At 47.1% G+C, this 138,076-nt stretch overlaps 15 protein-coding genes across 21 annotated transcripts; 8 read left to right on the top strand and 7 right to left on the bottom strand.

Moving 5' to 3' along the window:
• The first annotated feature begins 6,835 nt into the window (after positions 1-6,835).
• On the top strand, positions 6,836-8,714 carry LOC120691848 (AB hydrolase superfamily protein YfhM-like). The gene is made up of 5 exons (XM_039975045.1): positions 6,836-7,000; positions 7,106-7,323; positions 7,623-7,784; positions 7,860-8,095; positions 8,220-8,714. The coding sequence occupies exons 1-5, from the start codon at positions 6,922-6,924 to the stop codon at positions 8,473-8,475; spliced, it is 951 nt and encodes a 316-aa protein (XP_039830979.1). The 5' UTR covers positions 6,836-6,921; the 3' UTR covers positions 8,476-8,714.
• Positions 8,715-9,495: 781 nt separating this feature from the next.
• On the bottom strand, positions 9,496-13,776 carry LOC120691847 (protein STABILIZED1-like). 2 transcript variants are annotated; one of them, XM_039975044.1, is made up of 2 exons: positions 10,806-13,776; positions 9,496-9,979 (listed from the first exon to the last, which is right to left on the bottom strand). In XM_039975044.1, the coding sequence occupies exon 1, from the start codon at positions 13,701-13,703 to the stop codon at positions 10,836-10,838; it is 2,868 nt and encodes a 955-aa protein (XP_039830978.1). In that variant the 5' UTR covers positions 13,704-13,776; the 3' UTR covers positions 9,496-9,979; positions 10,806-10,835. The 2 variants fall into 2 exon arrangements, with proteins under 2 accessions (XP_039830978.1, XP_039830977.1); XM_039975043.1 differs by having other exon boundaries at positions 10,811-13,776.
• On the top strand, positions 13,702-15,366 carry LOC120688839 (D-3-phosphoglycerate dehydrogenase 2, chloroplastic-like). Its single transcript, XM_039971203.1, has 2 exons — positions 13,702-13,722; positions 14,992-15,366. Exons 1-2 carry the CDS (start codon positions 13,702-13,704, stop codon positions 15,364-15,366), a joined length of 396 nt encoding a protein of 131 aa, XP_039827137.1.
• An 11,155-nt stretch (positions 15,367-26,521) lies between these two features.
• Positions 26,522-41,570, top strand: LOC120692144 (mediator of RNA polymerase II transcription subunit 16-like). Of its 2 annotated transcripts, none has more exons than XM_039975387.1 (16): positions 26,522-26,949; positions 27,878-27,946; positions 28,405-28,493; positions 28,786-28,898; positions 29,060-29,161; positions 29,661-29,745; positions 29,857-30,447; positions 30,891-31,509; positions 31,675-31,754; positions 36,864-36,946; positions 38,091-38,327; positions 38,657-38,831; positions 38,982-39,502; positions 40,090-40,266; positions 40,618-41,001; positions 41,103-41,570. In XM_039975387.1, exons 1-16 carry the CDS (start codon positions 26,537-26,539, stop codon positions 41,241-41,243), a joined length of 3,879 nt encoding a protein of 1,292 aa, XP_039831321.1. In that variant the 5' UTR covers positions 26,522-26,536; the 3' UTR covers positions 41,244-41,570. The 2 variants fall into 2 exon arrangements, with proteins under 2 accessions (XP_039831321.1, XP_039831320.1); XM_039975386.1 differs by having other exon boundaries at positions 29,854-30,447.
• Positions 41,571-42,462: 892 nt separating this feature from the next.
• On the top strand, positions 42,463-48,342 carry LOC120690924 (trafficking protein particle complex subunit 13-like). Of its 2 annotated transcripts, none has more exons than XR_005682049.1 (12): positions 42,463-42,846; positions 42,943-43,027; positions 43,806-43,936; positions 44,031-44,133; positions 44,268-44,282; positions 44,694-44,839; positions 45,046-45,241; positions 45,414-45,488; positions 46,458-46,597; positions 47,352-47,396; positions 47,825-47,923; positions 48,063-48,342. XR_005682049.1 is itself a non-coding variant. In XM_039973841.1 (12 exons), exons 1-12 carry the CDS (start codon positions 42,491-42,493, stop codon positions 48,081-48,083), a joined length of 1,389 nt encoding a protein of 462 aa, XP_039829775.1. In that variant the 5' UTR covers positions 42,464-42,490; the 3' UTR covers positions 48,084-48,342. The 2 variants fall into 2 exon arrangements, 1 of the variants encoding a protein (XP_039829775.1); XM_039973841.1 differs by having other exon boundaries at positions 42,464-42,846; positions 46,481-46,597.
• Positions 48,343-48,738: 396 nt separating this feature from the next.
• On the bottom strand, positions 48,739-51,156 carry LOC120692747 (microtubule-associated protein RP/EB family member 1C-like). Its single transcript, XM_039976131.1, has 6 exons — positions 50,892-51,156; positions 50,555-50,710; positions 49,935-50,041; positions 49,548-49,770; positions 49,344-49,457; positions 48,739-49,223 (listed from the first exon to the last, which is right to left on the bottom strand). The coding sequence occupies exons 1-6, from the start codon at positions 51,141-51,143 to the stop codon at positions 48,960-48,962; spliced, it is 1,116 nt and encodes a 371-aa protein (XP_039832065.1). The 5' UTR covers positions 51,144-51,156; the 3' UTR covers positions 48,739-48,959.
• A 17,345-nt stretch (positions 51,157-68,501) lies between these two features.
• LOC120688216 (CBS domain-containing protein CBSX5-like) lies at positions 68,502-70,716 on the top strand. The gene is made up of 2 exons (XM_039970411.1): positions 68,502-68,988; positions 69,634-70,716. Exons 1-2 carry the CDS (start codon positions 68,666-68,668, stop codon positions 70,433-70,435), a joined length of 1,125 nt encoding a protein of 374 aa, XP_039826345.1. The 5' UTR covers positions 68,502-68,665; the 3' UTR covers positions 70,436-70,716.
• Positions 70,717-72,560: 1,844 nt separating this feature from the next.
• On the top strand, positions 72,561-79,112 carry LOC120688215 (protein DETOXIFICATION 42-like). Of its 2 annotated transcripts, XM_039970410.1 has the most exons (13): positions 72,561-72,776; positions 72,912-73,033; positions 74,008-74,214; positions 74,284-74,471; positions 74,920-75,055; positions 75,734-75,830; positions 75,969-76,069; positions 76,368-76,531; positions 76,800-76,871; positions 76,944-77,060; positions 77,432-77,527; positions 77,622-77,743; positions 78,737-79,112. In XM_039970410.1, the coding sequence occupies exons 1-13, from the start codon at positions 72,652-72,654 to the stop codon at positions 78,777-78,779; spliced, it is 1,590 nt and encodes a 529-aa protein (XP_039826344.1). In that variant the 5' UTR covers positions 72,561-72,651; the 3' UTR covers positions 78,780-79,112. The 2 variants fall into 2 exon arrangements, 1 of the variants encoding a protein (XP_039826344.1); XR_005681001.1 differs by lacking the exon at positions 78,737-79,112 and having other exon boundaries at positions 77,002-77,060; positions 77,622-77,737.
• A 6,861-nt stretch (positions 79,113-85,973) lies between these two features.
• Positions 85,974-86,632, bottom strand: LOC120688838 (uncharacterized protein DDB_G0284671-like). The gene is made up of 2 exons (XM_039971202.1): positions 86,333-86,632; positions 85,974-86,213 (listed from the first exon to the last, which is right to left on the bottom strand). The coding sequence occupies exons 1-2, from the start codon at positions 86,630-86,632 to the stop codon at positions 85,974-85,976; spliced, it is 540 nt and encodes a 179-aa protein (XP_039827136.1).
• Positions 86,633-90,745: 4,113 nt separating this feature from the next.
• Positions 90,746-91,314, bottom strand: LOC120687838. Its single transcript, XM_039969910.1, has one exon. It carries the CDS (start codon positions 91,211-91,213, stop codon positions 90,887-90,889), a length of 327 nt encoding a protein of 108 aa, XP_039825844.1. The 5' UTR covers positions 91,214-91,314; the 3' UTR covers positions 90,746-90,886.
• A 579-nt stretch (positions 91,315-91,893) lies between these two features.
• LOC120691765 (protein kish-like) lies at positions 91,894-96,025 on the bottom strand. The gene is made up of 4 exons (XM_039974953.1): positions 95,798-96,025; positions 95,577-95,683; positions 94,542-94,576; positions 91,894-92,159 (listed from the first exon to the last, which is right to left on the bottom strand). Exons 1-4 carry the CDS (start codon positions 95,798-95,800, stop codon positions 92,092-92,094), a joined length of 213 nt encoding a protein of 70 aa, XP_039830887.1. The 5' UTR covers positions 95,801-96,025; the 3' UTR covers positions 91,894-92,091.
• Positions 96,026-105,259: 9,234 nt separating this feature from the next.
• Positions 105,260-109,393, top strand: LOC120689786 (protein NEOXANTHIN-DEFICIENT 1-like). Of its 2 annotated transcripts, XM_039972185.1 has the most exons (10): positions 105,261-105,475; positions 105,596-105,743; positions 105,826-105,872; positions 106,535-106,589; positions 106,682-106,720; positions 106,863-107,034; positions 107,436-107,496; positions 107,712-107,768; positions 107,883-108,114; positions 108,396-109,393. In XM_039972185.1, exons 1-10 carry the CDS (start codon positions 105,399-105,401, stop codon positions 108,396-108,398), a joined length of 891 nt encoding a protein of 296 aa, XP_039828119.1. In that variant the 5' UTR covers positions 105,261-105,398; the 3' UTR covers positions 108,399-109,393. The 2 variants fall into 2 exon arrangements, with proteins under 2 accessions (XP_039828118.1, XP_039828119.1); XM_039972184.1 differs by lacking the exon at positions 108,396-109,393 and having other exon boundaries at positions 105,260-105,475; positions 107,883-108,378.
• Positions 108,663-110,303, bottom strand: LOC120688837 (MYB-like transcription factor EOBII). The gene is made up of 3 exons (XM_039971201.1): positions 110,198-110,303; positions 109,568-109,697; positions 108,663-109,182 (listed from the first exon to the last, which is right to left on the bottom strand). Exons 1-3 carry the CDS (start codon positions 110,301-110,303, stop codon positions 108,663-108,665), a joined length of 756 nt encoding a protein of 251 aa, XP_039827135.1.
• A 7,243-nt stretch (positions 110,304-117,546) lies between these two features.
• Positions 117,547-120,649, top strand: LOC120690718 (E3 ubiquitin-protein ligase AIRP2-like). Its single transcript, XM_039973500.1, has 5 exons — positions 117,547-117,983; positions 118,521-118,671; positions 118,752-118,818; positions 118,908-119,142; positions 120,132-120,649. The coding sequence occupies exons 1-5, from the start codon at positions 117,919-117,921 to the stop codon at positions 120,340-120,342; spliced, it is 729 nt and encodes a 242-aa protein (XP_039829434.1). The 5' UTR covers positions 117,547-117,918; the 3' UTR covers positions 120,343-120,649.
• A 257-nt stretch (positions 120,650-120,906) lies between these two features.
• Positions 120,907-121,870, bottom strand: LOC120690719 (uncharacterized N-acetyltransferase YvbK-like). 2 transcript variants are annotated; one of them, XR_005681887.1, is made up of 3 exons: positions 121,517-121,870; positions 121,012-121,433; positions 120,944-120,979 (listed from the first exon to the last, which is right to left on the bottom strand). XR_005681887.1 is itself a non-coding variant. In XM_039973501.1 (2 exons), exons 1-2 carry the CDS (start codon positions 121,782-121,784, stop codon positions 121,210-121,212), a joined length of 492 nt encoding a protein of 163 aa, XP_039829435.1. In that variant the 5' UTR covers positions 121,785-121,870; the 3' UTR covers positions 120,907-121,209. The 2 variants fall into 2 exon arrangements, 1 of the variants encoding a protein (XP_039829435.1); XM_039973501.1 differs by having other exon boundaries at positions 120,907-121,433.
• Positions 121,871-138,076: the final 16,206 nt, after the last annotated feature.

Here is a 138,076-nt window from a genome sequence, read left to right as displayed (position 1 = left end):
AGTGACCTGCCATACTCTGGGAAGTGGACCAGACACAATAGTTTTCATGATGGTTGTGAAATCCTTAGAAGGAGTTCCAGTTGTGAATGAATACCCTGATGTTTTCCCCGACGAACTCCCTGGAATGCCACCAGACCGGGACATAGAGTTCCCCATTGACCTTGTCCTAAGGACCTCTCCCATAGCCAAGAGACCCTATAGGATGGCAGCCTCAGAACTAGCAAAGCTGAAGAAACAACTAGAAGAGTTACAACAAAGTGGTTTTATCAGACCTAGTTCATCCCCATGGGGAGACCCAGTCCTATTTGTCAAGAAGAAGGACAGGAATATGAGGATGTGTGTAGATTATCATGCACTGAATGAGATTACCATAAAAAATAAGTACCCTCTCCCCAGAATTGATGATCTCTTCGATCAGTTAAAAGGAGCCGAGTACTTTTCCAAGATTGATCTGAGATCAGGATATCACCAACTCAAGATTAAGGAAAGTGACATCCCAAAGACAGCTTTTGTCACCTGTTATGGGCAGTTTGAGTTTGCTGTGATATCTTTTGGACTCACTAATGCACCTGCTTATTTCATGAACCTCATGAACAAGGTGTTTATGGATGAGTTAGATAAGTTTGTCGTAGTCTTTATCGACGACATACTTATTTACTCCAAGAGTGTCTAGGAACACGAGCAACATCTGCGGGTAGTTTTGGAAAAGTTGAGAGCGCAGAAATTCTATGCTAAATTCAGCAAATGTTAATTTTGACTGGAGCAAGTGGCTTTCCTTGGTCATATTCTGACCGCAGAAGGAGTAGCAGTCGACCCTGAGAAAGTCGAAGTGGTTTCCAAATGGCAGCAACCAACTAATGTTAGTGAAATCAGAAGTTTTTTTGGATTAGCTGGGTATTATCGGAGATTTATTGAAGGATTCTCCAAGATAGACCGGCCCATGACGGAGCTGCTTAAGAAGGAAAAGAAGTTTGTTTGGACAGAATCCTGCGAAAAGAGTTTTCAGAAATTGAAGAGAAGATTGACAACCGCCCCAGTGCTAACCCTACCAGATATTCACCGGGATTTTGTCGTCTATTGTGACGCATCCCGCCAAGGGTTAGGATGTGTCCTCATGCAAGGCGGGAAGGTAGTAGCTTATGCCTCCCGACAGCTCAAGCCTCATGAGCAAAATTACCCAACACATGATTTGGAGTTTGAAGCCGTAGTGCATGCCCTCAAGATTTGAAGGCACTACCTGATTGGAAACAAGTGTGAGATATACACGGATCATAAGAGCCTGAAGTATATCTTCACCCAACCAGATCTAAACCTCAGGCAGAGAAGATGGTTAGAACTGGTCAAGGATTATAATGTGAAAATTTATTACCACCCTAGTAAAGCAAACGTGATAGCAGATAGATTAAGCCGGAAACCTTATGGACCCAAGGATGCTCATTTGCAAGAGGAAATGGCACGATTGAATGTGCACATTGTCCCTCGAGGCTCCAGCCACATGCTGAGTGTTCAACCTACCCTGGAGGATAGCATCAGAAAAGCCCAAGGTTCGGACAATGATTTAATGAAAATCCGCAAACATACTGGAGAGAACAAAGCACCGGATTTTCGAGTGGACGATAAGGAAACCTTGTGGTATAAAGATAGGATTTGTGTGCCCAAAGAAGAGGACTTTCGGCAAATGATCATGGACGAGGCTCATAACTCGGTATATTCCATACACCCAGGGTCCACCAAAATGTATTTGGATTTAAAACAAAAGTATTGGTGGAATGGAATAAAGTCAGACATTGCCCAGGATCAAGGCTGAGCATCAGAAGCCAGCAGGATTACTACAACCCCTACCTATCCCAGTTTGGAAATGGGATGAGATAGGAATGGATTTTGTGGTGGGATTGCCTAAGACCCAAAAAGTTTATATTCCATTTGGGTAATAGTGGACCGGCTCAACAAAGTCGCTCACTTCCTACCCGTACGGACCAACTATTGAGGAGAAAAGCTAGCCCAGCTCTATGTGGATAATATAGTAAAACTCCATGGTGTGCCTAGTAGAATCGCTTCAGATCGAGGGACCCAGTTCACCTCCAAGTTTTGAAAAAGTCTGCATAAGGCCATGGGGACCAAATTGGATTTTAGTTCGGCCTATCACCCGCAGACTGATGGATAGACTGAGAGGGTGAATAAAATTATGGAGGATATGTTAAGGGCATGTGTCCTTACCTATGGTAAAGATTGGGAACAGAGTTTGCCCTATGCAGAGTTCGAATACAACAACAGTTATCAGGCATGCTTAGGCATGTCGCCATTTGAGGCTCTCTATGGGAGAAAGTGCAGAACCCCTCTAAGGGGGTCAGAAGTAGGAGAGTGTTCATTAGTTGGACCAGCCCTCATAAAGTAAGCAAAAGAAAGAGTAGCAGAAATCCGCAAAAAATTAAAAGCAGCCCAGTCCAGACAGAAGAGCTATGCGGACAAAAAAAGACGAGAAATAAGTTTCAATCCAGGAGACTTCGTCTATCTCAAGGTTTCACCTATTCGAGGGACCCGAAGGTTTTAAGTACACGGAAAGTTAGCCCCTCGGTACATTGGACCGTACCAAGTACTAAAGAAAGTTGGAAAAGTAGCCTACCGACTCCAACTACCAGAAGGAATGTCAGATATACACCCGGTGTTCTATGTCTCACAATTAAGAAGGTGTTTGAGGGTACCCGAGACAGAACACGTCCCAGTGGAGGCAATAGATTTGCAGCCAGACCTGCGATACCAGAAAGTATCGGTCAAAATTCTGGACACTGTCACAAAAAGAATAAGGAACTCAGAAGTACGGATTTGCAGAGTGCAACGGAGCAGACACGGAGTAGAAGAAGCTACGTGGAAACGCGAAGATGCTCTGAAGAAGGAGTTTCTCCATCTCTTTAGGAACCAGCCGAATCTCGAGGACGAGATTCATTTTAAGTGGGGTAGGTTTGTAACATCCGTAAAAATTCATTCAATTAAACCACTCGCTAAAAATTATTTCAAAATCTTTTCGACGCTGAGCTCAAATCATTCCAAATCCTTTTATGTCCGAGATCCTGATTCCCCGAAATCTTTCCCGGCAATCCGCCGTCCCGACACCGAAATCAATCGCCATCCCCTCCTTGTTTCACCTTTCTTCGTTCCGCGTGGGCGTCGCTTCCCGCCGAAGCCGCTCGCGACCGTCGCTGACCGACCGAACGTCGCAGCTCACGCGCGTGGCCGACTGCCGCCGCGAATCGCGCCGACGCCTCCCTCTCTTCTCTTTTTCTTTTCCCTCTCCCCTTTTTCTTTTTCTCCTTTTCTTTTTCTCCTCCTTTCTTCCTTCTCTCCCCCTCTCTCCTTTTCCCCACGCGCTGCACGCGCCGAGCAGAGCAAGCTCGGCAGCGCCGAGTGCCACAACAGGCCACCTCCCCTCCACTTGCGGCCGCCCCTGCCTGCACCGCCGTACCCGCTTGCCTGCCTCGACCCTCGCGCTCACCGTGATCGCCGCAGAAAGAGCTCGCACGGCCGCCGCTCGTCGACCCGCCATTGGCCGCCGCCCGTCCCCTGCACAGCGCCCCTCCTTCCCTGGCTGCGCCTCCCCCGCTAGGCGCCACCGCCCACCAACGCGCGTCCACGCTGCCGCCGCCTCCGCACCACCGAACTGCCCCCACCTCCATTAAAGCTCAGTAGAGCTTGCCGGCCACCGGCCACCGGCGCCCCCTGCCCCGCGCCCCTCCCTGCATATAAAAGGGCCCTCGACGTCGCCCACCACCACCACAACCGCGTCCGCCACCGCGCCCCCGCCCCTTGCCCACAGCGCCGCTGCCACGCACGCCGGAGCCGCCCACCGTGTGCCACAGTCGCGCCGCCTCCTCGCTGCCACTCCGCCCGAGGTGAGAGCGGGGATAGATTCCTCTCGCCGCCCTCTCCGTTTCCCGCCAACCCCCGACCGCCGCCGTGCGCCCCTCCCTCCTCTGTTCTCTGCGACGGGAGGAAGAAGAAGGGGCGAAATTGTCCAAAACCCCCCTGGCCTTTTTCCTTTTCTTCAAAGAACCCCCTTTCTATTGTAGCCTTTTTTTCCAAAAGAGCCCCTTCCTTCCTCTCTTTTCAAGAATTATTCCCTCCACCATATAAAATACTTACAGATAAATCCCTGCCTAATTCTTAGAGTAGCCCCCATAATTTTCAGAAATTATGATCAAGTCCTTCCACCCTCAAAACTATTTACAAAGAGGCCCCTAAACCCCGGTTTAGCCCCTAAAGGCCTCTTCGACCTGTCATTTCATGCGCCAAAAATCCTCTGTTTGCCCCAAAACTCGGCCACGCCATTTCTAACATGATTTCGGCAATGCCATTAGAAAAACACCTAAAAATATTACTCCTATCTCCATATCTTAATTTTTCCTGATTCGAACTCAACGATAAAACTTTTATTTCTTTTTTTATTGTGTGCTTGTTTGTGTGCGCCGTAGATACCGGTGTGATCGAGGGAGAGCCCGTCGAGGAGTTTCCTGGCCAGTACCGCGAGCCCGGAGAAGAACTTGGAGGCCAGTACCACGAACAGGAGCCCAAAGACCCGTACCGCGAGCCAGAGCTCCCGGAAGGTTTCGAAGACGGCAAGTTCAATCTCATCCTTTGATGCATATTTTGTCCTAGTTTTATAAACACAACCTATTTTCCTGTTTTACAAAACTGCATATGCTTTTACTGCTAAAACCCGGTTGGATAGCCACCCCTTGATTTTTATAATCATTCCTTGATAATCTAGGTTTGTCTCTAAATATGATTTGCTCTATTTGGATGATAAACCCTACTAGAATGTTTAGGACCCGGTTACTCATTACACTTCAAATATTATTACAAAGTGTTTTCAAAACAAAGAAAAGCGTGAGTGTCAAAATGGGGAAAATGGGATTTTTGGGAAATAAAAGAAAGACATGTTTAGATGAGATGGATGGTGATTCCTGTGTGGAACGCCAAATGGTGTGCTCGTACCTGTGTGGTTGAGCAAGGTTGGAAAATATCCATTTTGTCACAGTTAAGGACCGAGTTGTTGTGACGTCTTGCCTAACTCAATCCATCGTAAAACCACTCGACCGAAATATGTGGCAACGGCTTAGCATAAATCCCACTAGCCGGTCTGTTAGTCATTAGGAGAGCTGAGAGCAACGGGTGGCCAAGGAAACGGGATAGGATCTGGGTGACTTATGCCCCGGTTAGCCCTCGTTGGTAGGGTAACCCCTTGGTGGAGTCCGTGTTGGCTAGCCAGGCTCAGCTAAGGTGGGTAATTGCTTTGTTGGGATTCGCACCGGCACCAAGGTGATCGTGCCGCGGTACCCCACTCGTGGGTAAAGTGTACAACCTCTGCAGAGTATAAAACCTATTCGAATAGCCGTGCTCGCGGTATTGAGCAGGTTATGGTTTGGTCACATAACTAGCGTTTCTTCTGGGGATGGTTGGGATGGCGTGAGTTGTTTTTGAAAAGTGTCCGGCAGTAGTGCCGTGTGCTACGGCGGATGAGGAATCCGGTAGCAACTTTTAAAATCTTGGATTCTGTGAGAATCAACCACATTTTGTTATTCGGTTACGATAAAAATTACTTTATGAAAACTCTTCTTTCAAAATAAACCCTTGCATAAAATTAGCTTTACCGCAAATTAACCGATAGCCTTATCCTTGATTAATCCTATGCATGAAATCTGTGTTATCCCCCTCCGTGGGTGGGGTTGGACTTGCTGAGTACATTTGTATTCACTCTTGCTTATTTTTTACAGAGGAAGATCCAGAATTTATTCCCGAGGACGTTGAGTAGGGGTTCCGTTCTGCACCCAACCTTGCCTGTGGTTAGGGTCACCCGCAGAAAGCTTCGTATGGCGCAAGACTCTGATGATCTTTACATGGTTCACGTTCTTGTTTGGGTTTTAGTTCTTGTCCTCGCGATGGTGGCGCTTCATTGCCCATTACCGCATAGAGTTGTACGGTAATGTACCATCTGATGTAATAAATATGTTATCAGTCTTTTGAGACTGATATTTGTATTACATTTGAATCAACTCTTACGAGGGGACACTTCAGTTTCCCAATAATTGGAAATTGGATTTGGTGGTGCAGTAGCAGCACCATCCGCTTCTGCTTATGCAGCACCAGCAAGCTCCCTACATCCCTCCATAGCAATACGGCAAGTGATGTGTCAAGAGCAGGCCAGGCGATGGTGTCCAAGGGCGGGGCGACGACAGGGAGGCTGCGGCGGGGGGGCCTCGGCGGCCGTGAGGCGTTCCAGCCTGCCTTCCGAGGGGTCGACCACGCGCTGAAAAGTGTACAGGATTTTTCTGGTGCGCAGTGCGCACTGCTAGACGGCCCTGTTTAGATTTTTATCCGTATATCTCGTAAACATAAAAAAACATCACATCGAATATTTTGATATATATATGAAATATTAAATGAAGTCTATTTATAAAATTTTTTGCACGAATGAGCTGTAAATCGCGAGACAAATCTAATGAGACTGCTTAATCCATGATTCGCAACAGTGATACTACAGTAATCATCCGCTAATTATGGATTAATTAGTATCATTAGATTCGTCTCGCGATTTACAACTCATCTGTGCAAAAAGTTTTATAAATAGACTTCATTTAGTACTTCAAATTAGTAAGATTCTATCGCAAATTTTTTTCGTTGGAACTAAACACGGCCGAAGAAAGTAGACGACTTTTCGCTGCTCTTGCGCTGGTTTTCTTCCACTGGTCAAACTCAAACCGTGCGCATCCAGTTCTGTTACAATCTTGAACGTCGAACAGTATCCGCTACCGTGTCATAGCAAGGCCTCTATTTCAGTGGAGAAAGACAGGCAGGAAGGTTAGAAGATTTTTTTTCTTTCTGCAGAGAGAGAGAAAGAGAGAGAGGCTTGGTGGTAAGGGCGAAGCCATGGACATGGAGCAGCAGATCGAGCACAGGCACATCCCCATCCGAGGCCTCAACCTCCACGTCGCCCAGGCCGGCAAAGGTGCGCAGCGCTTGGTTGTCTTCTTGCTCTCGCTCGTTCTAGCTCAGCGTGGCACGGTCTAAAGCTAGAACCGGCCTCCCGGACTCCCGGTGTGTTTCGGCGCAGGCGACAAGGGGACGGTGGTGTTCTTGCACGGGTTCCCGGAGATTTGGTACTCGTGGCGCCACCAGATGGTAGCCGTGGCCGCCGCCGGGTACCGCGCCGTCGCGCCGGACTGGCGCGGCTATGGGCTCTCCGACCAGCCGCCGGTGGAGGAGGAGGTGTCGTACGACGACCTGCTGGATGACCTCCTCGGCATCCTCGACGCCCTCTCTGTCCCCAAGGTATCAGGATCACCGCTTCCACAATGGGTGCTAGTCCATACTACTAGCTTAAGAAGTACTCGTATACTAGCAGTAAACTGTACTCATTTGATCCATCAATATGGTACCATAATGACAGAAAATGAGACATCTAATTCAGCAGTGTCATCAGATAGACTAGTGTTTTTGCACTTCGATGGAGGGTCAGAGATTGTTTTCCTATCATCATTGTAACGAGTATATTCTACAGCACTTCACCCAAATGAAACCAGAGATCATGCCATAGGTGTTTCTGCAACCTCCATTTCGCTCCAATGCAGGCATTCCTTGTGGGGAAGGATTTCGGAGCCGTGCCCGCCTACGATTTCGCTCTCCGGCACCCTGATCGAGTCTGCGGTGTGATGTGCTTAGGCATCCCTTTCACTCCTTTCACTTCCTCCTTCGCCACCATGCCGGAAGGATTCTACATGTTGCGTTGGCTGGTTGTTTTCTGACCACAGCATTCCCATTCGGTATTGAGCACAGAGTTTGCACGTCATCTGACCCTGTGCTTGTAGGAACCTGGAAGAGCGGAGGCGGACTTCGACAGGTACGATGTCAAGAGAGTTGTGCGAACCATCTACATTCTGTTCTCAGGCAGTGAGATCCCCATAGCGAAAGCAGATCAAGAGATCACTGACCTAGCAGACTTGTCGACGCCCCTTCCAGAGTGGTTCAGTGAGGAGGATCTCGCTGTCTACGCATCCCTCTATGAGAAGTCCGGTTTCCGGTATCCACTGAAGATGCCATACAGGTAAAGTGGTAAACATGGCTTGAGAGTTGAGACCATCGCTGCCATTTTCTTCCGTGCTTCAGTTAGGCTGGCTTATCCAGTTAGGTGTGTCTAACTGTTTCTGCTGCATTTGATCTTTTGATAGATCACTCCATAAGAGGCACACGATTGTGGATCCAAAGTTCCAAGTCCCGGTGTTTGTCGTCATGGGGGTGAAAGACTACGTCTACAAGCTCTTCGAGTCCGTTTTGAAAGAAGGCACCATGGGGATGTTTGCGCCGGACCTGAAGATCGCCTACGTCCCTGAAGGAAGCCACTTCGTGCAGGAGCAGTTCCCTGACAAGGTGAATGAGCTGCTCATTGGCTTCTTGAAGGACCATCCGGTTCCAGTGGCTGCGTAGATGCTAAAGTTGACCGCGCTAGCTGCACCTCAGGCCTGCTCGATTCCATGAGCCCTGTTTTATATGGATCTCCAATAAAGGAATCTGTCAGCTGTGACCTCTGGCATTGTTGTGAGTATGCGATTTATGCTTGAAGCAAGGGTATAGTGTATTCTGTTTGTAAATGTATAATCTTGGTACTTATCAACAATATACATACTTCTTTCTCTTTCAAAGAACAATATACATATTCTTGTCCACTTGGAACACTAGCTCATCCATCTTATGATTCTTCAGTGTCATTTTGTGCAGAGTGAAATCATTTTCCGTGCCCATGCCCCAGAACCAAATTCATGCACATGTAATATCTAGATACGCACAGCGACGCAACCGAGGGATGGAGGCGCTGTATTTTGGACCTGGTTGCCCCAAGCCACTTCATATACAGACTGTTTTAGCTTGATCAGGTTCGGTTCCAACCAGCCCAAATATACAGACTGTTTCCTTGTGCAATGTGGAAAAAACAGAGCTTGTTTATGTCTTGGCTGAAAACTCAAACGAGCATTTCTTCTGTCTTGGGGCAGTGCTGCAAACTCATCTTGGCAGCGAGCAGAAATCAATCCAGTTCCGGAGCTGATTCCTGAGTCCTGACAGAAATCAGTCAGGTTCCGGTGCTGATTCCTGACAGAAAATATTTACTTGCAAAACTGTTACTTTCTTCAGCCATTCCAATGTTAGTATGCAGAAGATTTAAACCTGTGGGCATAAAGAGAATTAAACAGAAGTTCCTTAGCCGAGGAAATCCCCCAGGAAAACCGAAATTAGATATCAAGCAGAAGCTAAACAAAAAAGCATAACAACAACAAAAGCATAGATTGTATCATTGCAGAAAGCATTAGTCCGAACAAAACAATTCACAATGAAGCCTAAACATCCTAGGCATTTCATCAAATTTTCATTGTTCTCCGAACGAACTTGAAGGACATTTCTGTTCAGATTTTCCGTATCAAAACAGAATATCGGTAATGACAGAATCCACACTGTGCAAATAAAGTAGCACATATACACTAGGTTCAAATGATTTCTAGTATATTTTTAGATAAAGGAAAATCCCAGCCTTAAACATTCACATCTGAATTCAAATGTGAATGCCTACGGCCAAACGTTACAAGAGTTCTTAGACTCTAAACCTCAAATGAGGATCTAAAAACAAAAGAAATAAAACTCTAAACTACAGAAAGAAATCAAGAAAACCAAGCTTAGTGTATCTCTGCCAATGCATAGCCTTTCAATACATGCGCACAGTCACATGCCCCAGTTGGAAAGTGCAACTGAGGTTGACATAACATCTCCTAACAGGCAAATTGGTCATATGCTTCGCTACCTAAGCTTCCACTCTCAAACGTGGTGCACAAATAGTTCGGTAGCTGACACTACCAACAAAAGCTGATCACTGGAGTCCAACCCAGCCCTCTGCCCAGCTCTTTCTTCTGTCATTCCAGTAGAAGGTATCTAGGGTACAGATCTGTAAGAAGACACGAAATCAGGAACAGAAAATAGCATGCAGGGCAAACTTGAGCAGAGGAAAAGAAAGCTAACAAAATATCATGAGAGCACTACCAACTATATTTCAATAAAGAAAAGAAATTGTAAGGAAAACTTTGTTTCAATGTACAAAACGTAAGTTCACAGGTACTGGTTTGGGTCCCAGCCACTCAAGCCGCGAAAATGTGCATTCACAGAAGTTAGATGGAGGCACCTCTCTGATTGATCATTTAACCCATCAGAATGTTTGTAAACCAGATTGCTAGCTGTCATGTGCTTTTAACCTATAACTACCATGCCAATCTCCACCCAATTCTGTTAATATTGACTGCTTGTCAGCCTAAGAAATAAAGAAGAAACCACCTCGCTTAAACGAAATATATGGCAAATAGATAAGGTGACTAAATATATCCTTCCGCCTTGCAGAACCTTAGTGTCACAGGGAACAAGGTAAAGACAAGTTCAAAACAAATGGAAGACCAAAATTAGTTAACCCATAAAAGTAAAATTCCGCATCAAGCTGCAAACAATAAAGCATCAACAGAATCTGTCTACAGAACTTGAAAACACTTTAGACTTACCATAGATCGAGATATATCTGAAGCATGAGAGAGGTACTTAATTATGCAGCCAAAATAATAACTATGCTCATCTTAAACCACCTACTCGCAACTTTCGATGATTACATATTAACTCAACAATATAAATAAAAGATCAAAAAAGACAAAATAGCTCATAAAGAAGCAAACAGAAATTTCTGACTGCGGAAATTTATCAGAACTGCATGGAACACATTCACCAAATATCTTACAAAAATATATATATGATCTCGGAGTCTAGGCGCCTGCAGCATTGAGAATTTCATCTGCATCAAAAGCTAGGACAGCTTTCTTCAAAAGAGCCTCAACTGGCTGATGTGAGTTCTCAACAGCCTTGCTTATTGCTTGCCATTTTTCACCATGTTTTGGTTCTGCTGCAACACATCTTTTCAGGACATCCTTTTGAGTGTCTGCATTTCCATGCTGAAGTTCAAATTTATAGTACAATGCCCAAAAATCCCCAATATCAGGAGCAAGAGTAACAGCCCTGTTCAACCAAGTCCTAGCTTTATCAACCTTCCTCTCAAGCCAGAAGAGTTTGGACACAGTTGCAATGACATGTGGATCATGATCACAACGCTTGATAGCATCTGAACTCTTCCCTTTACGTTGGTGGCGTGATGCCATCTCAATAGAGGCAGCCCACAGAATACCACTTGTTGGACACTCTTGTAGTGCCTTAGCCAGCAGAGCATCAGCTTCCTTTTTGTTCGCATGCCTCAGTTCAGCTCGAATTGCTGCAAGCCAGAGTTCAGGTGTAGCTGGGTTCTTCTTTCTTGCCATTGTGAGAACAGCACGGGATTTGCTCAAGCCACTAATCTTCTCCTCTAAGCTGGCCAGAGAAAGCCAAAGAGGGATGCAACTAGGGCAGTGCTTCAGGCCATTCTCATAAACCTCCTTGGCCTTTGCTCCACGATTAATGCGGTCTTCCATCTGTCCAAGCATTAACCACAATTTGAAGAATGAGGGGAATAGCTTCAGACCTTCCTCTAACAACCTCCTTTCCTCAGTCACATTCCCCAGCTCCCTTTCAACAATGGCAGATTTCATCCAAACCCTCTCAGTGCCTCCTCTTTCCCTGGCCTTAGCCAAAAGCATTCTTGCTCTCTCTGGTTCGTTGTTCTCAAACTCAAGCTTGAATGCAGCCAACCAGATCTCTTCTGAATTAGGGATAGCAGCATAAGCTTCTTGAAGAATGGCTCGAGCAGCAGGCACATCCCCAGCCAACCATTTCTCCTTTGCAGCCATAAGCCATAACACTTCAGCTCGTGGATTGTAGTTAACAGCCTTCTTGAGGAGCGCATCAAGTGACTCCCTAGTCCCATGGCTCTTCTCAAGCTGAGCTGCTTTCAACCAAATACTCTTCTTAGTAAGGAACACAGTAAGTGCATGAGCATAGATGGCACGCGCTGTTTCAATTGAACCACGCTTCTTGCATTCCTCGGCATCAGCAACCCAAGTACGCTTCCGATCCTCATCATCAACACCAATGCCAATTGTGTTCTTCACAATAGCCTGGCAAGTCAAAACAGATCCAGCGCGCTCTGCAGCTTCTGCTTCTTTAAGCCATGCCTCCCTATCAATATCCATTCCTTCTCTTTGTAGAGATCTGATACCTCTCTCAATCACCTTGCTAACTGATTGTGTGTTCCCATTAGCCTCTTCCAGCTTCGCAGCAGTAATCCAAATGGCAGGCTCCTTGGGCAGCTTCTCCCTTGCCTTGTTAAGTACCTTCCTTGCCTGGTCATAGGTCTCCAGCCTCGCAAGGGCAAGCCACAGCTCAACATGCAGTGGGCAACACTCCACAGCCCTGTGAAGCAACAACCTTGCATCCTCCTCATTTGCAAGCTCAACTACAGCCTTCCACAACCGCACAGAATCAGGAATGTGCTCCAATCCTTTCCTCAACACCCTGCTCTTATTCAGATCACTGGTCTCTAATTTTGCAGCCTGCAACCACAGCTTCACAGAATTTGGAATTGACATAACACCCCTGGCAATGACAGCCTTTGCCTCATCTGGACTAGCCAAACGACATGCCTCAAGCCAAACATCTTCGTTTTTTGGACACTCCTCACAGCCACGCTCGATGAGTTGCCGAGCAGCCTGAAGTTTGCCTGCAATCTCTTCAAGCCTAGCAGCAGCAATCCAACCAGGTGGGTGCTTAGGGTTCGTCTGAGTCACTGACTTCAGCAGGAGTCGTGCCTTCTTGATGTCAGAAATCTCCGCATCACTAGTAATCTTCATGCTTTTCAGGTCTGTCAAGTACCCCTTGGGATCAACAACAGTGAGCCCAGAAACTGAATCTGACAGCCTATCCAACTTCAGCGAAAGCACAGTGCCACGACCCTCGCCCACAGCTGTAAGATCGGTAACAGGAGTCTGCGCCCATGGCGTCTCTGTGCCACCAGCTGCACGGCTTTTGGGATCAAGCGCCGTGACATGCTCCTGCTCCTGCCGGGCCTTCTCAAGAAGGGTGTCCGGCACTGGTACAAAACTCTCGAACCGCTTCTTCTTGTTGCGTAGCGAATAGTCCCCAATCTCAGGTATGCTCTCCCACTCCTGTGCAGACAGATCGGCCAGCTTCCTCTTCAGATCAGCAAACTGCTCGGTAATCTTGGGGTTCGACGCGCGGTACTTCTCAATCTCCTGCTTCAGCCGCGCCTCGCGGCGGTCCTTGCGGCGCGAGTCCATCCTCTGGTCGATGCTCTCCCACACCGCATCCGCCTCGCGGTCGTCGTCGTCGTAGTCGGCGTTGGAGAAGAGCCCGGCGTCGTTGCCCTCGAACTCGTCGAACTTCTGGTTCTCGTCATACCCCTTCTCCTCGTCGCCGCCGTCATCGTCGCCATCGTCCTCGCCTGGCGGCTTCCCGCGGCCGCGGCCAACGGCTGGGGCAGCGGCAGCGGAGGCGGAGCGATCGGGGAGGTCGGGCGCCGCGCGGGCCGGCCCGATATCCGAGCGAGTAGTGAACCCGGTGGCGCCACGGCCGAGACCCGCGACGTAGTTGGGCGGCGGCTTGGAGTTGAGGAAGTCGTACCGCGCGGGCCGAGCAGCCGGCGGCGGCGGGAGAGGGGTCGGGGTCGGAGTCGGGGTGGGGCCGGACATGACGCCGATGAGAGAGCAGGTGGGGAGGGGGGGAGGAGAGAGGAGGGGCACGGGGACGACGGCTGCGTAGGGCCGGCGGGAGGCGGCGGGGGCTGGGGGTGTAGACGAGGGGTGGGAGGCGGCGGGGGCTGGCGGTGTAGACGAGGGGTGGGAGGCCGCGGCGGCGAGGGGGGAGGGACGTTGCTAATTAGCGCGCGCGCCCCAGGAAGACAAGTAGCGCTCGATTTCAGACAGAGAGTGCATTTTCTTTTTAGGAAACTTTTCTCATCTCTAATTTTCTACTTTTGGAAATTTATAATTTATGCACGTAAATTTTACGTATAAATTTTCTTTCTAAATAACTTTCTAGCGAATATTTTTCCAGCACAATTTTTATGATGCACGGAAATTTTACACATAACTTCTTTCAATGAAATTTTTACACAATATTTTTTAGCATAACATTTCATAGCATACAACTTATGCATAACTTTTTTTTTCAGAAAATGTATCGAAAAATTTTATTAGTGTAACTCTCATGATAAGTTCTCGCAACTTTTACGCATAAGTTCACTGTCCAACTTTTCGGGAAAATATTATTGTAAAACTTCTTGAACAACATCTACGCATAAGTTCATTACCCAACTTTCCGAGAAATATTTTTTAACATAAATTTGATGAAAACAATTATCAAACAAAACTTCCTAGGAGACACATAATAGAAGGCAAAAATACTGAAAAGGGAAAATATAACACTTGATTTAATACAAGTCAAACTTAGAAAGGGAAAGAAAAAAAGAATATCAACTAATACATGTGTCTATCACTGTGCAGCACGTACTCTATGTATTGTACTCAAAACTAGCCTGTGCCTGACGTTAGCAGAGCATATCTAGTGCATCACGAGAAAAAAAAACGTGCACGGAAAAGGGAAGGACGCGCTTCCGCGCCGGATCTCGCGGCTATCGGATCGGTCGTTGAAAATTCAAGTGGCGCGCGATTGCCAGAATGGAATCGCGAGGGGGGAGTGGGGAACAATCCCCAATCCGATAGCTGGAGTCGTGGGCCAGCCGTAGGGTGCCGGCTTGTTTTGTCGAAGGCTTGAGGCGGTGGCGGGAGACGGAAAGAGGCGGTTCACGGTTAAGTGATGATTTAGAAAGGAGGCAATTCCCTACAAGCCATTAAAAAATTTCTAATTCCATTCGTACCACTAAAAAAAGTTCTCACTCCCAACCAGCCATCAACCTAATTTTGTTTGGACTCACGTGCCACTGCCGTTAGATTTTGATGGAACGGCAGCTAACTGAAGCTTAAAATATCTCTTTTGCCCCTCATATCGGTCTTCTTCCTCGCCCCGTCCCCGTCCCCGCGCGGCGCCCTCGCGCCCGCCTTCCTCCACCTGCCCCACCGCGCGCAGGCCCACGCCCTGCATGCGCGCCTCCCCGCGCCCCTCGCGGCGGCGGCGCCCGCGGCATCCACCGCGTCCCCCGAGGCGCCGGCCTCCGGGGCCGTCCCGGGGAAGCCCATGGTGCTCGTCGCTGAGAAGCTCGGCGCCGGGGGGCTCGCGCTGCTGCGCGAGTTCGCCAACGTCGACTGCTCCTACGGCCTCTCCCCCGAGGAGCTCCGCGCCAAGATCTCGCTCTGCGACGCGCTCATCGTCAGGTCCGGGGGCCAACGTCTTTGAGGCCTCCGAGGGCAGGCTCCGCGTCGTGGGCCGCGCGGGGGTCGGGATCGACAATGTCGACCTCCGCGCCACAGTCCGCCACCAGGACGAGGTCGCCGGCCTCGGCGCATCCCGCCGCCTGCGGCTCCTGCTCCGTCATCGACCCCATAGCTGCGGCGGCAGGGGAATCCCCTTCCGGGGCATGGCGCGCTTGCCGGCGGCCGTGGCTGGGGGAGCCATGCGGAGGCGACCCGCGGCGGAGCTTACCTGGGTGACGCGCTCGGCGAGCGGCGGCCGCCTCCCTCCGGCCAGCAGGTGCCCGGCCGTCTCTCTCTCCCCTGCGCCGGCGGCGAGGCGACGCGGGGCCCGCACGCTGCCGCGCCACGCACGCACGGGGCGGGTCCGCGGTCGCGACACGCCGCACACCGCCGCGCCACTCTGCCCCGCCGCTCGCCGCGCGACCCACTCCGCTCCGCCGCCGTCGCCAGGAACGGGTCCGCCGCGACGTTGCCCTCGCCGTCGCCCGCCCCTGCCGGCGCCCCGCACTGCGCCATGAAGCTCCGCTATCTGCAACTCCGATCGGCGAGCGGGTGGGGGAGCTACAGCTCCAGCGGCGAGGCGGGCAGGGTGAGCTCCAGCTCCGGCCGGCGAGGCGGGCGGGGGCGCGCAACTTCGGCCGGCAAATTGGGCGTGGGCGACCTACTGCTCCGGCCGACGAGGCAGGCGGGGGCGAGTAGCTCCTCCGGCTGGCGAGTTGCAGTCCTGGCGCGAGAGGGAGGAGCAGGGGCGCCGCCGCGAGAGGGAGAAGCAGGGGCGCGGCCGCGACACGCACGCACGCCGTCGTCGCTGTTTCTGTGAGGAGGGGTAAAACGGGCACTTTCTCTTCCTCTGATAGTTCAAAACGAGTCTGACCGACAGTCAACGTGACGGAGTTGGACGGCAATGGCATGGAAGTCTAGAGAAAATTGGGCTAGTGGTTGGGTAGGAGCTCGAATTTTTTTAGTGGTATAGATGGAATTGAGAACTTTTATAATGGCTTCAGGGGAATAGCCTCTTTAGAAAATTCCAGACACGAAATCGCTATTTTGTCTCTAGTTCTATAGTAGTCGTGATAGGAACGCATCATTTTATTTAGTTTAGTAATCATTAATAAATGCAAATGCAATGGAACTGGAAATGTAGCATCTAATTACATATTTGATTGGCTCCATGCTCTTCTTCTTATAATTTTTTCTTGGTATCTAATATTACATTAGTTAAATATATTTCGGGCACACTGTCGAGGCGCCTCTCGCTCGTGTCGCCCCACGCGGCGACTCGGGCGAACGAAACTCCAGCGCCGCTGCCCCTCTCCCCGCCGCCTCCTGCCATCGCGCCGCTGCCCGAGGGAGCCTCCGAAAGGTCGTGAGGCCCCCAATGAAGGCGGCGGTGCGACCCTCTTCCCTTCCTCCGGGATTCCGCAGCGGGCGCGTCCGCCTCGGTCCCGGCGGATCTCGCCGGCGCCGGTGGTCCCTGCGGCGGCGGCGGAGGCTAGGGACCTCGGATCTGGCCCGCCCTCGACCGGATCTGGAGGCCGCGCGGAGGAAGCGCCCATGTGTTGGCGGTGGATGGAGGTGGGCGTCCGGCACCGGGCGGCTGCAGATGCGGAGGTGCGTTGGAGCGGCGGCGGCGGTCCGTGCGATGGCGCGCGGGACGGCCACGGTGGAGGCCCGGGTGGTGGCGCGCGGGACGGCGACAGCAGCGGCGACTCGTGCGGGGGCGTGCGGAACGGCTTCGCCGCCGGCGGCGGCGACCTGTGCTGCTTATGTGGGCTACCGTGGCGGCCGTGGAGCTGTGGGCGGCCCTGGTGGGGCCCCTCTTTGGCGCTTGCTGCCCTAGGGGCGTCGCCGGCGACGTGCTGCGTGCGGGCAATGGGAGCGCAGGTGTGCTGGGTGGCATTCTCCTTCTCTCTTCCTCGACGGCGCTGCAGGAATGGCACCACCATGGTGGTGGGGCTGGGTGGCTTGTGCTGGGCGCGCCTAGTACTGGGTACACTCATGGTGTCATGGTGGCGTTTCGGGTTGTGACGGACCTCCTCTTCAGCAGGGGCGTGGCGGAGGCGGCAGGGAGCAAGCTACTATCACATGGTCGTGAGCATGCTGCAGGCCTGGGGTTCAGCCGGGCGAAAGCCTTCACCGATACCTTAGTCGGTGGCAATGGTGGCGGCGTCATTGGGGCGTTGTTTTCCTCATTGGGGGGCCATTGTGGAGTACCGTGGCCGGCAGCACGGGGTTCTCGGGGTGAAAACCCTGTCCAGCTATGGACGAGCAACGACGGCGTCATTAGCGTCGTGCCCTTCTTGGAGGCGTCGTTTCCTGAGACCCGTCTCGGCTTGTGGTAGTGTTGGTGCTGATTTGTTTGGTGGTGTTGCCCGTGCGCAGCGGTGGAGGAGGTGCGCTGGCTCTGTGTTGGAAGTAAGGTGTAGAGGGCCCATGGGTGCTGGAGGCCTTGGGCGGGCACACATGGTGCGGTGGTGATCTTGGGGATGGCTTCGCGAAGGTGAGACTCTCAATGTGGTTTCGGTGGCAAGGATCTTTGGCTGAGCAGTGTCCAGTGTGGCGGGTGGCAAGGTCCCCGTACACTTTACGGTGGTTGCTTCTGAGGAGTATGAGGCGGTGGATGAGGAGAGACCCCCATGCATTGAGTGTTAAAGGTGGCTGCACTGGTGATGCGGCGAGAGTGTTCTACTGAAGCAACGTTGGAATTGGGGGGATCGACGATCGTGTGTGTGCGGCATGAGGATGACAACCCCGTGGTGGAGGAGTTCTGGTTTGCCGCTTAGGCTTGCAGTGGGTCGTGGCTTTTGGCGTGGCACGGCGTTGACGACAATGGCGCAGTTCTTGGTGGCTTACTTTCGGCTCCTCTCCCAGGTTGTGGTGGTGTAGCGTTATGTTGTGTGTGTTGTCTGCGTGCGTTGTTTGTGTGGTGGTGTTCGCTTCGGCGCGTGATGTACAATTGCTTTTTCTTCTTAAATGACAAAGCAGTGCTCCTGCTTTATTTTCAAAAAAAATGTGTTTCATTACAATTTAAAGGAACACTCTTTGTGGGACAAAACTTGAATGCTAAACAGACACTTTTGAGGCAAAAGGAATAGTTATCTATCTATCTACTTCTAAGTGGGCGCATGCTGACACCACAAATAAGCAAAGAACAGCAAGCTAACCAGAGGGTCAGCCTTCTTCCTTCCCTCTCCCAAATCAGACTTCTCCAAAATTGAGTTCAATTTCTTCTACGGCCGCCTCCACCTCGAGCAGCGCAAACAGAGGAGACCCCCGGGGAAGAGAGCAGAAAGAGGGGTGATCTCACCTGCGGTGGCGGCTGCTCTTTTGGTAATAGTACTTGCTGAGGCGGAGCCGGACTCGTTGGGGGTAGAAGCTTGTAGACACAACAAAGAAAACTTGGTGCTCTAGTAGAGGAGGAATAATACTAATATAAAGATCGAAACAATTAAAAATATTTCTCACCTGGATTGGGCCTAGCGTACTCCTAACGCTGGACCCACTCGTCGACATCGAGGAAGTTGGGAGAAGAGATTGGGAGTTAGAGGATATTTTTGCCAAAAATATTTTTTTTCACACCAATAGATACCCTTGCCCGCCCGCCCTGTCTGGGACTTTTCCCATCCGCGCTTAGAGCTCCGACTCTCCTTGTTTCTCGCCCCGTCCACGCGCATGTAGGGATAGCAACGGGTCAGGTAAGGTTCGAGTAGAGCAAATGTCTATCCGTGACAATACCCAAAACTATAAGATATATCCATACCCGCGAAGTCTAGCGGGTAAAATTTTATACCCGTACCCACTTAGTACGAGTCGGGTTTCGGATACCCATCGGGTATATTAATTATAGCATAAATAATCTATCATTTGGTTGTATAGACTAGCATACTTTGAATTTTTTTGCCCATATGTTGTGTATTTTAACGACAGCGAAATAAATCCGCAAGCGCACGGATACCGTCATAGCTTTCACCCGTGAGTATTCAAGGGCATCGTATCCACAGGGAACGGGTGTGCACTAACTCCTAACTTAGTCGGTCCAAGGACACACCAGGATATGTGGCGAGGATGGAGAGGATTCCTGCGGTAGCACTAAAGATGAGTTAAAGGTCGATCACTCGGGCAGAATACTCGCTTCGGACACCGGCTTACCCCTGAAATGGTCAGGAGACTCCGGCCAACAACTCTACGCTATATCCGAACGTGGAGGGCTACGAAGGACTGATAGGGCTGTCACCACCTGCGTCCTACCTCACAGACCGTGGGATATAAGACAAACGAAGGTAACCCTTAACCCAGACACCACGTCTACGCTACTGATTACTACTGCAGTCTAACTACGTCTGTCGACCCGTAGCAAACTACAGCACTCTGTATAAATATGGAGCGACGAACCCGCGAGTAAGAGAACTGATCTCACTCAAGTAATAGTATTATGCAAGAACATGAATCACAAATACCAACTTACTTTACTCAGAAGAAAGCCAACATCCGTAGAGGTACAAGACTGGAGAAGACCGCCGACAGGCCCGGCGCTTCCCCGAACTACTCCTCACCCTCCTCCTACTCTAAACACTAGCCTAGCCAGGGCCTCGCCTTTGGAATGGAGCACTACATCTTCTCTTGAGTGGTGTATGTGAGAGGGGGTGAGGGAGGCCCTTTATATAGTGCTAATAGGTCGGTTCCCGCCCTCAATAAATATGGAAACATAGTGCACCGCCTTGGAGTGGATCAGGACGATCTTCCCGCCAAAGATTGGGTCAGTTGGCGCCAACAAGGGGTCGGGCGACTCCGGGGTTCGGCCGACCCCCGGGTGCCGCCTCTCGCGCTGGCTTTGGTCCTGTATACTGCCAGGTGGGCTCCCAACTTGTGTATGTCGGTGTCGGGCTTTGTACGTCAGTTTTCTATGTCAAATGGGCTCATCTTGCAAGTGTAACGCATGATGCAATCTCCTGTGGTTTCTCCTGCGTATTCTTTGTGTTTTCATCTTATTTCCGACTTGTGCCCCTGCAATCAATAATTCACCAACACTCGTGGAATTCGTTAGTAATAACTCCTACCACTACTATTGATGTTCATTTTTCATGTCTTTATGCAGGAGTTGATGGTATATATTTTGAACTTAACAGCCATCAACACCATACAACCAAAAGCAAAAGCATTAGTAAAATAAAGATCATTTTGCACCATTTTTTCTTATCTTCAGCATCTGTTTTGTAGCTTTATGTAAGTAGATGTGTTCAATCTAGTTAAGTAGTTCATCAGAAAAAAATACAACAATGATCATACATATTAATGCAAATAATAAGCAAAATGTCAATATCATTTTCACATCTATTAGTTCATATAATCTTTTTATTCATTTATGTAGTTCAAACAATCACAAAAAATGAGATATAAAATCAAAAAATTATATGAGTTCACAACTTATTTATTGTATTTCGGGTACCCATTAGGTACCCACGAGTAAAATTTTATACTTATATTCATACCTACGATTAAAATTTCATACTCTCACATATCGAATTGGGTACCCGCGGATACCCGCACCCGCGAGTAAAATTGCCATTCTACGCGCATGGAAGAGCACTGTTGTCCGCACACCTCCTCGCGGGCTGCATCTCCTCATCGCGCGCCGCATCCCCTCGACCTCCACGCGTCCAGCTCCGGTGTAGATAGTGGCGACGCTGTCCTCGAGCATGGACACCCAATCTGTTTGACTCTGTCGGCGGCCGCGGGCTCGACGCGCTTCCAAGCCTCGTCGGGCTACCCCACCCGTACCTCCGCCTCTTCCTGCTGCCCATTTGTATGCCTCCTTGCATCGATGTAGGTGTTGAGATCTGCGGCATCGAATCGATCGATATTTGGTGCTGCAAAAGGGAAGCAAAAGATTGGATAGAAGTAAGGGTGTGTTTAGTTGGTGAAAAAGTTTGGATTTTGATATTGTAGCACATTTCATTGTTACTTAACAAATAATATCTAATTATGAACTAATTAGGTTTAAAAGATTCATCTCATAATAATCAGTTAGACTATGTAATTAGTTATCTTTCAACTGCATTTAATACTCCATACATATGTCCGAATATTTAATGTGACAGATGTAGGAAAATTTTCACCAACTAAACAAGGCCTAAGGCTTCCTCCAACGGGGCACCGTAAAGCGCCCCTCACCCTACGTAGGGGGGCTTTGGGGGGAGCGAGCGGTCCAACGGCTCCCCCCACAGCTCCCTCTATATACGGGGGGAGTTGAAACTCCCTCCATATATAGAGTGAGTTTCAACTCCCCTTATATTTCTAATCACACTGTTTCTTCATGATATTAATCTCGTTTGAGCCCCGTAACATGATGATAATGCGTATTATGACAGTACAAATATTGTATGATTTTTTTAAATTAAAAAACGATAAATAAATAGTTAGTTAATGAGTGATAGTATATAGAGGGAATAGATATGGGGGGAATTGTTGGAGAGAAGGAGTTATAGGGGGAGGAATTTTTTGGAGGAAAGTAGTAAAATATAATAAATAGTACGTTTGGGAGGAGTTGGATGGGGGAAATGGTTGGAGATAGACTAATAGAACCGGCTACAGAGGAGAGATGGAGTGGAGCAACGGCACTGCCACGTCTCTTCCAACGATACGGCGAGAGGGAGCTGCAGAATGGCTGCACTTGCTTTTACCATTCTGAATGCTAACGTAATTTTGTGTTGTTAAAACATTTTTCATTTGGTTTTATGAATCCAAAAGGACTATGGATTTGCTTCAATTAGAAAGCTCAACATTAAAATTAATTTGGCTTGCAGGCGCTTTGAAACTTTGTATCCTTCAAATAGCCTACTTTCCCTTCTAATCATTTACCAAAATCTTCATGCTTGATGCTCAAACAACAGCGCGGTGGTTCAGTGGTGAGACTTAAGAGCTGCTGGTGTTGGATCCTCCAGGTTCAGGTGTGTATCAGGGACTGGCAGTGCAACTAAAATATGAATTTACTTTCACTTAAGGTTACATGCTAGACAAAGAAGTATTTTATCTTAAATTGAATACTAAAAACACCAGATCCTTATTTACTATATTTTTAAACACATATGTGGCGCACATGCACTTTACTATAGGATGAAAAGAAACATTGAATTTCGGTATATAACAATATGGAACATGAAATTGAATGGTCTTAATGTTTCTACATTTTATCAAATGAATATATATAAATTGTGTAAGACACGACTATAAAATTGGTTGAAAATGAAAAATTCTATATTCCACTATAAACGGAAACGATCAGAAAAATACTGTAGTACAGGAAATGAAAAGCGGTCGGTACGAGATTTATCCAAACCATTTTCAACCTTAGTAATCATGCGTATCTTCTTTTCAAATAAAGCTTGCACACCTTCACACTAAAAAATTATGCATACCTTTTGGGATCATGCATGAATTGACAGTGACAAATTGAGGGGTGGTAATTGAGTAGGTTTTCATCTTTGGTTGAAATGGGCCATTGTTCATATAAAGAAAAGCTGATATGAGACTAGTAATTTAATTTAGCCTTTCAGAACAAAAATAACCATCAGGATTACTTTTCTTAGCTGCCATTAAGCAAATTGGATTAGTTCTTCTAAGCAATTTTCAACATGAGAAAAATTCTAAACAAACTTATATAAAACAATATTTTTCTCATGGAAAAAGTGTATATAACCCCTAACATATTACAAAACCAGGTTTTTAAACCTCCCACCTTTGCAAAACCAGACATTTAACCGTACAGGTGGTTTTGTAGCCTGATTTTGCTACAGTGACATGGTTTTGTATTTTTCTTTTTTATTATTTATTTCTGCCGATCTTTAAAAAATGTAGTAAATCAAAGAAAAATTATAAAATAAAAAGTTCAATTTTGTTGAACTCCACATTAGTAGATTTACACAGTGAACATATAATATGGTATGCTGTGTCACAAAGTTTTTGTTGTAGCTTTAGATCTATGCTTTTCAGCAACTAATCGGAATAATTCATATATGTAGTTTCTATGGTCCAACTGTGGTGAAGTTGTGCGCGAATTATTGTATTCTTAAATTGTAGTAAAAATTTCATACTCCTTGAATCAGGTATGACCGGTGTTCGTCAAAACGGACCATCTAAATGGAATTAAACGGTAAACTAAGGGTATCTGTCTTGTTTAGGCCCTAAACAGTCGGCTAAACAGTGAACGGTCAAAAAACAGAAAAAATGGTCTGAATGGCCTAAACGGAATGGTTTGAAATGGGTCTAGACGGTCCAAACGGGCTATTTAGGCATTAGAACACGTGTAAACTTTATTTTTTTCATATATATACAGATATACTTAATTCATTACCTGCGTGAATATGTATATTTTACATGTATTAATATGTATATTTAAACTTTTACATGCATAAATATACATATTTCTTTTGTCAATGCATAAATTTGTATTTTATTAGAGTATTTGATTATTTTACCTGCAAATATGTGATCTTGTTCGAGTAATGGATTTTCTAATACTTAAATATGTATATTTTAGTGATATAGTACAAAATCGTTTAGACCATTTAACTCTGTTTAAATGTCGTCTAAACTGTTTAAATAGTAAACAAAGGGTGATTGATTGTTTATCATTTAGCTTCTAGGATAACCATGTGCATAATTTAGTTATGAATTTATTTAGGTTTATGCTTGTTAAATCTATGCTTTATCAATAAATAGGTTATACATGATCCAATGAGTATGAAATTTTTACTACAGTTCAAACATACTATAATTAGCCCATCATAAAATTTTTACCACAATTGAACCATAGAAACTGCATTTATGAATTATTCCTACTACTTACAGAAAAGCATAAATCTAAAGCTACATCAAAAAATTTTACTAAAGCATACTATATTATATATTCACTATATAGATATACTCATGTGGAGTCCAAAAAATTGAATTTTCTACTTTATGATTTTTCTGTGATCTATATTTTTTAAAGATTCAATGGAAATAAATAAATAAAATGAGAAAGCATCGCAACTATAGCAAACCGGGCTGCAAAACCACCTTGGAATGTTAAATATTTGGTTTTGCAAAGATAGGAGGGGTTAGAAACATGGTTTTATAGTTCAGAGGGCGATGTGATCCACCATTGATACGTAGGGGGTTATATAGACTTTTTTTTCTTTGCTCATCTCTCAAACTTCTTAACATTGTTGTGGTCCACGATCTTATTGGATTGATGGTGGAATAAAAAATGTCTAGATTACTCCCCTCAACTAACTATTGCTAAACTCCGAATAACCCCCTAAACTATTGTTTGGTAAATTTACCCCCTAAACTATACCCTCCAAAATAAAGTGAGGGGGTAAAATGAACTACCACCCTGCAAAATTTGAAATTAAAATTTAACTTTTGTATCTAGAAAATAAAAAAGATAAATTTTATCAGGGTAAAATGAACTAAATGATATAGTTTAGAAGGTATATTGAACCAGATTACAGTTTAGGGGATTATTCAGACTTTGGCTGTATTTGAAGGGAGTAAATTGAACTTTTTCTATAGTAGAAGGAAAATAAATGGCATGAGTTTTAAAGTTAAGTTATGGGCATAAGGATAGTTTTAACTTTGAATAGCTCTGTCCATGATTTCATGAGTTATATTCACAATTTTCAAACACTAGTGGAGCTAGCAGCCATCTCAAATCTGAGGCATCTTTTTTCCATAATGGAAGGAAAAATAAATAGCTATACATAAAGCATCTTTTATTTCATGTTGGAATAAGGATTTAAACCGTTTTAGTTTGGAGCTAGAGACTTGTAAAACAAGATCTAGAATCCTCTATTCAACTTGATTACGAGGCTTGGTGATGATATGGTAGGCAGATATTTGGTTTGTTGGAAGCCACTTTTCCATCTTGCACAAGTGCGTCCAAATTCTTAAAAAGTAACATACAGAATACACTAAATTTCCATTATAAAATTTAGAAATCATATTTATGAACTTCAAGAGATTATATTTTCTTGTTCGGAATTGAAAAATAAATGGAGAAGTTCTTCATATGAAAATTATCATACAATATATCCCACCACCATGATACCCATACAATATATCCCACCATAATGATACCAACTTTATTATCATTCACAAAAAGAATTCTTAATCCTATAAATACCAAGGTTCTAAATAGTCGATTATAGCTGCCAGGAAGGGCAGCCGCTATGGCGTTTAGCCCACTAAATACTGGCTATATCCCGTTAAATCCGTAATGGCAGCCCTGCCACTAAATACCTTAGCTGGCGATTTAAACCATGATAAATACAAAATAACACGATAAGCACACTAAAAAATTATGGAATTTAGAAATCATATTTAGGAACTTCAAGAGATCTTATTCTTCTTGATGGAAATGGAAGAACAATGGAGAGGCTCTCACATTAAAAGCACCAGAGAATATATCCCATCCTCTTGACAAGGACCTCAGTTGGCGGATAACAAAATACTGTTATAAATTAACTCTAGTGTACTTATTTTACTATTGTGCATGAAAGGTGTTCTTACGTGCTATCTAGATCAAAGACTTGTGTGCACCTACCTTAAATAAAATAACAAAAATCATGAAAAGTACACGGGATTTATAAATCATATTTAGGATTTTCTAGTCGTGTTCAAAGAGTCTCAAACTTGCATCACGAGAATATATTTTTAAAACTCAAATCCTGAATCTAAAAATTCCAGCTTGACAATACCACAATATTCAGACTTGCTTGACGATGCTACCATTCCAACTCCGCTTCAAAATCAAAAAAGGAAAAAAATGCTACCATTCCAACTCTGAAACTGAAAGTCTGAAGTCAGCGTTTCATCGGGGACTCGGCCGGTCGTCGTCCAAACGAAACCCACCCGGCCACCCGTCTCCCTTCCCTCCGGGCTCCGGCCCTCCCCCTGTCCGCGCGTCGCCTTTCCACGCCCGCATCCACCACCACCTCCACCTCCACCTCCACCCACTCGACAGCGACGCCGCCGCACAGGAACTCAGGAACCCCTCTCGCCTCTTCCCGCGACAGCGACGGCCGGTCGCTTCAAGTGACCTAAGCACCCGCGCCCCCTCGCTCCCCCTCTTTTCTCCCCCCCCCCCCCGGCCCCCGTCCCTCTCCGCCCCTATGACCTCTTCCGCCCCCCCGAACCCTAGCCCCGTCCCCGTCCCCGTCCCAGTGCCCGTCCCCACCCCGACCCCCACCGCGAACGGGAGCGCCTCATCGCCCAAGGACCAGCCGCCGCCGCAGCAGCACCAGGCGGGCGGACAAGAGGAGTTAGCACCGGTGGATGGTGGGTGCGCCGAGGCGGCGGAGGCTGGAGTAGTAGCTGGTGTTGCGGGAGAGGCTATGGAGGTGGATGGGGGTCCTGGCTCGGGGGATACGGAGGCGGGCGGCGTGGTGGGAGGGGGAGGAGGCGGTGGGGTGGGCGGAGGAGGCCAGCAGGCGTCGCCGGCGACCGTGTTCCGGATCCGGCTCAAGCAGTCGCCAGCGAGCCTCCGGCATAAGATGCGTGTGCCCGAGCTCTGCAGGAACTTCAGGTGCAGGCAGCTGAGCTTCCCGAGTGCCAGAGCTGATTTTTGTTTTTTACTCTATTGGTGGTCGATGAGAATTATGCTTCTGGTGACTTCAGAAGACTTCAATGTCTCGTGCTCTTATGCTTGAAGTTGTGATGATGGGTGTAGATGTGTAGTAGATCGTGGAACCGTTGAGTTATGTAGACCAAATTTGGGATTACGAAGAGGGTATGTTTATGTGTTAGTGTCGGTTTAGAAGGTGGTAGATTTTTTAGGACTCAGCTTGCATGAACTTTGAAGATATTTCAGTACTGTTTTCTTGTTGAAAGGCATATTTGATTAGTCCTTTAGGGTTACAGGATATGCATGTGCTTATGTTTTTAGCTTAGCTTTGTTTTGTTGTGGCAATGACTGAAGTTTTGTTGCTTATAGCAATATATGAAGCTGTGTGCTTCGTCTTGTTAGTCTAATTTGAATGACAGCAGATCATTCTAGCTTGTTGGTGGAATAATTCCTTTTTAACTTTTTTATAGTGAGATGAGATTTTGATGGGGGTCAACCGCCATTGATCTTAAAAAAAATAATTGTTTCTTTACCATTGTTGTATATCTGTATGTGCCAACTCTCGTAACATGCTACTGCGTTCCGGAGCTGACAGTTCTTATACCTCCTCTGACGACTTGTTAGGATAGAGGGAGAACAATGGTGGTAGTAGTGGGGAGCAGGGTTGATCCAAATCGTTGGGTTTAATTAAATCCAAAATTTCCTGGAACAATCCTTCTCTCTAGATACCTCCTGAATTCTAATTGTCCTAACAATGTGCATTATTATCGTTACTTTTCTGGTTTTCTGTTTCTGTAACCTATTTACCTGGTATAGGTGCCAGTTTGATCCTAATGTTACATGTAAACTGCTTATTAACTTTGAATATTGGTGGGCCTTTCTTCTGCAGTGCGGTTGCTTGGTGTGGGAAACTAAATGCAATTGCTTGTGCATCAGAGACTTGTGCACGTATTCCAAGGTTTGATTCCTTCAACTTCTTTCTCTGATTTGTTTTGTCCCTTGATTGATCTGCACACATACAATCTATAATATTTAAACTATGAGGGCTGTCTTAGGTAGTGGAGCCTGTGGTAGAAAGTGCAGTTTCTTTACTCGAACAGAAACTGCAGATGAGAGTCCTTCTGGTAAAATTATAAGTAATGTACAGGTAGAGTAAAACTGTACAAGTACTTTATAAAGAGTTCCTTAGGACTCCAGGAACAGGGCTACATACATCAAAAGAAAGGAGGTGTGGACTGATAACATAGAAAATCAAACATGAACATAGGTAAACTAAGTGTAGTAAAACTGAGATCCCAATGTCAATTTCTAGCAAAAAAATGTTTGAGTATTCACCCTCTTAGTGGAATTGTTTTATCCATTGTTTTTGGGTATGAAATTTTCTTTGCAGAAAATAATGTGAATTTATTTCTCCAGCTCCAATTCGAGTCCTCCATTTTGGATCCCTATACATATCATGAATCCAGAGAGACCAACAGAATGCTCTGTATTCAATGTGAAAGCAGGTACATTTCTATTTTATCTGCTGCGCAAAATATTTATAGCAACGGTCTCCTTGCATGCTGTTCTTTGCTACACAAATGCATATGTCTCAAATTTCAACCCTTATTTTAGTGGTGTAGTTGTACTCACTACTCAGATTATGACTGTGTACAAGAAGATGCAGATCAAGTTCGATATTTTATTTTGTCCATAAGAACATAGATTGGGATTCTTTCTGAAATTATTACAACTCATCTGAAATAAATCTATCTGTTCACAGCATGTTTCACTGTAATGGTATTGTCAATTGAACAGATTCTCCACGTGACTTTGTTCAGTTCATTGAATGGTCTCCGCGATCCTGCCCTCGTGCATTGCTAGTGGCAAATTTTCATGGACGCATCACAATATGGACACAGCCAAATACGGTAAGCTATTCCCTTGAGATGGTCTGACCATTTCTGTTGGAATTCGCTTTGTAGTTTTTAGTGTAATAAGAACTGAGTTTTTCTAGCAGGTGTCTTTTCAAAGTTTATATATTAAATGCCATCAAATCTTCTCATATTAATCACCATTTTTTGTGGTGAAGGGTCCTGTAAATCTTGTACGCGACGCCAGCTCGTGGCAATGTGAACATGAATGGCGTCAAGATCTTTCTGTGGTGACCAAGTGGTTGTCAGGGGTTTCTCCGGTACATTGCTAACACACATAATAGTGTTAAACTCCATGCTGCTTACTTTCACCATATAACATGCCCCTTATGTTAATGCGACAATACATTTGAATGATCCTGTTTTCACAGGTCAGATCTCCTGAGCGTAATAGATCATCATTTTCTTATTTCTTAAACACAATGCTCAATTAATTGTAGTATTCGGTTGAGATCCAGATTGCTTATGTTATACCTCAGTATATACATCTGAATTACCTTTAAAGGGTATTTTGGTATTCCTATATTAAAAAGTGCTACTACCAACATAGATGTGCCTTGGTTAAAGTTGTTAATCATTTGCAAAGGAAGATGGAATCATGTCTCGGAATGTTACATCAAAAAAATAAAATAATGCTTAGAAGAGGGAGTAACAGTATTGTGAGATTACTTTTTTGACTTGAAAGAATTTGATTCTAGATAGAAGAATAAAAAGCTATGAACCTGTACTGCTGCTATTTTTTTTTTCTTGATCCTGCAGTATAGATGGCTTCCCGCAACCTCCACTAGTTCAAACATGAAAACCTTCGAGGAGAAATTCCTAACCCAACAGCCTCAAAGTTCAGGTTGGTGAACCAAATGGAGCATATTGCTGAACAGATTGATTTTGTGGAGTCTTTGAATTTAAACATTCACTTTACTCTTAAAAATCTGACTTAAACTTGTTGTTGCAGCAGGATGGCCAAGTATTCTATGCGTTTGTTCGGTTTTCTCATCAGGTTCTGTTCAGCTTCATTGGTCACAGTGGCCTTCTCAAAACTCAGCACAGCCTAGATGGTTTTCTACTAGCAAAGGGCTTCTAGGAGCAGGACCCAGTGGCATAATGGCTGCTGATGCTATTGTAACGGAATCTGGAGCTTTACATGTTGCTGGAGTACCCCTTGTTAACCCATCCACTGTAGTTGTTTGGGAGGTGATGCCAGGACTTGGCAATGGTATTCACGCAACTGCAAAGATAAATGCAACAAGCTCTGTTCCTCCGTCTTTGAATCCTCCTTCCTGGCCTGGTTTTGCTCCGCTAGCGGCCTACCTATTTTCTTTGCAAGATTATCTTGTCTCTGAGGGCGCACAAACAAAAAAACAGACAGAGAATGAGACTACTGAGGCTGCATCGATCCATTGTTGCCCAGTTTCTAATTTTTCAGCTTATGTCAGTCCAGAAGCGGCTGCCCAGTCAGCCACCACTACTACCTGGGGGTCTGGGGTTACTTCAGTTGCTTTTGATCCGACTCGTGGAGGATCAGTCATTACAGTTGTAATAGTTGAAGGTGGGAGATGAGCTAGTTCTTGATATAATTTCCTTTCTAAAGTCACAGTGATAATCCAAATTTATTCTGAAACATGGCATGAACCTGATTTTAATGATGTTCTCCTACCCGTCATGATCATATACTCTGCACATCTCCAAAGACCCATCCTTCTCCCCACCAAAAAGGAAAAAGAAAACGTACATCCACACACTTATGTGTACACACTTAAGTTAACTATATATGTCCAGAACTGAAATTAGAAGAGAGAGATGGATCTCTGTACACTTCCATGCTCTCAAATTTTATTTGGACTACCATGTTTCTTACATCCTGGGCCATAGTCTAGAGAACATGATTTCTCAATCAGCAACTATCCAATCAACATTCGTCTTACTTTTGTTTTCTTTTGCATCTGTTGGTGTTTATTTATTTATTGATGATCTTTAAATTACTTCTTGCAGGGCAGTATATGTCTCCTTACGATCCTGATGAAGGACCTTCCATCACTGGATGGAGGGTGCAATGCTGGGAATCTTCGCGGAAACCTGTTGTTCTTCACCCAATATTTGGAAGCCCTACTAGCTTTGGTGGGCAACCTCCCATGCAAATTGTTTGGTCCACTAGAGTTAACAAAAACATTCCACCAACAGAGGACCTTAAAAATCCTCAAACATATGTTCCAATGCCAACAACATCAGATGAAAGGAGCTCCTCCGAGTGCAGTGTTGACAGAGCAAAGAGACTCAGCTTTGACCCTTATGATCTTCCAAATGATGTTAGACAGCTGGCTCAAATAGTCTATTCTGCTCATGGTGGTGAAGTTGCTGTTGCTTTCCTCCGTGGAGGAGTGCACATTTTCTCAGGTCCAGATTTTGATCAAGTTGACAGTTACCATGTCAATGTTGGCTCAGCTATTGCTCCACCAGCCTTTTCCTCCAGTAGTTGCTGCTTGGCATCAGTTTGGCATGACACGCTCAAAGATCGAACAATACTGAAGATAATACGTGTGCTTCCTCCTGCAATTCTTAGCACACAAACAAAGGTCAACACAGCAGCATGGGAACGGGCAATAGCAGATAGGTATGTCACTGAATTTGTAGATGCTGGTTCTTAACTAATGTGATTTGTATTCTTGATCATTAGATAATTTTGTATCTCTTGTTGGGGTTCATGTCTGGCTAACCCAACTTGCTTGAGGGCAAAGGCTTTGTTGCTGTTCTTTTATCTCTTTGATAATACTGTCAGATTTTGGTGGAGTCTGTTGGCTGGAGTGGATTGGTGGGATGCTGTCGGTTGTACACAGAGTGCTGCTGAAGATGGTATAGGTAGGGGCATTGCTGGTGATGATATTCTTTTTATGTGTAGTTTCTGCTATCCAATTGGTATCAATTTTCTTGTGTTTGCCTGTTGGAAGCTGAGCTATAGCAATAAAATTCAATCTCATGTGCAACACTTCATACTGTAGGAGGAAGAATAATGGCTTGTATTCCTTCAAACCCAAGAAGGGTGGGATATATAGACCCTATACATAGGCCTCTAGATGGGCCTCTATACATAGGCTCACATATACACCAACACCCCCCCGCAGTCTGAACTACCGGCGCAGCGGTGTTCAAGACTGGACAACAAGAAAACCAACACACCCCCCCGCAGTCTGAACTACCGGCGCAGCGGTGTTCAAGACTGGACAAGAAGAGAGTACAAAGGGCAAATACCCCCCACAGCCACAACTAGCCACCTGCTACGTTGAGGCTGGAGCGAAACTCCGAGAAGGTCGAGGAGGGTAGTCCCTTGGTGAAGATGTCGGCAAACTGGGAGGTAGTCGGGACATGGAGTACCCGAACATCACCGATGGCGACCCTGTCTCGCACGAAGTGTAGGTCGATCTCCACATGCTTTGTCCACTGATGCTGGACGGGGTTGGTGGAGAGATACACGGCGCTGACGTTGTCGCAGTAGACGAGCGTGCTCTTGGCGAGCGGGCTGTGGAGCTCCGCCAAGAGCTGTCGTAGCCAGGACGCCTCTGCCACGCCGTTAGCGACAGCACGGTACTCCGCCTCGGCACTGGAGCGGGAGACAACCGGCTGCCGCTTGGACGACCAGGAGACCAGGTTGCCGCCCAGGAAGACGGCGTAGCCGGAAGTGGAGCGGCGAGTGTTTGGACAGCCAGCCCAGTCAGCGTCGGTGTAGACAACCAGCTCGGCAGGGGACAAGCGGTGAAGCACCAGGCCGAGGTCCACAGTGCCACGGACGTAGCGGAGGAGACGCTTCAGCGCAGCAAAGTGTGACTCTCGAGGATCATGCATATGGAGACAGACCTGCTGAACAGCGTAGGTGAGGTCCGGCCTGGTGAAGGTGAGGTATTGCAAAGTGCCGGCCAGACTCCGGTAGGCAGTAGGATCAGCCACCGGATCACCTAGATCAGCAGACAGCTTTGCCTGAGTGTCGACAGGAGTGGAGCAGGGCTTGCAATCAGTCATCCCAGCTCGCTCCAGAATATCAAGTGCGTACTGCCGCTGGTGAAGGAGAAGACCAGACTGGCGAGGCTCAACAGTGACGCCCAAGAAGTGGTGGAGCTGACCGAGATCCTTCATAGCAAACTCCTGCTGCAGAGAGGAGATGACACTCTGAAGCAACTGCTGACTGGAGGCTGTGAGCACAATGTCATCGACATAGAGCAGTAGATAGCCAGTCTCATCCCCACAGCGGTAGATGAAGAGAGACGTGTCAGACTTGGCCTCGGTGAACCCCAATGTCAGCAAGAACGTGGCGAACCGAGAATACCAAGCCCGAGGAGCCTGCTTCAGACCATAGAGGGACTTGTTGAGCCTGCAGACCATGTCCGGACGACTGGAGCCCACAAATCCCGCCGGCTGAGAGCAGTAGACTGTCTCTGACAAAGTGCCATGAAGAAAGACATTCTTCACATCCAGCTGGTGCACAGGCCAAGAGCGTGAGAGCGCAAGCGGGAGGACCGTGCGCACAGTAGCATGCTTCACCACTGGACTGAAGGTCTCATTATAGTCCACACCAGGCCGCTGGGTGAACCCCCGGAGAACCCAGCGAGCCTTGTCACCACATTGCAACCAGACGGACGCGGCACGAGGTCCCACGTCTTGTTGGCGAGAAGAGCCGCGTACTCCTCTTCCATCGCGCGACGCCAGTGAGGATCCGTCAAGGCGTCGCGGACAGAGGAGGGTACCGGAGAGACCCGCGGCTCTCCCTCGGTGACGGAGAGAGTCGCGGCCTAAGACGCCATCCGCCGAGTCACCATGGGATGGATATGCCGAGGATCCCGATGGACGACTGGCGGGTGGTATGCCGCCGGCTCGGCACGAGAGCGAGTTGGCGGAGGCGGAGGCGGCGGAGGCTCCGGTGTAGATGGCGGCGGCGACGACTCCGGTGTAGGCGTCGGAGGAGCCTCCGGAGCCAGAGTCGGTGCCGAACGACGCCGGTACACTTGCACCGGCTGAGCGTACCGCGGCGGCGCCGGAGTCGGCGCCGGACGATGCTAGTACACATGCACCGGCTGAGCGTACCGCGCAGGTGCAGGGGAAGGCACCGGGGCCGCGCGTGGCGCAGCAGGAGACACCGGGTCCGCGCGCGGCACGACCGGAGGTCTGGGGGCTGCGCGTGGCGCAGCAGGGATCACCGGAAGCGGTGCCGGTGTGCCGGGAAAACCTGCAGGGAAAGGAAAGACAGGTAAAGGTGGCCCCCAGACCTTGCCGTTGCCGTTGAGGAGACAGGTAAAGGTCGTCGCGCGAATCATCCGCTCAGCCTTGCCGTTGAGGAGAGGTATACGGACAAGACATACACAGCTGAACACCCTGAGAGAGGAAGAAGGAACGGGAGGTGGAGTTATCGAACTCACGCCCATTGTCACACTGGACGGCCTTAATGGTGAGGCCGAACTGAGTGGACACCCAGGCAAAGAAGTGGAGGAGGGTGGGGAAGGTCTCAGACTTAGCGCGCAAAGGAAAAGTCCAAGAGTAGTGTGAGAAATCATCAACCACCACCAGATAGTATTTGTAGCCAGAGAGGCTGAGAACAGGAGAGGTCCACAGGTCACAATGAACAAGATCAAAGGCATGCGTCGCATGCGAAGAAGAAAAAAAAGGGAGTCGAACATGACGACCAAGCTGGCACGCATGGCAGAGGTGCTCAGCAGGAGCCCTAGTACACGGAACATCGGTACTACGACTGAGCTGAGTCAGAACGTCGCGGCTGGGGTGACCAAGACGGCGGTGCCAGGTGGTGGAAGACGGCGTCGCGGCAAAAGCGGCAGACGAAGAAGAAAGGCGAAAGTGGTGCAGCGGAAGACGGAAGGCAAAGGGTGTAAAGGAGCCCCGGGCTATCACACCGGAGGAGCGGACGCCAGGAGGCCGAATCCTTTACAGTAAGACCAGAAGAGTCAAATTCGATGGAACATGAATTGTCAGCTGTAAACTGACCAATGGAAAGAAGGTTATGAACCATCTGAGGAGTAACAAGGACATTGGGAAGAAGAAAAGAACCAGGAGCAGAACCCACGACGGTGACAGGAAGATAAGACCCGTCACCAACCATGATGAAAGAAGGACAAGAGGGGTGTGGGGGTCGGACAGAAGAGAGGATACTGGCATCAGGGGTAGTGTGGAAGGAGGCACCCGAGTCGGCGATCCACTCGGTGCTGACCGGTGGCGTCCGTCCCATGGCGCTGAAGGACTGCGCCAGTGCGGCCTGGTCCCACCCCTCAGGCCAGGTCGGCTGCAGGCTGGGTGGAGCGGGCGGGGTCCAGAACGGCGCGAACAAGGGAGCAGCAGCGGCGAGCATGGCCGCCGGCTGGGGCTGAGGACGAGGGCCCCCCTGACCCTCCAAGGCCAGGTGCAGGAGTGGGAGCCGGAGTCGGTTCCGGAGTGCCGAGAGCACCACCACCACGTCTCCTCCGCCGCCGACGCCCTCGGCCTCCCCCACCCTCGGTCTGGCCGGTGGGAGGAGCACCAAGGAGGGGGTCGGGCGGGTCGATCCGGGGTCCAGATCCAGAGGGCGGAGCCTGGTGGGAGGACGAAGCGCCGTGCTCGGTGAAGGGGACGACGGGCGGGACAAGGAAGTAGGGCTTCTCCGCGGCGACCCGACGAGTGAAAGCGTCGGCCGCGGAGCGCTCGCGCTCCCGAGCGAGGGCAGCCGCACGGGCCCACTCCTAAGTCGCCGCAGTCTCGGACTTGGCGGCGAGGAGGTCCACGGCGAGAGCCGCGTCGGCCGTAGCAGAATTGGCGGCCACCGCGGGTAGAGGCGCGGCGGCGGCGGCGCCTTGGGGCAGCCACGCGCCGGGGGTGGCCTGCGCGGGGTCCCTGGGCGCGACGGCCTGCGCGGTGGCGAGGGAGGCGGCGGCCCGCGCGGCCAGCGCGGCGGGCGCGACGGCGACCTGCACGGCGTGCGCCTGTGCGACCTGGACGAGTTTAGCCTCGAGGTCCCGCAGCATCTCCTGCGCGTGCTCCTGCGCGGTAGAAGGGGCGGCGGCGGCGCCAGGCACGCCCGCGCCCGCGGCCCTCGCGTCCTGGGCTGCAGCGACAGCGGCGGCGCCTGGCGCGCCCGCGGCCCTCGCTCCCTGGGTGCGGCCAGAGGAGAGGCGGCCGCGGCGGGCCCCCCGGATCGCCCCTCCCCCCGCGCCCGCAGGCAGAGGAGCAAGCACAGCAGCGCAGGCGCGCAGGGGGCCACGCGGCAGGCGGCGCGCACAGGGGCGGTCTGGGCCGCGCACGCCGGCGGCGGCGGCAGCAGGGGCAGGCAGGGGCCCCGACGTCCCACGACAGCAGCAGGAACAGAGGTCGGGGCGGCGGCGGCCCAGGCGGCGCTCGGAGCAGAGTAAGGGAGGGGAGGGAAGGAGGAGAGAGGAGGGAAGGGCGGCAGCTGCGGCCGGCCGGCCATGGCCTGGCGGCGGCGGCGCCTGGAGGTGGGGAAGAAGAGGAATCTAGGCTGATACCATGTAGGAGGAAGAATAATGGTTTGTATTCCTCCAAACACTAGAAGGGTGAGATATATAGATCCTATAGATGGGTCTCTATACATGAGCTCACATATACACCAACACAGACTACAATCACATTCTGGGGTTTATGGAGGTTAAAATTACTTTTGTTTTAACATTTTGAACTGCTTTAGTTAAGACATGCCTTAGTGGAATAAATATTTGGTTATGCTTATTTATTGTCTGGAAGATTGCAAATGATAACTTTGAAGCGGTTAACTTTGGATTTGGCATAAAGTTGTCCTTTCAGTTTTTATTCATGTAAACTATATTCCTTTGTACAATATTAGGTTATTTCCTGTTACACGATTTTCTATCCAAATAAAAATGTGTTTAATGCTTTAGTCTGTTTCTAGCATCTGATCTGTTTAACGCCTCCAATATTTATAATCGTCCATGGATAACTCAGTTATTTGTTTTTTTTTCCCAGTCTCACTTAACAGCGTGATAGCTTTTCTGGATGCGGACTTCCATTCTCTTCCGACTATGCAACAGAGGCAGCAGCACTGTCCTGTAAGTTGTTGCTTTTGAGTTTTGACAAACTATATATACTAGATCAACTTGGTATCTGATTGTTTATATCTTTCTCTCTTTTACACCTGAATTTCTATGTTGCCTGCACAGTCTTAATCGCAGTCAATTCATCATTTACCACAGTGGTCATACCATCAGTCACCAGTTAAGTTTGATTGAGACATTTAGTGTACAGTTCTTGGCTTCTTCCTTTCCTGCACATGGCCCACTTTGTCTTTTGCTTGCTTCCATATCAACTAGCACTTTCTCTTTTGCTTGCTTCCATATCAACTAGCCATAGAACATTTGAGTGCATTGTTACAGGCCACGATATTTTTTCTTTTTTTCTATTTCTCATTATGCAATAGCAGGGATAAACCTTATAACTGAAAATACAATTCTATTCTATAATACATCACTATTACCTTTAACTAATAAGGCAAAAATTATTAGTCGCTCTGGTATAAAGCAATCTGTTTAGATATCTCTTTTGCCTCCTTTTAGTGTTGGAGTTTCTACTCTGTCAGTAAATATGGTTGCATATTGAAGTGTATGGCTGTATACAAGTAGGAAAGAAAATAGAAGATGCAGCAAGAAATTGCAGCACCAAACCACTGAGTGTGTGTATTTTCTGTGTGTGAGCTCCTGGCAGGGATGGTAATGGATCATGGCCCTAGTGCTCTCTTCACAATCCAATTTGGCCCTTATGTATCTTTAGCTCAAAATTGTATAAGAAAAGAGCCCGGCCCTTAAATTATCTAGGATAAAATTTGAGGCCCTTTACCACCCCAGCCTCCTGGGCTACCTTTGAGCCTTCTTGGCTTTCATTATCATGCTAAATTTGGGATGTATATAAACTTGTGCAAAGAGGAAAAAGGAGAAATCAGGCTGTACAAGTTTTTGTTCCGGCTCAAATTGGCATGATGATAGATGCTTGCGTACTCTGTCCATCCGTATTCTTAGTTGAATTTTTCATATACTAGTTTAGATGCTACCATGTTTGGTAGCACGGTAGCACTAGACATTTGCTTGTACTTATACCTTTTGACTTCAATGATTAAGAGCTTGTTGAACTACATTTCTTCCTCGTGATTAATGGATCTTTTTTTTGAAAAGTTTGTGATTAATGATTTACTTCATGCAGAACCTCGACAGGATTAAGTGTAGGTTGTTGGAAGGAACAAATGCCCAAGATGTCCGAGCACTTGTGTTGGACATGCAAGCAAGATTACTTCTGGATATGCTAGGCAAAGGAATTGAGTCTGCCCTTATAAATCCATCAACTCTGCTACCTGAGCCCTGGCAAGCTTCCAGTGATATGTTATCTAGCATTGAACCTGACAAAATGACTGTTGAACCAGCTCTACTTCCAAGCATCCAGGTTTAGCTGTCTACTTTATGCGAATTGGTTTCATTTAATTGTCATGGAACTTAAATTCAGCTATAGTCCATTTCTTTTGTTCTTGAGTTTATTCTTCTAGGACTTGCCACTGAGCAGTATTTGTAATTTTGTATTCTTTATCACTTCCACATATATATTGCTTTAGTTGTGTGACGTGAACTCATGTTCAATGCCTGTTATACTTTGCCAAAATTGATGTATTATATAGTTTTGTAATGGGCGTATTAGTGTATATAAGTACAGGTTATCTGCATAGAAATTCTTCATGTTACTTTAAACATAGCTTATTTTTTAGCATCCAAATGCAGGGTTATGTTGATGCTGTTCTTGATTTAGCATCACATTTCATCACACGCTTGCGGCGTTATGCAAGTTTCTGTCGAACTCTGGCTAGCCATGTTGGACCATCTTCTACAACAGGCACTTCTAGAAATATGGTTACAAGTCCAACAAATAGTTCCCCTTCGCCATCAAACAATCAAGGTTAGTTATGCCTACTCTTGCTAAAGCTTGTTCTTTTCTTTTGTTTCCACACAAAAAAATAGCATGCTGAACTTACGATTCTCCATTGGATATTTTAGGCTAAAGTGTTTGTTTACTTCCAATTTAGTTATGCTCACCTGCAAATTTCAGGTAATCAAGGGGGAGCGACATCTGCACCAGGCAACTCACAAATGCAGGAGTGGGTCCAAGGTGCAATTGCTAAGATTAGTAACAACTCTGATGGTGCTGCCACTACAACACCAAATCCAATGAGTGGGAGGTCATCGTTTATGCCCATCAGCATTAATACGGGCACATTCCCTGGCACACCTGCTGTTAGGCTTATTGGGGATTGCCATTTTCTCCATAGATTATGTCAGTTGTTGCTATTTTGCCTACTTTTCCGGAGAAGGCAATCACCAAGGTTACTCGCAAATGCACAAAAAAATCAAGATTCTGCTATCCAGAAAATACAGCACATGATGAATGCTAAGACAGAGGACAGCAGTACAACAGTAAGGTCTGGTCTAGGGGCTGCCAAAGTAGAAGATGGGCAGGCAATGCGTGGTGGGCAATTTGCTCTTGGAGCAAAGGGTCCTGAAGAAAATCCGATTGGAAAATCTGTTAGAATAGGTTCTGGCAACGCTGGCCAAGGGTATACTTCAGACGAGGTGATTATCAAATTATCGGCAAAATGCTTTGTTTTTTCCGTAACATGGGATTTGTTCGATGGAAATACACAACATTGTATGTTTATTAGTGAATAGCTGCAAATTTTTTTGCTTTTATTACACATTTCAATATTAATAATATTAAATGAATCTTTGGGAGTTAGTGTGATCGGAGTGGGATCAGTCATTTGGCATTTGAACTTCGCTGTAGTAAAAAAGTTGACAATGTTCTAAGTGGGCTGAAATACTTCTTTTGACCTGGACCGGGATGGAAACAACAATGTTTTGGCTTGTGCATTTCTTTGGAAATAACTAGTCTTAATTGTTATGAGAAAACACATTTCGATTATAACCATCATGCAGTGCTATTGCATCTCTACGTTATTTTTGAACCCTTGATTTAATTATTTAAGCAGTTTTAAAATTTGTTGCAGCACAGATAGGGGTTTGATTGAATAATTTGCTTATTTATGATATTTAGTTATTTGCCTGGTTAGTTTACAGACTTCTCTCTGTTCTCTGAGAAAAGGATTTCTTTTGTCTAGCTTATATCTAATTATCTGCTTAATTTTATTTCATTATTGTAGGTCAAGGTCCTTTTTCTCATATTGGTTGATCTGTGTCGAAGGACATCTACCTTGCCACATCCATTACCTGCTTCTCAGGTTGGTTCCAACAACATTATCATAAGGTTGCACTACATCGACGGCAACTACACTGTGCTTCCCGAGGTAGTGGAAGCATCTCTTGGTCCCCACATGCAGGTATTAGTCTAACTTTTCATGGAAGTTTCTATTAGTTGCATTTGTATACTTTTTATGTGGGCATATTTTGAGCTTCCATCATATGCCAGTGATGGAGTATAAATTGATGTTCAAGTGCACCTCAATTAGAGATAGTACAGTTTTTTTTCCTGTTTTGTGCTGAACTCAGGACTGACTCCTTTAAAAGTTTATTGTTTTTCTGTTAGCCGAAGCTATTCATTTTGTAGTTGTCTTTGAAGGAAACATGCACTGTTATGGTCATGGCTAAGCATGCCATTATGGCATTTTCAGTAGCCCCTTGATGCCTAGGTCCAATGCTATTTTGATTAATTATTTCCCATATCTGTGTAGAATATGCCTCGTCCCCGAGGAGCTGATGCTGCTGGTCTTCTACTTCGAGAATTAGAACTGCAACCTCCTGCTGAAGAATGGCATAGGCGCAACATGTTTGGTGGACCATGGTCAGAACCAGATGATTTTGGTCCATTGGATAACATGCCTCATCAAAAAGTCGGTGGTTCCATCAACCCTCATTTGTCTGACATGGAAGAGGACTATGGGAATTCCCTTGGCGTTCAAAGTCTTTGGCCAAGAAAGCGCCGGTTGTCTGAAAGGGACGCAGCATTTGGTCTGAAAACATCTGTTGGTCTGGGTGGATATCTAGGTGTCATGGGATCTAGAAGGGATGTTGTCACGGCTGTGTGGAGAACAGGTCTGGATGGTGAATGGTATAAGGTGAGTATGCTTAAAGTTGCTTTAACAAAGGCCAGTCGAGAGTTCTTTAACAAGTTATTTGGACATGTTATGTGTTCTTATGAATCATATGTTCTTTCCAGTGCATACGATGTTTGCGGCAAACTTGTGCATTTGCGCAGCCCGACGCCCCAAACCCGACAAATGAACGCGAGTCTTGGTGGATCAGCCGGTGGAGCCATGCGTGCCCAATGTGCGGGGGCTCATGGGTGAAAGTAGTTTAAGTACTGGCTTTACTGACAACTTCGCTCCATATAGCATTCTTGACAAAATATGTATCAGCATTGTGCGTTTTGCATCTAACGCTAGATTATAGGTTCAGGCTGGAGGATCATGGTTGGCCTGCAGAGATCAGAGCAGATACACTTGGCCTAACTACTGTGTATGGCGCTGGGTAGAAATAGGAGCAATTCTGCAGTCCGAACCATGTGATGATGTGACTAGCATTTGCGTCATGCTGTCTTCGTGTATATATTATTAAACAATGGCATTACAGTTCATCCGCTACATGGTTACTGGTGAAATTGAGTTCTGCTTCAATGTTTGCATAAGATGAAATGAAATTTCGGTGCTTGGCTGGAAATAGTCTTGACACGGACTTATGCGTGTACTGTGGAGAGATGCTTCTTCTGTGGACGCCAAAAAATCTCGAGAAGTACCTTTCATTCTCATTTCATATTTGCTTGTGAGAGGGGGGCGGGGGGCTATCGAATTTCCCATTCGAGGTAAGACTACATCCCCAAACCTCGGATACCAATAATCTTATGAATGCCTGAAGATTTTGTACGTAAGCACAAAATTGAGTTGGTGTTTCAATTGTTTGTATTGAGCCACGGCCCGCCGGGAAGCCTCGGCCGCGAGGACGCGCTCAAGCTTTGCTTTTTTAGAAAATGGAACGTCATTTATCTATATCTATTACTAAAATGAGTATGCTTTCACCTCAAATTTTGGTTTAGTCCGTCTTGTGTCATTGATATATGAATCTTAGTCTATTCCTATGTGGGTCTTCCACGTCAAAAGAAGCTCGTAAAACGTATGAAGCGCAGTGACGACTCCATCCTGGGAATTATACGCTCGCTGTATATCTTCCAACATGTCCGTTTGCTTGGCCTTGGCTGTAGCTGCTGCCAGCAGCAATGCGGACCCGATACTGATAGTTACCATTGAGAATTCACGGGTGAGAATTCACCGATGAAATTTGGACGCCGGCACATCGAAATCTACTCCAGTGGTTTAAAATTCATCGAAATTTAACTTTCTGAACACGTCTGATACTGATTTCTGTAATAAGAATATGCCAAAATCGCGATCCAACTTGAGACCGCCGAATCGTAGCCGTCGGTTTTTATCAGCGGTGCTGCTCGGTTCAGCTCGGCGGCCGCCGCGAGCGCGCGGATTCCCGAACCGAAGCCGCGTCCAGAATCCAGATCTCTACCCCCGCCCCCCCCCCCCCCCCCTCCCATCTCCGGCGATGGCGTCACCCTACGCCGGCGGCGTGCAGTCGCCGTCCCCGGCTGCGGCGGCGCATCAGCAGCAGCAGCAGAACCACTCGCTGGCGTTCCGCGTGATGCGGCTGTCCCGCCCCTCGCTCCAGCCCGACCCGGCCGCGCTGCTCCGCTTCGACCCGCGCGACGTCTTCCTCCCGGAGGACGCGCTCACCGGCCCCGACCCGTCCGCCGCCGCTGATTTCCTCCACGGCCTCCTCCACCCGCCGGACCCCACAGCCACCGTCCCTGGGGAATTCACCTTCCGCGACCGCTTCCTCCTCCGCGACCCCGCCGACGCCCTCGCACTGCCGGGTCTCCTCGTCCTCCCCCAGTCATTCGGGTTTGCTTCTTCCCTCCCAAGTCCCGATTCCGGAGTGTTCCGTGCCGCTCCAGGTGCGGCGATTGCTGATTTTGGCGTGCTTGTGTGGGTGTTTAGGGCCATCTATTTGGGCGAGACCTTCTGCAGCTACATCAGCATCAACAACAGCTCCAGCTTCGAGGCCAGGGACGTCGTCATCAAGGTGTTCTATCCAATGGAACCTCTTTTCGTCTCACAGTTTTTAAAAATGCATTTAAACTCTTGGATCATTTCTTGCAAATTGGATTTAAATCGGGTGAAGTTTTGTGGTTGATCATAATGTCTGTACAGTAGGTTAAACTAACAGGTTTCTGCATTTGCTCTAGTGTCAGAAATTCAGAATATTGAATATGAGCGATGGGGTGCTCTCATGAGCCAAGCTTTAGATCAATCACTAAATAAATCAGTTTACTTGTTTCTCATATGCTATATATCCACATATTAGATGCTTTTGATGTTGCTTTAGTGCTCAATTGAGGTTAGCTTTGCTGTTAGATTGGCATATTTCTCTCTGTGTCAGTACTTGTGGTACAGGGTTACCTTGAGGTTTGCAAGCAATAACTGGATTCAATTGTGTGTGAGTTATCATCAAATCAAACAACTAACTGTCTGATGACTTGATGTGATGACAAGATTGATAACCTAAGATTCGTGCAATTTCATGCTTTTGATCTTATGGTCAAGACACCCTCTACAGCATACCTCACATTGTTTAATTTCTAAAATATTACTTTATGTTACTTTTGCATCCTTGTAAACTGTAAATGGCCATATGCTTTTTTATTGATAACTTTTGCATATACTTGAATAAAAAATCATTTCCATTGATATAATCATTGCAGCAAGATTTTACTTCATACCCATGATATTTTTCTAAAAAAATGTATTATTCACTATTTTAAAATATCCAATGTGTTTGACTGGTGCTTTACTTCCACTAGGCAGAAATACAAACGGAGAGACAGAGAATACTTCTTCTAGATACATCGAAGTCCCCTGTTGAGTCAATTAGATCAGGGGGTCGATATGATTTCATTTTGGAGCATGACGTCAAAGAACTAGGAGCACATACGTACGTTCCTTTGCATTTTCATTTTATGTGTATGTTTCTCATTTGCTGAAAGCAATATTTGTAGTTGATTTGCTCATTTTGTGGTTGAATCCAGACTTGTGTGTACTGCTTTATATAATGACGGTGATGGGGAGCGTAAATATCTTCCCCAATTCTTTAAGTTCTCTGTTTCAAACCCATTATCTGTAAGGACAAAGGTAACTAGTTTCCAGATTTTATTTCTGTCCAATACATTCTGTATGTATCTCATGATCTCATGATTGATAGAACAAGAGAATGATATTATACAAAATTCATGTCAATAATTTTTCTGCAACTTTTTCCTTTTCAGGTTCGCACCATCAAGGTAGGTTATCTCTTGTTTTGAGTCCAAACAACAACTGTAAGTCCTTTGTTTAATTGTAGATGCTGTCTTTAGAAATGTTAATCAGTGTATATTGAAGGTCATTGCACATTGATTATTATTACTTAAAAAACGATTCACAATTACAGCCTTCTGATCCGTTGCGTTTTTTTCTTTGCTTTGCTTAAAATTACACTTCACATTTTTCTTGCGAATTTGAATAGGCCTCATTCCAATTTTAATATATCTACATTTTGTTTTAACAAATTATTTTCATCAAGAGTTAGTTGGGTGTATTTTGTTGTTAAAACAACAGCTTGTGCTGTTTGAGTGTTTGTTATTTTCTGCCTTATTGCACACTTGTTAATTCACCATGACAGTCTTCTGTTTTATATCGTTAGTCTATGTTGACAGGACATTACATATCTGGAAGCCTGTATAGAGAACCATACAAAATCAAATCTTTACATGGATCAAGTTGATTTTGAGCCTGCCCAACAATGGAACGCTACAAGATTGGAAGCTGATGAGCACCCCTCAGCAGTGAAGTCTGAAATAGGGTAATTCAAGCACTTAAAAACTATTTATTTTGATAAGAACACACTATGGCTATGCGAGCATGTTGAGTGGCACGTATGTTCTGGCATTTTACTGTTGCAGTTTAAATATGAATGAAACAAACACTTTTTTTCAACAAGGATTTTATTAATTTCAAGGAACATTACATCAAGCACATTATATGATTTGGGTTCCATTTTTCATGTAGGGACCTCTGCAAACAACCTATCCTCATCAGAGCTGGGGGAGGAATATACAATTACCTTTATCAGCTCAGATCATCATCTGATGAGGCTGGTCAACCCAAGTTTGAGTTGAGCAGTATACTTGGTAAATTTCAGATAACATGGCGGACAAATCTGGGTGAACCAGGCCGTTTGCAGACTCAAAACATTCATAGCACTGTTAGTGAAGTTCCTGCTTCCATTTTAAAAATATTATTGCTGTGTTTGAACTTTACTTTTGTTAGTTATATTATCTTTTTTCGCTCCATCATCATTGAATTGCTTCTGTTGTATATAAGTTTTTTTGGGGAAATTCCATTGTATATAATTGTTACAACTTTATTTCTTTCAGCCAACTGCAAGCAAAGATGTTGATCTACGTGCCGTGAAAGTTCCACCTATCATATATGCAGAACGACCATTCATGGTAAATCTTTGTGTGCTTTTCTTTTTAAGCATACTAGATTACTGTTGCCTGGAGAGTCATCTTAAGGGTGACGGTGCAGTTACTTTTCATGCATGATAAATTTACTTTGGCATTGATGTATTATAGTTTACTTATGGGTCTTTTAAAATTTCAGATTTAGCATTCTTAACCAAATTGGAAAATATATTTTCTTTTTCACTTCTCTTGTCCAGTGTTTTCAAGAAAATATTAGATGGAGGTCAATGATGCCTAGAGCCACTTAGGCTCTTAGCTTTATGGCTTCTTGTTATAAAATCAAGTCTACCTGAATCCATTTTCTCGTTGTATCTTGCATAATTAATTGCAACTGTGCCATAAACTTCAAGAAGGCAAGCTATACAGCAGGATGTCAGGAATCCTGTTCCTGTATTATTTTGCTCCATTCACCTCATTCCACTTTTATGTTTCCCCTTATTTTCTTTTCAATAGCACAAGGTTCTAAGATGTCTATGTTTTACATTTAACAAGTTCACCTCATGGTCCTATTTATCTGGATGATACCCACAGTAATCTGCTCTTACCCAGTACCAACAGGCTCAATGTTAAGAGTTTACTAATGTCTTAAAATTTAAATTGCACAAATTCAAAAGCAGTATTATTAGAAGCTCAGTGACGGTATTATCACTTAGCAAGGTTGTTTTCTATGTATTAGGAACAGTATCTAAAAGCTTGTAACTTAACTTGGCCTTTAGTCATCACTGTTTTCTTGTTAAATCTGTTAGGATTTTATCTTGGTTTGATCCCTATGGCAGCCAGCAAAGGTCACATTCTGTGTTATTGGTTTCAGACGTTCAGTGATATTTTAAGGGAACTTGAAGTAGCCCCCCTTACTTTGCATTTCCATGATTTCTCTATTGCTATGAATGAAGTCATGTGATTAGGGCACTAATTTTAGTACGCAATAAGATGGTTTTCACATTTATACTGCAGTTGTCTAATGGACACATCTTCAGGTCAATCTTTGTCTTACAAACCAAACAGACAAAACTGTTGGCCCTTTTGAAGTATTTCTAGCTCCAAGTATGACCGGTGAAGAAAGAGTTGTTCTAGTCAATGGACTACAGAAGTTGGTTAGTTGCTTTATTTGCACGTTATTTTTTTTATTGTGGAACATGGTTAGATTAGGTGCTTTATTTACCAATGATTTCATTAGAATACATTTTTGTGGTGATAGTTCTGTTTATCGGCGCGTCTGTATTTTTCAAACAGTGAACCCCCCAGGGGCTGGGGTGGTAGCGTGTGTCTTGGGTGCGTGGTGGTGTGTGTAACTTGGCTATTTTGGCCTTTTTCCTCTTTTTAATGCATTGATATGCAGCTCTCCTGCATATTCGAGAAAAAAAGAACACACATGGGGGCTTTCCAAATTTTAACATCCGCATAAACATTTATCCTATGGAATTGAGATCAGCATTCTACTTGCTTTGGGCTTTTACTTAAACAGTTGCCCTTTATTTAGGTGTGCATTAATTAGTTAAATATTGGTGATGGGTAATAGATTTCTGATTTTTAAAAAGAAAAAAAATAAAAATGTTTGACAGAGAATTTAGAAACCATACTTTGGGCTAACAATGTGCATAGCAGGTGCACATTGTTAATATTAGCTGGATTCCCCCAACTCTGATAATGATTATTCTACATTATTAAGCTTGTTTCCACTCAAGTTATTCTTTAATGGACGATAGCTAAAGCGAGAAAATCATCGTATCGGAATACACTACCAGCTGATGGCAGCTATTTACTTGAGTGGGCCTTTGCCTCTCTATTTTTGTAATGAACATAATGCTGGCAGCATGTTTTCTTATATCCTGCTTTACATGCGCACAGATTTTACCTTTGGTGGAGGCTTTTGAGTCTATCAAATTTGATCTGGTGAGGAAATTATCTGAATTCATAAATACCTCCTCTCTTTTCAAAACTCAATTGTCTGCCAGTTTTTAATTGTATTTCAGCCATTCATGTCTTCTATTGATAATCTGATAATTTGTGGCATTTGTTGATTAGGAAAGCCTAGGTAGATAAATGAGAAATTAACACTGCTCTCATGTCTCTTGGATAGAAGCATGCTTAAAGTGAAAGCATACTATCAAAAATTAGTAACTATAAGTGACCGTAGAAGTCTATCCTTTTACTTTTGCTCTCATCTCAACTATCATTTTACTTCTGCATGTCCTTGCCTGACCATACAAGTCTATAAGTGAGAGATTGTGTGTTTCTTTTTTCTCTGGCCAATAAAATGAAACGTTCTCCCCCCTTTATGACAATAGAGGTGAAATGACTGTCTTTGCAACAATATGCAGAGCATGGTAGCCACCCAGCTAGGAGTACAAAAGATTTCTGGAATTACCATGTACGCCGTGCAGGAAAAGAAGTACTATGAACCTTTGCCTGACATAGAGGTACAAAATCATGTTTATTCTGTGAACATTAGCACGGTAGCACTTCGTATTGTTAAGCAGCCATCAATCATGGGAAGTCATCCTCCTGTTCTTTCATGAAGCTGCTGAAACCCTTCCAACACATGTTTCTGCCTTGCAGATTTTTGTTGATGCAGAATAGAATGCTGCATAGAGAGATACCTTTACCCCTTTTTCCTTACCATGGGAGGATTACGTAGCTTGCATTGAACATGTTGCTGATGTAATTGTGTTTATTGAACAGCTGATACATCCGGTTGTAATTAACACTATCAATTCATTTCTATTGAATCCTTGTAAGAACAGGTTGGTTTTGTTGACCTAGTATCAGGATTTTGCCTGTACTCTTTGCAAGCATTTAATCTTGCATGCCTTTCAGACGATTGAAGGTTGCAGGCTTATGAATTTTGGCCATGAAGGGTGCTGCATGTTCCTCTAGTGCTGTTAAATGCTTTCTCACTCAATCGAGTGCAAGCACATTCCAAACAGTCACAACAGTAAAAAGATCTATATCCCTGCTTAATACATTGCAGAATGCTGGCAGGTGATACGTTGCAAAAGGGCACACCACCATATAGATGAAACCACAAACCAACCCAGAGGAGAGATGCCCTAGTTTTCCCAAATGTTACAATGCACTCTGTTCGCTTGGTTGTGGCTGGTGCTGTTTTGTTCGCTTGGCTATGGCTGGTGTTGTTTTGTTATGAAAGAAAAGTACGGGTGGCTGGTGCCGATTTGGTGTAAGAGAAAAACACTAACGGCTAGTGGGCTGATTTGGAGCAAAGGATGCAAAATAGTTCAATCCGACAAAGTCATAGAAGCAACGATCATAATATGAATGGTTTGTAGCAAACGGCCACAAATTCTGTGGCGGATAACGAGGGCACACGACAATACACCACCGACCGTACAACAGACGGATCCACAAACCAATCCAACCGAGATAGTTTCACTGCCTTACAAAAGACCAGGTCATAACAGCAATGACGAGACCGATTTTGCAGCAATGACAGTTCCTTCAGCTGAAACTCATCAGCGGGGAGCCAACGTCCGAGATGTCGGAGAGCCTCTGCCGTGAGCTGGATGCCATCCCAAACTCCTCCAGGTCCGAGATGCTCTTCCGCTTGTTCGCTGCCTCTGGTTTCGGCCTCTCATCGGACGCCTCCAGGATGGGGCTCAGCGCCGGCTGTTGCTGCAGCTGTGAAACCATCGCCTGAGCTTCGGCCACTGTCGCGGGGTCGTCCTCTGATGTGTAGAGTATGTTCTGGATAGCATGGACGACCTGAGGACAGAAGACACATCACCACCATCATCAAAACACAACTCTAAATAATGGATAGAACAAGTACTTGTTCAGAAGTCTTTCAAATGATAGGAGACACTGCAACTACTCAGTACTCACCGGCACGTGCTCAACTTCAGGGCTCTGGCACAGGATCTCAATGTCCCGCAACTTGGAGAAGTAGAAATCTCTCTCCTTCTCGAGGCTATCCACCAGGAGCTTCAGCTCGGTGATCTGCAAGCCATGGCACAAGTCTTCATAATGTTGCATATGGAGAACAAATTTGGAGAAACATTCACATAGACTAATTTACTAAGAAATAACCTGTTCATCATAAGCTGGTCCGCCAGAGTTGGCTGGTGACGGTTTAGCACTGCGTTGTGGCGCATTTGCTGCTTGTCCACTCCCCCGCTTAGCGCCATGTGATGAAGGTTGAGTCTTGTGTCCTGTAGATGTAGACTTGGCCGGCGTTTGAGAGGGCACCGATGTTCTTCTGTTGGTTTCTTTTCCACCTTTGCTGCTTTCCCTTCTCTCAGAAGCATTGTAGCTGTTCGTGTCATACAGAACAGGAGAATAAATGTAAGCATCCAGACAATTTCTTACAGTACACAGATCAGTTACATTTGGTGGGAATCACGGAAACTAAGTACTGGGAAATGTTCGAACTCAATTCATCTACAGACGATAAATAGTGACCAGATCAGTGATTACCTGGTCATGAAACCACCACTAACAGAATCACAGTATCTTTTCATCCACTGCATAAACTCCAAATTGTCAAGAGGTCTTCCTTTGATGAGTTTGTTCACCTCTATGTGCTGAGACAAAGGAAACGACAAAGAGTAAGAGCGCAGTTGTAGCAAAAGCCTGTAGAGTAGCAACTAATAACCTAAACAATAAAAGCTACAATGCTAATTCATGATTTCAAAAGTTCCTAGCGGTATGAAGAAAAGGATCTAGGAATGCAGAGTGTCTGATTCTTCTTGTCACATTCCAACATTACGAAACAACACGGCATGGGGGAAAATATGGTAAGAAGATTATGGCGGCATCAATCTACTTTGAATTAGCAGAGGAAACTAGAAAATTTAAGATCCCTTTATGTGATCCCAAAACTAAGCAATAGCCTAAATGCAGGAAACCCACCAAAATTCTTTCTAAGTAATAGCCTAAACGCAGGAAACCAACCAAAATCGGTTATGAGAAATACCTAGCAAAATATGGCATGTAAAGTGTAAACTTATTACTTTAGTAGCAGAAATCTAATGTCCATGATGTGATCTCGCACTGGGGCGGCAGCAAGAGGGGATACAAACCAAGCGGGGACTCACCTTGGTGATCTTGAGTTTGTTGAACACGTCCTGCAGGACCTTGTAGTTCTGGATCATGTCGTACTCTGTCTTGGCGTCGAAGTTGACCTTGTGCATCGGCACCGCCCCCGGGTGCGCCGCGTCCATCAGCTGGCACGCAACCGCGCCCGACGCCGCCTGCAGACCACCGAAATCAACCGCTGGTTTTAGCCTCTCAGGGACTCGCCTCGCGCAGAACCCACCCGACCCCAACCCATACAAACGGAGCATCCTCCCCGCAGATCCGAGAAACCTCCGGCACCACACCGGCGCGAGCACCCCATCCAGATCGGGAACAGGAGACGCGGCCGTCGCTTACCTCCTCCACCTTGGAGAGGCCGAGCTGCAGCGTGGTGTTGATCCACGCGAGGATCTCGTTGCGCCCGACGAAGTAGGCGCCGTCCATCATGCCGATGTTGCTCGCCGCCGCCGCTCGCGAGGTTCGGGGGATGGGGAGTGGGGTGGAGGCGTGGAGCGGGGTGGGAGAACGTGAGGAGGATGGATGGATTTGATATTTCGAACTGGGCGGCGCCCGCGGCCCGGGCCTGCTTGAAAGGGAAGAGGAGGGCATCGCGGTCGGACGATTCTGCCCTCGGCGCGGGCCAGGCGAGGGCGCGGGGCGATGGTGGACGGCGGGATTCGGTGGACCGTTGGGACGGGCGCGTGGGGGGCGGTCTCGTGATTCGCCTTGGGTTAGCTGGAGCCAGGGTAAAGCGTACGCGCTTGGGGAAAAATATTTTGCCGGGAGCCCTTGCTGGGTTTCTAGTGAATATCCATGCGGGCTCCATCGAATTACTGGTGGTAAATTCCATAGGCTTTCGAGTCATGTGCTGGAGAAAAATCGTCGATAACGGCATCACAAATAGGTATGACTGTATGAGATGTTAGGAGGACGGCTTTCAAATTGCATCTCGACACATGTTGCGAAAGCGTAAATGCATAGAGCAGCAAGGTCTCATGTGCAATTATCATCCCCTCAAGAGTGCTTCCGGCTCTGTTTATGCTTCTTTTTTTTTTTTGAAACGCTCTGTTTATGCACTTGGAAAATGGAATGGGCCAGTGGGGCGCTTCCATTGTAGCCGAAGTTAAACACCCCCACGCATCATTTCTGGATGATGTCATTATACAATACGTGAATTAAAAGTAGGTTAGTTGGTTAGTTTTCTTGTAAGAAATCTAGCAATCATGAGCGCAGGCGCAACTACCGTAACCAACATAAGTGTTGTTAGTTTTATGGTTAATTTAATCTTTCAACGACGACACACAACATGCACGTCAAATGCACCTATGGTATCTCTTGGAAACATTCATATAGGTAGGTCTGCTATCGGGATAGGTTAAAATGGGTTTAATGAGTGAGTTTTGATGTGAAGTATATTTGGATGTCAAAATATATTTAGTTGCCATTTGATTTAGGGTGAAGTAGGTTATTTAGTTGAGCTTTTGGATTGAGGTGGATTGCTATTTGATTTCTGTAAGCATTAGGGTGGAGTGGGTTTTAGCTCTGTTAGCGTACCTACGTATAGGTGAGGTATGTGCAAATGTTGTTACACAGGAGTATATATGCTCGTCTATTGCACAATATCATCCCCATCTTTACTTTATGCGTAAAAGTGAAGCTTTGAGATGTTATTGGCTTATCTATTCCCCATCTTGTTGGCCAATGATCGTATCACCAAGTTTTGAACTTGAGTTGTGTTTTTTAATCATGAATATGTCCCAATTTTTTTTTAAGAAAAATGAACAAGTCACTGAACCTTGGTCTCGAATTCTCTATTCACTTGACATAGATGCTTAAAACCATTAAGTTTCAACGTGCAATATTTATCTTGAAAATGTGTTTCTGTAAAATTGTACTTATCTTGCAAATGGCCAAAGCGTGTTTCATCAAAATTGTAGTTTTAGTAGTATTTGAGAACAAAAAGGCTAGTAAAATCATATCTTGCAAACGACAAAAATGTGAAACAGAATAGGAGCGGAGTGACTTGTATATCTGGATAGTTTGCACACAATGATCGAGGAATTAGATTGTCTGTACTCTGTAGGAAAATAGAGAAACAAGTTGCGGTGGCTGTCAAATCGCGTTGTCGTTGGGTAAGCTGCCGTTAAACCCATGACCATCCCGTAATTATCCATCCCCATATTACCCAACTCCAAATATAAAGGTAATTATCCAATAAATGTGGGTATACCCAACGGATAAAAGAAGACTTTGCGGGTTTCGGATTGTATTTCCAGAGGTATCATCTTGCCAAGTATTTGGCCATTAACTGGGCCAGTTAAACGTAAGCACTCCGCCGGCTAGCCGCAAAGGGAGGGCTCCCTCGCTACTCTGTCGCTGTGGAGCTTGTAATCGATATGCCAAAGCCAATTAATCAAAAACACACAAGGGTTCAATCGGCGAGCTCGCCATGCTCTGCTTCTTCATCACTCGTATCACAGAGCAGCAGAGCAGAGCATCAAGCAACGCTAGCTAGTGCATGCCAGCAGGCAGGCGTGACCGCGTGAGGAATCAAGCAACAAGGAAGGATAGCTAGTGCATGCCAGCAGGCAGGCGTGACCGCGTGATTAATCAAGCAACAAGGAAGGAAGGAAGGAGTGCGCGGCGGAGGGCGTTGTCTTGATGGCGGCGATGGCGACGAGGCCCCGGTACGCGACGGCGCTGGTGGCGGCGTGGACGAGGCGCGCAACAAGGAGCGCGAGGCGCGGCGATGAGCGCCAGCGGCTCATAGCGCGCGAGGCGGCCGTCCAGGAGCAGCGCTAGCTCCGGCACCGTCTCCATGGTCGTCGTCGCCGCCGCACGCGGCGCCTGGATTCGATCGGATTGGCGTGGTATCCCGGGTAACAGGTAAAATGGATATTATCCTCGTATACCCTACCCGTATCCGCACGGATTGGCGTGGTATCCCGGGTAACAGGTAAAATGGATATTATCCTCGTATACCCTACCCGTATCCGCACTGAAACGGGTAATCCATACCCTCTCCAAACAGTATGAGTATGAATTTGGGTATGGATGGTGGATGTCCATTGGCATCTTGACTGTCAAACAAAATGGAAGTAAATAAAATAAAAAAGATGGTGGTCTGCCAAAGAGGACGATTGGACCACGCAGGCCTGCGGTGCAGCGGCCCGTTATCCTCCCACCGTTGGAAGCGGGTGGTATTCGCTGCTCTGTGAAGCCAGCCTCACGCATTGCCCACCGCTCTAGGTGCCGAGACGCCGAGGCCTTCGCCAAAGCGCCCACAGCCTACTACGCAACTTAGAACGGGCGGGCCGCAGAGTGCAGCCGCAGGTCCAAGCCCAAGCGCCACACAAGGCATCCACACACCACCTTAATGCCCCCGCTCGGGTGACAAGCCACCGCTACTTGGCTCGGCGAGGCAGCGGGTGAGCACGGGACATTTAAGCTGGTTGGGATCTGTGCTAACTGCCGAGGTGGTACTAATCAACGAGAAGCGGCAGCTTGTTCTAGCTCTGGCACTTGTGTGGAGGATGGTAGTGGGCCTCTTTTTTGACCAGTTAGCTTCGACGCTGTTGGTAGTGGGCTGTTCTTTACTCGCTGGTTGGGCTCATCAAACGTGAAGAGCAAAGCTGCGAATGCTCAGTAAATTACCGGGTTGGGCGTTCACGCCGTGAGATTGACACGGTAAACATGCTGTTAGCCTGCTGTAAATGAGTAAATCTAACTTTCAACGGAAATCTGCTCGATAGTTTTTGACCGGATCCGTGTACATGCCCACAAAGTTGTTGACACCCAAACTGAAATTTCTCACGTTTGCTCCTTTCTACAAGTAAAAGAGGGATGTTCGAATCAAACTGAACTGCAGACCCGTGGTAGCTCACAGTCACAGCAGCACTGCTCTCTTCCTGTGCTCCTCCGATCCATGGGTCGGCGGCGCCTTCACACCTGTAACCTGTTGTGCACTTGTGCTGGCGCGCCGCCGCCGGCGGCGCGCGCGTGCATCCGCCCATGCTCTCCTGCCGTCGACGTTGGTACAGTACCATGCCGGTGGCCGAAAAGAGTTGCCGCGCCAGGTGACCGGCGGAAAGACACGTGGCACGCGCCGGCGGTGTCCGATGTGCCGCCGGCGACCGATCTCGTGGAAGCGACTTTGCCGCCGGGATGACGAGCTCTACGTGCTCGCGACGGGATATGCGCGCTTCCGCGGTGGCCTTTTTCTCGCGCACGGCGGCATGGGCGCGACGGCGGGTGCTGTCCGCTCTGCTGCTACCGGACGTTGTACAGTGCACGGCTGAGGCCGGATGCCGACAAACGCTCGAACGCTTCGCTGTTGAGGTAGATAGAGTGATCGATGACGATCCAACCTGACAACGTTGGTAAAAAGTTAACTACTCGCACCAGTCTTGTTCAGATGACCTGTGATACATGTGACGTAATTTTTTTTGAAGAAAAACATGTGACGTAATCGCTCTCGCTGTCCTCTGGTCAGTTAAGAAATGCAGGGCGAACCACTGCGATTACTGGTCAGTGGCCCACCCAACACCGACATGTTACCAATGCGTTAGTCCTAGAAAAAACAATACTACAATAGGAACTATGGTAGACCCGGATTTCTATTCCTCCCCTAAAAAAAGCCACGCCGTTCCTGCTCTTTTCTTAAAAAAAAGAGAAAAAGCTACGGTCTTAAACATGCATTGTGCACGCCGGTACGGCCACGCCGCAGCCATCTTTCCACTGACTAACGGCGTGTGCGCCTCAGCGCTTGGGATCGATGGCGCGGACGAGGAAAGAGAAAGATTCCAGTTCAGCATCTTCTCTCCCACGACCACGAGGCCATCAGCCCATCACAACGCAAGCGAAAGACACCAAATATCTTTTCCTTTTTACACAATATCCTGTCGCTGCAGGTAGGAGTTTTTTTTTTTACTTGCAGGTAGGAGTAGTTGCGATTGGAGCATTTACCTCTTGTTTAGTTGCAAAGTTCAAAATTCCAAAAAAAATCCGGCACTTACATGGAGACTTAAATCTAGACGAAATAAAAAACGCATTGCACAATTTGCCTGTAAATCACGAGACGAATCTAATGATCCTAATCAGGCCATAATTAGACGTTAAATTGCTACAGTATTGCTACAGTAAACAACTTCTAGTGATGGATTAATTAGGCTCATTAGATTCGTCTCGCGATTTCTAGACGAGTTCTATAATTTATTTTGTGATTAGTCTATGTTTAATACTTCAAATGTAGAAAGATGACTTTTCAAAAAAATTACACAGTGCAACTAAACAGGACAGCTTGCAGGCTGAGGTATAGGTACGCTGACAAGCAAGCGACAATTGCTCAACAATGCAAGTTGCCGTGCTGCAGGTTAATCGTAGTAGCTAGTAGTAGAGGAGATCGTTCCCAAAAAAAAAAAGTAGTAGACGAGATCGATCGAGCAGATCACACTGCCAAGATGATTGTAAACTAATCCCCTGAGTCCTGGGAGCGACAAAGAAATTGGGATCCGGTAATCTCGCAAGACTAGCCAACCGCGCACACACTACATGATTGGCAGCTGTCACCACTTGTCACATCCTGATCCAGAGTTTAATAAGGTTGATAGCTATATCAACAAGTTGCAATTTTTGAATGCGCACGAGTAAGGACAAATTACACAGAAAAAACTTATATTGATTTGTGAGGACAGTTCGAGAAAAAAAATTTGTGAGGACAGTCTTGAATTTTAAAAAGCTGCTAGTTGTAAATGAGTCGGGTGCGACGTTACCCCACTCACCGCCGTCTTTATTTCCACCGATGGCGGAACACGCCAGCGCGATCACTGGCCCAAACCACTATGCATGGCTGTCAGCGTGCTGGGCCCAGAGACAGAAACCAATACGGAGTACAGTGACACGTTCGAAGTGGACATGCAACGTGCATCCTGTTCCCGGCCCCGCACCTACCCCGGCCAGCATCCCACTCGGGCAGCCGTGGCAGGTGATCCGTGACAGGCTACTGCCGCTCCCGGCTCTCGCATCCCAGTTGATTACGGTGTCAAATAAAATTAGTTTATAAAACTAACTTCAGAACCAATACGCTAGTGACCCTGAAGAATCTAATAAGACCTTTTGATCGTGCGATTAGAGGATGATTACTGTAGCATCACTATAGCAAATCATCGATTAATTACCGTTATTAGATTCGTCGCGAAAAGTTACATCCATTTCTGAAAAGATTTTACAAATAGACTTTATTTAGTACGCCATACATATACATATGAGATTTTTTTAGAATAAAATAGATTTTACCGTTTTTACTGTAGCGGTAACTGTTTTTTTTTTACTTTTGTATTTTTAAATTTTGAATCGGAAAACACCGGTTACCGCTACCGGTAAGTGTTGCCGCCTAGTAGCGGTATCGGTAAATTTTGGCGGTAACCGCCGGTTTACCGGCGGTAAGGTCCCAGCGCTTCGGCTGGGAGGCCGGGTCCCTGGGAGATACCAGATCACCATCATGTGAGCCGGGTCGCTGGGAGATACCCGACCATCATGTGATCGTGCTACTATGGCTTGCTGCCAAACGTGTACTCCCTCCGTCCCAAAATAAATATAATTTTAGAACTAAGCACGCAAACCAATAAAAAATATGAAATTATCAAAATACCTTTTGTCTTTTGTAAGAAAAATCTAGACATTGGCTTGTCTTTTGTATAAAAAATTTCCGGAGACTATTGTCTTTTGTGGTTACTAGATCAAAATTGTATTATTTGTGGGATAAATTTTGAATCCTAAAATTGCATTTATTTTGGAATGGAGTGAGTAGTTCCTCCCATCCTAGTACGTGATGTACTATGGGCACATGCAGCCATGCAGGCGTACAGTGCCCGATTCTACAGAGCAGTACTCTCTTGGAAAAGAAACGGATCCTATGTACTCGGATGAGCTTGCAGTCATCCAACAGCTCGCCCCGATCGAGCGCGACCTCTTGGTTAAGCTAGGAACAAATCGCATGTCGTGATTGCCAGGAGCTGGCACTTTGGCACCTAGCGCCCGTTTTCAGCTGTTTCCGGTGACGCCACAAGTAGTAGCTCTCTAAAGTCCATGTCAAACCACGGATAAGTCGACAAGCAATCACTGCTAGTACTAAACTAAGCTGTCATTATATATAATATAATCCCCCCTGACCCCTCTACTGGACTCGCGGAGGAGGGCTATCTATACGAGAAGACGACGGAGACGCTTCTTTGTAAATAGCATCACAATCGTCGCGCGGTCCACGAGCGCCTCGGCAAAGCTACCGCGCCGGAGCGGAGGTTCATGAACCGGGAGAGATCGAGCAGTAGGAATATCCAGACGGAAAGCTACGCACCCAGACCGTTCCAGTGGTCGCCAGAGCCATGCCAGGGACAGCGGCGGAACCGCGCGCGGCAGACTCGCCGCCAGGGCTGCCACTGCCACGCCGCGGCATCCGGTGGCGTGTTCCGGCGGCCCGCCACACGCTGCGCCGAGACACTCGATCAGTCTCGAGCGGAGCCTCCCGAGGAATATGCGAATACGGCCGGAGTACCTACGGCCCAGCGCGAGGCGGCGCGTGATGGGGACATCGCACTCGCACCGTCGCACGTATTGTACGTACGCCGTAGACCGTAGTAGATGGAACGAAAGCTCATATTGACTGCCTGTCTGAAGACGACAGTTGGCAGCGCCCGGCCGCAGCCGCTGATGACAGGTGCGTACTACTCCCTCCATCTCAAAATAAATGCAATTCTAAGATCATAAATCAATGATATGTGTAAAATTAACAAAATATTCTGTCTTTTATGATGAGTGAATGAGGTGTTAGTTGTTTTTTTAAGAATTTTTCGAAAGTTGTCTTGTCTTTTGTGGTAGGTAGGTCAAAGTTAGCAATTTTTTTAAATAAATTTTGAACTCTATAGGTGCAACTATTTTGGGACGGGGGAATATTTTTTTTCCCAGTCCGTCTCATGGAAGATACAAGTCCAAGATTCTGAAATCGTGGACAGACCAGCACGATCACCGCGACAAGAACGGAAAACTCTTTTGTAAAAACTGTCGAGATCGTCGCGGGGCAGGGGTCAAGTTATTGCGTGGGGTGCGTGCGGTCCAGCCTCCGATACTATCCCTGCGGTTCGGAGGTACATGATGAACCGTCAGCTTGCCCATGGCAACAGAAGAAAGCGCGCGGCGGGGTGCCATCCATGAGATCCATCCAAACAATGAACCGAAAACCCTTCTGAAATGGGTGGTAATGGTACCCCAGCAGGCCAGGTCCAGGGCCAGGGCCAGGAATCTCGTCTCCATCAGCCGTCGCGACAAAACTCCCCCAGCCACGAATCTTTTTTCTTTCTGTGTAGCAAAGCGGCTGCAGCGTGTAGCTAAGAAACGTCGTCAGGACGATCGTCGGCGAGCGCATGGAGTTCAGAGGGCAGGCGGGATCCTTCGCACGCATCCGGCCGGCCGGCCGGCCGCCGCCGAGGAGGCGCGACGCTCGGCTGAGGACCGGCGGGCGGCGGCGATCGTCGCGCAGCCCGCTGCGGCGACCGACGTTGATTATTCAGTGGCAATCAATCGATGAGAGAAATGGACCTGCTGGCAATGTGCCTGGCTGCCTGCCCAACAACCTATGGCGCTTCGCGCCCACATCCATGGTCCGCAGTCCGCACACCCGCCACGGTCACTCACTCGCGTGGGCGTGAGCGATCGAGCGGCACGTCGATCTGGCTGGGCCTGCACGGTGAAGCGGACGCTGCCATGCTGTGCCCATGCCACGGCACGCCACGCTCGCCAGCCTGGCTGCCTCGAGTCCCTCGGATACTGTACTGCACGTCTGCGCCTCTGTACCTCGCGCCTCGCGGCCACCGCATCGTCTCCATCTCCCTCGTACGCGGCAGTGCGCCGTCATGTCACGCGTCCGCCGCGCTCCATGTGAGAGTTGAGGCAGAGGCAGCAGGCACCCAGCAGAGCACCCAGCGGCGGGTGTGCGCCCCTCACTAGTCACTAGTCACCAGGGCGGCCGGCCCGGCAACGCGCTGCCACCGCTTTGGGAGGCCGGGAGACCAGACCACCACGTGAGCCGGCTGGCCGGAGCCCCCGGACGTACCCCTCTCCCGTCTCGCCGTCGCTCGCCGTGCTGCGGCCACCTGCCGCGCCAACCTGCTGGTCGACCTCGTCGGCGCGATCGCATTCCTTCAAAAGGCGCGGTGCACCTTTTAGTCGGAGCGAAAGCGGATAGGATCGGATCCGATGGGTTCAGAGCTCGCTCACTCGGCTGTTCGGCGTCCACGTGGTCGACCTGATCTCTACTCCTCGTTCGCTTGTCTCTGTCCACGTAATTATGTATGTTACGTGTCCTGCCCTGCGCCTCTATGACCGCGACCGTATCCATCCCACCATCCGTTATCCGGTGCTGAGTCACCTGCAATCCGGCTGAAAGGCCGGCGTACAACGGGTCGTTTTTGCGCGATCTCAACAGGAGAGAACGGACTGGTACCTCCGTGAAATCCAAAAGGCGGCAGCCTGAAACCGGAGGCGGCCAGCCGCCAGCGGAGAACAGCAGAGCCTGCCGAGGAATCTCCGATTTCCCGCGGATCCGACAAAGCTACCACCGCCTACTACTCCTCTGTGGCACCCAAATCCCATGCCTCGCTGCACCCCCCCCCCCCCCCAGCTCGTCACAAGTGAAAAATCCAGCGTCCGTTCATCGGCGTGGACGAACGGGGGATCGCCGGCGTTTGCGCACCAGCCGCCGCGAGGCGCTTAAGCACCGGAATGGAACCCGATCAGAATTTCCCACAACCACAAGCGGACCGAGGCCACACGCGCCACCAGCCCACCACCCGACGACGAGTTCACCTGAGGTGGAGCCGGCCGAAAGGCCCCGGCGGCAGCCAACCCCTCCTGTACCTGCAGGTACACGACGCATGCCTGGCGGACAGCGACGCACCAGGAGGCAGGAGCGCGGGCGCACGCGATGCGAATGGCGAAACGGTCGCCGTCGTCGCTCGGCGCGGGCCCGCGGCCGCGGCGACCGATCGGGGACACGGCCGTAATAGTGGCTCCTGCCGATCGATCGCCGATGGCTGTCGTTCTTGTCGGTAATCACGCGGCCCAGCACCACCCGTACGGCACATATCATGCGGCCATGCGTTGCAGCCTTGCTGGGAGAGAATGGGATGAGAGATCGGCCCCTACTCCGTCTAGCTGTCTGTCTTTGACTGCTGCGCCGTGGCCGTAGCACAAGTATCCGTAGCGGCACGTCGCGAGCTTTGTCGCGTAGCGCTGCTCGTTCCATCGACGACCAACAACGTGCCAAACAAGCCTAGCTGGAGCATGATTCTATGTGGTGTACGCTGACGCGTCGCATTAGTATATATGCTCCCTCCGGACCCATACGCTAGGCGTACTGTGGTTTTTCATTTTAGCCAATTTGTTAGGTGTGTGCGTGTTCCAATAACTGTAATTAATTCATGAGCAGGAAAATGAAACGATTATACGTGCATGCATGATTAAAACATTGGTGAAATTAGCTTGATTTAAATTATTTTGCTGGAGTAATCACTGCATGGGGCTATGCAAAAGGAAGTTAATGGAATTAGAGAAATTTGCATGCACACGGATCCAAAGTTCTCGTTGGTATATAGACTTTCCCTAGGGCCTTAGAAAAGGATCTGGAGGGAGTACCACGTACGTGATGCGCACACCAAGTACGGCCGCGATTCGCCGTAGTTCAGAGACATGTATACAATTAAGTGGCCATGATCCCGTTTCAAAAATTAAGTGGCCATGATTTGCGCTCGATGGGGCCGGTCAATGCGATCAAGTAAGTAGGTGCAACTGCAACGATACGGCTCGACGGTATAATAATCGTGGGGATTTGTCTTGATACGCTTCTATATGTCGTCGAGCAGCAGGCCTCTAGCAGCTTGTACCGCTCGGCGAAATCCGGCTCGCCGCAGAAGATCCGGCCAGCGCCACGCAGTCCAGGGCCGTGGCACGGAAGGTCCGCGTGGGCCCGATCGTACAGCCAGCAGCAGACACACACGAGGGCCACCACGTGGTTGGGGCCCGGCTCCACGTCGCATCCTTGGTCCAGGTAGCCAGCCGGCCATGGAGCCACCCGCCCACCCGACCTCCCCGCGACCCCGGCTCTCCGTCGGCTCGGCTCCTCGGCTACGGCTGGGCTACTACTCTAGACCCCGCTGCGCTTTTCCGGCGCCGCACGCTGGAGCGGGACTGGCGAATGGCGACAGGTTCTGGCGGTAGCGTTTATCCGTTTCGCCTTTCCTGCTCGACCCGTTCCGCCTGTCATCTATGGAAATCGCTGTCCCGGCGGCTGAACATCTCCAACACATTACCCATCTCTTATACACACTATATTTTCTCTTTTCATCAACTAATAATAACACTTTGCATATTTTTAGTAATCAATGCTACAGAAGATTACTCAAAAGGATAAAGTAAAGAAATAAATCGCTTTATATTTAAGTAAGAGAAGATATATTTTAATAATCATCAAAATATTTTAGTGTTAAAATAATTCTGTTTGGATACTCTAACTGAGTTAGAGCCTAGAGTTAATTTCTAACTTGTGACTAAGTCTGAACTAACTCTAATCAAAGTGGTGTTTGAATACAAGGGTTAGATTAACAATAAACATATTTTTCCAACCATTTAGCCTCTTTTAGCAAGATTTGGCGTGGCCAACTCTTGTGTGACCTCCCTGGCTCCACTCTCCACCTCTCCCTCCAACGCCGCCCCATCTCTCTCCCGAATTTCCCTCTCTCCCCTCCACCTCCATCGCCACGGTGGCACGGGGCGGTGCGGCAGCACAGGGCGGCGCCCTTTAGCGCTGGCGCGCAGCGGCCCGCGGCGGGACTGCATGGGGTGGGCTTGGCCCTAAAGCAGCGGCGCACGGTGGCACGCGACGACGCGTGGCTCCACAGCATGTCCCGCCGCGCTGCCACCAACCGCCTCCTGCGGTGCACAGTGGCCGCGGACGCGAGCTCCTTGGGGCAGCGGGCGGGAGAGGCGAGGATGTTGGGGCCGCGGACGTGAGCTCCTTGGGGGATGCGATAGGGGCGGGCGGCAGCCGGCGACGATGGGAAAGGGCGACAGTGGTGAAAGGGAGTGACAGCGCCCCTGGATCCGGTAAAGGGAGTGGCGGCGCACGCGCGGCATTTGGAGCGGCAGCGGCTGGAAGGATCATGGCGCGACGCTTGGGGGTGGCGACGCCCTGGATCTGATCGAGCGTGAGGCGGAGGGGGCAGCTCGACACAGAGGGATCCGATGGGAAAGAGAAACTGGGGAAAAAGGTGTAGTCCATCCCAATCTAACCCCAATAAGCACCTCATTGGGAATAGTTTTTTGGGTGGGTTAGGTGCATCTAACCCAATCTGATCCTTCTATCTGGATGTTTTAGGGTTAGATGAGCCTCAAAAAATCAACTCTAACTCTAACCCTGGCATCCAAATATGGCCAATGGAATTGATAATATGCTATAGTATCCTCCATTGTCTAAGTAATAATTTATACTCCCTCCATATTTGAAAAGAATGTCATTTTGGACAGCGACACGGTCTCCAAAGCTTAACTTTGACTTTTTATTTTTGTAAGAATATTTATCACAAAGTGATATATTTATATTTTTATGAAAGTATTTTTCCAGACAAATCTATTCATATTATTTTTGTATTTCGAAACTCAATAACTTAAAAGCTATTCATGATTTATGTTTCCAATGTTTGACCCAAACTTTGCCCAAAACGACATTCTTTTCGAGTATGGAGGGAGTAATACTGGGAAGAGAGATGAGTAAGTGAAAAGACCCTGTAGTCTAGTGGTTATAAGAGTCTCAGTAGCACTTCAGGTCTTACGTTCGACTTCCCGTGAAAGCCAATATTCTAGAATTTATCGGCACAATATATTCTAGAATTTATCGGCATTATGCTTTCAGTGGTATGCGATGTTCCCGTCAACAGCGATGCGCTTATAGTGACTTCGTCAATTTTGAGATTTCGCCGCTAACCGTTTATGCCTTGCGAATACTAAAAGTCTAAAACTTTAAACAAATACCTCGCCGGATCGATCCATTTCACGTGCGGTTTGCGCTTTTAATCTGGATTCGCGAGGTTTTGTCAAACGTGTACAAGAACTCAAGCTGGGCCGAGAGCAGTTCGTCGTCATGGGTGAGTCATTGGCAGCACTAAAAAATCAATTCGCAGTCGCAGCGGCTGAGGCTCGGCGTGTGCGGGGTACTGGCAACCGCCATTTTGTCTGTGTTTAGATTAGTAAAATAGTGGTAAAAAGTCACATCAGACACTATAGTATACTGTAACACTTTTCGTTTATTTGTGGTAATTATTGCTCTATCGTGACCTAACTAGGCTCAAAAGATTCGTCTCGTCGTGTACATCAAAACTATACAATTAGTTTTTTATTTATCTATATTTAATGCTCCATGCATGAAGCAAAAGATTTGATGTGAATAGTGAAATTTGGAGAGAGAAATTTCGAATCTAAACACAGCCCTTCTGTTTTCGGCAGCGTGTTCTTTCGCTCTCACGCGCTAGTCAGCCCATGCGTCACCGGCTTCTACCCGTGATGGAGCTATCAGGATTGGTTGATTGATCGCGGTTCTCCCCCGTCTCTATCTGACTATCTCGTGTACTGTACGGAGTGGATTCTTCAACTACAGTACGTGCATTCAGTTCTGATGGGTGCGTAGTCTTTCCGTGAACCGTGATAGCAAAATGGGCCGCACCTGTACGTACAGCGGCGTACTAGCAGCTACCCAACTTGACCCGTGCGGTACGGGTCTACAGGGCAAATCCGTCCTTTTACACGTCAGTTAATAGCAAATGGATGGAAAAGGGAACGGAATGGTATTGAAGATATAAATCAAAATTCTTATGGCACCGAGGGGAATTTCTGAATTTTTATGTCCATGAAGAAATAAGCTAGAATTTCTATGGCACCGAGACAATTTACTTTAAAAAATCAATTTGGAGCGGGTGAGGCATATGTGCGGCGTCCTGGCACGTGCCATCTTGTTTCTCGGCAGCGTATTCTTTCGCTCTCACGTGCTAATAATCAGCCCGTGCGTCACCGCTTCTGCCCGTGATGGCCATCTCCATCTCGTGTATACGGAGTTGATTGAACTACGTGCATTATATTCGGTTAGCCAACTCGAGCGGCGCGGGACGGGAGCGAAATTTCTCGAGACGCGTCGACGTCAGGAAGACACGAATCACGCGAAAACCAGTAGAGGCCAGTTGGTTCCAGCCGAACCTCTTCGTACGTATGCTGCATTAGCTGTTTTTCTCTTGTAATAAAACAAGGAAATTCGTGTTGAATATCATCCGAATTATAACGTGTGTCTTGGGGACGCCTGGAGGGCTCACGATTCGGGTTATGTGATTAGCAGATTTATTTTTATGTTTGACTGCAGTCATTCAATCTGCTTTATATATACATCTTGTAAACCACACGGAAAGAGTTGACGACTCATTGTATTCTCTGCATTGTAACTCTCCTCATTATAGTGAAGATCACCAGTTGGCGCCCGTGATTTTTTCCCGCAATGTTTTCCACGTAAAAATCGTGTCTCGTGTTCGATCTTATTTTTACATTATTTACTAACAATTCGCAATGGTACACCGTCCATCTTCAATCTGCAGTTACCTGTGGTACCAACATAAAAAATTTGTACTAGAAATCGAGTGTTGTGCTGCCACGAAGCCGCGGTAGTCATCGTCATTGACCGAGCCACTAAAAGCATCATTTTGTGTAGAGATGGCGGGGTTAAAAGTAGTGCCGCTGGCCCACTGCCACGCTGCTAAAGCAGCACGTGCTTAGTTGTGGACGTGGATCCGACGCACATGGTCAAACGGAAGTCCAAAAAATTACCCCCTACACAGTGAAGTGTGAACGCGCCGTACGACTTTGGTAGAGCTGTCGAATTAGAGCTAGCGGCGCCCGCTGGCGTCTATTTATGGCATTATTCGAAATCGGTATAACTGTATAAGTTATGGCATGAGCAATTTCTTCCTCCGCCTGGTTATTATCCACCCCGTCTCTTCATCCTCCACCCGACCGGCTGCTGCGCTGTTCGCCCATCATCCACCGTCATCTTCAACCTCCCCTAGCTAATCTTTTTCTCGCCTCGCCGCCGACTATTGCCCATCGGATATCCAGCCTCACCGCTGCAACCTCCGACCTCCTTTAGGATCAGTGGCCATTGAAGATTTGGAAATCCAAAACTCTAACCTTCGCCACCTCAACCACCACCCGGCCGCCACCTACCTCTACCTCCCATCCCTCGTCGGCGGCTGCTCTAGCTCTCTCTCTCCTCTAGCTCACACTCCTACGGCCGACGCATGAGCAAGTGGCAGCTCGAGACGAAGTGGCGGCGGCCGCTCCACCAGTGGCGGATCTAGAATTTTACATCCGACTATGCCAATCCAATACTCTAATATATACAACATGTTGATCAATTCAATATATAAGTATAAAATAACTAGGAACATGATACTATATTAAAAGATGTTATAATGTCGTATAATGTATTAAAATCACCCCATTAAGTTCGAACAAGAATAAATGATAATATAAATAGTTCAAATATATTGAGTCTAAAATATGTATAAATGAAGCTAAGCATGATTTAAAATCCCAGTGAACAACTAATGGTATTCGCCATTGTCATTGAATAGCTGAAAGCCTGAAACGTCATAGTGCTCAACTAATGCTGACTATGCATTAAAAATTTAACCAGTTGCTCTGATATAAAATTAAGTAGATTAGCTCATCACGAGAGGTTCCAAACATTCAGATCAACCACCTAGGGGTGGGCAAGATGCACTCTGTTGAGACCAAAAAACGACATGAACCCAAGAGATGACTGTTGCATGCGCCAGCGTCAAGATTTAGGCCCTGTTTAGTTCCAAAAATTTTCAAAATTCCCCGTCACATCAAATTTTTGACACATGCATGAAGTATTAAATGTAGTTTAAAAAATAACTAATTACACAGTTTAGTTGGAAATGATGAGATGAATCTTTTGAGTCTAATTAGTACATGATTGGATACTAATTACCAAATAAAAATGAAAGTGCTATAGTAGGCAAATCAAAAAAAATTCGCAAACTAAACACGCTCTTAGAAAACTACGCAGAGAAATAGCGATGCAATTGATTCAGGAGATGTGCTGCCAATGAATCTACTGCATACGTACAGAACCATTGAACTGTTGATGGCTCGATTATGCGAATCCACTCAGAGGATTCGCTTGGACCGCCGGCGGCCACCTGTGGGGAGCAGCGGTGATGGCCCCTGCGGCCCTGCCGGAGGGCAGAGGCACCGAGCTAGTGGAAGGAATGTGTCTGCGTCTCAAGACGAAGAGGTTTTTAGTTCTTAGTCACATTTTGCCACACATAACTTTATGTAAATTTAATCAAGTTGATATTTTTTTGAAAAGGGAAATTTTATTGATAGATGTTTGGTTGGTAACCAAGTTTAAACAAAATTCCTTTGAGCTCCATATATCATAGGCAAAAAAATGTATGGTAAACTTCCCTTAGGCAAGAAAAGTGTGGCAACCAAATTCTTTACCACACTTGCTACACTTGCTTATGCTTAAGTGTGGCAAAGTGTGGTTAGCAACCAAACATACCTAAAATTCATTGACTCATTGACCACATATAGGAATTGGGAGCAAGTTAAGATTTTTTTCTTCACATCAACAACATGAGATGCTTGAGCGAGATTGGATCACAGGGTATGCCGCGGCCCACCCGGCAATGCCCTGTAAATCCGCCACTGCGCTCCACCCCTTTGCGATATCACCGCGTGCAGTAACACGAACGATGAATAGAAATTCCATTTCACATCTGTATGTTGTGCTGCTCCTGTGCTGCTGATAAATTTATGGCCATTTCCATTTAAAAGTTTATGGTCAAGAAATCATATGCACACATTATTGTCAGCCCCGGATCGCTGCTGATTTTGTGGAACTGTTTAATTCATTTGTCTACAAGACTGCAAGGTACATTATTGAGAAAAAAATCCAACCAATTCTTGGTCTCAACTATAAACTTGATCTTAAATTTACTTCGAATGGCTTGATCATAACTGACCAATAAATACGAGTATCTCGAAATGTATACGCTTCCCTTCCCTTGAAGCTTGGTAACAGAGCTGGAGAGCAGTTGCAATTTCTTGGTCAAGCAAGTTGTTGAGTCCCGTTAATAAAGGTCCAATTTGTCCACCTACTACCAGGTGGCGCCAGCATCTATGACACATTAATTAGATTTAGAATCCATCAAAGGGTACTTGATATAAAAGTAGGTGTATAGCTTAGCATAAATTAGCCATTACCGTACTCAATAAGAGGAATACTTAGTACAATATGATCTATTCTTTTGAGCTGATAGATGATATTTTGACTGGGACGTAAGTCACACAATTCTGAATTCTCTAAAGCTTCAGGTATATTGTAACTGAAGAACTTTTCCCTGTATTCCCGACAATCCATTGCTACTTTTCATTGCATGAATGCCTTTTTAAACAGAGAATTTAGTGCTGGAGACCTGGAGTACTGGTCTGTCTTCTTGTGGTTTTCCCCTCGAAACGTTTTTCCAGTTTGCTCCACCGGCGAAACTGCAAAAACAGCAGGGCCCGTTACACGAATCTCCCAGCAAGCAATCAGCCGAGCCAGCTCGGCTCGACTCAGGTGTCAGCTCAGCTCCAGCCGACTTCGAGACCGTACGGTACACCGTTCGACGCCCCCACCGCGTAAACCGCGCAGGGGTTTGCACCCCGTCACCCTAAAACCAACCCGCCTCTCTCGTCATTCGGACCCACCACATATATGACCCACATGTCATTGGTTTTCTACGGACCTGAACCGCGTACCTACCCCTCTCCCACCCCAAAGCCTATATAAAGCGCCCCCTCTCACGAGCAGCGGGGTGAAACCAAATCTCCCCCACCCTTTCCGTCTTCCTCCCCAATCCTCCGGCCCCCCTACCAGGCTACCAAGAAACGCCTCCGCGGTTTCTCGCCGCAATCCTCCTCCCTGAAAAATCTTTGCGAGAGGTTTCGACGCCCAGGGCCCGCCCCGCGAGTGCATGGCAGTGAGCCTCCTGGCCAATGAGGTGTCGGACCTGTGCATCGGCAAGCCGGCCGTGAGGTCGCTCCCGCTCTCCGCCGCCGTCGGCGAGCTCGCCGCCGCGCTCCGGAGGGTGGCCCGCTCTGGCGCCGCAGGCTGCGTCGCGGTGACCGGACCAGCGCGCGCCGTCGTCGGCCGGGCCGGCCTCGCGGACGTGCTCTGCTTCCTCTGCACCGAGCCCGAGGCTCTCGCCCGCCCCGCCGCCGCGCTCGCCAAGCCGGTCTCCGCGATCCTGCCCAAGGACGGCGCCGGAGAGGTTCGCCGCGTCGATCCCCGCTCGAGGTAAGGTTCAATTCCCGCGTCTTTCTTGGTGCTTTAACAAATGACGCGTGAGATTCGTTCAATATTGGAACTTGCTGAATTTGGTCAAATCCCTACAAAAATTGCGAAAAAATTGATTGGAAGACAGCCTGGTAAAATAGCGCCCGTTAGCTTCATTATTTATTTATTTTGCCCCCTAAAAGTACCTGAAGAGTCTTATCTCTGCTTGCCTGCTTGGAATATGCGACGACATTCGAACAAGTGGCTGTCACGCGGTGAAGAAAAAACCTCATTCACCGAGACAGTCTTGTTGTGTGGTTCGGTGTGGCCGTGTGGGTTCCCCGGAGATTGAGACATGCACCCCTGTGTCCTTGCAAGATTCTTGATAGGATCAGCCGCTTCCGGCTTCGCAATTAGGGACCCGAAAATTGTGCCGTTTGATCTAGTATACACTTGGGAATAGAAGCGGCATCTTGGCATGTGGTTCGAAAATTGCGCGTTTTAATCGAATCTTTCTTGAAAAAATGGCGATTTAATCGAATCTTTCTTGAAAAATTGGCGATTCTTATGGGATCTCGTCCATGGCTTGCTCGTCTTGCCCATTTTTAATCAATCCGTAGATTCAGTCGTTTTGAGCTGACCAATGTGGTTTTTCTTTTTTTGCAGTATCTTGGAGGCCCTTGATGCGATCCTGAGCGGAGCGCAGGTGCTCGCCGTCCCGCTCCGCGCTGGCGGCCGCAAGAAGCAGCTCGGCGGCGGCGGCGCCGCCGCCGGCGACTTCTGCTGGCTCACACAGGAGGACCTCGTGCGCTACTTCCTCAACTCCATCGGCCTCTTCTACCATGTCGCCGCGCGCTCCGTGTCCTCCCTCGGCCTCGTGCGCACCGACTTCCTCTCGGTGCGCCCCGGCGAGTCGGCCCTGTCCGCCGTGCCCCTCATCCGCCGCGCCGTCGCCACGGAAACCGCGGTCGCCGCGGTCACCGAGGACGGCCACCTCGTCGGCGAGATCTCCCCGGCCCTCCTCGCGGCGTGCGACGAGACGGCGGCCGCGGCCATCGCCACGCTCTCGGTGGCGGACCTCATGGCCTACGCCGACTACTTCGGGTCGCCGCCAGAGCATATCCTGCGCGCGGTTAAGGCCGGGCTGAAGGACAAGGGCCTCGACGCCATGCTTGATCTGATCGAGGACGAGTCGCTGTCGTCGTTCTCCTCCCTCTCCGCCTCCTCGTCCTCCGACGAGGAGACCGGCCGGGCGCAGCTGAGGCGCCCGTCGGGGAGCTTCGGTCGCCGGTCGGCCGAGGAGCCTGTGGTGTGCAGCCCCGCGAGCTCGCTGGTGGCCGTGATGGTGCAGGCGCTCGCCCACCGGGTGAGCTACGTCTGGGTGCTCGACGAGGACGACGACTGCCGCCTCGCCGGGATAGTCACGTTCGCGGACGTGCTGAGGGTGTTCCGGGAGCAGCTGCAGTGAGCGGCCGAGAAGCTCCGAGTTTTGCAGAGATCTGAAGAGGGCCTGCTGTTCCCTCGTTAGCATCTTGTGGTGAACTGAAGTGGGATGAACTTGAACTGTTGTCTCTGTATCAAGTGCCTTAGTTTCTGAAAACACTCGTTGGCTTGAAGTTGAGACATTGTGGAGTACTATGTGTTTGCTTGGTGCTGCTGAACAATTTGGACCTTGATATTTCTTTAATTAAGTCGATTTCTATAAATAATGCAGCATTGCGCCTTGATGCTGTAGGTTATTGTGCTTCAGTTCATGAGTCTTTTTGAGCTATCGTCCTTCGTCTAGGGGTGGTAAAGGGCCCAAGGTTTTGAACTAGAAAATCTAAGAGCCGGGTTTTAATCTTATATAATTTTGAACTAAATAATTTAAAGATCTTGTTGGGCTGTGAAAAGACCCATGACCCATTACCACTCCTACCTTCGTCCATCCCATGGTGCTTCAGTGCATGGCCTATGCTATGGTGAGCAGCAGAGTGCAGAGGGCATCTCGAGCACGGATAGGAAGTGGGAAGTAAAACTGGAGCAGATCAACATGACTTCATGTCAGCATGTCTACATGAGTGGCGAGCTGCCATCTTTATCTTTGTGCAAAGATTTGAACACAGCCTGGATCGAGTAGTGGGCTAGTGGCACTACAAATGGAGAGCCAACTGATAAATGAATAAAAACGATGCGTATACTGAGTACTGACGCTGAAAAAACATTTACAGCCCAGGATTCGATCGATGGCCTGGCTAGCAGGGCTCGGAAGACGATCATTAGCCCTGCTAATGGATTGGATCCCGCACTATACCCAACCCTACCCAAAATTAACATATTTAGATATCCAACCCCACCCAATCCAATTAGTTAATTTCTCAACTCTAACCAACCCGCCCCATTATAAACGGGTAACCATAAAAACCCATGGGTTCTACTATGCAGAGGAATTTAGTGGTTCTACACTTAATGTGGGGACCACATATATGTCTAGCCACACTGCTTTGCACAGAGTAGCTGCCAGTCGTACTGAGTCATCTCCAACAAATTTCAATCAATTTCGATAAAATTTTATAGTGTGAACGCGAGGTTTTAATTCTAGGGTCCGGCTCTTGATGTGGAGCCCACGTGTAGTTCTACCCACGCTGCTTTGCACAGAGTAGCTGCCAGTCGTACTGAGTCATCTCCAACAAATTTCAGTCAATTTCGATAAAATTTTATAGTGTGAACGCGAGGTTTTAATTCCAGGGTCCGGCTCTTCATGTGGGGCCCACAGGTAGTTCTAGCCACACTGCTTTGCACAAAATAGCTGCCAGTCGTACTGAGTCATCTCCAACAAAATTCAGTCAATTTCGATAAAATTTTCTGATATAAACACGTGGTTTTAATTTCAGAGTCCAGCTCTCACGTGGGACCCACATTTATATATATAGTTATACTATTTTGTAAAAAATATTCATTTCAACCCACCCCAACCCGCATTTATATAGAATCCGCCCCGACCCAACCCATTAACTAATACAACCCATTTTAAATTATCTAAACACACTCCATTTCAAAACCCACCCCATAAAACCCATTTCAACCCAACCCATTAGCAGGGCTAACGATCATCATCCCAGGCTCCCGTAGCCTTGGACGGCCCGTGGAAACAACGCGGTCTCGGTCGCTCTCGTCGTCTCTCGCTGCCTCGCTGGGCCAGCCGGCCTCGCATGGCTCCTCCTCCTCTGGCCCGTTCGTGCGTTGGGCCATCCCGCGAAAGCCACAGACAGACTCACGGGCGCGCGGGCGCGCCGTGTCTTTGGGCCGGGCCGAGCTTTTGAATTAAGCAGCAGCAGCAGCAGCGCTACTGCAACAGTATCGCCGAGGCCCACCGCCCCCCACCGACTGATCCGGGTTCCGGCACGCGACAGTCGCCGCCACGCCACCCAACCCAACGGAACCCAGAAAGGCAGAAACCGTTTCCGGAGCCCCCGCCGCGCCCAGCCCCAGCCTGCTGCCTGCGCGCCCCCGCGGGGGAGGCGCCAACTGAGCCCGGCTGGCCCGCCTCGTCCTCCTTCCTCAGCCGCGGGCGACGCGCACATATGCCTTCCCTCGTGTCGCCCACCCGCGCCACGCACGCCACGCGCGCGCACCCGTCCACGATTCCATTCCCTTTCCCGATCCCACTCGCAAAGGCAGGCGCCGTCGTGCGGCACGCAGCATATGGGCGACGCCCGCCGCGTCCGCGAGGAGAGCCTCCTGGACCGCAGCGCCGGCGCCGCCATGGAAGAAGCGGGCGGCGAGCACCGCCGCCACCACCCGCTCAGGGTGTTCTTCCGGGACGCCAGGTGAGCCATCCCCAACGGTCTCCCGCTAGCTTTCTCTGTTTTTTCTTTTCCGCGCGCGCGTCGACCTCATCTACATTCATTATATCAAAATTCCCCACTATTCTCCCCCGGTGCTCCGGCTGGTTCGTTCCGCAGGCTCGCGTTCAGGTGGGACGAGCTCGGGCGGGAGATCATGGGGATCGCGGTGCCCGGCGCGCTCGCGCTCATGGCCGACCCGGTCGCTTCCCTCGTCGACACGGCCTTCATTGGCCACATAGGTTTGCTCATGCCTTAATTATCTTATTTTCTTTTCCCCGTTATTATATACGAAGTCTCCGCCCCGTCCTAACCTGCTCCAGGAAACTCCGGAAAAAAAAATAGGTTAAGACCGGAGACTTTCCAACCTACCATGCTCTGCAGTCTGCACCTGCTTGTTGGACGTAAATTTGATGAACTAACTTAGCTGTCTGCTCATTATTCTTATTAAGATTTAAAGGCTATAAAAGTCAAGCATATGCTTTCTTCTTGTTTCTTTTTTTACCAACCAAAATTATGCTTTCCAATGGTTTAGGGAAAAAAACACTTAAGAGTCATTACCTCCATTTTTCGCAGACTAACATGGCATATTACCCTTGTGATTTTAAGATGTACTAGACTACTAGTAACTTGCAAGAATGTTTTGACACTGATCTTTTATTGGTTAGCCAAGGCTCTGGTTTGCAGATGTCTGCCTGTCTTGTTCTTATTAAGTCAAACAGCATGAGGATTTGAGCGCAGTAATAGTTGGTCCATGGTCGTTCCTCAGACTTGAGATGGTACTAAGACAATTGCATAATAACAACTGAAAAGCATATGTAATGCCGTGTAAGATAATGGAAACTTCAGCAGAATAGCTGTGGTCTACACTCTACACAAGTCATATCATTTATAATTAATTTCCTTACCAGATTCTCCTTTTAAAAACAAAATCTCCTTGTTTAAAGGCGCTGAAATAACTCTTAAGTTCTGAAAAGTTTTTTTTCCCTGGCTGAAAGCAAATTGTTAAATGTTAATGAACATTCATACACTTTCTTCAGCTACTATAATCACACATATTCATTTTTTCTTCTTTTCCCCTTATAAATGCACTTGTCCTTAAGCTTGATAAGGAACCTAGACGAGACCATGGGTTAATTTTCAGGATCGCTGGGGCATTTACTCTTTTATACAGGTAATCTGGTCGGTATGATATCTTTTCATATGTGACAAACAGGTCCAGTTGAACTTGGAGCTGTAGGTGTATCAATTGCTGTGTTTAATCAAGTCTCAAGAATTGCAATATTCCCCCTTGTTAGTGTCACAACATCATTTGTTGCTGAGGAGGATGCTATGTCCAATGGCAGAGACAAAGACAAAATAAATCAAGAAAATAAACATGCTGTTTCTGATAGTGAAATGGTAGAGCTGATTTCTGCTGAAGGTAATCTTTTGAAAAGCTTGGGCAGATGATTAATCCATACTTTCTTGACACCTTAAAATTTGCTTGCAGAGGCTAGTGCCACTACCAGCAAATCATCTTTTGAAACTGACTCATGCGAGGTCAGTATTGAGCAAAAGAGGAAAAATATTCCATCAGTCTGTACAGCACTATTACTTGGTGGGGTGCTCGGCCTACTTGAAACCCTACTTCTTGTTCTCTCTGCAAAACCTATCTTAGGTTACATGGGTGTAACACCGGTAACATTTTCTTTATTCCTTTTTATCTATTGATGTTCTCTAGTCTGTTCCACAGAAAAAAACATTACCATTTTTGTTTCCAATTGAGGACACTGATATTGTTATTGCTAACTAGCTAAACAAATGTTATTTTAGGTTGCTAAAATATCTATTGCATAAAAGTTTAGAGAATATACTTGTTCATGTAGTTTTGTTTCATATATGTGTGCGCACGAGTCTTTTTTTACTCTATTTCTCTTTTCAATGTAATGATGTGCAGTTCTCCTGTGCGTTAGGAAAAAAAAGATTTTTTTTGCAATATAGTAGACTCTATCAGTTTAATTTCGAAAACTGTAAGAGTTTGAAAATTTTATCAAGAATCTGTTCGACCTTCGGGATTTGCTTTTTGTTGCTTTTCCCATAAGCAATTAGCTATTACTTATTAAATGAAAGTACTATTTTCCAACAGGATTCTGCTATGATGAAGCCCGCATTACAATACTTGGTTCTCAGATCTCTTGGTGCTCCTGCTGTTCTTTTATCTTTGGCAATGCAAGGAGTCTTTCGTGGACTTAAGGATACGAAGACGCCTCTATATGCAACTAGTATAATAATACTTCATTTCTTTGATGGTGAACTGTATATACTTGAAATTATCACTTTCCCCAACACATATACCACCACGACAAAAAGAAAAGCAATGTGCTGAAAAGGTTTCAAATAGGAACGTTTTAGTGGGAGAAGGCAGTGTGTGGTCATCATAGCATGTGGATACAGAGTGCTTGGTGATGTGGTGGTGTAGGCAACACATGCATTGGAGAGGCACATCTAAGCATGAAAATCTCTAGGGAGCCCGGGTGAAATAGCAGCTCATATCTGCCAATTCCACATTCAACTAAGCTTATGCCATTAAACCACTAAGGAGGCCGATTCTGGATGTTAAGTTATCCGGTCTGTGAGCATCTGAATTATACCAACTTATGTCGATAATTGAGAGGAGTAAAGCGAACTTTTTCCACTTCGCAAATAGCTGTAGTTTACGATGCTCTTAACACTACTCTTAAAATTCTTGAGTACATTCTTTTCAACCAGTATTTCGAATGCATGCAATTTGGATTGAAGGGTCCAACATTGACTGCAATATATTCGATTATAATATTTGTCAGTTGAACATATTTAGTCATTTACATGATGAGTAATGTAATGCTAATGATTTGTGGCAATATTTTTTGGAAGGATTTCATTTTTCCCCCTAACGTGTCTAATGTTTTTATGATGTTCAGTGGCTGGAGATGCTATCAATATAGTTTTGGACCCAATATTTATGTTTGTGTTCCAATATGGTGTCAAGGGTGCTGCCATTGCTCATGTTATATCACAGTAAGTAGTGGTATTGTTTCCTCTGATAGATACCTTTGCCTTTTTCTTTCCTATCGAGATGGGAGGCGCATTACATCCAAAAGTTTATAATTCTCGTGTTCTATCTTTTGTGATAGTGTATGGTGGAACATTCTGCAGATACTTTATTGCATCTATACTCTTATGGAGATTATGGCTCCGTATAGATTTGTTCCCACCCAGCTTGAATCACCTGCAGTTTGGTCGGTTTCTTAAAAATGGTAATTTGTTTCTATTACACTTGACTCCAACTAAGATATAACACTCTTTTCCATACCCATATTGCTAATGTACTGATTCATGCTCTGACATTGTCTGTGTACTGAAATTTTTTCCATTCGATGATGCTCATTAGTGAACCATTTATCTGCCCTTTTTTAGTTGGCATTGGCACAACAAATCTTTTTCCTTATTTATTTAAGCTATGACACCATTTAATTCTATATTGAAGATCTTCTTTTCAATCGCTGTTTAAATCACATACTAATTGTATTAAGATCTTCTTCTTTCACAACCTAGGTTTTTTGTTACTTGCACGAGTTATTGCCGCCACATGTTGTGTGACACTATCTGCATCAATGGCTGCACGACTGGGTTCAACTCCAATGGCTGCATTCCAGATCTGCTTGCAGACCTGGTTGGCTTGTTCGCTTCTTGCAGATGGATTAGCTTTTGCTGGTCAGGTAAGGGAACCCTTTTGCTTTCCCTTACTGTTAACCTTCCTTACTGAAATTTTCATGACGTTTAAGCTCAGTTAGCATGATTGGTAACATGGGTTTTTGGATGCACCTACACAAGGAAAATTTATGAGATACTGGCCAATAACTGAAACATACAGCATTTAATATTCCTATCTGTGTTAGGATAATGCATATTGATATGTTGGGAGTGATGTGACCTGCATTTTGTCTTTTGGTTTATTTCTCATAAATCCGGATCATATTTCACCAGGCTATACTTGCAAGCGCATTTGCTCGTAAGGACTATCCAAAGGCTACTGCCACCGCTTCTCGTGTCCTGCAGGTATGTTATTTATCTTGCTTTTCTATTTGAGACATTTTCCATGGCCTTTGAGACGCGCTTCTTATATTGCAGCTGGCATTGGTCTTGGGACTTCTCCTAAGTTTACTTCTTGGTATTGGTTTGCGTATAGGATCAAGGTTATTTACGAGTGATCAGGGTGTACTGCATCATATCTACATAGGAATACCAGTATGGTTTCACTATACTGAAAGCTAAGAGTATGGCAATTTTCATTCTTGATATCCTATTGTTAGGTTCATATTATCTCCATTGGTGTGGTAGCTTGAAATGAATACTGCCTCTGGTCATTTATACATGATGCTGGAGGCTATTTCGAAACATTCATGAATACATGACATTCTGCATGTTTGCTGTCATTTCTTTCATCAGTCTGCATGTTTCCTGAGACTCGTAGGAGAAAAAAAACTGCAGACAAGCATTTCAAAGAGAGATTAATTAGGAAAAATTGTTGGCCAATTGTCCTACGACATGTAAAGTCAACTGGAGGTAGTATTACTCAAAATTTCTTTAACTAAACTGTTGATTTTTCCCCTGTCCAGTTTGTCTGTCTTACTCAACCAATCAACGCTTTGGCTTTTGTATTTGATGGAATCAACTATGGAGCGTCAGATTTTGGATATGCTGCCTACTCAATGGCAAGTTGACAAACTTCTGTTCTTCTAGCTGTCCTGTATTGTTTTTTTTTAAAAAACTTTTCTCTTACAAATTGTACTGAATTTGTATCATCAGGTCCTTGTCGCTATTATCAGTATCATTTGCATACTCACACTTGCAAGTTATAGTGGCTTTACTGGAATTTGGGTAGCTTTGGTAATCTACATGAGCCTCCGGATGTTTGCTGGATTTTGGAGGTAAAATCATCGAACCATTCCAATGTTTCATTTGGTCATGAATGCTTCAAAATTTATCCAGTTTAACACAGAAGCTGAAACCCTCTACGTCTGTTCTTAAGCCATCCAAGATACATCTTTGTCGCATATAAAGTGAAACCCTGCTGAGATTTGAGCTAGAGTTTCTTTTTTTTTGGGGGGGGGGGGGGGTCCAAACAGGTATCATGTTAAGAAGCCAACTGTTCTTCTATAACCTAGGCCTCGTTTGGTTCACGCTGCGCTATTCCATTCTACAAGAGAATCTTCTATGCATGAAGTAGTAAATGAAGTCAATTTGCAAAACCTTTTCAGGGATGGGTGTAACTTTTCGCGACGAATCTAATGACGGTAATTAATTGATGATTGGCTACAGTGATGCTACAGTAACCATCCTCTAATCGCGCGGTCAAAGACCTCATTAGATTCTTTAGAGTCACTAGGGCGGGGGTTCTGAAGTTGCTTTTGTAAACTAGCTTTAGCTTTTGTAAACTGGCTTTATTTGACACCGTAATTAGTGGTCAAAATGTCACTATTCACTAGCACGCTACAAAACCAAACGGGGCCCTAGACAAAGAGAAAGATTTTGTTCTGACACAAGATTTGGCTCTCTATCAAGAATAGTGAGTGCCCACTTCCATCAATGATATTTGAAATTTTGCGGTATGCCGCAACATTGAATAACAAATCGATTTCATTCCACGGGCCAGCGCATGTTTGGGAGGTGGGTGGCCCGTAGGGAAAGCAAAGCATTACATTCCAGTAGACATAAAAACACACAACTCGTGTTCACGAGAGAACCAAATCCTTCTCTTGGGAAAGCATGGCATCATCTAGATCGATTTGGTTGTGCATGTGGGATCTTTGTTCTGTTGACATTGTGCTCGACAAGTTTCGTGTTACACCAGCTGTAGTGTGTCTTTTGCTATAAACATTGACTTATGGCTATACCTGCTCATCTTTGTTCTTTTCTTCCAGGATAGGGACTGCACGAGGTCCATGGGTTTTTCTTCGCAGCTGAACATGGGCGCACATCTAAGAATCTATTCTCGAACAAAACAGGAAGCCGTTAACTGGCACGACGGCCCCTATAGACTGTGCGAGCCTCCATCATGTGTTAGGCGCAGGGGAGGGGGGCTGTGATCTATTGTACATGTGGGTTCTTCAAACACTTCATTCTTAACACTTCACGTCGTACAGGAATTTATTGGCAACACATAATGGAGTGGTCGAGTGCGTGGATAATTACTAATTAGGGTTTGGTCTCGGGTCATTTTGACATGAAGTGTGCCCATAATATATGCAAGCCAAAAGGCTACAATAAAAGCTGTCCTGTCCGAGAGAGGCCATACAAGTGACGGGCCTTGTTAATTAATGTTCGTCACGAGGTCCTTAAAAACCTGGGGTGCGGCCGTTCAGCTCTTTACTCAAGGATTTCAAAAGCGTGGGTTTCAGGTTTTCATCTCTCGCGCACAGATGTGATCACAACCATAATGCACATGAAAGAGAGGGGGAGAATACTCCCTTCGATGCTTGATGCCCATTTTGAAATTGAACTTAAAGTTTGCATGATGATCAGCATAATTCAGTGAGGCCGCGTATCAGGTAGAAACCAGGAGGCCTGTGCAAATTTGAAAACTCTCAATCAAGACCACAAGATGCTAATCTGATGGCTAGGAAAAGAGATGGGTGTTTTTGCACTTAACCGCCAGCCATTAGCCATAGTAATCTCGTTTTTTTGCAAATCACCCCTTGCAAATCGACTCCAGTCTGCCCGTGCCAATTCCTTTTTTGCCGCCGCCGCCGCCCTCCGTCGTCCACCTCACCCCCTCCGCCTCGCCGCTCCCTGCGTGCTTGGCCGCGAACACATCCCCGCCCAGCTGGCTCGACGCCGTTGCCGGCCCGCCGTGCTGCGCCTCCCGCCGTCGCCACCACGCCCGAGGCCCCCCCCCCTATGCGCCTCCATGACTCCACATGGTGATATTTCCTATTGCTAGGTGGTGCAAGGTTAATGTAGAGAATAATTCTTTGAACAGGAAATGTTCTTTCCGAATTCACATCCTTGATGTTATGCATCCAAGATCAATGGACATGATAAGTTATTAGGCAATTACCATTCTATAATCTTCCAATGTGAAAAGTATACTTCTAATGCTACGTTGTTTGTGTATTGTTTGCATCACAGGTAAATAGTGTGAGGCTTCCTTGATATGTATATCATTCCCCTACGTCTTGCATATGCACAATTTAGGTTTCTACTTTGCACAATATTGGGCCCAGTCATCATCCCAACGATTCTTCTGACAATGTGAGATCTCAACACGATCGATCTTCAGTGTTTTATTAGACCTTCGCATGAAGGTGCAGCACCCACTCTGAGCACTAAAAACTTCATCCTCATCCTCAAACCTGACCTTACGGCCCTGAGGATGGAGCTTGTACAAGCGGCAAAATCCATCTACCGAAACAGGCCCTCTGATGGTCTTGACTGCCCAAAAGAACTTAGAAAGCTGCACTATAGCATTCGGCGTCAACTGATGAATCTTCACCTTAAATCTAGCCAAGATCTCCGGAAGAACATGATCAAGTGGCGGACGCAATCCGGCAACAAAAAAGTCACGGAACACCACACTTTCACCCTCCTTAGGATTAGGGGTCTCTTCTCCTTGGGGTGGGCAGCAAATCCCCTCAGCAAAATACCCCCTCTCAACATACGACTCAATCAGAGCAGTGGACATTAGCGAAGGTCCGAACCTCAAAGTCCGCTCAGGCTTGTCCCGCTTCATCAGCTCAGATGGATCAGCGTCAACGTTCGCCAGATCCTTCTCACCCTCCGATAGGTGATCCCTCTCCTCGGATGAACCAGCACCTTCGGAGATATCCTTCACTATAAGCCTGACCCGAGCCATCCCTGTCAAATATACACCAAACATTTAAAAAAAAACTCACGGCGACTCCAAAGCAAGCAAAGTTTCCTCGAAGGCAAGTGCCTTCACAACCTCTCCCGACAAAAGGCTTCAGAAGCTCTCAGCAAATCACAGCCCTCCACATGGCAGGTGAAAAAAGTAGCAGAGCTTCGTAGCAATCAGGGGGCGTGAAAAGCGACATCTTCACCCCCCAACCTTATATAGGAAGCTAAAAGTGAACAGTGCCTTCAACGGTAAAATCGAGAAGAATTTCAAGAGCCACTCAACAAAACAACGACACGTGTAAAACACTAACCTTCGGCTCGTGCCAACCTCCGACGACGGGAGACGTTTTTCTAGTTGCAGGCGACCGATGCTTCGAGGGTTCGGCCCGTCAGAGTTGGCCCTCGCCCGTGAGGGGCTACTGTTGGGGATCGTCACTCCAGAAGTCGGAGGTTGCCCGAAGTTACAAGAACTTCAAGAGGCCAAGTCTGCATTTCCCGAAGGTGACAAGGAACCCGAAGCCCGGCCTTGACGAACCGAAGGTCGCAAAAGAAGCTCGGAGGTGCCAGGAACCCGAAGGTTAGCCTTGATGATCGAAGGTTACAGAAGAAGCCCGAAGGTCGGCTCCAACACCCGAAGGTCGCAACAAAGCTTCGGGGTAGCGTCTCGTCTACGATTCGGAGAAGATGGTCAAATTGTACACTCCAACCTCTAGGAAGTGACCTTCGGACCGAAACATGCTGCGAATATTCCATGAAAATAAGGGTATTATGGTCCATATGTAATGTAGGTTGGGGGTATAAATACCCCCAACAAATCTGTACTAGACACGTGCTAATGCGAAGGCGATACTCTGTCATTTTGAGTTGTCTAACCTTCGTGTATGCTCACTGATTGGATAATTAAAAAGCCGAGAACCCAACACCTAGCCATCTAGGAGCCACGCTCCAAGAGTAACAAACACAAATCACACAATTTCGGCTAAGCTCAAGTGCTCAAGGTCTGTTGTGCTCTTTAGTGCTCTCAAGCAGTCACTCTCTCAAACCCAACTCAAAGGTCCAACTAGAATCATACAATGTCACAAAGAGAGGTTGGGGAGAGCTCAACTATACTACCAAGTTTTTTGGGACGGCCAACAACCAACAGAATAATGCCTGGAACAGCAACCACAAGGAGGGGCTAAAGGATATAAATAGCCGGTCCAAAAGAAACTAGCCGTTAGGTGACAGTTAGAACCCGGAATTTCCGGATTCAACAACCTAGAACTTTCGGATTTTTAAACTAACTAGCCGTATATGCCGTGCTTTGATCAATTCTCAACCTGAGGAGTGCATCCAACTTTTCTTCCTTACTTTGAACATATCTTCCTTGAGCTAGTGACTTGAACCTTTAACATTGAATGAGATCCACTTCTAATTCAAGTCACATTCTTCACAATATGATTCTAGAAAGATTGATACTTGCCAATATAAACACCTTACATGACCAAGATTCTTCAAGTTGAATAACCATAAGAAAGTTTCTTCACCCTAGCATTGGTCCTTCGGCCCAACCCAATTGCCCTTCTCCAAACTTAGTCCCTCGAAACGCTTTCCGGATCCCAACTCTTCATCCTTGCATCACATAGAGTTTCATATACACTTGTATCACATTTAAATCAACAATGAAATCCAACTTTGATTCACAAGTCATTTTTCTTCTCTAATGAATGGCATCTCTTAATATGAAATTCTCCTTGTCTCTTAAAATTTTTGGATTTAATTATTATCGGTTTCCTTGCTCACACCAAATCGTCATTTAGGTATCCTTTTGAAACTCTTCTTTCGATCTCACCATTTATTCACAAGAGCCATCTTGCTCGCATTGACTTGTGCCATTAGAATGAAAATCATTTCTTCAATTGATTTGATCACTAGCAAGCCTTCTACTTTGAGACATCATATATGAATTAAACCATAGTCCTTTTTACCTTTCATGCTTGCTAGATCAACATTCACAATATCTTTGCTTGTCAATATCGTCTCATTTAATTATAGCATAGCACATATATTGTTGCATGAGCCTTTTATCATTAACCATTAATCCATCTCTTGATATAGATAACTAATATGATGATTAATTCCTGCTCAAATACTCAATAAAATGATTAGTTCTTTAATCGCGGTGTCAATCAATATACCAAAACTCACTATGGGTCTAGATGCTCTTTCAATAACGCGACATATTTTAATATAACTACTACTTTCTTTAAAATAATACCATGACATCTATTAATTGCCACATTATTACAAGTTCATATCTTTTCTTTTCAAAAATACAATAAGCTTCTGGCTAAGACCCTGTTTAGTTCCCAAAATATTTTGCATGGTACTCGTCACATCGAATCTTCGAACATATGCATGGAGCATTAAATGCAATTGAAACAAATAACAAATTACACAAACTGATTAGCACGAGCTGAATTTTTTAAGCCTAATTAGTCCATACTTGAATATTATTTGTCAAGTAATAATAAAATATGCTACAGTACCAAAATCCAAATTTTTTCACCAACTAAACACACCTAACTGTGCTCTGTCATGCCTAATAAATAATTTTAGGCTCCTTTCACCATAATAAATATAGAAAAAACATAAATCCATTTCGATTCCCAAAATAATATAATATTTAAATTATAGTGTTACGTCGGTAGAAGTTCAAAATATAACATAATTATTATATACATGAACTAAAATCCTCGTGAAATATAAATTGATAGCGTGAAATATATCCGGGCGGCAAAGCCGCAGGTCTTTCCAATATAAAAGAAAAAATAAATATATTCTGAAATAGAAAACATTACAACTTGTTCCACTAATTGATCGGACAAAAAATAATTAAAAAAAATGCCGATAAGGAAATTTGTAAATGTTGCCATGAGATTTGACAACTGACGTCTTAGTGAACAATAGTGCTGCAATAGTGCTGCAAGGATAAGAGATAGAAGAAAATAAAAAATGGCACATACGATACACACATGCCAAATCCCCCTCTTTCGTGTAAAAATGCGGCGCGGCGGCGGCAGGGAGGCGCCATATGCCGGGAGAAAAATCGTTTTGGCGCGACAGGGGAAGATTTTGCGGGAGCAGAAACCTTGTGAGTCTATATTTTTTATTGTTGAAGAGAACAAATAGAAAATTATTGAAGATATTTTTTTTCTTCATATCTATCTATTTTTCTATCTATACTATAAAGATCGAAAATAATTAAAAATATTTTTCATCCAAATCGAGGCTTTCTACTCATGTGTCAGGGCCAAGAGAAGTGAGAGAAAGTAGAGACTTATAGAAATTTAATGTTAGCCAAATCAATTGTTTTTTTCACCGACCGCAGTTATACCCGCTCGGGCGGCCGCAACCTCTTCCTTCGCTCCGATCTTGACCGCGACGGGAGCCTCCCCTTGCTGGAGCTCGCGGCGCTGCTCCACACTCCCTGGGCCTCCGCCCGGCCGCTGGGGACCAGAGCGGCGAGCTGTGGCGCAGCGCGGCGGAGCGGGCGAGACGCGGCGCAGAGCAAGCAGCGGGGCAGCGAGCGGCGAGGGGAGCAGCGGCGCGGCACGCCCGACCCCGAGCGAGCGGCGTGCGGCGCGAATCGCGAAAAAATATGATGGGGGAGGTGGGGAGGCGCTAGCTGCAGCTTCTAGCTTCTTGTTTGGAGGGAGGTGGCCGGACGGTGCAGGGGCCATACAAGCCGGGCAGCTGGATCGAGAGGCGACAGCATAGCCGCCCGCCCCCTCCGTTGCCCCTCCGTTGCAAGGCGATGGGTCGATCTCTCATGGCCGGACGGCAACACAAATCACGCGTTTGGTCGGACAGCTTGTCAGCAATGTGTGTTGGAATATGCTGTTTTTTTAAGAATGTTTTTTATAACGATTTTAAGAATGCTTGCATCAAAGTCAAATAATTGATCTGCTCAACAAAGTTAGAGTGGTGATTTTGACAGGAATCAAGATATAACTTAAAAATAGCTATATTCTGAGATAAATGTAATATCATATTAACATAAAGCATGTGGTGCCGCACGGGCCATCTTGCTAGTAACAACAAATTTTAGAAGAAAAAAAAGGGAAAAGTCCTATTTTCAACCCTAAACTTTCCCGAGAGTCCGATTTTCAACCTCGAACTCCAAAACCAGACATAATGCATCCTTGAACTAACGAAACCGGGCAAATTCCCCCCTGAGCCGAATCCACCGCGGTTTTTGCCTCGTCACCCGTCCGACGTGGACTTCGTCGCCCAGTCAGCCACTTGAATGGGCTCTTGACCCCGCGCGGCCCACTCAGAATTTGCCCACCCGCTCCAGAACCCTAACCCTAGAGGCGGCGGCGACCACCACGGCGGCGGCGCCCTCGGCGGCGAGCACGGGGCGACGGCGGCCTTGATGGCGACATCCAGGAGCTCGAGGAACTCAAGCACCTCCTCCCGAGCATGGAGCGGCTACAACATCGAGGATTACTCCTCGCCCATCCCTTACCGCGAGCGACCTCTGGAGTATGAGCCGGCGGTGAACTGCAAGTGCGGAGCCAAGGCGGCAAGGTGGATTTCATGGAGTGACGAGAATCCAGGACGAAGGTACCTAAAGTGCTTCTTTGCACGGGTGAGTTGATATACCAGTAGTTTCAGTGTCTGTTTGTAGTTGTTTTGCTTCAATTTATTCTGTGATTTTAGGTTGGTGGATGTGATTTCTGGAAGTGGTATGAGAACAACATGACGACTCCATTCATAGCCCAGCTTCTCAGAGATTTGCGCGATGCTGTCAGGTCACTGAAGAAGAAGAAGAAGGAGATGGAAGAAGGGTTTGCAACTGCTCAGAATGCTGATGAGAATGCTCTGCAGGGTCAATATGAACAGATTGGACATCTGAACAGGCTGCTAGCTGAAAAAGAAGCTGCAAATGCTGAACTGAAGACAACTGTGGAAATGTTACAGAAGGAGAGAGTTGTGCTTAGGCTTGTAATTGGTGTTTGCATTGCTGTCGTGGTAGCTCTAATCTGTAGGAAGTGATTGCTATGTAATGTCTGTGTCGACTCTATGTAATGTAGTGGAGTAATGGTATGCAAGGCATTGTTCAAAGTAATCAAGTTCAGAGATAACATAAGTAAGCCAACAGTCTTGGCAGTACATCAAATTCACACACAACACAAATAAGCCAACAGTCTTGGCATTACATGAAGTTCACACATAACACAAATAAGCCAGCAATTTTGGCATTACATAAAGTTCATACAGAACTAAGTTGAGACACATAAATAAGCTTGCACTCTTGCATTACTTAGTACCAGCAGGAGGTAGCATCAAATATTCACTGAACTTGGCAGGTTTTGTTGTCTTTCTCCTCCCTGATGGTTCCTGGGCTTTGGCCTTAGTAAATGCTAATCCTGAGGATACATTAACAGTTACACTGGAGCTGGCTTGAGATAGGGGAACTTGTGCATGGAGCTTGATAGAAGCATCACCACCTCTTGCTGTGGACACCTTGGCCATGGCTGATGTCTTAGTAACATCTACCTATGCCTTCTGATGCAAGGCAACAATTTTAATATTATGTGAACTGGCTGAAATAAATTGTTAAGTGAAATAAATTGTTAAGTGAAATAAATTGTTAAGTAAATAAACAATTTTCATACCTTTGACTTTGATGGAGCCTTACTCCTTTTCCTTTTGCTTGTACCACCTGCTGCACTAGAAGAGCTGTACTTGGTACTTGACATGATGAGCTTGGCACTTGGACCTGATGCTGCTGCTGCACCTGAAGCTGCTGGTCCTGAAGCTGATGGTGGACCATTTCTCTTACTACAAGTTGCTCTGTTGTGGCCAACACCTTTGCAAATCCTGCATCTTATGACTGTCCCAACCTTGCACATTCTTGTACTCTTTGGTTTTTCAGTTGAGTCCCTTCTCCTTTCTTTCTTTGGCCTTCCCGGCATCCTGACATATGGTGGAGCTATAGGCTTCGGTCTATCTAAGATGGGCTAGCTACGCATTCCCTCTAATGGTTGAAGGTAGTGACTGTATGTTTTCTTGAACTCTGATACTGAATAGCATGATGCAATGTATTCTTCAAGTGAATTTGTCCTAAAATAGATGCAACTGATTGCATGAGGACATGGGAGACCTGATAATTGCTAGTACCTACAAGAACAGGTTTTCTCCAACAGATTCACTGTGAATCTGTGGTCCCAGTGCACCACTTCAAAGCACTCAGCACCATTGCAAACTGCATGACAAAATCCAGACTGAGTGATATATGCATTGACTTTCTTCAAGATGTTGGGATAGATCATAGTACCCCACCTTTCCACCTTGGTACTATTTTCTTGGATCCTAACCATTACCTTCCTCCTTATGGTCTCAAGCATGGTAATAATTGGAAAGAACCTGGCTTCCACAATCCATTTGTTGAAAGACTCACATAAATTATTATCCACAGAGTCACAGTTGGACCCTATTTTGAACCATGCCCTGCTCCAGTGACTTGGGTCTGTATTAAGTACTGCTTGTGCTCCCTCTCTAGTTGCCTGTGCAAGTTTTGCCCTAGCCAAGTTGAACAACATTGGGCATGGGGCCTTGGCACATCTCCACCATTTCTTTTGCCACTCCTTCTTTTTAAACTTTTTCTTCCAGTTGGCATATATGTGTCTAGCACAGTTTCTATGCTCAGCATTTGGTGCCCATTTCTCAACAGCATTTAGAATGCCCTTCTGTTGATCACTAATGAAAACCCATCCATCTCCTGAACCAACATGTATATCTCTAAATAATATGTCACAGAACCAATCCCATGTGTCATTGTTCTCTTTCTCAACCACTGCCCAAGCAAGGGGATACATGTAGTTGTTGGCCCTTTGTGGCATCGAACAACTTCTGCATAACCATTCCTTTGGCCCTCTTCAATTTTGGTATAGTCACATCTGCAAATATTTCTTCCTGCACAGTACTCTTCATACTATCAAGCCTCCAAGTTGGGTTAGCCATGATCATCTTCTCATACTTTTTTGCTATTCTTCTTGCAGTTACCAGACGGTTGTCCCTTCTAGGTGGGCAGGTGTGCTCATTTTTTAAGGTTGCTATCGGCCAGTGTCGGTGTCCCGACCCGGGGGCCCAAATCCCAACTAGTAAATGCTGCGTGTTTCCTCGTCCCAGACGATGATGCAAGAGGCAATCACAGTAACGCACGGTTTATCCTGGTTCCGGCCGCGGGGCCGTACGTCCAGCAAAGAGGGTGTGTGAGGGTACTGTATTATCTTGCACCCGGAGCGCTTGTAGTTGGGGGTACAAGCAAGGCGAGAGAGGGAGAGAAGCTCCCAAGTCTCAGCTAGGAGTGGAGTCGGTTGAGAGGAATGCTCAGTTGTTCCTGAACGTCCTCTTGGAGAGATAAGCCAGAGAGACCAAGCAGACTAGAATCCAGCAGCCCAGAGTCCAGCCGAGAGAGTCTAAAGAAAGCCCGCCTCCTCCTTTTATAGTTACAAGGAGGGGCGGGACACATGAATGGGGCTTGGAAGTCGTCGTCCTCCCCTGAATCGTGGGGTACAGTGGTCGGACACTGTAGGAAGCACACTGTAGGAAGGCGGCGTGCGTCGCTGTCGTCCTGGATTTCGTCCTTGTTCCTGCGAAGATCGCGCCGGTCGTCCTGCAGTGTCTCTGCAGGCGGCGTGATGGCGTGCAGTGGGCCCTGCGGTCTAGCAGTAGTAATGGCGCGCGACGGCCCCGGACCCCTTGGTCGGAGCACGCGTGTGCACACTGGAAGGTCCGGGGGACACGTGGAGGTCCCGGACTTCTCAAGGGGAGAGGTCCGGATGGTCGGTGTCGGCAGAACAGTAATGGGAGCAGTGCCGAGCCCATCTTGTTCCGCGTTGCAGTCCCAAGGTGCTGCTACAGCATCCGGGATGGCGGAATGGCGACCGGAGTCAGCGGATGGAACCCGGTCACATCCACTGTGGGAATGGCGGCCTGACGCCGCCCGTCCTTTGAGCCGTGGCGGAGTGGCTGGCTTTTAATGCCTTCGTACGACGAGCAGTTGGGCGGCGAGGTTGTTTGTCCCTTGCGCCGAGGGGTGGCCTCGAGTGAGGCGAAGATGAGCTACCCGCTCGAGGGTAGATTCGCTACTCTCGAGCGAGGCGGAGATGCGGAGTGCAGTCGAGGGATCCCGACGGGGACCCTCGAGCGATGCGGAGATGAGTCACCCGCTCGAGGTTAGATTCGCTACCCTCGAGCGAGGCGGAGATTTGTCCAGTGGGCCCGAGAGGGACCCTCGAGCGAGGCGGAGATCGTTCCGCGGGTTCGAGGGGGATGTGAATGGACCGCGTGCTGGACTTCATTGAGTCCTTTCCTTTCTTCTAGATTGGAAGGAAGCCGTGGGCCTAGTTGCCTTAACGGGTGTTTGTGTTTTTAAAAGCGGTCTTAGTACCCCAATTAGGGTGTCCCTAATTGTGATACCCGACAGCAAGCTATTAGTGTTTGAGTGTGTTGACAGCAAACAATGCCAACTGCATGTGGGCCAATCACACTTTACCCTAACCCTGTCACCTTCATCTTTGACAAACTTAATCACCTTCCTCTCAGCTAACCCATATTTGATTATGGCTTTCTTGAATTGTTTCTTGCCATTGAACTTCATCCCCAAAGCAAATTTAGGTACTGCATCCTTTTTGCTAAACCTTGGGTACTAGCTAGCTCTTCTTCCCCCCTCTGCATGACTGCCATCTTCAAATGACTCATTGTCATCATCACTACTATCAGCATAAGGGGTGGCATGACCACCATCTTCTATCACACTGCAGTCACCAACTTGAGTCTTGGGTCCATCAACAAACACATCATCTAACTGTGCAGCTCTACCTGATCTAACCTTCTTCTTGAACACCTTAAAATTCCTGAGAATCTCTTTGGCCTCATCATCCTCACCTGATGTGCAGCTATCTTCAGGCAAGTACTCACTGTCAGAGCTAGACTTGTCACCATTCTTAGGTCCACTGTCACAAACTTTTGCCTTACCCTTGCTAGGGCTATAAAACTCCTTGACAAACTGAATCTGCTTATCAATTTTCTCTCTGCTTTCAGTAATTAATCGCTTCACAGCTGCTGAACCAGCTCCCATGTCAACATCTTCAGGCACTGCCTCTTCCTCCATGCTACCTTCTTCTTCTGAGCCTGTATCACAGCCTAACTCAGCTTCATAATCACTATCTTCTTCTGAGCCTGATTCAGATTTATCCTGTGTAGCTGGGGTCTCAACAAATACATCTGCAACGCAACATTCTTCTGTGCTATTTGCCATCTCAATGCAAGTATTGTCATCCACAATAGCTCGCAGACCAGACTTAAGCTCCTTCCCAGGTACAAGCCAGTGCAAAAGGGTTCCATCGAGTACTACACAATGATCTTTCAAGTGACCTACAAGCTCTGGAAGTGAAACTTTATCTCGATCTATGTATGCCATTGCAACATTTCCACCACAATACTGCAGATCAGACCCAGACTTTATGAACTCCCCGTTGAAATGAAACCTAACTGTGAGAGTTCCCAACACATCCATGTCACTGCTGTGCACAAGAGAAGCAAAAACCCATAAAAACAGGCAATCCCGACCTTGTATAACTCTAATTCCTAAGATCTAGCCCATCTCCTACACTGGAATCGGTTTGCAGCACTCACCGGTTTGGTGCAGCCCTCAGATCTCGAGCAGCATCACCAGCCAATCGCGGATTCGATGAAGATCAGGGCCGCCGTCGCCGTGCTCGCCGCCGCCGTGGTGGTCGCCGCCGCCTCTAGGGTTAAGGTTCTGGAGCGGGTGGAGAAATTCTGAGTGGGGAGGGGCCACAGTGGCCGCGCGTAGTCAAAAGCCCATTCAAGTGGCTGACTGGGCGACGATGTCCACGTCGGACGGGTGACGAGGCAAAAACCGGGGTGGATTCGGCTCAGGGGGAAATTTGTCCGGTTTCGTTAGTTCAAGGATGCATTATGTCTGGTTTTGGAGTTCGAGGTTGAAAATCGGACTCTCGGGAAAGTTTAGGGTTGAAAATAGGACTTTTCCCAAGAAAAAATAAGAAACAGTTGGATATGCTGAAGGCAAAATTTCGAAGTCCTCGACAAAAGTTGAGAAACAGAGCAGCAAAAACAGAGCTGAACACAAACTACCGCCCCACTGTTAGCTGTCACACAGCTACCACGGACCTGCACCTCTACTTCCCTTCGGGGCGCTTCTCGGGGTCACGGCCGACAGCGGGGTCCCCGTGGCCGACGGCCACCTTAGCCACCTCGGTGGCGGGCGTCCCGGGCCTGGCGTTCTGGTACAGCACAAGGTAGCCGATGACGCCGACGATGCCAAAGCCGACGAGCGCCATGGTGCCCGGCCCGTACGGCAGCCGGCCGCGCTGGTGCAGCACCTCCCCGGGTCCGCGGCCCGGGGGCCGCATCGACGCCTCCACGCCCGTTGCGCGCACCTCCTCCGCGCTCATCTTGTGGGTGTCCGCGTTCCGGCGCCACTCCTCCGTGCCGCTCTTCGCCATCGCCCTCCGCCCTCTCCCCGGCACGGCTCGGTCGCCTTGTTGCTACGAGTTTGCCTGACTGCTGCGTGGTCTACTGGCTGGTCTTGCCTTGGCTTTTTGCCGCTGCGAGGCTCGTGCCGGCGAGCTTTGTAGCAAGTTTTATAGATTTCGGCGGCTGCGGGCTGGGAACGTGCGTGAGGTGGTGGTGGGCCTCGCTGCTGCTCGCTGTTCAGCCTATCGGAGAGCGCACAGCGCGTTTTCGCATGTGTCAGTCGGCATTTCAGTCCCGGCTCGCTCGATTATCTCTCCTGCGCTACATCAGCTCTCCGGCCGCTCTTCGCCAGCCATAATAGGTGCAGAGCGAGGTGGCGTGAAGAATGGCACACGTAGGGGAGGCAGGTGTACGCTGGAGGAGACACGACCGAGCGGTGAGCCGCGTGGGGATGGGAGGAAGAGAACGCTGCGATTGTTTATTTTGGGAATCGGAGAAGAACGCACACGTATGATGCATCGTTGTGCGGACCCTTGGACACCTCGTTTCTTCGATCCGTCTTTACTTTAGGTCGGAACATGGGATCATCCGTCCAGCTAGTGACGAGGGACGTAAATAGTGCAATGTGGTCCAGGGGCGACAGTCGCGAAAAACGTCATCTAAAAGCAGAGCATAGCACAGTATACACCCCATACATAGAGTAGGCATGTGAGATCTCAAACAAAGAGATCAGACTATCAGAGTATGTAACTGCAAAATCACATGCTTCTCTTCTTTCTCAAGTGTAAGGACCAAACAAGAAGTACGCGGTTTGTGAGATGCTTACAAGAGAGAAGCAAACCACTAGGTTCCTGTTCACTACACTGGAGTATCGTCAGCAAAGAAAGGCAAAAACATCTTCCTAACCTCAACAAAATAAAATCGATATGCCCATCACAGAGCACCCAATGGCTACCCAGGGGCTAAGGCGTTCACCTGAGAAACAAATAGCAAATTCATTATCTGAAGCATATTGATAAATGTTAACAATAACATGTAGGAAAATACATTAAAAATATTCAATGGTGCCACCTTAACACTAAAGTGCAGTCTCAAAAAACCATACACAAGAAGATCCTATATAAGACATGATCATCTAAACTGTTGCCTCAGCTCGACACTCTTTTTTTTTTTGCGAAAGGATGAGGATTTCATTAGATTTGGATAACAGTACATCCCCTCCCCGGATACAACAACAACCTGGAAACAAAAGAAAAAAGCAAAAAAGTACAAGGGCTTCTTTGCAAATCATTGTTGCTTCCAGGTTCTTCTCGGTTCACCGCGAGGTCGCATCGAACTGCCGCTCGCCGCCACCGAACTGCAGCTCGCCGCCGACCGCCGCTTCCTCCTGCTGCCACCACCAAAGCGAACCAACACATGTAGAGCCGCAAGAGCCGACGACCCAGATGCACTGAGCCGTAACCAATCCGCTGAAAGACCATCGGCATCCGCTCCGGTGAGAACCGCAAGAGCAACAGTCCGCCACCGCCGGCGAGGCCAACGGCCGGAATCCAGATCCCGCAGACGGGGAGTACTGGAAGCTCCCACCCCTTTGCAGAGATGAAGCACAAGCCGGCGCCGGCGACGAAGCCACCCGCCCGGAGAACAGAGATGACGCCGCCGCCGCCCAAAGACATCCCGGCGACCCACCTCAAGCCAAACCCCAAGCAGGGGATGGGATCCACTCCCGACTCCCCCCATTATTAGAGCAAAAGCAACGCACCTGGCCTCCTCCGCAGCAGGGAAGTCGACGAGCTCAACGTCCCAGCCATGAATGAGTCCCGGCGAGCAAAATCCCCAATCTGGCATCGACGCCGAAGGGGAACACCTCCTCCCTCGACCATCGCCAGAGCCGACGCCGTCATCGCCGCCGCCGACGCTGAAGAAGGGGAGGGGAGCCAAAATCCTAGACGGCGAAAGAGCATTCGCCGCCGGGAAAGGGGAGCACGAAGACCTAGCCCTAGATCTACTGCTATACAGCTTCACCCGCCGAGGGGCCGGGCTCCCCTCTCGAGTCCGTCGCCGGAGAGGCGCCAGAGGAGAGGGGGCCGGCGGAGCGGCAGAGGAAGGAGTCGCCCTCGAAATCGCCCAAGCAAAACTGTAGCAAGGGGAAAATTCGAGTGACTCTCAGCTCGACACTCAAGACAGTAGAACTCACAACAAATTTCACATACAGAAGCACGCATAAAGTAAATCACAGCAACGAGAACAGTACCAAGAGTTTCACAAACTCATAATCACCAAGCCAGACTTCTCCGTATCCTATGGCTATTCTGATTCTTATTTTACTGTCATCAAGTTATTAGGCATTATTGGAAATTGCCATAAGATATGTGTGAGATCTGTCAAGGAGCATAAAAATGGCTAACCTGATATTCTGAAGCTCTCAAAGGCTGCTTTGTCAAAACATGGATTAATCCAAAGTTCAAGACTTAACTGCTGTCCTATGTGGGCACAAAATAGTATTTACCATCTACCATAAATTCATTTAAACACTGGGAAGACCTTCAAAATACCACAAGGCACTGGACATGCCAATCTGGTGTATCCATTTCAATCGTATACAAAAATAAACAAACTTTATCTCACAATTTTTACAAATCTGTCTCTGTTTACTGCTACACGTGACGTTTCCACAAGTATAAATTCTGTTATATTGGTTGAATAATCCTTGAGGAAAACGATTCGTGGCATATGAGAATTCAAATATTCCTTTTCTTGATTATAATATCTTGCAGACTATTGTGCATTGCATAATCTTGAAACACATTTCCCAGTAATGCCAAATGACATGCTGAACAGAAATAATTGGCACAGTATTACACTATTACTATTACTCGGTTTTTCATCTACCATTTTTATGAAAATATTTACGATTTGTACATGTTATGTTGACTGTAAAAAAATAATTTTTTAATCTTCACATTTATCCCCCATTGCAGTAAGCGAATAACCACCACATTTTGTGGCCTGTCAAGTAAGCACTACTTTCATAAACACTAGTTCTTTAATGCTATTTTTTATCACCATCAATTCACTGACTATATCATTTCCTTTGGCCCCCTAACTGAATAACAATGCCACCAGTAATGGGAGTATTTGGTTGGAAATGTCGTCTCCAAGACTCAAATGGCATATATTTGCAAATCGAAACCAACTTCTAGCACCACCCAATTTGGAGCAGGAGGTATGAAACAGCACAACACTTAAGGAATCATACTGTGAGGCATGTGAAGGGCAAATGCATTATTTGCAGCACAGGTTACATTTGTTTGCAAATAGAACAACAAGATACTGAGCAAAATAGGTAGAGGTTACCTATCCTAGCAGCCTTCCAAAAGAAACCACGAAACCTGCATAGAAGATGTAAGTAAGATGATTAGCGAAATGTATGCCTTCTGGAGTAGAAAGTATAAGTCAGCTCAAATCAACAAACAAAACAATAGTTAAGGATAATTTTGCAATGTGGGCAAATGGAAATTAAACATTTGTAAACTAAAGATAAAAACAAATGGTGAATCTAAATAACCTAAGATTAGAGGTTGGTAATGAGGTCCCGACAACACTGAGTGAAATAATTAGCATATCTGCTCAGTGCAGCTGCCTCTCTGAGTCTCTGTTCTACATGTTCCTTACCCCTGGCCCCAATATGACTGCCCTTTATGCTTAATTAAGAAATGGGGAGCGCCTAAGCAGTGAGAAGAACAGCATCATAACCTCCCTCGGTAGCAATGGATTACACACTCATGAATGCCCAATTTAGCCCAATGTCGAAGTGTACAATCTCGATGCAAGTATCATTTCAATGTCATTGCTTATTAGTTCAGGAAAAAAAAACAATCGGTACAATTATAGCAAAACACTATATAATGTTTTTAAGAATTGCTATAAATCTAGTACCTAAATTTTACTTTAAGTGTCAAATGCCTCTTGCTTTCTTTAGAATAGCTTGGAGATTGTATCTAACTTTCCCCTGATGTGTTTGCAACTGTGTATAAAGTTGATTTACTACATGAAATCCGTATAGCTTTGTACACAAGATTACCATTGAGTCAGATTTCAATTGTGAACAAACACAATCCAGGTTGATAGAGATTCAAGATAAATTCATGCTGATAAACACATTAAGAATTAGGATTTTTGAACCCTCTCTTAAAAAACAATCTGATTTAATTTCTATTTCTTTCTCAAGATATCTAATATCCAGTACAAGCCCAACACAAACCTTTTTTCTGATCGATTTCCCTTTCCAGATTTCATCATAAGAATAAACCTACTTTTAACCACTGTACTATGCAACAATATTCCTTGAGATTTTTTTTATAAAAAATATGAGTATGAATGAAGGCGCACCCTGTCCGGCGGATGAGGAGAGAGGGGAAGTGCATCTTGAGGTAGGTGCAGGTGCAGATCAGCAGCAGCACCACCGTCAAAAACGAGTGGAAGTTGAACAGCGCCGACTGCATCCACCAACAACGCCGCCGCCGTTATCAGGCATGGAGGAGGAGGGAACATGACTAACAAATCCACACGCGAGTAGGGCTCAGATCAACATAGAGATTCCGTGGCGTTACCATGGCACCTGACGAGGAGGTGGAAGCGGACGCCGAAAAGACACGGTGGCGGCGCCGGTCGGCGGAGGCTCGCAACGGCGGCCAACGGAGCAAGGCAAGAGGAGCCGGTTTCCTGGTTCTTTTCTTCTCTTTCTTGTGTGCGAGCGTGGCCTCGATCGGACGGCTGGAATTGTGTCTCTGCGTTGGCCCTCCGGAGCACCTTCGCCTTTTGCTACGTGTTTCCGAGAAAGGTGTTGCCCCGCACATTTTTTGCTAGCTGCTCAGCTGCAACTTTTTTGTGTGAACTGTATTAAGTGTTTCATACTAACTGTGTGTTTGCAATAATATCTGAGAAACAGCAATGTTTCTTGTGAAAAGAGGATCGGGCACTTACAAACATTGCTTGTATATACCCGCAAAAGAAAAAACATTGCTTCCATAATCAAAATCTGCTTCTATCAAAAAGAAAAGGAGATCTGGTCCTCGTAGGCGTAAGCATCAGGTTTGTTTTGGAGCTCTCTTCGTGATTCATCGGTTTGTTTTGATTCATCACTTTTATTAAGCGCATGGCTACAAAACAATTTGATCCACTATTCTCCTTATTTGGATAAGTATAGCTAAATTGTTTGGTAGCTACGAATTCTGATCATAACATATAGATATGTAATCTATGGCTATATAGAACTTTAGGGGCTGTATTGCCATACTTTTATAATATGATATTGTTTTGTTATAGATATTTGTATGTCTAATATTAGGATCACAGGATCACGTTAGGGTGCGCAAAGCGCGTCAAATGTTCTAGTTTGTATGAAGGAGCATGCCACTTGGAAAAAGAATGGTGCTATGACTATACTAGGGAGAGGTTACATTGTGGTGACATTCTGTGTGCATGCATCATCAAAATGACACGTCGTTTAAGATGGATTGTAGCATAGAAGATTCAGGCCTATTTTTCATATATCTTTCAAGATATTCATATGGGATTTCCTTTTTTGAGGGGGGGGGGTTTCCTTATTTTAGGTTGAGAAACAAATGGGTTAGCAATTTAAGCTATGTTAATAATAAATTTTAATTATAAAGGATTGTGGTGTTGCCGGCTTAAAGCTTAAATTGCTTGCTATCTCTCATTACAGCTTGGTGATATTTTAAGAATCGACAGCATCCACTAAACGTTGCTTTTCACGTTACCAATAATATGAATACAATAAAGTTATAATGTATGGTGACAATACAGTATTTGTAAAGTTATACTCCCTCCATGCTGGTAAAAGAAGTCTTTTAGGACAAGGACACGGTCTCCAAAACATAACTTTGACCCTTTATTATTATAAAAATATTTATAGAAAAGTGAGATATGTATACTTTTATGAAAGTATTTTTCAAGACAAATCTATTCATATAATTTTCACATTTGCAAACTCAACAATTTTAAAGTTATTGATGATTTATATTCCCAATGTTTGACCCAAAATATGTCCAAAACGACTTCTTTTACCAATACGGAGGGAGTAATGTATGGTGACAATACAGTATTTTGTTCACCATGTAATCCATCTCCCGAGCCCCCTTGCTAAACTTAGATCACTCCCCACAGTTCTTAAACTGCCAGTAAGCGCGCCAAGCGCAAAACCTTCCATCACCGGCTTGCCCCGGCATCAATGAAAGTCTAATTCAGGTGGGGACTCATCGTCCCCCCCCCCCCCCCCACCCCCCGTGTTGCCTTGAAAAAAAATGCAGTATTTGTAAAGTTAATTGTCCATTCCGTCTAAGATAGGGTCAGGAGGTCATTAACAGCATGCATAAGGCCTATATTAGTAAGCATATAGGACCGATCGTAGGTAGCATGTGTTGGTGTTTTGCTTTTTGCTTATAAATACTGTAACATAATCAACTGTCAGCAATACGTTGTAGTCTAGCTGGTTAGGATACTCGGCTCTCACCCGGGTTCGAGTCCCGGCAACGGAAGTTTTTTTGCCTTTGTTTTGCGTCACAGTTTAGTCTATTAACCACCGTTGGGCTCGAGTTGACCCCCTTTTTTTTTTCCTTTCCCTGCAAACCAGCTTTATCAGCAAAGGCCATAAGCTTCTTGCTTCCTTGATACGCCCGTTGCTTCCAGGGCATCCATAATTCCATATCCATATCCTGGTGATCTTAGCATGCGGTGGCCTGCAGCGATCGGGAGGACTTGAGCTGTGAAGGTCACCCGCAAATCCAAATCGAAGCAACCAAAAGCGGGTGCTGCAGATGGGAATGAACTAGCTTATCGTCATCACGGATTCAGCGACGCCACATTTCTATATGTTCATGCCCCGAAGGTCGGCGGCCAATCACGCCGTCCACGTCGTCCAAAATGATTTCCACCGTCCATTCCGCGATACACGGTCCCTGTTGCCTCCTCCTACATGCCTTGTTTGGGTAAAAAATATCTCCCAACGAGTGCGCTTCTCTCTCCATGTCCGAGCTCTCTTCCAATCCGGCGGCGGCGCACCCACCCCGGCCAGATCCGGCCGGCCGCCGCTCCTCCACCCCTCCCCGCGGCCGGATCAAGCGGTGGCGCCCGCAGATCGGCCCGTGGAGGCGCGGATCGAGCGGCGGCGGGCGGAGGCGTAAGCACGGGCGCGGCTGGAGCTGGGCGAGCGGGCGAGCACGCGGGAGGCGAGCAGCGCGGAGCACGGCGCTCGGCGCGAGGCCGAGGCGCGGGACACGACGCGGCTGGAGGTAGGGCAGCGCGGCTGCGCGCGACGCGAGGGCCCATGGTTGTGGCGGCGGCGGCGGCTTCAACATGCACGAGCACGCGCGGGCGGCGCATGAGCAGGAGGCCGGCAGGCGCGGGGGCGGCCAGCGAGGCTTCGCGTGGGCGGACCGAGCCAGCGGCGCTGAGCAGCTTGCCCACTCGGCAATCGCTGCCTCGTCACCACCTCCCTGCTCCTGCTTGCCTCCCTCGCCGCCTTGCCTGTGGCCGCCCTCAAAGGCACACTGAAACGAACCGGGTTCCCAAAAGGGCAACCCGACTCCCCGTATCGTCGTGATAGTCCCTGGATCAGTCGCTATCACATACAGAACTCATTTCATGCAGAAATCACAGTCATACCAGCGATTACAGAACATTCATGGGTTTATTTTATTATAGCATTCGAGATAATAGTAATAATCTCCGAGTACAAGCCCGATGGGCTAAAAGAGGTGCAAACAGAAAGCGTAACGGTAACTAAGACTTCATGTTGGTCCTCCTCTGGGAATCTTCTTCTCCAAAGGCATCCTTGAGTGTAGCACGCCTTCAGTCGTACCACCCGTCATCGTTGTTATCGTACTCCGAGTCATACCCTGCATCTATCCAGTCTATCCCCAAGGTTGGGATAGGTCCACGTCACCATTCGCATGAAGCAATATGTGGATGCATTAAGGTAAAAACAATGCCAAGGAAGAGGCTATGGTTTCCTATGCAAGCATTTATAACAAGTCATCCATTCACCTTCAGACGCGGGCAGCTCCGGCACTCCGGACTCCCGGTCAACTAACTTCCGCTACAACAACCACCCAAGTTCGGTGCGGGAACTCCCTCTCTCCGCACCTCAGCTACTATCCGAGCAGGAAAGTTGACTAGAGGGAGGTAGAAAAGTATATGTGGATCTAACTACTTTCGTGGGGCCAGATCGAGAGTTGTACATGACCGATTACACGGTTATACGTATAGTTTTCACCCTGCAGGGGTTGTACACCTGTACCCACTCGCCCCGAATCCAGCCGGCAAGCAACTCCGACTATCTCCGAGGCACCAGTCAACGAAACTAACGGCTACGACACCATCCTACTCCCGGTCTGGGGCACGTCCTCCCGCAGTAGGTCGTCTGGGGCTGTGAAGCTATCTAGAATGGAATCTCCATGTGGATCCTGCGATCGGGGGCGATAGGGTCCTGCCCTCTCCCCCTGACACTGAAACACTATCCTCCTGCAGTAATGGTGCCGTGCATAGCTAGCTCGGGCTGGGTTCCCCCTCATAAAGGATAAGTGGTGTGAACGTTTGACATAGTTCCTTCACTAGAGCCACAAAGTCAAGTCCTTAATCCCGCAAGGGCGAGCGTCTTCGTCCACAGTTTGCGTTCTGTAAACACGGTTCGCGATCGGCACCCATTACAGGTATCGCCTCCTCAACTCCTCAACTCATGTTCCCACGGGAACAGCCTTGCACCCACCACAGGTGCTCGTCACCCATCACAGGTGCTCACAGGGTCGTGCCCAACACACAACCCCTAGCTCCCGATCCTAAGGTCGGAGAAAGGGTCCGCTCTCCCCGCTGTAACCTATCCCCAACTCCTGTATATGTGGAGGCATCTTCCAGCACGCAAGGACTATACTATATATATATATATATTCCCATACCCCAATCTCACACACACATAGTAGCAATAGCATACATCAACAATGATAAACATGGGAAATAAGGAATACGGTAGTAAATGGTTATGCAAGCTCATCTCAACACTCAATTTGTGGGCGTAGCGTGTCTAGCAAGCAATGCCTAATAGGTATTCAAAACATGGATGGGCGTGAACCTGGGGTCTCCTCGTAGTGCTCCTGGAAGTCGGGGTAGTCGTAGCCTCCGGTCTGCTCCTCGGCGTCAAGTCCTAATCGTAATTACGGGAAAGTATAAGGGTCCAAGTGCAAAAATGCACAAAACTCCTCAAAAGAAGATCCAAAACACAGCAACTCCTACTCTAACACTAAGGTCATGATTTTAGAAGAATTATGAAACTGATTTCATAATTTTCGGAGCTACGGTTGATTTATTATCAATTTTCTAAGCCTAAAAGCATTTCTGGAAATAAATAAAGATTATCGGAAAACATAAAAGAAAATCAGTGACACATGGCAGCCTCTGGGCGTGCCACGTGGCATGCTGACGTCAGCATGACGTCATCAGGGGGGTCGGGTATGATGACGTCAGCATGGCCCCATGCTGACATCATCGTTGACCAAGTCAACATTGACCCGGTCAATGGTCAACGGTCGTCGGTCTCAGGGGGCCCACTGGTCAGTCAGCGGGTCTCACCGACAGGTGGGACCCGCGTGTCAGTGCCGTGAAAAGAAAAGAAAAAGAAAGCGCGCGTCGTTGGGCCGAATGTCCTCCTGGGCTTCTCTTCCTCCGTGGCCTTCTGGGCCGAACTCGGCCCGTCCTCTCCTCCTTCCTCTTTTTCTTTTTCTTCTCTCCCCGCTGCGGCTGACAACTCCGGCCCACTTGTTGGCGACTCCTGGATCCCGTGCGGCCTTTTCTCGATCCGGTGCGAACTCTAGCGCGTGTGTGCCTGTGTGTGTCTTGTGTGTGCTGGGCAGGCTCGCCACGCCGCGAACGCGACGTCGCGGCTTGGGCGCGGCGACGTTCCATGGCAACGGCGGCTCGGCCTGGCGTTCTAGCGGGCAAAGGCGGCCCATCCTTGGGCGTTGGCCCGCACACGCGTGCACTAGCTAGGGCCAAGGGCGCGGCCTTCGGCCAGCGCGCGGGCATGCTCGCCGGCAAGGCCCTGGCGAGGCCATGGCGCGCCGGCGGTGGCGCGGTCCTCCACTACGAGGCTACGGCGGCGAGGTGCAGGCGATAGGAGGGCCAGGGCTCGTTCTTGGCGGTCCAGGCGCGGGAAAACGCACGCGCGCGGGCACCTGAGGTCCCAGGGCCGCGGCGTGGCCGCGCTTCGCATGGCGGCACTAAAGGTTCGGCGGGTTGCGGGGTGAACGGCGGCGCGGCTCGTCGGGCTCCTGCAGGCGTGCACACACAAGAGGGAAAGGGATCCCTAGGGCTGTCTAGGGTCGGCTCAGCGGCGGCCAAGGCATCGCTGGCACAAGGGGAGGATAGGCGCGACGGAACGGCGGCGCTCACCTGGCGGCTCGTGGACGAGGGGCTCGGAGCGGTGGCGACTCGGTGCAGGTGGGCCGATGCAGTGCTGTGCAGCGCTGCAACGTTGGCGTGGAGGTTCGGGTCGCCAGCGTGGGGAAGCTCCGGCGGCGGGTCCTTCTCCTTCCTTTCTCTTCTCCCTTCCTCTCCTCCTTGCCTCCTCTGTTTTCCTCTCTCCTGGCGGCGGCGGCGAAGGGGAAAACCCTTGGGTGGCTACGGTTTTCGGGGTGCGGCCGTGGGGGTTTTATAGGCGAGGCGCTAGGGTTTAGGGGTGACCCGGACGTGGGGGGAATGGCCGTGATGTGATGGCCGGGCCGGCGCGCGACGTGGCAACATCAGGACTTCGCGGTCGAGCTTTCGTGCGCTAGGGGAAAGGGTGAGGCGCGCGCGGCAAGGAATCGGGGCCGACCGCGGGGGCAGACGCGGGCTTCAGCAGGGCAGGCGGCTGGCTGGAGATGCGCTCCGTGCGCTGTCGTGGAGCGCCGCGGCGGAAAAGCAGGGGAGCGCGGGTGGTTGTGAGGAGGAAGGGAAAGCTGACAGGCGGGGCCTGCCTGTCAGTGGCTCACGGCGGCGAACGGGCGTGGGGAAAAGGGGTAGCGGGCCGGGCGAAGCAGGCTGGCCGGGCCTCGCGGGCGTCCGCGCGCGTGGGCGCGCGCGACCGGGCCGCAACGGCTGGTTTTGGGCTGGACGGGGTGGAAAGGTGGGTTGGGCCGGCTAGGTTAGGTGGGTCTCAGCCCGGTTTAGTTAGTAGGCTTAGGTTAGCCTTTTGTATTAGATTTAAATGGTTTTAATTCAAATCAAATAACACACAATTCAAACAAAAACCATTCAGACGAATTTGAAACAAGCAGAGGCAATTAAACTCCAAATCCAAATGTGGCACACTAACATTTAGGTCCTTGTGTTAGAATTATATTTTAGATTCTAAGAATTTGGGAAAGAATAGCATTATCCCTTAAGTGATCCTAGCTACTAACACTTCCACGCAAAAAGTTTTTGAAATTTTGTATTTTGAAGATCATAACATTCCGTAAAATTACGGGATGTTACACACACGACCGCCGCGCACGGCCAGCGGCGCTCCCCACGCGGCGGCGGCGGAGCTCCACATGTGCGCGCAGCGGCGCAACCAGCGCGGCGGCTCCAGAGCTCGCCGCCCGTGTTGCCACCGCGCCTGCGCCAGCCGCCGCACGCCAATCGCGCCGCCTCAACCCGCAGTTCCCCGGCCGGCGTCGCCTAGCCTCGCCTCCGTCCGCGGCTCGCGTCACCTCCACGCTCCCGCCTGCCACCGCTCGCGTCGCCTCCGTCCGCGGCTCGCGACCTGCATCCCCACGGCGCTCGCGCCGGCCGCCTGCTGCCGACGCTGCTGTCCCTGACGCCACCGACGTTGCGACGCCAAGCAGGGCAAGACGGCCGGGCGCGCCTCATCCAGTCCCTCCCCTCCTTGACCTCCCTCCCCTCTGCTCCTGCGTTCCCAAGGGCCGCAAGCCTCGCCGGCCGGCCGGCCGCGGCTGTGGGGCGGCGCGCGCGGATCCACGTGCGGAGCATGGAGGCGGTGCAGCTCTGGCCGCAGGGAGTGGCGTGGCTCCGACCGCTCGAGTCGTCGCCGTCGAACGAAAGCCGAACGCCCTTGCTCATGAAGATCCAGGTGGCCGGACTCCGCAGGTAAGCCACGAGAGCATAAGCTAGATAGCTGCCTGTTTTAGGTGTTCGAAAGTTTGTCTGTGTACCTTATTTGCTTTTCATTTTTCCCCGCTGCTGATTCACATACTATATGAAAACTAAATTTAAAATTAAAACAGGTACGAATTAGGAATTGTCATGAACATATGATCCAGATTTTATTATATTTAACAGCTACTGTCCAGTGAGCATTAGAGCTCAATTTGTTTCTAGAAATTTGAGATGAGGACTAAAGTTCAACAGGTCTGTAAAGGTTCCTACATTTTGTTAAACATTCCTACCCTTTTCTTGCAAGAGCGGTTAGTTTATGTCCAGGTATGGTACTGTTTACTATGTTGGCATACAGCGTACATTTCCAAACATGGCTACATGCACAATTTGGAATGTCTAGGCACTACTACAATCAAGGTAAGATATTCTAAGAGCACGCCATTCATGCTATGTTCATATACTTCATATGGTACTGTTGTCCTGGCAATAGTAACTTCGCCATTTTGGCTGGCCAAGAAAGTATCTGTACCATCTCAAAAAAGAACATATTCTTACATGAGAGTTGAAACAATGGTAGGCTGAGAAAATGGCTGTAGAGATCAATGGTTGTTGAAAGTGCAGTGATGATTGTGTAAACTTTGCCATTTTAACTCCTTCATATACCAGATAGAGAAGAACTAATAATTTTAGCTTTGCCATTTAATTAGAGCAGGTAAGCATCTTTCTGCTTGCTGCCCTTTACTTCAAACTATGATCAAGAAAAGATATTCATAGGTCATACACCCTGGATGTTTTCTGCCCTTTACTTCAAACTAAGATACATGTACTATCTCTGTTTGTACATATTTATTTATATATGCCTATCCCTCTACATAGCTGTGTACAGTACATGCACATACTATACACTTTGCCAAATGGAATCAAGCAAACAAACAGTTTACGCGCGCGGACTGCACTCGTTCTAGTGTTCGTAGCGCTACCAGCCTACCACTGCTGCTGCGCTTGCGGCCGAGTCAGTAATTTCAAGCTGGTGTGAATCGGCTCGACGTGCAACTTGCGTCTTGGATACCCTGCCGCCGACTAACCCGTAACGCTCCAATATGGCCCCTGGCTCCACAGAGTCCCTTGCGGCATGCTCGGCACCTGCACACGACGACGGCGCACCCGGCGGGCGCAGCGCTGGGCCTCCACTCCACCCCACCGTTGCTTTCGCTCCGGAGTCCGGGCCGAGACGACCGACCAATCATCACCCGCCCGGCCCTGTTCCGCCACCGTTGACGACCAATCGACGCCCACAACTCCCCCAAACAGCAGCAGGCAGCCGCAAACAGGGCAGAGCGCGCGGGCCCCGGACGGATCTCCACCGGTGACGTCACCCCCACCCCGGGCCTCTCACCCGGCGCCACCTGGCCACCGGATAAGATCTGCGCGCGCCTACGCACACGCTGACACGCGCACATCCATCTCCTCCCTCCCAGTCCCAGCCCCAGCAAGCCCCCTCCCTCCTCTGAACGAGGGAGCCGCAATAGCAACCACTTATTTAAGTTAGGTCATGTTTGTTTCTATCAGTTTTTTTAGCTCCTATCACATAAAAAAAATCTTACCATTTAGAAATATTAAATAAGATTTATTTATAAAACTTTTTTGACAGATGGGTGCTAATTTGTGAGACGAATCTAATAAACCTAATTAATCTATGATTTGCTGCAGTTGTACTATAGTAACCATCCATTAATTACAGATTAATATATCTCATTAAATTCATCTCGCAATTTAGCCCCAAGGTTCTGCAGTTTGTTTTGTAATCAGATTTTATTTAATATTAATAAATATCAAAACTCTCTTAAATGTGACATAGTCTGAAATTTAGCCAATGTAACCAAACAACCTTAGCCGCGCCCTGCGTCCCAGCATCAGTCAGTGCATCACCATTCATCGCCCCTTGCCTTGGCCGGCCCCGTCCTCCTCCCCTGCCCGATTCGTTCCTCCGTCCACGCTCGCCTGCTTGCTTCGTGGAGAGCTCGTGAGATAAAGAGAGCCTGAGAGCGGGAAGGAGGGTCCATGGCGGCGGAGGAGGAGGAGACGGGGAGGCCCCGCGCGGGCTACCAGCACGGGCTGCCGTGGGTGTTCAAGGGCAGGCAAGGCCGCGACCTTCCCCTCTGTCCGTTCCGCTGTTCGCACTGATCGTTGCGCGCGCAGGAGCCTGGAGCCCAGGCGAGTGACCGGTGGTTTGTTGTTGGCTCTGCTCCGGCGAGCAGCGCGCTGTACCAGCTGCATTTGGTGAAGGCGTCGACGGCGCGCGCCTTCGTGCCCCGGGACCTGCGCCTCGTCGAGGCCTTCGGCTACACGCTCGGCGGCATGTTCCTCGCGCGCTACCACGACAGCCCCGCCGGCGCCTTCGACGAGGTACGCGCACCACCGCACGCCGCCGCCAGTCTCCACCGGCCGGGTTCGGTTGGTTCATCTCTCCCCTCTTTTGCGCCTGCAGCTCGTGGTGATCGCCGGCATTGTGTGGAACCCGCCGACCTCCTGCGCGTGAGTACGCCGCCCTTCTCCCCTCCCCTCCCGTCCACCGCAGCTTCAACCGCCTCCAGGGCCAGCCTCCGGAGTCCGGATTCCGCCGCCGCTCGCCTCGCCTGCCTGGGTTCAGTTCGGCGGACGTGGACGTGACCAGACAGCGGGCGGCATGTCGGCTCGCCGACGAGGCCAGGCCAACTTGCATTAGAACCCCCCCCCCCCCCCCCCCCGAAAGCTCGCGCGCGCCAGGGCCACCGGGCGATCGAGTCCACGGGGATAAACATTAAACAAACCGACCCCCCCCCCCCCCCCCCCCCACTTGGGTGTTGGGGTGGGGTGTACTTGATCGCACGGACTCTCTCGCCTCGCGGCCGCGGCCTCCAATGATTCGCGGGGATCCGGGGGCTGGGTCGGCGCCCGGGTGCGCCGCACCGGCTGGGCTCCGCGTGGCCAAGTTGCCGTCGCAGCTCATCTGCAGGAATAAGCGCATGTGGCAAACAGCGGCAGATGGAAAACGCAGGCAGCATAAGCCAGCTGCTCCTGATTCTCCACACACACTGAAATCTTCTTTTTTCTTTGAAGGATAGTTCTTTTTTTTTGCTGAAATCCAGGAGTGCTGCTTCAGCGAGTGGCTCCTGCGTTGTCTGAATTGAAACTCTGAACCCTGAACCTATTCTCAGGTGGGCTGCCAGGGTGCTGGTGAACAGCGTCGAAGCCTGCCGGCACGGCCGCAAGGTGTGCCACTGGAGTGGAATCCCCCTCCGGTCTCTCTGTAGTCCCATTGTGTCCTTTTCCCCAACCAATTGAAGTCATTGCCGTTCTTGCAGGAAGTAGGCCTCCCAAGCCATGTAGCTACATTCTCAAAGGTACTCGAGACAAACCCTTTGCCAAGTTGAGCATTATTGCAATACATATTTACATTAGAGGCTTGGGTTTGATGCGTGTTTGTCGATCTTCATGAGACTTGAAACCTAATGCCTATCACATGAACTTGCACATGGGGGACAGACGGAAGCCTCTGCGCTCGGAGACGAACCCTTGGCGAAATCGAACGGCATCCTGAGCGTACTCGGAATAGGCTCGACCGCCCCCAAGCAAGAGAACCGCCGCGAGATCGAGATTTCCGAGACCAAGGGCTCGTCCACTAAGCATCTGTGCAACATCAGCATGCCGCTTACCGGTAATTCGACTCCTCGTATCTGGTTATAATTCATCTGTTTTACACAAAATAGTTGTTAGGCTCTGGAAGGCTTTTACTTTGCTTTCCTTAGCCTTTTTACTTGATAACTTGCCTGAACTTTTCAGTACAACATAACACATGGAAAAGGTAGGTCTTGCCCAGCTTTAGCAACTAGTTACTATTCAGTTATCCTAGTCCGTACTGGAATCTGTAGTCACATTTATCTTGCTTCATCACTGAAAACCTGCGGATGACAGACACTTTGAGATTTCCAAAATATCTTTCGGAATGACATCTTCCTAACCTTATCCTTTTTCCCTCTCTCGAAATGGGATTCACAAAGCCTCACTTTGTTGATCCAACGCTTTATTTCACTTTCTGATCATGTGAAGTGACAACAGGATCACATAAGCACCACAAGTGGATGGGTCCGGCAATCAGAATGTCGCTTCCAAGCTTCAGGTTAGGTGAAACAAACAGGGTGGCCTCCACAATTTCTCAAAAGAAAAACTGCCAGCTCCCATAAACATGTAAATAAACATAAAGAAATTAAATGCTTTACGTAGCCATGCGCAGATTTAACTTGAGAAAGCATAAAAACCTCGTCAAAATACATATAACATTTCTCTTCGATACTGCGGAACATGAACATGGCTTACTTGTTCTGCAAATTTCAGTGGGCAGACTAAGGACCATCCTGATCTTCTCAAGTACTCGTGCAAAGTAGAATGCAGGTGATGGCATGAATATACTCTCTGGACCTCCTGAGATATACATTGATGGCATAATGTTTATTTCTTTAACATATAAGTAGAGTTCCCTTTCTAAGTAATTATTTTCTTGCACAGGGTGCGTCCTGTAAAGCCTGCTAGGATTTGGAATCCAAGATCCTCAGAGCAACAGGAGTGTTCTGATGGCGAGATTAACAGCGTGGGATCCAATGTCTTAGCCGACTCGGATGCGCAAAGCCGGAGCATTTCGGTATTGCTGTCAAAGCCCATCTTCGCTATGGAATTCAGCTCCCTGAGGATGCACGTCGATGCTCCGAAGATCGTTGTTCCACAATGCAAGAAGAAGGAGGTTGGATACTCAAGCACTTAAATCTGAATTCTGACGGTGCTGTGGTGCATGTTAAAAAAAAAGCCAGGAGTTTTGACCGTGTTTGACCCGGTTGCTTGATAAGTTCAAGGAGTTTCTGGTTGCTTTTACCACCGTAAATCTTTTCTTGATTTTATTCTTGGCACTGCTTTCTTGTTTGTAAGGGTGCTGTACGTGCAACCTACTTGCTGAACTCAAGTTGGTAATAGCTTGATTCCTTTTGCAATGAGTCACAGAGATAAATAACTTTGCCATATTTGCAGTGATGCATATGCTGGATCCAAAACAGAACAAGTTAAAGCAGAATGAAGAAATGGCCCCTGAGCCGCTGGGGTAAAAGATTGATCTCCCATGCTTTGTCAGTAAAGATGAACATGACTGAAGAAAGGTGCAATGTTCAGAAGCAGAGAAAAAGTGAAATGACAAGATTGACAGCGAGCTAGTTTCTGATAAACCAGAGCCACACTCACACATGACAGATCCTGCAGTTAGTTCTGAACTATTCATGGAGCTACGATGATATAGTCAGATTAGTGATGATCAAACCACGGCAAGAAGCTATCAATGTCGTCGAACTGGTAGATGCAGGCCAGTTCATCCGGTTCCATGATGCTCAGAGGAACAGGAGACATGGGAGCGCAGACGATATCCATGACACTCTCGCCGGTCTGATCACAGGCCCGTGGTGGCGGCGGCGGCGGCGTCTGCTCGATCTTCACCGGTCCGCTAACCGGGACCGCCGGGATCGGCTGAGCGGCAACGACCGGGACCGGCGGCTGCACTGCTTGCACAGGCGTAAGGCCGGTCAAGACGGGCTTGGCAGGGCTGGGCCCTGCCGTGGAGTCCTCGCTGCTGTAGGAAACCAGCTGCAGGTCCCGCGCCGGCGTCCCGGCGTCGGATGACGTGCTGCAGGCCGGGCGGTTCCGGCAGCGGTAGGCCGCGGCCGCGGATGTTCTCGCCGCCGGGAACTTCTTCTTGAGCGAGCTGTTCCAGTAGTTCTTGATAGCGAGGTCTGTCCTCCCGGGGAGCTGGGCAGCGATGACGGACCAGCTGTTCGATGAACATATAAAGCAAAGAAACTGGCAGCATATCAGTGATGGCGATTAACTAGCAAACATCGCTTAGTTTCTTTGCACTAGAAGCAGAGCAAGATGCAGTAATAATCTAACACTACATTTGATGTAACTGAACTTTTCAAAAAAAAACATTTGATGTAACTGACATGAAACCTCAGTTCGATAGAACAGCAGTTTGGTTCATATGTTCGATCTGATCAGTGATTAAAAGGTTGCAGATCTTGCAGAACATGATCAACAGGAACAAGGGAAAATAATAACTAACTTCTGAAGAAAAATACTGGAAATCAGTGGCGTTAATGTGCAGGTTTGCTTGTCGGTTGCAGTTGACATGGAGAATGGGTTCGTCTCAGAGTTACCAGCTCCCCATCTTGCTGTACATGTCGCAGATGATCCTCTCCTCCGCCGGCGTGAAATTTCCGTGCTTCAGGCCCGAGCGGAGGTAGTTCAGCCACCGGGAACGGCAGCTCCGGCCGCACCGCCGCAGCCCTGCATTGAAACATAAGAATGAACTTCGTTAAGTCATCATACCACTATCATGTCAGATATGAGTACAAGCTTTCCACAGTTTTCACAGCAACATGACCGCTGAATCAAGAATCACAGTGCTAGAGACAAAGGTGATTATGCGTTTCGTTTGACTAAGATAAACTAATGAGAGCACTAAACGTTGAACATGATGAATGAGAAAAAGTATTGCATAATGCACATACGTTGCAGCTTTTGTGCTAAATAATGCACATTCAACTGGTACTACTACAAATGTAGTACTAGTGCTCATACAGCCTGTGCAGAAGAACAGAGAACTAGAAAGTTTGGACTTTTGGGACAGATCATTTCCAAGACAAAGAAGCAATGATACCGCATTTCAGGGAGGTTTGTTTCCTTTTATTTTTTTAAAAAAAGAAATTGGAAGTACACAAATGTATCATTTTATCAGCTATCTCAAAAGCTCAAAATGATTGGTTATGGGGTTCAAAATTACAAACCTAAAGTGTTGGACAATGCCTGCCAACTGCGGCCAACGCCATACTTCTCAATGTGGTTCTTGATCAAGGCATCCTCTTCCTTGGACCACTTCCCCTTCTTCATCATCTCCCTCCTTTTTTTTGTCTATTGTACTAAACTCTCTCTATTGGATAGTAGATTTTTGCTTTGTCTCCCAAAGGGGGACAGGAATTCAAAATGAGGAGTACAGTGCCCAATTTATAGTGCGGCAGCCCTGGTACGGTAAAACACCTAACGCGTGATAATCTCCCATTGTTTACTGTGCGGTGAATATATTCCTTGCTTTCTTGTCGTTTTATTGCTTTGTCTTGTATTATATCCAACGATTCCTTATTCTCAGGAATGGGAAAAGAAAGTGGGGTGAAACGAAAGGGAAGGGTAAAAGGAACGAAAATTTCACAGCATATGATGAGGTTGCAGTCTTACAATGGTTTTTTTTTTTTGAAAGACAGTCCTACAGAGGTAAGGGGAAAGGTAAAAAAACTAAGCGATTGAAAGGCATCAACAAGTATTTCCAACCACTGAAAGGCATCGCTTAGTTACAGTGCATTTTCACCTTCAGAATATTTACTTTGCATTGCAGCTCTGGATTTGTTTCACCAAGTTAATATGCTGTATGACACACTCGTCAGTGCTCTATCTTCTTTAGGCTCTAAAGGATACTGAAGGGTTGTGTTGGGTGATGCACTGATTAGCTAATTGTAGATTGGTACAGCTGCAGCTAAAGGAAGTATTTTTCAAACTCATGGGACACAGATGTATGGGTACTACAACGGAATGCTCCATGCTGGTTGTTCTATCTGGAGAGATCATGGTTTTAAGGGCCTTGTTGGTACCTGACTATTGCTATCAATAGATAGTGCCTTTCATATATTTTTTGTATTGGACGACCTGAACTCACGTCAGAAGAAGTAGCCTAGTCCTACCATACCTTTTATATTTGATACTGCACAAGTAGATAATGCCTTTCATATATTTTTAGCTCTGTTCCTTTTGCAACCTTTAAAGTTATCTCTATTTTAGGCCAGAAAGAAATTATTACCATACGAAAAAGTTGTTTATGGGCATGTTACGATGTGTTAAGTGTATTTGTGTTGATGGAACAGACATTTATCTGTCAATTCGTTTGGGAAAAAAAACTGATACTAATATTCTTATCATGATAGTCTAATTGTCACACTTGAGTTTTGTTTCAACAGACACCACCCTATATGGTGACAGTCTAGTTGTCAGTTACACTCTATTGCTTTGTTCTAACTGAGCCTTTTCTTTCTTGCAGAAACTGGTCTACGCTTGCCACAGATGTCCCTTTTGCTGATCTAATGGTACGCTAAAATTCAGCTTTTACTCTTCTTTTCCATCCTGGAGATTTACTCTTACCTTTGATTAAATAAAATAATTTCAAAAATAGAATTATCACGGTTATTTTTTAAGTTGGGCCCACTAATTAATAGGCATCCGGTGCTTATGGGCCCACCATTAAGTATGCATCCGTGCCTATAGATGCCTCTCTTTTTGTGCCTCTTGATGCTTATCAATTCTGGACTGTCGGATCGAGCCTCGTAAGCCATCCATTTTCCCCCAACCATTGTAAAAAAGTTGAAAAAAAAGAATGTTAGTTTTCTTTTGAGAAAAAAGAATATCATTGAGATGTTACATTTGACATAGAAAGGAATTACATGTGTGTTCTCCTGCCAGGTCCGGTTCCTCAGGGTTTGCTCAAGAAAGGTTGGGTAGACTCCCCCTGCTGCAGAATCTTGATGTAGCTAGCCTTTGAACTTTTCGCTGGAGATGGGTAGTTCATGTGCTTGTGTCATATTATGTGGATGCCATGTCATTCTACTCTACGTTCTTAGCTCGATCATTAACAAAAGAGTAACAAAATACTGCAGTTTTGGATGGCTCTCGTACAAACATTTACTTGGCTTCAATGCTTTTTTTTTTTGAAAATAAGGCTCCAATTGTCCATAGCCAGAGACCTAAGTTATGGTGTATGTGGGCCGGGTAAGGTCCAGTGCTGTGTTTACGGAAGTGTTTGCGACCCATTTTTCCTAACGATTACCGACCTAACCGTTAGAACAAAGGGTTTGCAATCACCAATTCACCGTCTGGATCCACAACTACGGTGAATTGGTGATTGCAAAATAAGATGCTTTCAAGCACTTGAAAAACATTCACACCATTTTCCAAGAAATTGAGATTGGGGCATTACACTTTCACTCTAGAAAGGGTCTAGGTGGGTCCAGACGGAGTGTGGTTTGATGGATGGTTTCTGGCTATGTTGTACCATCTATAGCTAGGCATCTTGCGCCACCTACAAAAGTCGAGAGGGGAAGAATTTTTTGCTATCTCCTAGGTTGCTATAAACGTAGAGATTCTCTAATTGAAATATATAGAGTAGAAACACCTTTCAATTGGACCATGACTACATGCATGAAAGCATCTTTTCTTTTATGTTCACCGAAGCCAGACAACGGAGGTAATAAAGTCATGAAGCTTGCATACAAGGAAATTCCATATGAATTTGGGACCAAAGAAAAAAAACATTTGGATAGTTTCTTGTCAACAACTCATCAACCATTAAAACTTCAATATTCGTGCTCTGCAAAAAATCATGTGTATAAGCTTTTGACATGAGTGCTTGTTTAACTTCTACTAGCAGACAAACAACTACTCACTCTGTCCCAAAAAAAACAAGTCATTCTAGAAATTCTAAGGCAAACATACAGATCTAATAAACATGGAGATCAAAATGGAAACATTATATTGGGCTGCAAGTTTTATTTATAGGTCCAAATAATCTCAAGTACAGTTCCAACTGCTAACCATCCCTATCAGAAAAAAATGGTTAACCATCCGATATTGGCATTATTGCATATTTTTACTGACTAGAGCAACAACACAGCAGTTGTCAACAAAAGAACTCAAACACAGAAACCATAGCATGTGACGCATTCCTGCAACAAATTTATGCACCCCACAAGCTTTATTTTGTTAGCATCAAAAGTAGCAAATCTTCCTTGGCTGCACTTCTCAAAAAGAATATGTTCCTTTCCTTTATCATGCCGATGTTTTGGATAGTTGAATTACAACAAATTCCGGGCATGTTTTACTGTGAATAGGGATTCAAGATTACTTAGTAAGTTAAGTGATCAGCAGCAATAGCCAAAGCAAAATTACTTAGTAAGTTAAGTGATCAGTGAGAGCAGACACTGTGCCTATTCCTCAGTGAAGCTGATGAGCACAGAGGTTGGTCCTAGGACAATTCTAGCAGATGTTTGGCCAATCAAGGGGTGAAAAAAAGAAGATGAAAGTGACAAAATCTAAATACTACTACAGATGTGAGTAGTTGTTCATGTTTGATACCTGAACTGAAATTTTGAACTCCTCTATTTACTAACTGAACCCAGGATGATGACCATAAAAGAATGGGTTATACGAATGCCCCCCTTGTCTGAATGGGAAAGCATAAGTGAAGTGGGTGCCTGCCAGTGATTATGCCCTTCCTTATCTTACTCCTACTTTCTGAGGATGACTCATGCGGTCATGCCAGTTGTAAAAATACGAGACCCTGACGACATATGTGCTGCTGCATGCTAGAGTTTCAGAGCATTTCATTATCTAAAAGAAGAAGAGTTTCGGAACTCAGAGAGCATGGATTGGGCGAATACCTAGAGGCTAGAGGTAAATGCAGCCAATTCAGTTGTTGCGGGTCGACGACGCAGCCATATGCGGATACGCCGCGGAGTCGGAAATGGCGACTCGATCGTGCCCGCGAGCGTGTCTTCATGCACCTCGGTCTCGGACACCGCCACATCGGCGTACGGAGCGGCCACACCAGGAGGAGCCGCGAAACAAGGCCGCGGCGTTCGGCCGTCCGCGTCACGTCGACGCAACATCACCCACGGAAGAAACTGTGCCTCCTCGCATCTATCTAGCCCTCTAATTGGAGCATCACTCCTACCACTGCAAGTGATATCTAAAAAAATGAGAAAAAAATTGTAGCATCAGTCCTACAACTACAGCATGCGATGCTAATTGCAAGTGATACTAGAAAAAAACAGGAGCGGAGCAAGTTAATTAAAATTTATTTTTGCACCAAAGAAATGCGAACAGTAGGGAACGGATAGCCAATGAAAGCTGGTTGTTTTATTTGTTGTAGGTCCCAAAGTTTAGATAGCAGTAGTGAAGTGATGCTTGTTTTTTTTTTTTGGGATCAAGCCCTAAACGGCAGCCAATCTGCCGCTTGGACCAGTCGCGATTGAAAAAGGCCCGCGTGCTGAACTGAAATCAAGGTCAGCTGGCGCGGCGAGGAACAGCTAAACTGGAAGTCAATGCGTGGTCTTTTCCCCGAGCAAATGAAGGTTCTAGAAATCTAGTTCCGTTTCTGCAAAAGGGTGGGAAGAGCACACGTCCACTGTGTTCGGCTGGAGGCTCCAGCCTCCAGTGCTACAGTATTCTTCTCTCACGTTCCTCCAGCTCCAGTCTCCAGCCACCAGCCAGGTAACAGTGTTTTTCTCTCACACCACTCCAGCTCCAGCCTCCTGCTCCAGCCTGCCGAACACGGTGGTCGAAAGGAATTTGTGTGGAAATACTTGTCCCTAACGTGACAACCTGGTAGGATCCCTGCGCGAAATATCTTCTTTTCTAAAAAAGATGAGGTCCACGCAACATTGTACTACTAGTACTGCTGTATATTTTCTCAATCAAAAAAGAAATTACATGTACGGAGAAATCGCATCAAAAAAGGGTAACAGAGTGAAAAATAAGAGGATGATTCAACTCTCAAGAAAAAATAGAGGATAAATGAATCTGGCCGCATTGATGGACAAGGAGGATCAGATCCGAAAACTGGAAAAACATTTTCAAAGCCGGGACCACATGCCGTACAGGATCCGGCCGCAGCTGCTGATCGGCCTAGAAATATCCTGAGGCTGTCTGCCTTGTCGCATCTACTGTTCTTTACCCATAATCTCCATCTGCAATCGTCTAAAAAAATTTATCCGTAGGTATCATGCTTATAATTAATAATTACTGGAAAGATCCACTGCCGTCCTCATAAATCCATCCAGGCCAGTTAGTCCACTGGGTCCCAAAAGAGGCAAATTGCTACGCGCATCCTACCTATAAATACACTTAAGTAACTGCTAAGTGGATAAATACAACATTTTTGTATTACCTCCTGCCATGATAATATGATGTAGGATAAAGAAAACAGGACCTAGCTTTGTTTTGTTTTCCTAATGTCATATTATGATATTTTAGTTTTGTTGTCATAATGCCATGCTATCATAGCTAGACTGCTAGAGGGAGTACTAATCATTTTACAGAAGTATATTTGTACATCGAAGTTGAGAATTGCTATAAGGTTATTGATTATTTTAGCATGGAAAAATAAAAAAGTATTAACATTTTACGGATTATTTAGCATGTAAACACCCAAGAAGTTTTTCCACGTGATGGGGAACTCATGGTGCTATTATTAGCTTTACTTCTAACTGCATTGCCATCCGTTCCGCTGGCTGGCTGGTAACTGGTGCTGTTTTATTGTCAGAGAAAAAATATTTCTGGCTGGTGGCTGATGCTGATTTAGTACACGAGAGATAATCACTGCTGGCTGGCCGGCTGACAAGCCGGCTAAACGGAGCGACATCAAGTGTCCAAGATCATGGTGTGTTTGGTCTCATCAATGATAAACCCACATGAATATGATATTGCTGTCAACTAAAATAATGGCAATTCGCGCACGAAAAGGCATATAGTCTAGTGGTTACATAAGTCTCAATAGTATCTTAATTCTTGGGTTCGATTTTATGTGGGAGCGAATATTCTAAAATTTAATTGCGTTGTGTTTTCAGTGGTAGGCGACGTTCCTGCTGCCATTTGTGGTGACTTGCTTCGTCAATTTTGAGGATTTGTCGGCTCAGTATTCAAAGATGTTCGTAGAGATAGGGTTTGCGTACATGTATTCATAGTGGTGAGTGTGCGTGCGTTGCACTAATCTCAAAAAATAAAATATTAGCAATTCATTACCAGGAAATAATATGTGAAAAATTGGTTGCTTCCCACTCTTCTTCAGCTAAAAATAATTAAATAATTACCAGAAATGATAAACCCAGTGGGCTTGACTCAGATCGGGCCTGAATTGAAATGTTCGAGTCGTTGTGGCTTCAAAGTCTCCTGGGTGGATGCTCTCGTTTATCGGCGCCCTCGACGTGTGGAGACGGGTTTTTGCAGCGTGAAGTCGGAGTTGCTGCGAAGGGGACGCGGCTCGGCAATGATGACTTATGGCAGTGTGTCGTGTTTGTGCTCAACCGCGTCGCGTGGGTTGGTTAGCCTTCGAAAATCTTTTGGCATTCTGTTGCGCTAACCTTTCTTGTAAATATTTTCTATCGTCTTAATTGAGCGACAGAGCTCCTGTCTTTTGTTTCAGAAAATATATTAAGATAGTGGCTCGAGTCTAGTAGGACAGGGACTCAACAACATGAAGCGCCTAACAAATTCTTTTGGCTGAATATATGATGATAATTGTAGGCAACTCAATGGTCAATAATAAGTTTTTTTATCTCGTTAATCATAATTTTGTAGCATGCTCGTAGCTCAGATGTACTTGCAGCTTATTCTGAAATGATAATTCCTGTTATATAGATTTTGGTGTAAATGATTAGTTTCGCTACAGCTAAATACTTAATATGTACCATAGTTCAAGTTGTACTTCCGGTTCACAGTTCCCTCATACACGAAAGAAGGTAGGTTTGTGTCATGGAGTGTACCTAGCGATAATGAAAGTTGTTCAGGTGTGGCCAATGGGTGGTGTACTGGTGTGCCTCGTGAACAAGAGTTGAAAGCAACCGGTTAACAATAGGGCCGCCTGCGCCTGTGTGTACCATTCTAGTAGTTTGTGCTGGTAATCTGGAAATGCGAAACTAGGCTGCCCACTAATTGATCACAGTGCATATGCATGTTCGTTACATTTCCATGTCTGGATTTTTTTTTGTTAAAATAAAATACGGCCGTAGCCCTGGTGCCTCTGACAAACAATCCCCGTGCTGCACTGCATGTACGCCGTAAAGAAGGAAACTCTTGGGCCCTAAACTTGCCAAACGTTTCTGCATCCCTGAGAATTCACAAGTTTCGTTCGTTCAAAAAAGAATTTACAAGTTTCTAAAAAACCAGACTTTTTCCATGCCCTTGACGAATTCTGCCAAATCTTCCTCCTGCTGTACTTCCTGCCGTTTTCGGTGACTTTCGCCGCCGTCCGTCGTCAGTCACCCGAAGGGGAGAGAGGGAGACGAGACGAGGGCGGGCAGACGCACGGGGATCTCACCTCACGCATCCCGACGCGGCCACGCCCGCCGCGGGCACGCGCGGCGGGCTCTGCTCGCTCCTGTCTGCCCGCGCGCCCGGCACGCACCCTCGCGTCGCGTCCTTCCTGCCCCTGCGCCGCGCCCTCATCGTCTCCCTCCCCCGCCCCTCAAAGCCCACCACCACTCCCCCACGCCACCCACCCCACCCCACAGCACCGCGCGGCGCCCGAGACCCAGTCCCCTAGCCTCACCTTCCACCTCCCAATTCGACACCACGAGAACAGGGCAGCCAGGCGGCCGGCAAGGTCCGAAGACTGCCGGGGAAGCGGGGGGTTGCCGTGACCGGGGCTGCGGCACTTGGATGAGAAGGGCGGCACCGGCGGCGGCGGCGGAGGATGCGGAAGGCGTACAGGGACTCCATCAAGGTGCTCGAAGCTGACATCCAGCACGCCAACACCCTGTAAGCCCCCAGCTCGCCCGCCTCCCCCTCTCCTCTTCGCTCGCCCCACTCCCACCCGGCCGATTCCGGCGCCGCCTCGCGCCCCCCTGTCGATTCCGCTCGCAGTTCACTGGTACCGGGCCGTGTCCGTCTCGTCTCTCCGCCTGGCTCCCTGATCGAGCCGGCGCTTGGGGTTTCTGGCGCGGCCGCGCAATGCGGCGAGCCGGCGGCCTGGGAGGGCCATGGGCTGATCAATCGAGCACCCGGTCCGTCACCTGCGCAGGGATCCCTCGCGGGGGTTGGTCCGGTGCCGGTCGCTGATTATTGCGTTATCCGTGCGCGCACGAGCGCGGCGCGGCGGTAGATCGGGAGGGGATCGCATGTGTTTAGCATGTTAAAAGAAAGGCACACTCCTTCCCCATGTGCTTCGGCTCTAAATTATAGTAGTAGTTTTTGCAAAGAGGGAAAGGGGGAGGAGAAGTTAGTGTCCCTTCTGTCTTCTCCAAGTGCATGTGATCTGCCAAGTGATGCTATTTGTTTGCTTGTTTGGATGAGCAGGGCCTCTGAATTTCCCAGGGACTATGATGGCGCGTGCCTGCAGATGCGGCTGTCCTACAGCCCTGCAGCGCATATATTCCTCTTCTTGGTCCAGTGGACTGACTGCAGCCTTGCTGGGGCGCTTGGCCTGCTGAGAATTCTCATATACAAGGTGTGTGGCATTTCTCTGCCGCATGGTAATTGGGCTCACATTGTGGAGGTGCTCTGCTGAATGTGGAGCTCACTGTGCAGGTTTATGTTGATGGCACGACAACCATGTCGACTCACGAGAGGAAAGCCAGCATCAAAGAATTCTATGGTAATAGTACATGATGGTCTTAAAACTTTGCCTGAATATGTTATCTTTTGTTTCATTGATTGGAATTGATATGTGGTTGGCATGGGCAGCTGTGATATTTCCTTCTTTGCTGCAACTGCAAAGGGGGATCACTGACGTGGAGGACAAGAAGCAGAAGGCTGTGTGCATGGAGAGGTACAGAAAGAAAGATGAGGATGAACGGAGCAGCTTATCTGATATTGACATTGAGAGGGAAGAAGAGTGTGGGATTTGCATGGAGATGAATAGCAAAGTTGTGTTGCCCAACTGCACACATGCTATGTGTCTCAGATGTTACCAGGACTGGTATGCGCGAAATTTCAGTTTCTGCTCATGCTTTTTGCGTGACTCCATTGAGCGCTTTATTCTCGATTGCCTACTATACCTGCTGTGCAAGTGCAACCTTCTTGTGTAGGCTTTTGTTGTCATGATTGATTATCAAGCTTTTTAGCTGGGTATATCGTTCAAGTATATTCTCTACCTTGATAATCATCAAAGCTCGAGGGCCTGCTAAACATGAGCTACTGAGAATAGTGATTCTATACATAAGCTTAGATCTGTCTTTATGGTTCTTTCCACCAACTTATATACTTGTAAACAAGATCGAGCCACTCCATGCTTATGGGCAAACATGAGGTTAGCCTCTCTTTTTAGGAACCCCCTGGGGTTGAATGGCCAGTAGCTGAACAGAACATAGTACTCTGCAAAGCAGATCCATATTCATTTATATGGTTTCACATTGTCTTTCTGAAAATGGAGTGATCATTAGAAAGTAGCATTGCCATATTAAGATAATTTCTCCAACTACTGTAAATATGCTAAATGTGGTGTTGGCAACATGTTTTTTCTAAACTTTGTTCTGCCATTCCTTCATTGCAGAGGCACCTGAGTGTGATGCTCTATCAAGTACTGAGTTTTTCTTTTTTGTCCATTCAATGAGCACAGTCATTCATCTTTCTGTGTAAACGATTCACTCTTATAGCACACCGTTTCCTGCTATAAAAACACAGTACTCTTTTGCTCACTTCAGCTAACAATTTAGCTCATTAAACATGTGGTCCTGATGTTCATAGTAGCTTCATATGTTAGCAAACACTAATAGTAGGTGTCTGCAATTTATTGTTTCTGTGTACTGCGTGTTCCTATGATGGCTGTGGTTTGGTCTGTATTTTTTTGGCCAATGTACCTTTTCAATTTAACTTAGCTTGGATAGTCACTGAATTCCCGTTCCAGGGTTGCTCTGTAATTATTACTCCCAGATGCCATGCTTTGCCAATAACATTGCTTTCTTGCAGGAATTCAAGATCGCAGTCGTGCCCATTCTGCCGTGACAACCTGAAGAAGACTTGTCCTGGTGACCTGTGGATCTATGTCGAGGACCAAGATGTGGTTGACATGGAGACGGTGTCAAGTGAGAACCTCAGACGGCTGTTCATGTACATAAGCAAGCTGCCTCTGATTGTCCCAGACGTCATCTTCAGTGTTTATGATTCCCACATAAAATGACCGTGATGCCGCCTCCTCGAAGTCCATCAGTCAGTGCTCAATTCTGGTTAATCTTATGTCCCATGTTCTCCATTTCCATGCTTTGCTCGAGCTTTTGGAAGTGCCTGAATTGCTGGGGAGTCGCAAGCCGCCCAGTCGTGCTTTAGAACTTATTTAGTCCCTGCATGCATCCTAAATCATATCCAGCCACTCTGTACAGATCTGACTTGGCTCTGTTAATAGAGAACTTTGTGCTTGCCCCAAATGGAGGCAGGCTTTGCCTGTTACCATCTCATGTTTCCGCTAGTGAAGTAACATAAAGGTCTGAGCACTGGAATGTTTCTGCTGCAAAATTGGGCTTCTGATTAGTGCCAATGAATCTACCCCACTATTTTAGCGTATAAAAGGTTCAAACTTATCCAAAAATGTCCAACTCATATCGAGTTAGACTGTCCTTGCAGGAGAAATATGACGTCAACTTTGAACCGAATTATCCAACACTTACAACGATTTCTTTTTTTTTAGTTACAACGATTTCTAGGGTTAGCGTAATTGCAGAGAGTATAAGCTCAAAATGTGGGAATCTGTCTGAATTTCAACTGAAATTGTGAGATGTTTTCCAAAACCAAGCGAGGATTTTGTGAATTTCTTGTGAAACCTCCGAACTGAACGGATAATTTCTTGTGAAACCTCCGAACTGAACGGATCGTTTGTACAGACCTTGCAATTTGGAACTAGGGAATCATGGATAAAAAGCATTTACAGTTCACAGAATCAGAATTCATCAGGGCATTTTATTGGCATTGGGAACGAGCATCAGAGCCACTGATCGAACTCAAATCTCTGACAACGAGGATGAGTGATGCCCTTGTCTTGCTCGGCTCCTGATCACTGGAGATCCATGAACATCCGGTAGGCGTCCCTCTGCGTCGCGTAGTAGCCCATGACGGTGGCGTCGACCTGGAACCCGGCCTTCCGGTACAGTGCCACCGCGGCCGTCCTCGCCGGATCCACGTGGAGGGACACCCGTTGGACCCTCCTCCGCCGGCACCGCTCCACGGCGGCCGCCAGCAGCGCCTCGCCGTGGCCCTGCCGCCTACAACTCTCCTTCACTGCACGCAGAGTTGCAGTTTTGCGCCCGGCTTTAGCTGGCGGCTTCAGCCTTCAGGGAAGAGATGAGAGAGAAGGCCCTCACCGGCGAGCTTGGTGATGGAGGCGCAGAGGGAGGTCGGGCAGGTGTACATGGCGTACCCGACGACCTCGTCGCCGTCGCCTCCCGCCACGGTGGATGCCATGTAAATCAGGCCGGAGTTCCGGCGCTTGAGCTCGTCGTGGATGGATCGCACCAGCGACTCGTGCTTCGGGAAGATCCTCCTCTCCAGCCGCACGATATTGTCGATAACGCGGCCGGCGCGCTCGTGTGACGGATCCAGCTCGAGTATCGCCGCCGCCGCCGCCGCCATCCTTACCCGTGGCTTAATCGAGCGGAGCGAGCTGCTAGTTCTTTTGCCTTTGCCCTTTCGACCCCGCTCTAAAACCACTTTGACCGAGCAGTCCTGAGATGAAAATAACTGCCACTTCTTTAACTACCACTTTTTTAACTGCTTGGACTACGATTAACACTACATTTAAAAATACTGATATTGTTTAAATATTTTTGCTACAATTAAAAATATCAATAAATTTGCTATCCAATGTTATTCAAGTGTGTAGAGTATCTCAGTGGGCTTTTAAATAAACTACTTAATTAACGGACATTACTCGAGCCAAAACTTAGAGAGTTCCTACTCATATATGCAACCATGCTACTATTAAAAGAAAAAGATATTTATGTGAGGTACTCGTCTCCAAGCTAATTGTTTCTATTGCATAACATGGCTGTAACGTCCCGAAAAATTTACAAAGATAAATCACGCGCTAAAAATAATTTTCAAAATTTCTTTTCATCGTTGGGCTCAAATCATTCCTAAACCCCTAATCCTTCGAATTCCTTCTCGGAAATTTTCGCCGTCCCGACACTTGAATTCAATCGACGTCCCATCCTTTTTCTTTCCCTTGTTCCGCACAACACGCTACGCGTTGCCGACAAGCGCGCGTGCTCGTCCGGCCGCGGTCGCCGCCGCAAATTCCGCCGGCGCGATCTCCCTTTCTCTCTCTCTTTCTTTTTTCATTCCCCCTTTTTCTTTTTCTTCCTTTCTTTTTCTCCCTCCTTCTCCTTTCTCCCTTCTTCCTGCTCTACCTGCGCACGCCTTGCTCCCGGCCACGCATGCGCGTGCCTGCTCCCGGCCGCCCCCATGCAATGCACGCGCGCGCCCACGTGCACCACGCGGCCGCGCCGCGCCGCCCGTCGACCAGCACAGCATCACCGCCTCGGCGCCCGAGCCGGCACTGCTTGCGCGAGCAGAGCATAGCGCCCCGCCTCGCCGCTCGAGCCGCACTGCTCGACGCCGAGCAGCCGGCCCCTCCACGTGCCCACTTGTACGTCATTCCCTGCCCGAGCCGTCGCGTCGCCGCCGCGACGCTTCGAGCGCCATTAATGGCCGAATGATGCCCGCCGGCCGGCCACCACCGCGCTCCCTCCCTCCACCGCCTTCAGCGCCTATAAAGAGGCCCTCTGCCTCGCCTCCGAGCTCCACAACCACCTCCACCACCGCGCAGCCCCCTCCCCAAGCTCCCAGCGCCACCGCCACACACAGCTCCGCCCGCTTCTCGCCGGCCACCGCGGAGCCACCTCCTCGCGCCGTCCCTGCTCGAGGTAAGGAGGGGGATAGAATCTCCTCGCCTCCCTCTCCCTCCTTGACCACCGCCGCGCCTCCAGGATGCCGGCCTAGGGCCACCGCCGCCCACCGCCCGCCGGCCATCGTGGCCAGGTCGCTTCGCTCCTCCTCCGCCCGAGCTGCGGTCGGGAATCGATCCCCCGTGACTCCCTCTTCCTTTTCCTCCTCCCCATGGCCGCCACCGCGCCTTGGTGCGCTAGCCAGGCCGCCGCCGGCGACCCCCCTCGGCCCTCCCCTGTTTCCAGCGTGGGGAGGTAGAAGAAGGGGGCGTTTTTGCCCATAACCCCCGGCCCTTCCTTCTATTTCTTAAAGAGCCCCCCTTTTATGTCACTTTTGAAGAAAAGCCCCTCTACTTTTATTTATTTAGGGAATTAGCCCCTCCACCTTATAAACTTAATTTTAATAGATCCCTGCCCTTTTCCAGAATAGCCCGGAGATTTTCTAAAATTCCAATCAAGCCCTTGCCCTCTCAAAAATATTTGTGAATAGGCCCCTGAACCCCGATTTAGCCCTAGCCACTCCTTTAATCTATCATTTCATGCGCCAAACATTGCCCGATTGACCTAAAACTTACCACGCCATTTCTAATATAGTTTCGGTCGTGCCATTAGAAAACCACCCAAAAATATTACTCCTATCTCTATACCTTAATTGTTCCCGATTCGAGCTCAATGATAAAACCTTTATTTCCTTTTTTTCTTATTGTGTGCTTGCTTGTGTGCGTCGTAGATCACGGTGTGAACGAGAGAGATCCCGTCGACGAGCAGTTCCATGAGCAAGTGTGCGAGGACTAGTACCGCGACCCCGAACCCGAAGGACAGTATCTCGATCAGCACTTCCCGGAAGGCTTTGAGAATGGCAAGTTCAATCCCATCCTTTGATGCATATTTTGTCCCAGTTTTATAAACACAACCTATTGGGCTGTTTTACAAAACTGCATATATTTTGCCTGCTGAAAACATGGTTGGATAGCCACCCTTTGATTTGTTATACCTATTCCTTGACCACCTAGATTAATGTCTGAATATGATATATTCTATTTGGATGTTAATCGCTGCTAGAATGCATAGGACCTCGAACATGGTACAACTAGTTTTATAAAAGGAAAATGTGTGAGTGTGTGGGAAGGGATAAATGTGCAATTTTTTCGAAAGATGAGTTAGATGGGATGGATGTCACTTCTGTGTGAATTGCCAAAAGGTGTGCTCGTACCTGTGTGGTTGAGCAGGGTTGGGAGATATCCATCTTGTCACAATTAAGGACCGAGTTGATGTGTCATCTTGCCTAACTCAACTATCGTGCAAACCACTCGACCGTTGTATGTGCCAACGGCTTAGCATAAACCCCACTAGTTAGTCTGTTAGCCATCAGGAGAGCTGAGAGCAATGGGTGACCAAGGAGAAGGGATAAGCTCTGTGTGACTTATGCCCCGATTAAACCTCGGTGATAGGTCAATGGCCCCTTGGTGGACCCCGTGTTGGCTAGTCAGGTCTAGCTAAGGTGAGTAATGACTTTGTTGGGATCTGCACCGACACTAAGGTGATCGTGCTGTGGTACCCCGCTTGTGGGTAAAGTTGCACATCTCTGCAGAGTTAAAACCTATTCGAATAGACGTACCCATGGTACTGGGCGAGTTATGGTTTGGTCACACAACTAGTGTTTCTTTTGGGGATGGATGGGTTGGCGTGAGTTGTTTTGGAAAAGTGTCCGGCAGCTGTGCCGTGTGCTACGGAGGATGAGGAGTCCGGTAGCAATTTAAAACTTGGATCATGTGTGGATCAACCCTACTCGGTTAGAAAAGAATTACTTTAAGAAAAAATCTTTTGCAAATAAACCCATGCATGAAAATTAGCTTTCCGCAAATTAAACCCTAGCCTTATCCTTGATCTATTCTGTGCATGTATTCTGTTTATACCCCCTCCGTGGGTATGGTTGGACTTGCTGAGTACGTTTGTACTCACTCCTTAATTTTTACAGAGAAAGATCCCGACTTTGTTTCCGAGGACGTTGAGTAGGGGTTCCGTTCTGCACCCAACCTTGCCTGTGGATAGGGTCACCCGCAGGAAGCTCCATATGGCGCAAGACTCTGATGACCTCTTCGTGCTTCACATTCTTGTTTGGGTTGTAGTTGTTGTCCTCGCGATAGTGGCGCTTCATTGCCCACCACCGCGTAGAGTTGTACTGTGATGTGCCATCTAATGTAATAAATATGTATCAGCCTCCTGGGACTGATATTTGTATCACATTTAAGTCACCTCTCATGAGGGGACGCTTCAATGGCTCTTGTGCAGGCATATAAATATTGTTTTTTAACAGCAGCTCTAAGTATTTATATGCCGTTGTGTTCGCTTGGCTGTGGCTGATGGCTGGTGCTAATTTGTTATGAGAGAACAGTACTGCTGACTGGCTGGTAGCTGGTGGTTGGTGCTGATTTAGTATGAGAGAACAATACTGTTGGCTGGTTGGCTGACAAGTCAAGCGAACACAGCGATGACTTTAAATGGGCTCTGACAGAATGACACCATACTGACCCTCGCTCTCTAGATGTTTTCTAAAGTATGCCATAACCATGTACAATATCAGTTTTTAAAAAAGGGAAGAACGTAGGTAGTGAAAAGTCGAGGATATTCATCCCACCTTTCTTATATTAGCACAATGTTATATGAAACCTTTTTTGCAAAACAAAAGTTATGGGAGACTTTACAATATAGTAGGTTGAATGCCAAGTTAAAGAATTTGTAGTCCCCTCACTTAGTTTTACATAGCTATTTGAAAAGGCCTTTAGAGGTGTACTTAGATCAGTATAATATTAATTGCTACAAAATGATCCCCTACTAAAATATTTATGTAATACAAATTGACTAATGCAATTTTCATACACAACGAATATGTATAATTTGACTAATATTTAGTGGACATTAACAAAGTTTGAGCTTTTCAAATACTAATATGCTTCATAAAAGAAATTGGGAGAGTATATACAAAGCTATACAAATCTAATGTCATGGTTAACTATTGAATTTTTTGTCACTAAACATCATAATGAACTAAAGAGTGCATTGAACTAGTTAAGCTAGTGTGTGTGTTGACACAGAATCGCGCCAACACACTCGAATGCACTAGAACGCGCAGGAGACCGCCAAAACGATTTGAACCAGTGATGCCCTGGCGGACCGGTCTGACCGGTTCCGCAGACCGGTCTGACCGGTGTGGAGCAGAGAACCGCGAAGACCTAGAAATGCAAGCTCGGGAGGGACCCCGTCGGAGCTTGCGCGGCTAGGGTTGCTCTGAGGATGGCAGGCCACTCAGAACGTCTTCAAACGTCGTCGAGACAAAGGAAGAAAGCAATCTAGGGTTGGAAAAGGCTAGGGTTTGAGAGATAAAAAGTAATGCGATATTTTGATTGATTCAATTGGGAATACCTCAATCGGCCTTAGCCTTTATATTTATAGGCCGGGGAAGTCGTACCCCTCTCCAAGTCGGTTTATACAAGAATTTCTAAAATAAAACGAAGCCTACTCGGATTACAACTGGACAGACCGGTCTGACCGGTCGGCCCGACCGATCTGACCGGTCGGCCTCTAAACTGCCAGAATTGGCTGTCAACATATGCCCCCTTGCTTTTTGGTGAGTTTCACAAGCCAAAAAGCAAGAACTATCATGATGTACATGTTTTACACAGAGCATACAAGTCTAAAAATAAAACTAAGGGCGGTATTCAATACCGGCCATCTTCGTCCTCATGCGCTTTGCCATACGCTAGGATAGAACTTATTCAAGTACCTCCCATTGATAGCCCTTGGTAGACGCTCACCTTGCACCGTCTCCACCATATACGAATTATCGGAGATAACTTTAATAATCTTGTATGGACCCTCCCAACTTGGCGACCATTTGCCAAACTTGTTGCTTTTCATCCTAAGAGACAAAATTGTCTTCCAAACCAGATCCCCAACCTGAAAAGATTTAAGTTTTACCTTTTTGTTGTAAGCTCTGGCCACCCGAAGTTTGTCTTTCTCAATCTCCTTTAAAGCTTTCAAATGTTTGTCGGTCACCTCATCAATATTATCCATCATCAAATCATGATAATCAACAGTGGAGAGGTTATTTTGCTTTGCCAATCTATATGCATCCAGATTTACCTCAACGGGTAAAACAGCCTCTTGACCATACACAAGCTCAAAAGGAGTAACCTTAGTAGCACCATGTCTAGATATACGATGAGCCCACAATGCTTCGGATAACACTTCATGCCACCTCTTAGGATTTTCTTCTATCTTCTTCTTGACAAGTTTGATCAAAATCTTATTACTAGACTCGGCCTGCCCATTGGCCTGAGCATAGTATGGATATGAATTGAGCAACTTAATCTTGTAAGATTCGGCAAAGGCACGCACCTCCTTTGATATAAATGAAGAACCTTGATCCGTTGTCAAAGTTTGTGGAATGCCGAATCTATGAATAATATGCTCAGTAATAAACTCAATTACCTCCTTATGTGTCATATTCTTCAAAGAAACCGCTTCGGTCCATTTAGTGAAATAATCCGGACCAACCAACACGAAGCGATGCCCCTTTGAAGATGGAGGATTAATTTGTCCAATGAAATCCAACCCCCCAACCTCGGAACGGCCATGGTTTAATAATAGGATGCATCAACGCAGCAGGCACCAATTGCAAATCACCAAACCGCTGACATTCTTCACATCCTTTATAGTACTTGAAACAATCAGATAGCATGGTGGGCCAATAGAAACCGGCTCCGCTAAGTAATCACTTCATCTTGGGAGCCGATTGATGAGTACCACAAATACCTTCATGAACCTCACCCATAGCAACCCGGGCCTGATCCGAGTCTAAACACTTGAGAAGCAAATCTTCGGCAGTTCGACGATAAAGTTCATCGTCAATTAAACCGTACTTGAAAGCCAAACGCCGAATATTTCTCTCTGCACCATGACCAGGATCTCTCAAATACGATATAAGAGAAACCCTCCAATCCTGGGCTTCGGCCGAGACAATTGAATCATCTTTTTTGGCCGAATCAGAACTAGCAGCTGCATCACCGGTCAGACCGGTCTCTGGACCGGTCGGACCAGTGCATCCAGAACTAGACATTATAGCCAGATGCTTGCTGAGCCAGAGTATTTGCCTTTCCATTCTCTTCCCTCGAAATATGTTTGATAATAAATTCATCGAAAGAAGAAATAATACCGAGGCATTTATAAAGATATGCATTTAGAGAACCATTATAGCACTGGCATACCTTACATACTTGCTGCACCACCAGAAGAGAATCTCCAAAGGCTTCAACATGCTTCATGCCCATGGATTGCAAGAATTCCAAGCCAAATAGAAGAACCTCATATTCAACTTGGTTATTTGTGCACTCTCCTTCCAATCGGTTTAAAAATTCAAAAACAGCACCATTCAGAGAAATAAGAACAGCACCAATCCCTTGACCATCATCACAAACCGATCCATCAAAGTACAACTTCCATGGTGTGCAAGTAATATAGCCGACTTCTAGATCATGCTTGTCATTAATCCGATGCTCAACAATAAAATCCGCTATAATTTGGCCTCTCATAGATTTTAAAGGTTTACAAGCCAAATCATATTCAACCAAAGCAAAAGCCCACTTGCCGATTCTACCACTCAAAATCGGTTTTTGTAACATATGTTTGATCACATCGGTTTGACATACTACTATGCAAGTACTAGATAGTAGATAATGACTAAATTTGGTACAAGCATAATAAAGAGACAAACACAACTTCTCAATAAATGTATACCTCGTCTCCGCATCAATAAGTCGTCGGCTTAAATATGTAATGATATACTCCTTCCCTTCGGTTTCTTGAGTCAGAACAGCCACAATAACCTTGTCTTCAGCAGCCACATAAAGTCTGAAAGGTACTCCTCTCCTAGGTGCTTTGAGTACGGGTGGTGAAGACAAATAAATCTTGATCTTCTCAAACGCTTCTTGTTGTTTTGCCCCCTAAGTAAATTCGGTTTCATCTTTTAACCGAAGAACAGGAGTAAAAGCATCGATCTTCCCGGACAAGTTAGATATAAATCTTCTCAAGAAATTTACCTTGCCCAAGAACTTCTGTAAATCCTTATGGCATGTACGGGCTTCAACCTTCCTCATGGCTTTAATTCTTTTAGGATCAACCTCTATTCCCTTCTCAAGAATAATGAAGCCAAGAAACTTTCCAGCCGATATACCAAAAGCACATTTGAGTGGATTCATCTTCAAACCACACCGGCGCATCCTCTCAAGAGCAAGTCTCAAATCGGCTAAATAATGATCCAAACCGGCCGATTTAATGACAATATCATCAATGTACACCTCCAAGATGACACCAAGCAAATCATGGAAGATTAAATTCATAGCTCTTTGATAAGTAGCACCCGCATTTTTTAAACCAAAAGTCATAACAACCCACTCAAACAAGCCGACAAATCCTGGACATCTAAAGGCCGTTTTAGATATATCTTCTTCGGCCATGAATATTTGATTGTAACTGGCGTTACCATCAAGAAAACTAATGACATGATGTCCGGAAGCCTCATTGATCAACATATCGGCTATAGGCATAGGATATTCATCCTTGGGAGTAGCTTTATTAAGATCTCTAAAATCAATGCACACTCTAATTTTCCCCGAATCCTTTTTCTCAACGGGCACAATATTAGAGATCCAATCAGCATAACGACAAGACCGAATAAATCCAGCATCAAGTAAATGATTAATTTCAGTTTTAATTCGGTCATAAATAATGGGATTGAAACACCTAATCGGTTGTTCATAAGGTCTAAAACCGGCTTTAATCGGTAAACGATGCTCAACAAGATCACGACTTAAACCGGGCATTTCATGATACTCCCAAGTAAAGCAATCAACATATTCTTTCAATGAATTAACCAAATCGGCTTTATATTCAGCCGATAAATTTTTGTTTACAAAGGTCGGCCTAGGGATAGTTCCATCACCAATGTCTACCTTTTCTAAAGGATCGGCCGATGCAAATCCTTAGCCCAGCTTGTCTAGATCATCAGAATCTTCAATGGCTTCACACATATCGTTCGTACGTGCCCGATACTGATCTAGCCTCTGCTGTAACCACTCTGTGTTGGACCAGTCTGACCGGTCGGGGTGTCCGGTCTGACCGGTCGGCTCTGTGCACCGAACAGGACTGGACCGATCTGACCGGTCGGCACAAGCGGTCTGACCGGTCGCTTCTGGAGCTTCCGTTGTACTCACCTGATTTACATTAAATGATTTAGCCGATTATCCATCGGTTTTAGTACAGTAGAAACAAAACCATCCTTAGTGCAACTAATCAAATCATAATCGGACAGATCCACGCCCGATAAACACTTGACGTTGTTGTGTGCACTAATAGAATCTGAATCGGCTAAAGCAACAAAGGATGAAGTATCCCCATGGACAATCTCAACCTCATCGCCGATCCACTGAACAAGAAACTGATGCAAGGTAGAAGGAACACACTGATTTGCATGAATCCAATCCCTCCCAAGAATCAAATTGTAGTTACCTTGCACCTCCGAGACGAAGAAAGCCGTAGCAAGCGTCTTGCTTCCAATGGTGAGCTCCATGGAAGCAACTCCCTTGGTGCTAAGGGGCTCGCTACCTGTAACACCCCAGGTGTTTATCACCATAACTACAAAGTTAATCCCATGGTTAATATGATTGTTAGCACTAAATCTGTCTGAACAAAATCACTAAAGAAATTCTTGCTAGCAATTTAACCTATGAAATGAGAAAATCTGTTTTGAAATGATTTCTAAATAAAGGTTCGCGTCATTTTTGAAATCAAATAATATTAAAAGGTAGGAACAGGGAAAGAAGAAGTTTTAGCTAAAAATATAGTTGGGGTGCCAAATGACTCAGTTTTGATGTTTGAACAAATTTTCAAAACAAATCAAGTCAACTCAATCGCAATTTATCTCTGGGAATCATTGTGAACCCGGAACTTCCAGGTGTGAATCCGGAAATTCCGGAATAATCCGGATACTCCGGGTTTGTTTCCGGATACTCCGGGCGTGATTTTTTGTCACCGAGGCCCCACCAACGTTTTAAACCTCTCTCTCTCACCAGCCCATATCACTCTCTCTCTCCCGTCAGCTCTCTTTCCCTCATGCTCTCACTCTTTTCCCCCAAACCCTAGGGCTCAAACCCTCTCTCAATTTGATCTCAAGGCCAAGGGAGCCTCCAATCGGCGTGGAGGGCCTTCTACTCCACGTGCTCCTCCCTGGGGTGCTGTGGATTCCAAGTTCCTTGCGGGAGAAAGGACTCATCCAAGGTATTTAAACTAGGGTTTGGCACATCCATCTTGTTAGGAGGTTTTAATCGATTTCCTTTGGTCAAGCACATCTATATGCATCCCTAAACTAGTATCACACAGGACCTTGAGTTTTGGCGGGCTAGTTTTTGCACTGCAAGGGTTTTCAGTTTTGGGGGTAGAACTGCGAGCAAACCCGGAAACTCCGAGTATTAACCCGGATACTCCAGAAAATCCGGATATTCCGGATGTAAAATCCGGATATTCCGGGTTTTTGCAGTATTATAGATGTCGGGTTATCTCAAATTAAACTAGAGGGTTCTGTGAGTCAGTTAAATGAAATCCTTTAGTACTCTCTTTTGCTTTTGTGTACATGCCTAGCCTTCTAAATGAGTTTAGTAAGTTTTATTTAAAGGACACACTTCATGCTAAAACAAATTAAATGAACTCTCATAGTGTAGCGTCGAACCGTTTTCCTTTTAAGCTTGCTTTGTTTTTTGATACATCACCCATGCATTCATACATCAATATTGTTGCATTTCATTTAGATACGCTAGATATGCAAAACATGGACGTGCAGCACGCGGTGTTGGAGCCGAACCACAAGATGGTATTTGGTGGACATCTCCAGAAGATGGAAGGACTGCTGAAGCAACCGAAGACCCGGCCCAAGGTCGGAAGGGCCCAAGGCCGAAAATAATATTAACACTAACTTAGTGTTACCCTCAGGCAAGCCCCGGTGCACATTCTATTAATTTAAATTATGACACCTATATATATATCTATTACTTGTGCATTACGTATAGAAATTGGTTGAAACCCTAGTTGCATGATCCCTAGTTTTCCTTGAATTTATACTAGTATGTTAGGACGATAGTAATGCTATGCTTAAGAGTTCTCGGTAGAAGTCGAGTGACTTCTTGTCACTCGCGAGATATATGAAGTTTAGAAGTCGAGTAATTTCTGGTTACTCGCGAGATATGAGATTTATTTATATTTCGACACATGAGTTGTTGAATGGATTTAGAATGCATGGAAATTTGAGACCGGACGGGAATTGATGATGATGTATAGGTATGGCAGCAGGACAGGGTTCCTGGGTGTCTTAGTCCCGTCTGAGTCAGTTAAGGACCGTACCGTTGTTGGCCCTGCTGATCATGTTTGAACTGTACTAACCGCATGCCGGGAGTAGGAGGTAGTCGAAACCGGTAAGCCTAGTACTGCCTCGCTTCGAAAGTACATAACTTCATCACCACCCCTTAGGGCGAGTCGAGTAGTCGCGGAGAAACGGGATGCATATGTTTACTTTTGGTGGTCTCTCGTTGAGCTCGGCTGACTATATGTAGGTGGGGTGGTTCTGTAGTTCGAGGCGGGGAGGGGAATGGTTGGTGCATGTGGTCCGACGGGGTATACGCGTGCCGTGTTGGTTAGGTCCACCTTGCAAGGTTAAATCGGATCGATTCACCGTCAGTCGCTCTCGAACATGAGCACCTTGATCTTCGAGTCACATCGTAGTAAGGAAGTGAAACGGAAAGATATGATAAATGTTGATATTTCTTAATCAATTGTGTTTTCACTTGGTTGTTATATACATGCAAACCATAGATATTTAGCAAATCTATTGCTTTAATTTGGAGCTAAAAGCTTGAAATCAAGGATCTACTTTTAAGTGCTTTTTCTGCAAAACAAACTACCAGCCAGAGAGCCTTGCATGTCTAGATATGTGGGCTAAGTATACCCATTAGGCGGGTAAGTCTTACTGAGTATTAGTTGTTCAGGGTTTGTTGTTTACCCTATTTCAGGTATAGAAGCTAACTAGGTTTCACATCGGTGGGCTCGATGTGGCGCCTTGTCTTCACGTCTCGATAGTTCTCGACTTATTTAGTTTGTTTTATGTTTTGTAAAAGCCTTAATGTAATTACTATTTTTGTAAGATTTTTTTATGCTGGTACCTTCTGCGCTCGCCTTCGTGCGAGACTTCTGGTGTGTTTCAATCGGCCTGTGGGTTGGAAACAGCCTGTCAAATTATACTTAATTAAGCTAATGCGCCAAAGGATGGCGGTTACGCTTAATCAAGCATTTTAACTCGGCGGGTCTGTCGCACTACCTCCAACACCACTGACCGTCATGTTTGTCATGATCAAGTCCTCGTCTTGGCCACCGAGCTTCTTGTACAGCGAGTAGGGCATAAGATTTACAATGGCCCACCATCCACTAGCATGCGAGTCACCGGCTTCCTGTTGATGTGTCCCCTCAGGTAAAGAGTCTTCAGATGGTTGTCCTTCTCGCTTGGCTTCTGGAACACAGCTTCACGGGGCCCAAACTGAAGATGAGCCAAATCCTCTTCCGGAACCACAAAGTAATCCGAAGACATGTGCACCACATTAATCTCCAAGTTGGTGCGCTCCGGAGACGCTTCATAATCCACCAATTCCTCGTCTTCTGCTGTCAGAGGAACTGCTGGGGCTTTGTCTACAGAAGTAACCAAAACGGGCGGTGCCGATTCGGCTGCTGGCTCTGCAGTAGGCTCTACCGGTCTGACCGGTACATCTGACCGGTTTGACCGGTCGGCTGCGGTGGTCCGACCGGTCTGGCTAGCTTATCAGCTATCTTGACCTTCTAAACCTTGCTCTAGGGAACATGGGCCTGTATCTGTTGAAGTCGTCATCCCTCATCTTCTCTTTCTCCTGCTCCTTCTTTTCTTTATTGCGAAGGCGCTGCAATTTGCTCTTCTGTGTATGAGTTAAAACTAAAGGGCACCACCTAGGCTGATGGTACTTATCTGATGCGCTCTTGCTGCTACCGGCCTCATGATCATTGGCCATGACCGGCTTTTGTGAAGGAACCTCAACCGATTTCTCTATGTCCATCAGCTTTTTGCCCGTATCCTTTATGGGCACCTTGACTTCACCGATTTGAACAACATCAGTTTTAGGCTTCTCTGGATCAGCAACAAGCTTTTGCTCCTCTTTCTTTTCCTTGATGCGATACTCGAATCTTGGAGCAGAAACCTGGCCCGGCCTCTGGTGAGACCGGTCTGACCGGTCAGAGGTGACCAGTCTGATCGGTGCAACCTGCTGCACTGGACCAGATTGGCGTGATCCCAATCGGTCGTGCACGGGCACCCTGGAGCTTTCCCCATGATAATGTGGAGGATAAGGCATCGGAAAGCACTGCATGCATATCCCCCATGCTCCCATGCCAGATTTGTCTCATTTGAAGCCGGAGGCACCCATGGCATGGTAGCACACATCTAGGGAGGATACAATGTGACAACATCACCCCTGTGCCTGTTGGATTCCCTCCTTGGGGACACTGGACGGTCTTGACGCGGTGGTTATCGCGGTCTCTTTTTTAGCGGCCGATCGTTTTGAACGGCCTTTGTGTACTTGATCAACAACTAGTTGAAGGTGGGCTTCTGATTAGCAGTTCTTCCCTGCACCTTCACCTCGTTGGTCTTCCAAGTACCCACTTCCGGACGCTTTGGCTTGAAAGTCCGGGGACGGTCACCAGAGCGGTCTCACCGGCTGGAGGAACCGGTCTGACCAGTCGGACCGGTCGGAGACACCGGTCTGATCGGTCGTGCCTGATCAGCAGACCGATTTTCTGGTGGAGAGCTTCCTTGCCCCCCGAGTCTGGGATTTCTGACAATGATCTTCAGAGTATCCTTGCCATCATCAATCTTCTCTTTGATAACTTCCCGGGCAAGGATCTTGTCACTTGTATTCATCGGTCTTGGATCACTGATGACAACATGCTTCCCCTTAGTTCCTTTGGCTTGTTCCGGCCGAATGAGCATCTTTGCATTGTTCAATTCCAGCGTATGAACAGGGAAAGGAGCCTTGTCAATTTGCATCTCAGAAAGTACCAATCGTCCTTCATTAATGGCCAATTGTACCTGTCGACGAAAAACATTACAATCATTAGTAGCATGAGATGTAGAGTTATGCCACTTACAATATGCATGTCGTTTAAGTTTGTCGGGAGATAGAATAGCATGTGACAATCGGATATTACCATTCTTAAGCAATTCATCAAAAATCCGATCACACTTAGAAATATCAAAAGTAAATTTCAGCTCCTCTTGCCGATTCTTTTGAATCGGCTTGAGAGACGGAACTGAACCGGGTTTGGCCTTTGATGGCCAAACAAACTCAGCAGCATATACTTCCTTGCTATCATCGTCCGAACTATCCGAATCACGATCAAGAATATGTGTGTTGGACCGATGAGGCTTGAAAGTAACTTTGGCATTTTTAAGTTTAAACTCTAAACTCATGACTTTGACTTGCAAGAAATTCATAGTATGATATTCAAAGCCCTCGAGTTTCTCTTTCAAATAAGAACGTAAACCATTAAACACCAAATTCGCCAAATCTTTTTTGTAAATTGTCAAACTAAAACACCGATTTTTAATTTCTTTAAATCTTTTGAAATAATCCGAAGAAGATTCATCACATCCTTGCTTAATCGATGTTAAGTCCAACAATTTTGCTTCGGTTTCCCCACTAAAGAAGTGATCATGAAACTTATACTCCAACTGAGCCCAATTGCGAATAGAATTAGGAGCAAGCGAGGAAAACCAAGAGAAAGCCGTTCCAGTCAAAGATAAAGAAAATAAACACACACGCAAAGCATCATTAAAACCGGCTTCTCCTAATTGCAAGACATGTTGACTAACGTGTTCCCAAGTTGTACGAGAATCATCACCATTAAATTTAGTAAACTCAGGAATATGCCAACCAACAGAAAAAGGGGTAAAATCAAACTCGGCGGGATAAGGTTTTTGATACAAACGCGTAGTACCCATATCCACCCCAAGCTTACTTTTAATCGCATTTGCCAGATCTTCTTAGAATTTAAGGAGATTGGCCTGATAGTGCTGGCTGGTATAAAACTCAGAAAAATAGTGTGCATTAGAATTTCCATGCGCCATCGTCTATGAAGAAGTCGGGATCGGTCCTTGGTTAGGTACAGATCCTCGTGGCCCTCCCGCTACAGTAGTAGTGCGAGATGGTATATACAGTGACAACTCATTAGTTCGGCTAGGAGCAGCCGAACCTGGAATTGTCTTGAGAGGCGTCGGCGACGGTATTGAGTAACCGGTCTGACCGGTCGGACCGGTCTGTGGGACCGGTCCGGCTGGTGCTGTGTGCACGGTCGACGGTGGCGGGTGCCCTGAGAACGAGTTCGGCGGCATACCATAGAGCGGTTCAGATGTGAACTCAGGGGTAGCCGAACTCGGATCTAATGAGTTAGGATCTGACATGGGTTGTTTACCTTTAAGCGCATCAACATCACTACTCAATTTAATCAAAATGTCACCCGCAGCAGCTTGTACAGCAACAATCTTTTGATCCATTATGGATTACATTCTATCAAACACATCAGAGGGAGAGAGGCTTACATTGGGGATCTCTTCAATCTTATCCTTGCTAAGCTTGAGAGACGGCAGTACGAATTCCTCCACCCTCTTGACGAGGCTACCATGATCCTTTTTGAAGCCTTTCAAGAATTGTGCCTTGATGTGCTCCTCCACAAGAAGGTAGGCCTTGCGCTCCTCTTCGGTGAGCTCCTCCATTGTAGCCGTGATGATGTTTTCCTTGTCAGTCTCTGAAGAGCCCATCTTCTTCAAAGAGTAGATTAGATCGGTTTTAAAACCAGATTAATCTGTCCTCAGCGGAGTCGCTAAAAAGTGTGTTGACACAGAATCGCGCCAACACACTCGAATGCGCTAGAACGCGCAGGAGATCGTCAAAATGATCTGAACCAGCGATGCCCTGGCAGACCGGTCTGACCGGTTCCGCAGACCGGTCTGACCGGTGTGGAGCAGAGAACCGCGAAGACCTAGAAACACGAGCTCGGGAGGGACCCCGTCGGAGCTTGCACGGCTAGGGTTGCTCTGAGGTCGGCAGGCCACTCAGAACGTCTTCAAACGTCGTCAAGAGGAATGAAGAAAGCAATCTAGGGTTGGAAAAGGCTAGGGTTTGAGAGATAAAAAGTAATACGATATTTTGATTGATTCGATTGGGAATACCTCAATCGGCCTTAGCCTTTATATTTATAGACCGGGGAAGTCGTACCCCTCTCCAAGTCGGTTTATACAAGAATTTCTAAAATAAAACGAAGCCTACTCGGATTACAACTGGACAGACCGGTCTGACCGGTCGGCCTCTAAACTGCCAGAATTGGCTGTCAACAACGTGCTTGTGTTTCTTTGTTCTTCGAGGTGTTATCTGCAATATGGGTTATGTGCTGCTTACTCTCGGATTGGCACGTTTATGACTTAAAAAGTAGCTCCGGCTCCTCCATTTGGAGTAGCTTCTTTGATGGAATTGAAAGCATTTGAAAGAAAAAAATTAGCAAAACAGCTTCGTTAATCCCAGCTTTGCCTCTACCGAGATGGAAGGTGTTCATGAAGCTGGTGGAACTACTCCTGCTAATGGGGCGGGGCTTGATGGGTTTTTTGGATGGGTTTTAATACGGGTACTATTGGATGGGTGGAAACGGGTGATACTATGAAATGGATTGGGGCGGGTTGGGTTGACGACATAGACGGGTTGGGACGGGTTGGGGCGCTATGGTAGTAGATCGGCACGTAAGTCGCATATCATCTTCCATCGTGATTTCGGGTTGGGGCGGGTTGGGGCATTGGGCCGACGGGGT

This window comes from Panicum virgatum, chromosome 9N (assembly GCF_016808335.1).
Source record: "Panicum virgatum strain AP13 chromosome 9N, P.virgatum_v5, whole genome shotgun sequence".
NCBI lineage: Eukaryota > Viridiplantae > Streptophyta > Magnoliopsida > Poales > Poaceae > Panicum > Panicum virgatum.
This window is presented reverse-complemented; position numbering and strand designations above follow the sequence as displayed.

Coding starts and splice junctions, on each gene's coding strand:
- LOC120691848 (XM_039975045.1), top strand. CDS start 6,922: ATGGACATGGAGCAGCAGATCGAGCACAGGCACATCCCCATCCGAGGC. Junction 7,324..7,622: donor ACGCCCTCTCTGTCCCCAAG/GTATCAGGATCA, acceptor GCTCCAATGCAG/GCATTCCTTGTGGGGAAGGA. Junction 7,785..7,859: donor TCTACATGTTGCGTTGGCTG/GTTGTTTTCTGA, acceptor CTGTGCTTGTAG/GAACCTGGAAGAGCGGAGGC.
- LOC120692747 (XM_039976131.1), bottom strand. CDS start 51,143: ATGCCCTCCTCTTCCCTTTCAAGCAGGCCCGGGCCGCGGGCGCCGCCC. Junction 49,458..49,547: donor GACCAGCTTATGATGAACAG/GTTATTTCTTAG, acceptor CATGGCTTGCAG/ATCACCGAGCTGAAGCTCCT. Junction 49,224..49,343: donor CTGAAGTTGAGCACGTGCCG/GTGAGTACTGAG, acceptor TTCTGTCCTCAG/GTCGTCCATGCTATCCAGAA.
- LOC120690924 (XM_039973841.1), top strand. CDS start 42,491: ATGGCGTCACCCTACGCCGGCGGCGTGCAGTCGCCGTCCCCGGCTGCG. Junction 43,028..43,805: donor CCAGGGACGTCGTCATCAAG/GTGTTCTATCCA, acceptor TACTTCCACTAG/GCAGAAATACAAACGGAGAG. Junction 45,489..46,480: donor ATGCAGAACGACCATTCATG/GTAAATCTTTGT, acceptor ACACATCTTCAG/GTCAATCTTTGTCTTACAAA.
- LOC120691765 (XM_039974953.1), bottom strand. Junction 94,577..95,576: donor CTCCTCATCCGCCGGACAGG/GTGCGCCTTCAT, acceptor TCTTCTATGCAG/GTTTCGTGGTTTCTTTTGGA. Junction 92,160..94,541: donor TTGGAAGGCTGCTAGGATAG/GTAACCTCTACC, acceptor TTTGTTTCTCAG/GTGAACGCCTTAGCCCCTGG.
- LOC120690719 (XM_039973501.1), bottom strand. CDS start 121,784: ATGGCGGCGGCGGCGGCGGCGATACTCGAGCTGGATCCGTCACACGAG. Junction 121,434..121,516: donor CTCCATCACCAAGCTCGCCG/GTGAGGGCCTTC, acceptor CTCTGCGTGCAG/TGAAGGAGAGTTGTAGGCGG.
- LOC120692144 (XM_039975386.1), top strand. CDS start 26,537: ATGACCTCTTCCGCCCCCCCGAACCCTAGCCCCGTCCCCGTCCCCGTC. Junction 28,899..29,059: donor TATGGACACAGCCAAATACG/GTAAGCTATTCC, acceptor TTTGTGGTGAAG/GGTCCTGTAAATCTTGTACG. Junction 31,510..31,674: donor GAACGGGCAATAGCAGATAG/GTATGTCACTGA, acceptor TAATACTGTCAG/ATTTTGGTGGAGTCTGTTGG.
- LOC120689786 (XM_039972184.1), top strand. CDS start 105,399: ATGGCGGCGGAGGAGGAGGAGACGGGGAGGCCCCGCGCGGGCTACCAG. Junction 106,590..106,681: donor CCTGCCGGCACGGCCGCAAG/GTGTGCCACTGG, acceptor CCGTTCTTGCAG/GAAGTAGGCCTCCCAAGCCA. Junction 107,035..107,435: donor CATCAGCATGCCGCTTACCG/GTAATTCGACTC, acceptor AAGTGACAACAG/GATCACATAAGCACCACAAG.
- LOC120691847 (XM_039975044.1), bottom strand. CDS start 13,703: ATGTCCGGCCCCACCCCGACTCCGACCCCGACCCCTCTCCCGCCGCCG.
- LOC120688837 (XM_039971201.1), bottom strand. CDS start 110,303: ATGATGAAGAAGGGGAAGTGGTCCAAGGAAGAGGATGCCTTGATCAAG. Junction 109,698..110,197: donor GGCATTGTCCAACACTTTAG/GTTTGTAATTTT, acceptor GTTTCAATGCAG/GGCTGCGGCGGTGCGGCCGG. Junction 109,183..109,567: donor TACAGCAAGATGGGGAGCTG/GTAACTCTGAGA, acceptor TTCATCGAACAG/CTGGTCCGTCATCGCTGCCC.
- LOC120690718 (XM_039973500.1), top strand. CDS start 117,919: ATGCGGAAGGCGTACAGGGACTCCATCAAGGTGCTCGAAGCTGACATC. Junction 118,672..118,751: donor TGAGAATTCTCATATACAAG/GTGTGTGGCATT, acceptor CTCACTGTGCAG/GTTTATGTTGATGGCACGAC. Junction 118,819..118,907: donor CAGCATCAAAGAATTCTATG/GTAATAGTACAT, acceptor TGGCATGGGCAG/CTGTGATATTTCCTTCTTTG.
- LOC120688216 (XM_039970411.1), top strand. CDS start 68,666: ATGGCAGTGAGCCTCCTGGCCAATGAGGTGTCGGACCTGTGCATCGGC. Junction 68,989..69,633: donor CGCGTCGATCCCCGCTCGAG/GTAAGGTTCAAT, acceptor CTTTTTTTGCAG/TATCTTGGAGGCCCTTGATG.
- LOC120688838 (XM_039971202.1), bottom strand. CDS start 86,632: ATGCCGGGAAGGCCAAAGAAAGAAAGGAGAAGGGACTCAACTGAAAAA. Junction 86,214..86,332: donor AGGCTCCATCAAAGTCAAAG/GTATGAAAATTG, acceptor CAGAAGGCATAG/GTAGATGTTACTAAGACATC.
- LOC120688215 (XM_039970410.1), top strand. CDS start 72,652: ATGGGCGACGCCCGCCGCGTCCGCGAGGAGAGCCTCCTGGACCGCAGC. Junction 76,532..76,799: donor GATTAGCTTTTGCTGGTCAG/GTAAGGGAACCC, acceptor ATATTTCACCAG/GCTATACTTGCAAGCGCATT. Junction 77,744..78,736: donor ATGTTTGCTGGATTTTGGAG/GTAAAATCATCG, acceptor CTTTTCTTCCAG/GATAGGGACTGCACGAGGTC.
- LOC120688839 (XM_039971203.1), top strand. CDS start 13,702: ATGACGCCGATGAGAGAGCAG. Junction 13,723..14,991: donor TGACGCCGATGAGAGAGCAG/GTGGGGAGGGGG, acceptor AGCTAACTGAAG/CTTAAAATATCTCTTTTGCC.
- LOC120687838 (XM_039969910.1), bottom strand. CDS start 91,213: ATGGCGAAGAGCGGCACGGAGGAGTGGCGCCGGAACGCGGACACCCAC.